This window comes from Ceratotherium simum, chromosome 19, assembly GCF_057802395.1.
Source record: "Ceratotherium simum simum isolate JZ-2026a chromosome 19, ASM5780239v1, whole genome shotgun sequence".
Taxonomy (NCBI): domain Eukaryota; kingdom Metazoa; phylum Chordata; class Mammalia; order Perissodactyla; family Rhinocerotidae; genus Ceratotherium; species Ceratotherium simum.
Window position 1 is genome coordinate 46,729,460 of NC_141918.1, and position 144,179 is coordinate 46,873,638.

A 144,179-nucleotide genomic window follows, 5' to 3' on the forward strand; every position below is an offset into this window, starting at 1 on the left:
TCTATAACTATCCCAATTGCTGATATGATGAATATATGCTATTATTTTTTTCTAAATAGACTGTCTATTGATTCTGGAATATAAAATGCATACTAAAAGTAATAGTAGTAAGGACTTTAGCAGATATCTGGAGTAGAAATCACAATATTAGAGCTGGTAGATTCATTCTACATGAAGTCTAACTTGCTTTTTTTTTTACTCTCAAAGAAACCGTGGAGATTCAGAAAGGATAAGTAACTTGTTAAGGTTTAAATAGTTATTTGAGAAAAAAAATCTAAAGACAAGAGGGTAAGTGTATTATTTCCCACTGAATGGATGTGTTTCCTATCCCTTGGGCAATGTTGGCTGGCTCTATGTATTTAGAGTCCATGTGGTTATTGCGAATACCATCAATTTCTTGAAGGTGTTGGATGGAATAAGAAACAATCTGGGGCAATGAACACTTATATGAATGTTACTATAAATTAATTCCTTATATAATCATTTATCCAGTTATTGCTGGAAAATAAGAAAATCAGCAATATTTCTCTTAAGATGTATTAACTGATGTCTGTCTTGCCTAAACTATTTTCATCACACCTGCATACACTGCACAAATAAAACAATATTATTTTGTCAATAGCAAGTAAATCTCACCTTACTGAGCGTCAAATCCATAGCCATAAAGCTTAAAGTCAACACTTTGTCTATTTCTCTAACATTTCTCAGAATGCTAAAGTACTAGTGCTAAGTAGTGCTAACATATAGCATAGTTATATCATACGTAGTAAACACATTTACTGAATGAATAGCATAGGAATTTGAAAACTGTTATTTATCTTTATTTTTGAAAGCTAATTTAAAATTTGTTTCATGTTTCAAGAAATTAAACATTCTTATTCTTTTCCTTTTACAAAAGGTTTCTCATCGTTAAAAACCCAAAGAAATGCACGTTACAGGCAAGATCACCAAAGGATGCTAAAACCATGGTTTGAAAGTCTGTCGGGGGACAGTGTAGTCTCACCATGCCCAAGTACAGTCTCACAGATTACGTGCTGGTAGAAAAATACATGTGCTTTTTCCATGGAGAGGTTCTGGTAGTCATTGTCACAACTAAGTGATCAAACTTAGTATCACTACTGATGACACAGCCTGACATAATATACCTCCTGATGAGACATATTATGAATAACACATATCACCTTTGAAGAATTCTTGCCACAATCCTTTACCCTAAATTTAATCAAGCTGTGAAATCCAACTTCTAGTTATAGAAAATACAGAGTGCAGAAGAAGTTAATTATACCACAAGGAAATATTTAGACAAATTCAGAAAGTTAGATGTTTTATGAGACAACTGACCTGGTCTCTTCAAAAAGTCAATATCATAGAGAGAAAAAGTAGGGAAGATAACTCTATGTTAAAGAGATATAATAATCAAAAGGAATATATGAATATTGATTAGATCCTGATTCTAAAAATAGCCATCAGATATTTTTGGGGGCAGTTGGGAAAATTTGAATATTGACTAGTTACAGATGATATTAGAGAATTAATGCTAGCTTTTGTAGATGTAATAATAGTAACTTGGTTATGTAGGAGAACATCCTTATCCTTAGGAGACGATACTGAAGTATTTAGGGATAATATGTCTGCATCTCATTTTCAAATGGTTCATCTGAGAATTAACAGAAAAAAAGGTAGAAGGAAAGGAAGAAAGAAAGGAAAAAGAGGAAGGGACGAAGGGAGGGAAGGAAAGGAGAGAGAGAGTGAGGAAATATAGAATATTTAGAAAAAGATGGAGGTTATGGGAGTACATTGTATATTCTTCCATATTTTTTGAATGTTTGAAATTTTTCATAATGAGAATTTGAGAAAAAATTCCTCTAAGTCCAGGCCAGGAGAATAACTGCTACCTTTAGAAAGATATCGCCCTTGCCTATAAGAGATGGTGTATTAATGAAATAAGCCCAAATCAAGATCGAGTCAATGCCTCACAGTATTCTTTTCAGAATGTCCCTAAATAAATAAATGCCACAGACAACTATGTACTCTACGGAGACCGAGCGCTAGCTTTCCCTCGGATGACATTAAAGCAGGAGAATGAGAACGGAGGTTAGCTTATGTTTTGTTCATTTCTGAACCAACTTTATAAAATTGATTCTAATGTAATTATTCCTTTTTCAGTCACAGGCTTTTATGAGTCCAATATATAGATATTACATATAAAGACATTCTCTAGAGGAGTTAGAAAAATGTAGCATTTCCTCTTACAACAATTGATGTGCTTTTTATGAAATCACCTAAAAATGTCTCTTTATTTTCTTGTTTCAATTATTATATGAACAAAGGATTATATAACAAATAAACCACAATCCTTCCTTACTGTCACTAGATTGCTTTCATAGATACATACGGTAAGATTTCAACTGGTTGATAAAACTACTCAATTCTAGGAATTAAGATTTATTATAAATCTTTGGTATTTTTTCCCAAAGAAAAACCTCAGATGATTTTCAACTTCTAAGGGCCAAATTCAGCTGTCAGTTATCCATGCATGGCTCCCATTGACTTTAATGACTCTCGTTGACTACAATGGAAAAGAGCCAAATTCCACTCAAGGATGTGTGCATGCAACTCTATTTGAAGTTAGTGGGGGTCACATACATATCCTAGGGCAGAACTTGGCCCAAGGCTTCTATACTAATCAATTGCTGTCTTAGCATGCAAAACAATGGAAAAAATATAGCCACTACAAAAGTAAACCAAATGTTCAAGACAGCTCTCCAAGCAAAATCTAGAAAAACTTCTTGAAGACATATAAAAACATTGTCATGCCATTACTGTTCTGCTGGAGACTGAAAACAATTAGGATTCCAATAAGATATATATTGCAATAAAAGGTTTTCTTGGATGATATGGCATTCTCACACAGATCTGACCCATTTTAAGCTTTGGCTTTTCCTTCTATGAGTGTGTTAATCTTCTGACCTTTCTCTATCCTTAGCTCCCATAATTATTTTAAATGGTATTTATGTCTTTACATAAATACAATACTAAAAGTGTATACTCAGTTTGGTGCCTCCTGTTTTTTTCCCAATTAGTCCTCCAGCATTGAGTACTCTCTACTTGAATGCATCGAATAAGCACAGTGAAATTACTGTATTAGGGAGAAATAGGACAATCATCAGTTTTATCTATAATTTTCATCCTTTTTCAATCTCCTTTCCGTGTCTGGATGACAAATGAGGCCAAATGTACTTTCTTTATTTGTATAAACAAAGAACGTGGTGAAATGTCCCTCTTTGTCACTACTTTAGCAATACCTCCTCTTTTTTTTTTTAAGACAAGAAATGCTAATTTTCCATTTCTTCAGAAGTTAATATACACACAGGAGAGAATGCATATCACAAATGAATTTATGAATTTTTACAAAATGAACCTGGTAACGTAAGTACAAGCAGATCAAGAAATCATCATTGCCAGCACTCCAAAATCCTTCCTGGCTCCCCTTCCCAGTCACTATTCTCTCAAAGATAATGACTATCCTGACTTTTATCCTCACAAATTAGTGAAAACCTGGAGTGCTTAATAGGGTCTCTCCTCTTTGTGTCTCATGCTTGTTAAAACTGAAAAATCTCAGGTTTGATTTTTAGTCTTTTACCCGCCCCTTTCAACTTGACTGTCTTGGCCCAGAATAGCTTAGAAATAAGCAAATTCCTCAAAAGAATAGGAGCACAGAACATCCGAATCATTTTTCTGGGTTCCCTTATCTCTGGGATTTTGGGCTCTCAGGCCCTGGCTGCCTTAGTAGCCCTGAACTCGAACCGTGTGTTCTTGACTCTGTGAGATTGTTGGAAGGTTTGAACTACCACTTTAGGCTTAGGCTCTGGGATCACTGCTTACGAAACAAAAATACTTGAAAAGGAAAAGTGATGGCGAATGCTGGATTCATCTCAATGTGTTTTCTTTCTCTCCAGAATCTTTGCCCCTCAGAACCAGTCTGCGTTGATTGCTCTCCAAGACTTTAAAGAGCTTTCAAAAGGATTATTTATTCATCTTTGTAGATATTTTCAGTGAGAAGGTTGATTTGGTATAAACTACTCCATCATATTCAAAGTCTCTTCTTCAACTCTTTCTATCTGTTTCTTTACTAACTTCTTCAACTCTTTCCTCCTGGGCTCCAAATTATGCTAGGTATATTGTTGGTGATTAATAAATGTTTGGGGCCTGAACAAACCTTTAGGCATACTCCACAGGTTCCTGGTTGGGCTAGCGCAGGCATTATTAGAAACAAATTGTCAACTGAATCAGAGCTATTTAGGGTTATTATAACAAATTCCTACGGAAATGCATTGAAATATTATAATAGTAATTTCTTGTCATTGTTGCATAAAGACTATGGAAACATCTGTGCAGTTTTAATTTTCATGTTTATTTTTTATAACATTATTGAATTATAAGTGACATACAGTGAAACACACATATTTGATGAGTTTTGACATATGTGTAAACTTGTGAAAAAATCACCATGATCAAAATAACCATTTCCACTACTCCCAAAAGTTTCCTTGTGCCCCTCTGTAATCCATACCTCCCTCTGCTCCCATCCTCAGGCAACAACTTATCTGATTTTGTCACTACTGATTAGTTTTCATTTTCTAAAGTGATGGCATTACTCAGCCTAATTATTGTGAGATTTATTCATATTTTTGCATATATCACAAGCTCCTTCCTGTTTACTGCTGAGTAGTATTCTATTACTGTACATGGATTGCTATAATTTGTTGATTCATTAGCAAGTTGATGGACATTTGGGTTGTTTCCAGTTTTGGATTATTACAGATAAAGATGCTATGAACATTTGTGTACAAGTCTTTGTCTGAATATATGCTTTCAGTATAAAAAAAAGTGGGATGGCTAGATCACACAGGAGGTTTATATATAGCTTTTAAAGAAACTGCAAAATGGTTTCCAAAGTGATAGTACTATTTTACATTCCTACCAACAGCATGTGAGTGTTCCAGTTGCTCTGCATCCTTGCTGAAAATTGGTTGTTTTTTTAATATTTAGCCACTCTAATGGAGTGTGGAGTTTCTAGGTAGTTAGAGCAAGCATTCCCCTCCACCACTCCAGATACTTGTTGAACAGCATACTGATTAGGACCTGGATCTGCAGTTATACAGGCTTGATTTCAGCATGCTCCTCTTTATCTATGTGAACCTGGAGGAATTATTTAACATTTCATAATCTCAGTGTATACATATTCAAAGGAGGATATTTATAATATCTAATTTCTAGAGATGCTGTAACCTCAATAAAAAAAAGAGTATTTTATGTCATCATTCCTCCCTCTTTCTCCTCTCTTTCCTTTCATATATATATGTCTCCAAAATCACAACAAAATTATAAAAATATATTACTTTTACTCCCTACTAAATAAAAACTAATTAGTCATACATACTGTTCATATTAGCAGTAACCACAGTTGACTTAAACCACATTTTAAAAAATATAGTCTGGGTGACATAAAATTAAATAAATCCTTATTTTCTCTTTCCTTCTTATCAGTTCTTTCTTTTTTACTTCTCTCAAAACTCAGTGATTTGTTTTTTAAGAGGTCTGGTCATGCACTGATTAAAAGTTGAATTCTTATGTATCAAAAATTTCTGGCATGTCATGTTTTCTTCTCTCTGAATAATGCCTTCCTGGAAATATCTACAACAATAGTAATTTATTTTAGATTAAAAAGAAAATTATTATACTTTCTGTTTCAAAAGAGTATTAAAATTATAAAAGCAGTAAAATTGAAAAAATTATAAATGGAACAATATTTCCAAAACTGAAAAAGTGCATTATTAATTAACATTTGTTCTTTGACTGCAATTAATCAATTTTTATGTGATTAATGTTTAGAGCTTAACAAATTATAATAAACAACGTGAGATGGAATTTCAGAGCAAAGAGAAGGTACGGCCCTTACACTACAAGTTTGAACAATTCTAAAAGAACAGACAGTTCTTGGCAACCACAATTAAGCTCACTCCTCTAGGAACACAACAAATTCTGACAATTCGCAAATTGATTCTATTTTGAAAAATAATAGGTCATAACGAAACAGAGATACTTGATTACCATTAATGGTTGACTTTCATTGGTTGTCATCTCCTCTTTTCAAATTAAGAGTATAATCTTTCAACATCTTTCTTTTTCTTGTCACATGCATTCCATATGATATATTTTCAAATTCCTCATACCTTTAATATGAACAGTTTCATATAATAATTTATTCTTAAGACAGGATTTCCAATGAATGTCTGTTGGAAGAGGGTTTCACTGCTTGAGCCTTTCTTTCCTGACATCTTGTCCCCACCTCCAAAAATATAAAACAAAAGTTGGTAGTGGAAGGTCAGCAAGCAAAGAAAGGATTTCCAAACCATAAACTGATACTCTGCTCTCTTCTGTTCCTAATCATCTTTCTCTTCGCCCTCTTTGCTTAAGATTAATTCACACTCACTGTGTTCTTTTTGTGTGTGTGAGGAAGATTAGCCCTGAGCTAACATCTGTTGCCAATCCTCCTCTTTTTGCTGAGGAAGATTGGCCCTGGGCTAACATCTGTGCCCATCCTCCTATACTTTACACGGGATGCTACCACAGCATGGCTTGACAACTCGGTCTGCGCCCAGGATCTGAACCTATGAATCCAGGGCCGCTGAAGCAGAGCGCGCGAGCTTAATCTCCATGCCGCCGGGCCGGCCCCACATTCACTATCTTCTAAGGTATTAATTCAACTCCAGCCTACAAATATTTGCACATGAATAGCACTTGAGCTATGGAGGGATGCAAAAGAGGTACCATGTTTCCTCAAATCTAAGATACCATCTATAATAAGATGCACTGATACATATACCACTAAAGAAGAAAAGACATTGCCAATTAAATTATGGCACAATTGGAAATGGCTACTGATTATAACTTGCATCCCACATTCAGAGATGAAAAAAGTATAGGAAAATGTTCATACTAAAACTCAATGAGGGCCGGCGCCGTGGCTTGGTGGTTAAGTGCGCGCGCTCCACTGCTGGCGACCCGGGTTCGGATCCCGGGCTCGCACCGACGCACTGCTTCTCCGGCCATGCTGAGGCCCATCCCACATACAGCAACTAGAAGGATGTGCAGCTATGACACACAACTATCTACTGGGGCTTTGGGGGGAACAAATAAATAAATAAAATCTTTAAAACTCAATGAAATATGCTAGTTCATGATATAGCTTTTGTGTAAGAGGAGCACGTTGCTGGGTGAATTTGGATGAGTTATTTAATCCCCCTGTGCTTCAGCTGCCTCACCTATAAGATGAGTATAATAATTGTTCCTCAGTGAAGAGATGAAAGGAAATATGTGCATGTAAAACTATTAGCATTGTTCCTATTGGTGGACTTACAAGAAGAGGAAGGAGAAGAAAGAGAGAAAGGAAGAGAAGAAATATTTAAAACAATAATGACTGAGAATTTCCCCAAATTAATGTCAGACAGCAAACCACAGACCTAGGAATTTCAGAGAAGACCAAGCAGGGTAAACACCAAAAAAACTATACCTAGGCATGTCATTTTCAAACTAGAGAAAATCAAAGATAAAGAAAAAATCCCGAAAGAAGTCAGAGGAAAAAGCACCTTACTTACAGAAGAAGAAAGATAAGAATTACATTTGACTTCCTCTCAAATCATGCAAACAAAAAGAGAGTGTAGTGAAATATTTAAAGGGTTGAGAGGAAAACCTCATCAACCTAGAATTCTGCTCTCTGTGAAGTTATGTTTTAACAGTAAAGGAGAGATAAAGACTTTCTCAGACAAACAAAAATTGAGGAAATTTGTTGCTAGGAGACCCGCTTTGCAAGAAATGTTTAAAAACGTTCTTTAGAGAGCATGAAAATAATGTAGATTAGAAACCTGGATCTATATAAAGTAAGGAAAAACATCAAAAAAGAATAAGTGAAGGTAAAATAAATACTTATTTTTCTTATTACTAACTGATCTAATGGATAACAGTTTGTTCAAAATAATAATACAATGTATTTGATTATGTATGCTTATATATATATTTATATATGTTTATATATAAGTGAAATGAATGACAGTAATTACACAAGGGACAATAGGATGGAATTAGGACTATTTTGTTATTAAGTAATCACTAGCCATGAAGTGGTACAGTGTTATGTAAAAGTGGACTTGGCTTAGCTGTAAATGTGTATTGCAAACTCTAGGGCAATTACTGAAAAAAGTATAGTATGCTAAGAAAGAAGAGAAAATGGAATTGTATAAAATTCTCAATTAAAACCATAAAAGGCACAAAAAGAGTGGAAGACAAAAAGGAACAAAGAACAAAGGCAACAAATAGAAAACAGTAATAAGTATGGTAGACATTAATCCAGCTCTATCAATAATCACTTTGAATGTCAATGGTCTAAATGCACCAATTAAAAGAGCAAGATTGTAAGAGTGGATCAAAAAACATGACCAAACTGTATGTTGCTTACAAGAAACTCACTTTAAATATAAAGACACATGTAGATTAAAGGTAAATGGATGGATTAGAAGTAAATGGATGGAGAAAAATATACTATGCTAACACTAAGCAAAAGAAAGCAGGTGTAGCTATATTAATTTCAGAAAGAGCAGGTTTCAAAGTAAGGAAATTTATCAGGGATAAAGAAATGAATTACATAATGATAAAGGGGTCAATTCTCCAAGAAGACATCACAATTCTTAACGAGTATTGCGTAATAGCAGCGTGTCAAATACATGAAGCAAAAACTAATAGAACTGCAAAGAGAAATAGGTGAATCCACTTATCATAGTTGGAGACTTCAGCACTCCTCTCTCAGGAAGGACAGATCCAGCAGTCAGAAAATCACTAAGGACGTGGTTGAATTCAACAGCACCATCAATCAACTAGACATAATCGACATCTATAGACTACTTCATCCAAAAACAGCAGAATACACATTATTCTCAAGCTCACATGAAACATTCACCAAGATAGACCACAATCTGGGCCACAAAACACATCTTAACAAATTCAAAGGAATAGAAATCATGCAGTGTCTGTTTTCAGATCACAATGAAGTTAAATTAGAAATCAATAACAGAAAGAGAACTAGAAAATGCCAAATATGTGGAGATTAAACAACACACTTCTAAACAACACATGAGCCAAAGAAGTAATCTCAAGAGAAATTTAAAAATATTTTGGACATTAAAAATATTCAAAGAGAATAAATTTCAGGCACACTCACCACACACACACAAAAGGTAACTATGTGAGGACATATATTAATTAGTTTAACTATAGTAATCATTTTACTCTGTATATGCATATCAAATCATCATGTTGTACATTTTAAATATATACATATTTATTTTTAAATGTATAGATAAATTTAAAAAGCCAAATTTTTTTGAATTAAATGAAAGTGAAAATATAACCAACCAAAATTTGTCAGACACAGTGAAAGCATGCTTAGAGGGAAATTTATAGCATAGAATGCAAATATTAGAAAAGAAGAAAGATCTAAAATCAATCATCTAAGTTTCCACTTTAGGAAGCTAGAAAAAGAGGAGAAAATTAAATCTAAAGCAAACAAAGGAAAAGAAATAATAAGAATTCCTGTAGAAACAAATGAAATTGAAAACAGGAAATCAATAGAGAAAATCAACGAAACCAAAAAGCTAGTCTTTGAAAAGATAAATAAAATTAATAACCATTCAGCCAGACTAACTAAGAAAAATGAGAGAGGACACAAATTACCAATATCAGAAATGAAAAAGAGGACATCATTACAGATCTTATGAACATTAAAAGGATTATATAGGAACACTACAAACAACTCTATGCTCACAAATCTGATAACCTAGATGAAATAGACCAGTTCCTTGAAAGACATCATTTGCTAAAAAATCACATAAGAAGAAATAGACAATTTGAATGGGCCCATATCTACTAAAGAAATAAAGTCAATAATTAATAACATTCCAAAACAGAAAACATCAGGCCCAGATGGATTCACTGGTGAATTCTATCAAACATTTAAGGAAGAAATTATACTAATTCCCTACAATCTCTTTCAGATCACAGAAGCAGGGGAAATACTTCCTAACTTATTTAATGAGACTAGCATTACCCTAATACCAAAACCAGACAAAGACATTGCAAGAAAAGGAAACTACAGACCAATATCGCTCATAAGCAAAAATCCTTAATAAAATATTAGCAAATTGAATTCAACAATGTATAAAAAGAATTATATACCATGACCAAGTAGGATTTACCTGAGCTATACAAACCTGGTTCAATATTTGAAAATCAATAAATTAACCCATCACATCCACAGGCTGAAAAAAGGAAAATCCCATGATCATATCAATAGATGCAGTAAAAGCATTTGACAAAATCCAATACCCATTCATGATAAAAAGTCTCAGTAAACTAGGAATAGAGCAGAACTTCCTCAACTTTTGATGAAGAATCTCTACAAAAATAGGGCCGGCCCAGTGGCACAGTGGTTAAGTTCGCATGCTCCACTTCAGTGGCCCAGGGTTTGTGAGTTTGGATCCTGGGCGTGGACCTACATACCGCTCATCAAGTCATGGTGTGGTGGCATCCCTCACACAAAATAGCGGAAGATTGGCACAGATTTTAGCTCAGAGCCAATATTCGTCACCAAAAAAAAAGAAAACTCTCTACAAAACACCTACAGTTAACATCATACTTAATGATGAGAAATTGAAGCTTCCTCACTATGATCAGGTACAAGGCAAGGATGTCCTCTCTCACCACTTCTTTTCAACACTGTACTGGAAGTTCTAGCTAATGCAATAAGACAAGAAAAGGAAATAAAATGTATACAGATTGGGAATAAAGAAATAAAACTGTCTTTGTTCACAGATGACATGATTGTCTCCGTAGAAAATCCAAAAGAATAAACAAACTCCTGAAATTAAAAAGTGATTATTGTAAGTTTGCCAGATACAAGGTTAATATACAAAAGTCAATCACTTTCCTATATACCAGCATTGAACAAGTAGAATTTGAAATTAAAAACACAATATCATTTACATTAGCACCCCCAAAAAATACATAGGTATAAATAGAACAAGATATGTACAAGATCTATATGAGGAAAACTAACAAACTCTGATGAACAAAATCAAATAATTAAGTAAATGGGGAAATACATGCTTGTGAATAAGAAGACCCCATATTGTCAAGACATTAGCTCTTCCCAACTTGATATATATGTATATATATGTGTATATATCTATCTATATAGATATATATAGATTCAATGCAATCCCTACCAAAGGCCCAGCAAGTTATTTTGTGGATATTGACAAATGGGTTCTAAAGCTCATATGGAGAGACAACAGATCCAGAATAGCCAACATAATTTTGAAGGAGAAGAGCAAAGTTGGAGAACTGACACTATCTGACTTAATGACTTACTGTAAAGCTACAGTAATCAAGACACTGTGGTATTGGTGAAAGAACAGACAAATAGATCAAAGGAACAGAATAGAGAGTCCAGAAATACAAAAAAGTCACAAAAATATAGTCACTGATCTTTGACAAAGGAACAAAGATAATACAATGGAGCAAAAATAGTCTTTTCAACAAATTTGCTGGAACAAATGACATCCACATGCAAAAAATTGAATCTAAAGACAGACCTTACGCCCTTCACAAAAATTAACTCAAAATGGATCACAAACCTAAATGTAAACCACAAAACTATAAAACTCCTAAAATATGACATAAGAGAAAGCCTAGATGACCTTGGGTATGGTGATGACTTTTTAGTTAAAACACCAAAGGCATGATCCAAGAAAGAATAATTGACGAGCTGGATTTCATTAAAATTAAAAGATTCTTTTCTGCAAAAGACAATGTCAAGAGAATGACTAGCCACAGACTGGGACAACATTTGCAAAAGACACATCTGATAAAGGACTGCTTTCTAAAATATACAAAGAACCTTTAAAACTCAACAATATGAAAGCGAATCACCCAATTTAAAAATGGAACAAAGATCTTAACAGAAACCTCACCAAAAAAGATATACAGGTGGCAAATAAGGATATGAAAAAATACTCCATATCATATATCCTTAGGGAAATGAAAATTAAAACAGCAATAAGATACTATTGTACACTTATGAGAATGGTCAAAACTCAGAACACTGGCAGCACCAAATGCTGGTGAGGGTGTGGAGCAACAGGAACTCTCATTCACTGGTGGCGGGAATGCAAAACACTACAGACCGTTTGAAAGACAAATTGGCAGTTTCTTACAAAACTAAACATACTCTTATCATACAATCCAGCAATCATGCTCTCTGGTGTTTACCCAAAGGAGTTGAAAACTGATGTTCACACAAAAACCTGCACATGAATGTTTATAGCAGTTTTATTCATAATTGCCAAAACTTGGAGGAAACCAAACTTGTTCACCTCTGAATGTTCACGGGCAGCATGTTAAGAGGATAATGGAGGAGGTAATGCAGGAGGGAGGAACTGACATTATCAGCCTCCTTCCTCCTCTTCATGCAATGTAGTGCTCATCAAATATGAAATTGCCTCTCCCATGTCACATCAAAAGTTGAAAAATGAGGCAACCATTTGAACGTGGTCCTACTATGCACAGCCATACGGTGCTGAGGACCACTAACGAAATTGCTAATGAGATGCTTATTAAGTGTTCATCACTCTGAGTGCTCCTATCACGTGGCATGTGGGACTTTAAAAAAAAATGTTTACTTCCTTTCAGTCACAATCTTGTGGAATCCTGATTGACATCTCTAGGAACCCTACAATTCTGCAGAATCCCTGTTGAGAAACTCTGGTTTAACTCTATAAGTCAGACTTGGGCAATTGCTAATGGAGGAAAATAGATTTTTGGAAGGGGCCAAGCACTATAACCAGGAGAATTGGATGTTGTGAGAGGTGATGGAGAGTTGCATAAAGGTGATTTCAAGAAGGATGTGCCTTTCAAAAGGAAGCAAGGACAGGGGTGTATGACTAGAAACTTAGTATTCTCACAAGGGGATTCCCTATGAAGAACTTAACTTCTTGTGGCTTTGCTTTTGAACTTTAAAAATAGTCGCTAAAAATATAATAATGTTCCCTCTTTAGTTATCCGACAAATCAGTAAATATGATATATTCGGCAGCCTGATCTGACAGTACTGTGGAGAATAAGGTCATGATGCAATCAAGGGAAGACTGGTTTCCTCCACTTTCACTTTTCCATTTGTTCTGGGATAGAGAAAGGAGAATCCAATCTATTAAGGGGACACAGTGCAACCAGCACCAAAGTAAGAGGTGGTTCAAAGCAACAAAGAAAGGGCAATTACTGAGTCTACAGCTCATGAAGAATTATGCAGAAGCTCTCCAGTTTTTCAGTCTACACTAGAGTGATGAGGTGGGAATAAAAATTGGATTACATATACTTACTCCCTCTACTATCTCACCTCTCGTTTACAGCTCAATACCCTCTGTAATCTACTGACAACGGTTCATATAAAGTCATCTATGGCCTTCTAATAGCCAAATCCAGGGGATATTTTTCAAACAATATTTTATTGAAGCCCCCTCTTTATTTGGCACTATTCATTCTCTCCTTAAAATTTTCTCACCCTTTCACTTCCCAGATACGACACTTACTTCATTCTCTTCCCTCTGTGAGGATTCACTTTTGTTTCCCTTCCAGATTCATTCTCCTTTGTCTATTATTTTAATGTTAGCCTTTCCCAGGCCACCTCTGTAGTCTACTACTTGACTCACCCTCCACTAGCTTCCTGGGTGATCTCATCCTTCCAGTACACCGCATGGAGGTCTTGGTATTAAAAAAAAAAAAAAAAAAAAGACTGGTTATTTCAGCAGAAAGTTAAGTTGTGGAATTATATTTGATGGCTCATGAAATTGCTAATGTTGCTAGAAACTGCTAGAAATTGAAGGATGCTGAAGCAGGCTTAAGAGATCGGAAGCAGTGAAAAGAAGCTAGGCAGCAGCGAATGTGGCCAAGGTCACCCCACAGGAAGTGGGGGTCTGACCCCCACTGGTCTGACCACCTTGCTGGTTCCACCCTAGGCGACACCAGCTGCTATAACTACTGGACAACTGAACCACTGTGGTGAGGGCTCTCTCGTTGCTTTTCCCTCTTGGCATACCAAATTCAAAATCCTGAGCAGGTGCATCTGAATTGGTCATGCTCCTTTGCAGAGAGGGAATGCCAAGTCCCTTTGGGAGCTTTGCTTCCATCTAGACTCACACAATGAGAAATTCCTCAAAGAAAAATAAACACACTCAGGTAACCAGCACCCAGGACAAAACAAAAAAAAGTAAAACAAAGCATCCCAGAGTCTTTCTCACGTCCCTTCTTTGCACATAAACTCCACCCCCACCCTGGCTGCCCCATGGTAATCATTTTTTCACATTTTGAGTTATATATAAATAAAAAATAAAATGTTTGTAAGAATCATTAATGGTATGTGTGTTTATAGATCATTTATTATCATTGCTACATAAAATTCAATTGTATGAATATGTCAGATTTTATGTCTCCACTTTATCCATGGATATGTGACTATTATGATTATATTTGACTATTATGATTAGTGTTACTATGAACATTCTTGTATTTGTCTTGTGGTAAACATGTACGCATGTTTCTGTATACTGAGGAACAGAATTGTATTCTAACATTTTTTACTACACATTTTTTACTCACATTAAGAACTATACCTTAGAAATATACATTGCCTTGTGTTCCAATGCAACATGAAAATACAACTAGAAAGAAAAGTTTAAAGAAATACTTAATAAATGTGATGCATTCTGATATTTTCCATTCTATTTTTAGCACCTTTTTTTTTTTTTTTTTTTGACTCTGGGCTACAGGATAAAGGACAGAGACCTTAGAGTGGTGCCCACTGCTGCTTCTGTCTCTGCCCATCCTGACAGCCTCTTGTTCTGCCTCCCCTTACTTCCAACTTTCTGTCCTAGTAGTACCAACTGCTTGTGCAATTTCCTGCTCCTGTCCTCCATATCCTCACTCATTCTGCCTCTTCTGCCTTCTATATACCATTTCTCATTCCCATTTTATCCAAGTAACTTCTACTTGTCCTTTGAAGCTTCATCTGACTCCTTTTCACCCTGAAGTCTTTCTATAGGTGCCACCTTCTTGAAGACCTGATCCCTGACCAGGCCTCCCCACCCCAAGGCAACCTTAGGTGTCCTCTATTGTGCACTCTAAATATCCGTATTATTTTACCAACCATACTGTATTATTCTTATTTGTGCATCTGTGAGTTGCTTGAGGGCATTACCATAGCCCCAAAATTTAAAAGAAAGGCTGCCTAAAGCATATACTCAATAAATATTAATTGTATAAATGAATTAACTTAAATTCAGAAGCCTGGATTTCAGTTCCAGGTATACTTATTATCACCTTGAATTTTGGCAGATTACTTACCTTAAGTGAGCTTTAGTTTTCTTACGGGCTAAAGGAAAATCATAATATCCACCCCACCAACTATGGTTGTTAAGATCAAATGAGACAATACAATCACACAACCACTTATAAGTTATATATACGTACCTATAACTTATATGTCATGAGCCATGTAATGATGTTTCAGTCAATGAAAGATCACATATACAATGGTGGTCCTGCATGGTACTAAGCTTATCGTAGGTGAGTAGTAGGATATACCATCTAGGTTTGTGTAAGTACACTTTGTGATGTTCCCACAAAGATGAAATCGCCTAATGATGCATTTCTCAGAATGTGTCCCCATTGTTAAGTGACACATGACTGTATATAAGTTATATGCTATATATATAAGTTAATTATACATCCCTTATAAGTTTTATATATATATACACATATATAAAACATATATATATACATATATATAAAAAATATATACATATATATGTAAAACTATGTTAACATACTACATTAGAAAATTAGGTTTTTATCTTTTTTTTTTTACCTTGTGTGTTTTAAAATTTTATTTCACTTGATGTTTCAGATGGTTTGTATCTGCTTTATAAATCTTAAAATTCAGGTATTATTAAATATCAGAAATGGTACTTAAATATACAGTGAGGAGAGTCATGTAGTCAAGTATTCCATCAACCAGTTGAATCTAAACTAAGACCATTTCTAACTTAAAATATATAGATATTTTTGAGGTGATATTGCTTATCCAAACCAAACCCTTGGCTTTCATTGTGTGTGGTAAGCAGTAACATATCTTGGAAGAAATTAGGATGCATGCAACCTGATACTTCTGAAAAGGTTCACACTGTGTAAAAAGTCCATTTGTGCCCATACACTACCTGATATGTAATCTCAGCCTCATTTTGCATTTTTAATATAAGCAAAATACCCATTAAAACAAATACATTTAAAACATAAAAGCTATTTATTATTTACCCTACTGGTTGAGTTAATCTTTATTAAAAGCAAATATAACTTCATTTTACTGGAAAGAGCCTGATAGAAGCAGGACAAAGTCATCAGAGATAAATGCAAGGTAGTAAATTGAAGGATGAAAAAGGATGAAAAAAAATCCAGATAAAACTAGACACATTTAGGCCAGGGTTATAAAATAAAATGCCTCGTGCAGCCAGGCAGATATTTTTGCAAATGAGTGAAGCTTGCAGGTCATAAGGTCCAGGCTTTGCAGCCCCTAAGTGCTGTTAATGGCAAACTAGCCCGTGCCCAGCTTGAAGAGGTCAGGCTCCATCAGTGCCTCCAGTCTGGTCATGCAAGAATGTGGATTCAGCATTGCCAGAACTTTTGACTTTTCACAAAAATTATAAACTCATATTTTACATGAATTTTCTAGATTTTAAATGTTATTTCCATTTGTTTAAGCTGTGCAGGCCAAAAAACACAGCTTTGAATCAAATCAGGCTTCTTGTCTACCAGTTTGCAAAATGTAGGCACAAACAACAGAACTCATGAGGATACGATTGAATATAAGTTGAGTATCTGCCAACAATGCAGTGATTTTTAAATAAAGAGAATTCTCACTGTCGTGGCTATTAAGCATGGTATTGTATTTAGTATTGGTCATCTCATTCGGTTATTGGATATACTTTTTATGTTCTCATTTTCAGAGGAAAATATAGCAAACAGAATATGTCCAGGAAAAATCATTTTAAAAATAGCATGTTTGGGAAGATTTGGAAGATTACTCCAGGAACTATCAAGAGAGTTACATTTGACGTGAAAATTAAGCACGGTGTCTCATTGCCCCACCTTTGGGCTTTTGAATATTCTGCTTTTTCTCTGTGAAATTTTCTTCTCTCTAATCTTTATGTGGTCAATTCTGCCTGAAAAACGTTTCCGGAAGGCCTTCCCTGCATTCCCCAAACTCAATTAGTTGCCCCTCTGCTATTTTTTCATGGCTTTTAGTGCATTTTCTTATAATGAACTAAATTTTCTTATAATGCACTTATAGTACATCCTTCTGTATGGCTTCTTTATTTCTCTCTTTCCTCCTTAAGGACTATGTCTTGTTCATTTTTAAATCCTAGCACCAAGGATACTGTTAACATATAGTAGATAATTAATAAATATTAATGAATACATAAATAAATCAATGAATAAATCAATGGACAGATGACTCTCTCATCTGATGTAGTTGTACACAGGCTACTACTGTTTGTCATTCCTCATTAATTTGCATTTTACCCAGGAAACATACTTGGCCTTGCTAACATTTATCACATGTTGACAAACTTCACTTAACATTTATTGCTTATCAACTGTGTGTCATATTTCATTATGTAATCCTCAGAATAACTCCAAAAGGCAGGCATTATTATTCTCACTTCACAAATAAAGAAAAAGAGTTCTAGATACTGAGAAACTTGCCTAAGATCACACATCCAATAAGCGAAGGAGCCATGATTCTAAACAATATTCCTTTTGGTTCCAGAGTTCATGGTCTCCCCTGAGAGCAATCCTGCCTTTCTGCGAGCTCTGATGGAAAGGACAGCTTCCTTAATAGAGTAGCACTGACTTTCAAGACATTTTCAAGAGTAATTTATTCCTAAAGAACTGTAACTGGGCACATGGTAAGTTGGATGTACATGTTCTCTGTCAGAAGCAGGCTATTTAAAATCTCATTTAAAATGTGCCAGAATATCTTTATTTCCGGTAATTTATTTGCTCTACTTGAAACACTTATATGATCTGTATTATTAGATAGATAGAGTTTTCTATTATCTTAGGAAACATGTACGACAGGACAATTTTTCTGGTTCTACTGATGTCTCCACACCTTATCTCTTGGTAAGTTGAACACTGGTGAGAAGAAGTGGACAACTTTCATAGAAGTTCCAAGAGCTTTCTGAGAGGAAAAGGGTTAAGTTGTTGAAAAACTCTTTCCCTTTAAAGTTGAACATATTTAGAATGCCTTTAATTAAATGAGATCCTCTTTAATGAGATTAACTAGCAAGAAAATATACCAACCAATTCCTTCTTTCTCCCTTCCTACACTTACAGAAATCTACAATTAAGATAGAGTGAATTTGGTTCAAGCTTAATATCAAAAAAATTGCATTTTCCATCTTGCCCAAAGGAATAACGAGGAATTGAAAACAGATTTCTACCGTTACTTTTTTTAATGAAACTTGCCTTTAGAATAGGCTATTTGGGCTCTCCACAGACTAGAATTTGGGGAAAACAATGAGGATACCATGATATGCTGAACACTATCTAGGTTTAAGAAGCTGAGTTGACATTCTGCAATTTAGACTCTTGTCATTAAGTTGAACACATACTCTACTTCTCGTATTTGCTTGGATAACACCTACTAACCTTAAAAGACTTAGTTCAGATTTTACCTGCTTTAGGAAGCCTTCTATATCAGTTAGGATCCAAAGAGAAAAACAGATATAAACCCCTTTGAGTATTTAAAACACAGGAAATTAATACGGGATATTGACTTTGCATATGAAGGAAGAGTTTAAGAGTCCAAGAGGCATGAGCAGGTCAACTCTGAGAGTAGGGAAAGCAGGAAACTATTCCTAAGCTTGAGAGACAAAGAGAGGATGACATTACTGGACTCAGCTGGAGGAAGCTGGAATCTTGGCAGAGCCTGCCTGGTAGGAACAGGAGTCACAAAAATAACCTGCCTCCTTGTTTCCCTTGTGTCTGTGCCAACCACTCTCCAGAGCCTCCAGGAGATCAGCTGACTCAGGAGGCTAGGAAATAGCCTGCTGAGGTGAGCCCTTCTGAGATACAGAGCAGAGCAGGATAAGGATGAGGCGGTGAGTGAGGGCAAAAAAAGCCCTGGTTGGCACTTCTCTCACCTTAGACACTAGTCTCAACTTCTCCACTCGCATTCACGTTAGACGTTGCTCTCATGTTCCTGTGAAATATGACTGCATCGCTTTGCTTTGTGGTTGACTATTTACTTGTGTGGAAGATGATGACATGTGTGAAATCAGGGACTGAATATATGATGACTGAATGAATAAATGAATTAATTCCGCAGACTGCTCCCCTCACCTGCTAACACGTACTACCACTTTATTTTCAGTCTCATAATGCTAATTGTTTTTTCAAAAATTCAAAGCTATAGCCTGTGAAGGCTAAGCCTTGCCCCATGTAATTGAACCTGGATGGATGATCAGTTGGAACTAACCCTTGGCCATTATAGCCAAACATAATATGAGATTTTAGCCATTCCTTTCCATCCTGTCATTCTATAAATATACCACCACGCCACAAGGTATTTCAAAATAGGCAGTACAAATTTTATGCCTGAGAAATAATAAAATACTTCCTCCGTATTAGGGAAATGATAACCGTAGATTTTTACATTAATCTTTCATATTGTCTTATTGTAAAATTATGGGATCTTGTTATGAAATATTTTCCTTCTTTTAGATAAAAAAGAAAATAGGATATCAGATTGGAAGAATAAAGTTCTATTAATTACAGCAGGCACTTATTTCTTTCTTATTGTAAAGAGACATCCTATAAAAGTCTTTTGGTGCCAAAATATTCCTGAAGCCCAGATGTGTCTGAATTGACGCATGATTCTTTTACAGAAGAGCTTGTGAATCAAGCGGCTTTTCCCAAACTACGTTCCATGCTACACAAACAATGCAAGAGCTTAACAAGCTGTTACATGAATAGATAATTCTGTGGTCAAATAAATTCAGAAAATGATGGATTAAACAAGAATAAACAAGTTTCTTTACTGGCGAAATTCTTACAGTCTTTAATATGTTAGTGTACTTTGACACTCCAAGAAAGGAAAAGAGAGTCATTCTTAGCAGAAGACTTGTATGGTGTGAGAAATTCTGCAAAAGAAGAAAATATAATTATTGTAAGGTAAGGAAAACAACTAATCAAGCCTTAACTTTTACTGAATAAATAAATGAATGACAATATTAACAGAAGTTAATAATAAGAATGACTAATAGAAATTACAAATTGATTAGAAGAAAATGTTGTCATATTTTTTAACTCTTTAGTGCTACCTTTAAAATGAGATTTTTCAAATATAGGATTATTTAGTGTCCGTGCTTGATTGAATTAATAAAATCTCTTTTATAGGAAAAAGTTCCATTAAATGGAAAGCTATGTTATTGCATTTGATTCTCTTATCCATATCTACAACCTCTGACTATGAGATCATATGGAAAGTGTCATCCTTTGTCTGGCAATAGTATAGCATAATATCAGTATATCAGGAAGAAATAAAAAGTTTCTGAAGTGTTGGATTTGTGACCTCACATTTACAAAATAATCATAGTTGTTGCATTTACCATAGTGAAAAATGAAATATAATAAGAAAAGTTACTTGTTCATTCATCTAAGGAATATTTGATTTCCGATTTTATACCAGGCATAAGTAGTTATAAACACTTACTTCTTTAAAATAATTATTACCGGGGCCGGCCTGGTGGCACAAGAGGTTAAGTGCACGTGATCCGCTGAGGCGGCCCAGGGTTCGCCGGTTCGGATCCCGGGCGCACACCGACGCACTGCTTGGCAAGCCATGCTGTGGCGGTGTCCCATATAAAGTGGAGGAAGATGGGCACAGATGTTAGCCCAGGGCCAGTCTTCCTCAGCAGAAAAAGAGGAGGATTGGCAGATGTTAGCACAAGGCTGATCTCCTCACACACACACAAAATAATAATAATTATTACCTTAATATATGTGTAAATTATACAGTTTCTACAGATAAATTATTTAGTTACTGGAGATTTTCAGACCCTCAAATTATGACTGTTTACTTATTTTTGTATTTTATTTATCCCATGGGAATATTAATCTCATAGAAAAAGTCTTCCATGTGGATTTCTCACATTTCTAGAAGAATAGACGAGTTATGAAATTAGGCTTCTGTAGAAATAATAAAACTAGATTTGATTATAGCAACATTTTTTCTACATATGTGTTTTCTAAAATCATGAGATGCTTATTATATTATTCTTTTTTGATATATGTAATAATATAATCACTGTCTATTTTTTGAATTTTGCTTTTCCAAAAACAAAATTTTAAAAAATTTTAAATTTTGCTTTTTTTAAATTTTGATTTAAAGCAAAAGTCAAGATTACAGCTTCTAGTCAAGAATACGGCTTCTAGTCAAGAATACGGGGATAATTTGGTTATAAAATGTCCCCAAGTCCCTTTAAAAACATAGAGGAACTAGAAGAGCAAAACAAAAAAATCCACAGCCAACATCTCGAATAAAATAAAGTGATAACAGATCCATAAGAAATCCAGAATATGGGCAAACAGGACTAAATTGGTAATGACAGTAAATGTAAATGCTACAGATATTTTGGAAAGCAATTTGGCAAATACTAATAAAGTACATGTATATATCCTGAGACCCAGCAATCCTATTCCTAAGCATATATTATAAAACCTAAAAAAATACTAATATCTGTTCATCAAAACATTGTTTACAATGGGAAAAAATTAGCAATAACCCAAATGTCTCTAAGAGAATGGATACATGAATTGCTGTATATGCATACAATGAAATACAGTACATAAAAATAAAGAATTAAAGGAACGTGGATGAATATGTAGGATTCTCACAAACAATATTGAGCAAAAAGTTTTTAAAAATTAGGTTGCAGAAGAATATTAAGGAATGATAATTTTATGTATAGCTTAAAAGTTTGCAATGAATATTATATATGGTTTAAGAATATGCCCTTAAGAATTATTTAAGAAGACACACATCTATGTGTATATTTGTATATGTGTATTTATAATACATATAATATAATATACATTATATGTATATTTACATGAAATTCATGGAAAAAACAATCACCAAGTGTAGGATATTGGTTACTCTGTGGGGCATGGAGGAGAATGTGGTTGGGAAAACTTAACATATCAATTTTAACTGCACTAGTAACATCGATTTCAGAAACAGATGGTGGATCCATGAGTGATCATTGTATTATTCTTTACACCTTTTAGTGCCTTAAACACTCTATAATAAATTCAAAAAGTCAAGCTAAACTATTTTTTCCCTGTCTCTATGAGATAGAGTTCTCCAGTTACACCTGTGACCTTGAGCAAATCTCTGTATAGTCTCTTTTTGTACCAATCTCCAGTGTGTTTACTCCTCTGTGCACACTCATATGGATATCCCTCCTTTCCCCTTTCTTATCAGAAGAAGTTCATCACTATTATTTAATAACATTTGCCAAGTAGGTATAAATAACGTGCTGCTCAGAGCCATCATAGTAAATGGTCCTTTTCAAGAAGCCTCAAGTTTGCCCTGAATGGTAGTTTAGCATCCAGCCATTTACAGCAAATAAAGCTTTCTCTGCTTGGGAAAATAGTCAAGGAATGAGCCCTTGGTTCCCAGGTCTCTCGCCCAACAAGACATTCTGCCCTCAAATATATAATGTACCCACTAATGTTCCCAAAATATCAGCATTTCACATGAAGGTTTGCACTTGCCCTTCCTTTCAATTTAAAAACAGAATGACCAAAATATACAAAATTTTCAAATGTAGTTGCTCAATTCTCTTCTTGGACTTTAAGTGGCTATCATCATATTCCCCCAAACAGTGTCTGATTTCATACATAAACCTTGCCATTTCTCTTTAGTGGAATAAAAAAAAATGTTTCATACAGCATGACCCTGACCTTTCTTGGTAATTTCCAGTATGCCCAGATTTTTTCATTCCGACATGTTTGCAATTCTAGGAGACAGTGTATACTGACATAGAGATTTATCGCCAGAAGCTTCCCAGTGGAGTCAGTGGCAGGAGATAAAATTTGGTCACAATTCACATGTGTTTGAAATGAGCATTCCAAGAGAAAATGATTAATTTCTCTTTAAAACCCAAAGGATAAAATACCATACTCACAAGCAGGACTACCTCTGCATTCGCTCAGTCTCTCCTTTGTTCATTTGCTTCTCCTTATGTTTTCCTCACTTTTGTTGCTTTTTTTCCAAGCAGTGAACTATCAAATTATTGTTATTCAGGAGAAAAAACACAAGTGTAAAAGAAATTTTATTCTGTCATTGATGCCTTTAGAAAATAATGAAATAAAGTAGAGAAGAAAAGGTAAAACTGAAGTAGCACAAAATTCTAGCACTAAAAAGTGCATTAACAACCACCCAGTTCAATGTAAATATGGGAACTGACTGGGGAGGTTAAGTAACTTCTTGAAAGACATTTGATCTGTGTAGCAGTTGAGGAGCCGTGGGGATCCAGATCTTTCAGGACGCCGGCACTTGTGGGATAATGCCAGAAGTTTTATTACCCGGGCTTCACGCTTTTAACTTAAAATTTTGAATAATACTAAAATGCCTACCCCTTCCCTTCCTCCTTCCAAAAAGTGTCCCTGGAATAATTAACATTTTAAATCTCTGTCCACTATACCATGTCACAAAGAAGCTACAGATAAGGAAAGAAAGAGAACAAGTTACGCAATGAATTCTTATAACCATCATAACGCCAAATGAAAGTGACTTATAAATGTCAGATAGCCTAAATGTTTGAGCTACATTAAAAAATATATGTATATATATTCTTGCCCCGTATGTGCAAAATACTGTACAAGGATCAGTTAACCGTAGATGTGGCAAGATTTTTATTTATGTATTAAGTAACACTTGCCCATTTCTTTGGTATTTGTATCTCACCCACCATCAAAAACTATTTTCTGAGCCTAATAACATGGAGCATCACTAAATAGTAAATTTGCAAAACCATTAAAATAAGAATTTAAAAGAAAAAAATCTAAGAGCCAAGACACTTCCATTCAATTCTGTAGCCGCAGCTCCAGGTGAGGTCCTTGTTGCTGAGAACAGAAAGGTGAATGAGGTCTGGTCCCTACCAAGGAGCATCTCATGTCCTAATGGGCCATTATTGTAATATAGGCAAACTATCTATACACAACATTGATAATGTACTCATCAAAATGTCTGCAAAAGAAGCAAGTAGTCTGGGAATAGAAAGAACATTTCTCTAAAGTTCTAGAGAATTTTAGAGAGTCCAAGAATTTCAAGGTTAGGAAGAATTGTAAGAGGTCATTTATTCACACACATGAAACTAGTCATCCATCTAGTACATCTCCAGTGAGCGGCTCTTCAAGCTCTGCTTGACTAACTCCAGTTACCGATGCTACATTCCATTTTGAAACCTCTCTAATCACTAAATTCTTGCTTAACATAAACTGAGTTACCCCAGACCATAAGTACCAGTCTGTGGAATCAAATGGAGTCCCATTTAAAGCAATATCCATATTCCAGTGGCTGATGCCCCATACTAGCTCACATAGGAACCCGACTCTTTAGAAAATGCCTCCTCCTACTCCTTGTATTTCTGATTGTCCCAGAAAATGTCTCAGGAGTGCTGATCAACAAGTCAGATCAACTGTCCAGTAAATTGTCGTGTAGAATCTGCCACTTCTACTAGGTATGGTTGTCTCACACTGATAACTTGCCCCCATCCACCCTGCTCCCTGGGGTCAGCAGTAGCTCGGGCAGGCCTGAGCTGTGCAGTTGTGTGTAGAGCAACGGGAGAGATTTTGTTTCTCCCATTTTTGTGGTGTACTCCGTTGCTGCTGAGTGGCCCATATCATCCCTCTCCAACCCAGGGTCTTCCAGGGCTTTTAATTTACTGCCCAGCCTCATCTCCATTCACAGGACAGATTTGACTCCAAAGGTAGCTGAGTGCCAAGATTAGCGCACATGACAGATACAGCACTGCACCCAGAAAGTCATCTCTCCTAAAATTTCTAAGGCCTTGATGCTGGAAGCTCCTGAGGTCTTCCTGCAAATGGACGTCTGGGATCACCTCACCAACTGATCGGTCAGGTCTAAGTCCCACTGATAGGTACAGCTTAGACTCAAGCTTGAATCTGTGGTGTACTCAAATTGAGTAAGGCTCTGCATCTTACTCATTCTAATGTCTCCTACAGTTAGCCCTGTGCCTCACATGTAGAAATAATAACATATACTGAATATTACAGCCTTGTAGGTAATATTTTATTTCATCCTCACAACAATTCTATGAAGTAGATACAGTTATTATTCCTATCTTATAGATGAGTAAACTGAGTCATGAGAGGACTAATGAATGCGTTCATGATCACAAGGATAATAAGTGGTGGAGTTGGGATTTGAACCCAGGCCGTCTAACTGCAGAGCCTGCAGACTTACCCACCACATGTGCTGCCTTCCTGCTCTGCGCACAGAAGAGGTTCAAGAAACATTTTGAGGAAATGACTGTAGCTGCCTCTCGTAATGTAAACACACTGATTCTTGACTTTGCTCTGGCGACATAGATTAAACATGGCGGGCATTCATGGAGGAGACAGTCACATATTTAAAGACAGTTCTCCTGCCCTCAGTTGTCATAGAGTTTTGCTGTTTCAGTTGTAAAGGAGGTTAGATATTGGGTGCCAGGTACTTCTTAGGGGTGACTTGAAGCTCAGAATGCTGTCATACTCCAGAAATCTGAAATGTCTCCATTTCCTTTGAGTGAGTGTTTTGTTTGAGCACTTATTCAACCTTTTTTGGAGAACTATTTTCAACACTTTGTTTCTTCTGTCTTTCCCTCCATCCCTATTTCCCACCAGGCCTTTAAACCTCCACTGGCAAATATCTAGAGATGCCCTCCTCCACAACAGTCCATGCTCCTCCCATCTCTTTCTCATCCTCTTTTCCTATCCTTTCTATCCTCTTCCCCACATTTGCTCTCTTGTGGCTTGACACTGGCCCATCATGGGCTCTAGAGTGCATACTATTTTGGCTCTTCTCATAGGGGAAATATGTAAAGTAGATGCATTTATACAAAGGTTGTGACTTTTTAAAACTTAATGTATTGAGTCATCAGGAGGCTTTGCTTTAAAAAATCTTGATAACTAGAAAAGACGATGCTTAATTCAAAAGAATTAATCCCTAACAATGGACTTTGAGGAGTTTTGAGGCCTAGATAAGACTATAACTGTGTTAGGATAAGATATCTTCTTGAATCCCAAAAGAATAATAACTACAATGAATTATCATGTGCCTGGAAATTCCTTTATCTTACAAAGTAATTCTAACACTTGAAATGTGAGTATTTTTGTCCCCATTTGGAGAAGACAGGAAAATTTCACAATCTGCACAGCTAGTAAGAAGCAGAATTGAGACTTGAACTCGGACATGTTTGACCCTTTGTCATTGTTTCATTGCCTACTCGACCTTTTATAAATTCAGTTCTTTGGTGAATTTTTAGGGTAATATTCAGTTAACATGGAAAACCATTTTGAGTTAATATAAAAACAATTCACCGACACTTAGCATATCTTCATTTCAGCAATAGTCTTTAAGGCATTCACCCCAGAGAAGTGATTTGGTGGCCCAAAGAAAGGGCTTATCGTGGGCATGTTTGGGGGTAAGTGGGACTTCCTCTCAAAGCACAGTGTGTGGGCAAAGAGCTCCTTGACCATGAATGAACTGAGCTTTGCTCCGGGAATCTGTCAGAGAAGCTGATCTCCGCCTGAATGTAGAAACAGACACTGGAAACTTGGTTGCATCAAAACCTCTCTCTGCCACTACTATGCTGTTTGATTTTACTTTGCTTGTCTGTCCTTCCACTTCCTCAGCTGTAAAGTAAAGATATCTGACTAGATCAGAGTGCCTCCAATGTGCGAGCTCATCAGAACCAACTGGGGAGTCATCTTTCAAAATATCCATACCTGTTTCCCTTTACTGTCTTCCAGAAATCATACTCAAAGACTCCATGCATCCATATTAATAGGTCTTAGACAACTTCTGACCTTCCCATGTTATGCTTAAACTTTTGGGAGGTACTATCATTCTGGGCATATAAGAAAAAATAAAATCAACCAAAGCATGTCAAAGTAAATTTGTAATTTGTAAAATCATGACATTTTTGGACTATAATTATTTTGACTAGACACCAGAACAACTAGATAAAAGGTTAACAAAAATGTATATAACATCAGAGGTTTAATTGGCTTCATTTCATTTTACTTATTCAATAAGAGGTATGAATTGATACACCATTGTGGCTTAAATCATCTTGAGTTCATTTTGTCCTTTCTTCTTTTTTTTTTATAAAAGGATGTGATTATAGTACTGAGTGATTTATTTTAAATTTAATTTAAAAGAAATATTTTAAAATCCAGACAATAATTTCTATATTGTGCATATGATGTCAAATAACATGTTTGATTAAATTTTTCATTTTTTAGCTAGTTGCTTCAGCAATATTTCTTTTCCATCTTTTTTTGTGTGTGTGAGGATGATTAGCCCTAAGCTAACATCCATCGCCAATCCTCCTCTTTTTTTTTGCTGAGGAAGATTGGCCCTGGGCTAACATCCATGCCCATCTTCCTCTACTTTACATGGGATGCCACCACAGCACGGCTTGACAAGCAGTGCATGGTCCACGCCCAGGATCTGAACCTGTCAACCCCAGGCTGCTGAAGTGGAGCACGTGAACTTAACTGCTCTGCCACTGGGCCAGCCCCCTCTTTTCCATCTTTATTCCATCTGTCAGTATTTTAACTCCCTTACTTACTGATATCATAGGTTTCAATGGATATGCGAAACATTTGCCTCCTGAGAGAAAATTCCCACTGTGACCTGACCTCTCACATGTTTCATGCATCTGAAGAAAAATCTTTCTAAAAGATTGAGATGAGCGACAACAGGACAAACTTTCACATGGTACTGTTGATTGAGACTGCAATGGACAGTGCCAAACTGTTTACAGATGTTACACTTGGCCTCTTTCCCAGTGCCAAATATTTGCATGAGAGATAAAGAGCATAATCTGTTCACATATAACGATTTTCCTCTCCAAATTCTTTTGAGGTTGGTTACACTTTAATAACCATTTGCTCTTGAAAATTGATTTCTTTTTTGAAGACCATCTGCATCTGTGTAGCCAAGCACCCATTCTTTCCTTTTCTTCAATACTGTATGTTGGCTTCTTTCCATTAAGTCCTCTTTCACCACACTGCCAGGGGCCCAATAGATTGTGTTCTTGCTAACAGTGAAGGAAGAGGAAGCCCTGAGAGTTGTAGGGAAGTGTTTCATTTTTTCTTCAGGGCGTCATTTTACCATGTGGTGCAGTGGGTAAGACACTAGATTTTGAAGTTAAATGATCTGTCTTCTTATTCTGACTTCACCAGTTGTGTGATCTTGAATATACTTGTTTAACCTCTCTAGGTCCCTTTTAATTCGTCTTCAAAATGAGGATAATGCTACATATCTTCTTAGAGTTGTTAGGATGATTAAATGAGAGAATGTGTACAAAGATTAAATGTTCAACAGAAGGTAGCTACTGTATTTCTGTAGTCTCTCAAGAGCACAAGAAGTGCTAATGTGGAGGGAAATGCTGTCAAATCTAGGGAGAGGTGGCAGCTAATTATTTTTTGGGAATTAAAGAGCTCATGTCATTAGTTTCAAAGAGAGTGATGGGTGGGCTGAAGTATATTTCTACCTTAAAACCTGAGGCATATAAAACCATCTTTGAAGGGTGGCATACAGGAGAGAGATGGGAGAATATAGTTTCCAAGTGCATGTCTTCTATGAGGAGCTTAATATTCTTTAGTCCAGTGATACTCAAATTTACCTCAGTATAAGTATCATCCGTGGATCTGTAAAAACAAACAAACAAAACAAACACAAAATATGGTTGGGCCCATCCACAGACCTACTGTATCAGGGGGTCAATGAGTGGGAGCATAGAAGCTAATTTTTTAAGAGTTCTCCTTTTAATTCTGATACACAAAAACCGCTTGGATTTCTAAATTCTCCTCTTCGCATTCACAGAGCCGGATACTAATTATTACCCTGAGGACTCTTAGGGAAGTCATACAGTTAAGGTAATTTACCTATGAAAATGGAAAAACAATAAACTAGCTGCTTTGGGTTTTTAATAAAATAGTGTTTTCTATGAAGACACAAGAGCGCTAATGAAAATATGTCAGAAAGTAATTAATTTTTAGCTAATTGACATGCAGTTTGAACTGAAATGAGAAAAATATTTAAAAGTTTAAAAGAATACTATAAAAAGAATATAATAAAAGTATCATCATATTAACAGAAATACAAAGTTAACTGAATGCAGTAAAAAGAATTATGCAGAAAATTGAATCAGTAACATAGAAGCAAATTTGAGAAAATTTTCCATAATATAAAGATTACATGAAAATAATGAGAACAAGTAAGAGACAAAACGATACAGAAAGCATGTAAAATTTAGGACCAACATACTCAATTTAAGAAAGAATAGAAGCAGATAAATCAAAAAACAGTTATCAAACATGATTAAAGAGATGTTCTGAATTGAAGGGAGAATAGATTTTTAACCCAAGCCAAAAAAGAATAACAAGATACCCATATCTTAGATATGTAGTGGCAGCATTTAAAAATTTTAAGATTAAATAATTTAAAAAATCTAAACAGATAAAAGAACAGGTTATCTACAACTCACAGAAATTGAGCTGATCTCAAAATTCCCCATAACACTAAATGTCGTAATTAAATGGAATGATTTTATGGACCTTATATTTGCATAATTTAATACACATTCAATATGTAGAAGCCACAGAAAAATATCCTCAGATGTATAAGAGCAAAGGAAATAAGTCACCCATAAATATTTCTGGAAAAATTTCTTAACAATATATTCCAGTTATGCTAAAGAGCAAAACATTCATGGCAGAAAAAAAAGAAAAAAATGCACTAAACACTGCAATCAGTTAAGTAAAGGAAGTAAGAATAAATAATTACTAGAACTATAATTAAAAACTCGAGTGTAAATACCATAATTTTAAAACATTAACATTTCACAACATTTGTGGAAATCTATAATTCTTGATTAAACTTATAAAAATTTATAACTGGTTACAAGAGGGGAAAAGAGTAAAAAACCCCAAATTCCAAATCTTAAAAAATCAGAAGTCATATATTTTCTTTCTTGCTTTGATTTTTTAAAGAAATATTTGTTTGAGTTGATTTGAGAAACCTAAAGATAAACACTCACAGAATTTTACTGGAAGATACAAACAAAGAAAACATCAATCATATCGTAAAAAGACAGAAAGGAAAATAGAAACAAGGTTTACAAAACAAAAAGAAAGTACTCCATTAAGATGACAGAAAAACAAACCTCACCAATAACACCGAATATAAGTTATTTAACCTCCTTCAATAGAGGACAAGGCAATTTATTTAACAAACAAATTCAGCTGCAGGCTGCTTACGAGAGATATATGATAACAAAATGAGTACAAAAAGTTGACTGTTTGAATATTTGATAATAATGGCTTAGTGGGCAAATAAAAATAGATATCAGACACGGCTGTATTAAGATCCAATAAAGTGAAATTCACGGCATACAGGCTAAAGAGACAAGAAGGATCACATTATTCTGATAACAGAATTCATAATGAAGACAAATGTTGATACAGGCAAGAATATATTGACTGAAAAAACCCTGTAGTGCTATAAATTAATATTGCTATCTATGAGTTTGGGTCAAATGTGATAAAAAAAATTAATGACAAAGGATTTGATTAACATAATGCTAATAGATTAAGAAGTATAAAACATTGAACCCTACAAACAAATATACCATATTTATGTACGGTCATGAAACATACTGAAATTCTCCACAAATTCTAAATAACAGAAGTTTTTAGGTAACGTTTGACCACTATACAGACATATTCCAAACTTAAAAGCAAAGTTGTAAACATAAACATCCTATTGTCTTGCTATGTACTTAAATATTTTTCATACAACGGGGACAATAAGAGGAAAAAATATAAACGCAATCTAATGTCAATAAAAATAAGGACATTAATATCAAGATGTATAGGATGCAACCAAAGTTATATTTAGAAATAATTGTGTTGATTTATGGGATTGTATTATTTAAAAAGAAGGCAATTAAGCATTTAGCCAAAAAGTTTGAAATTTAAAAAAATCTTTTTTAGGAGAAAATAAATAAATGAAAACCCCAGTCAATTACTGATAAAGTAGAAAAAAGGAAATAAAGACTAAAATTAATAAATGAGTCTGAGAATTGATTCTTGGGGAAAAGTAAAATAAAACAAAACGAAATTTTGCTTAAATTCTAGTTAAGAAATTAAAACAACACAATGTTAGAAGTCAAAAAGAGGATATATAAAAACTGAATTCATAATAAACTTCCTAATTCTCAGGGCTTTGTCTTATTCATTTTATTTATCCATAACCTAACACATCCATAACCTAACACCTCGGAGGTGTAGCAGGGTCTCATAAATATTTGTAATTTAAATTAATATGGAAGATATTAAAAAATTGTAAGAGGACAACTTGCATAGCTGTGTACTCATTAATTCCAAGGCAAAGTTCCAGATTCAAAGAATTTTATGCTTAGCTTTTTTTCAATCTTTTAAAGGTTAAATGCTTTTTTATTTGTCCTAAGACATAGAAAATATGGAAAAACTTCTTACTTATTTTATCAAAGTAGTAAAACACTAATAAAATCTGACTAAACTAGAAAATAAAAAAGAAAAATTATCACATACGTGCACAAACACAAAAAAAGCAAAACCCACACAAAAAATGAGAACATTATCCCTTATCAACAACGGGAAAAACTTAACACAGTGTTAGCAAACTTAAATGAAATACTGAAAAGGCAGTTCACCATATTGAAATAGGATTTCTTCCAGGGATGTGAACCCAATGTAATACAAGACTGTATAGCCTGTGATTATGAGCATGACCTTGGGATCTAGGCACCTTCGTTCAATTCCCTGTCCTCCCACTTAGTAGCTGTGTGACCTTGAGCAAATGACTTAACATCTCTGTGCCTTAGTTCCTCATCTGTAAAATGGAGATAATAACAGTATTGATCTTAAAGAATCAGTTGTCAATGATATGTGAAATGCGGAGCATCATGCCTGGAATATATCAGTGTTACTATTATTATTATATTATTTACCACTATCATTATTATTTTAATTAATAATCTGAGGAGCCATCATTATCAGATTTATTTTCTAGGGCAGTAACACGTATTGCTGCAATGTGTTGTTTTGTTATTTTGATTAGCAACATGGGTAAAGAAAATTAAAGGTGAAGAGGGATCATGTGTACTATATAATAAGTGAAACTATGTCTAATTCGAATGTTCTCCTTTTCACGGGCCCAGGAAAGCTTTCCCTTGTGGTAGGTGTGTGTGACTCATTCACGGCCCGTGGTTGAGTCTAGTCTGGGAAAAGCTGACGCTCTGGCGTACATCACGTCTTTGGCCCTATGACACACTGCAACCATGATGTGCTTCCACTCAAGGCGGCAAGATTTTGTCAGCTCACGCCTGTGACTACTCAGTGATTAAGCTGGAAATAAAGTGGTGGGTGAGCTATCTTCCAAATTCTAGTTGTGGATTTGGAGATGGCATTGTCACCAAGATTTTAAAAGGGGATTGTGTTTACTAAGGAAACACGGCAAGCAGAGGTGGGGGATAACCTAGTAAATGTCTCACTTTGTCCCACCAGGCACAGAGAAGGGCTATGGCTTTCCCTTTTCAGTCCTAAATGCAGATATCAAAGCATGCTCTTTACTGTATAGAATAAATATGTATCATTCCTTACTTTAAAATATAAAATGAAGATCAAACTATCTTCTCAATTATTGCAAACAGTTGTGCAAATGAAAAGATTGTCTTCTTCTGGGAACCTAAAAGCCCACCAAGGAATAAGTAGTCTTTAAATCCCATGAAGTGATTTGTAATCTGATACAGTAAGAAAAAATCTCAGACTGATTCATCGCCACTGTGCTGACACTATCTCACTGCCCAATAGCGTCACAATTTCACTGCCACTCAAAACTACACTGCAGTCACTGAAACGCAGCAGCTGAGGCACCGGTGACCTGTCCAAAAAAAATTGAACAGGAAGTGGAGAAACACCACCTCATAAATTTCACCCAACCACATTTACCAGCCACCAAGGGTTCACGCTTACTAACAGCTGTATTTTCTATGGTGATTATGCCTCTGTCACAATGTTGAGGTCACTGAATTTCTCATGGACTAAAACTTGGTTTAACATTATTACCTCTTGTCCTTGGAAACTTTAGGAACTCTTCTATTGTCACAATATTCTCTTATAAATTAATATGAATATTAGATTTGCATTAAATACCACCATCTCTAAGAAGAAAAGTTATAGTTGTTGTTCAGAGATTAGAAGCTTATCTGGATGCCCAAAAGGATGCGCATAAAACTTATGGGAGACATTTGAGAGTGAAAGTGAACACCAAAAATAATTAAGTTTATATAAATTTTGGAAAGTTTATTTATTGTTCTAAAATTTTTTTGTCTGAAATTTTGTTGTATTATCTTCATGGACCTACAAAGCAATTCTATTCAAAACTGAAGTTTTTTCTTAAAGATAAAACTAATATATATTTGTATACATTAAAGAAGGTTAAAAGAGTCTATTGATTATATAAACTATTAGAAAAGGCATATTCCTGGCGCATGTTCACATACTTTGATCAGTTCCTTAACTGAATCTATCTCTAATACCATGTCTGGAACCAGAGGAATGTGCTTTCTAAGATACGGACTTACCATTTTTATTTTTTCCATAAAATTATCTGCAATATTTTTGAATTAGAATTCTATATTAAAAAATTTGAAATCTTTGGCATCTTCACTAAATATTTTTTTGTGAAAGAGGTGAGAAAATATTCTGTCTAAATGTGCTGAGGGAGCTGCTAATCTCCAAATAAATTCTGCTAGATGAAATAGATTCTCAGGTCTAATTTATTTTGTACTGAAATTTGTAAATATTTCAGCCCAAATATTTTCACAGGCACTGCTTTTCTGCTTCCATTTAGAGTAGTTTCCTTCAATAAATATTTTTATAAGAAAACATTCGTCAAATAAATTGTCTCTATGGTTTACCTGAAAGTTACACCAAATTTAGATGCTGCAAAATTGTAGGCCTTCTCAATTTTATTCTGTTCCAATACAGGACATAAATTTATTCAATTAAAAATAGGAGATCTATCAACTAATTCTTCCCACAAGTCAGATGTTCCAAAGCTGTTATGCAGTTTCCACACTAAATTTCATACACTCATTGTGATCTCATTCTTTAATTTCTTCAGCTCTCTATTGCTTTTGTAAAGATAAATGTCTTCCTGTTTGCAAGATACTGTTTTCAACAATTTCAATTTGCTAACCATTTGTTGAATACCTTGCTTAAAAGTTTCCAGCTGATTTTGAACAAAATTCGATCAAAATTTGGAGAAATCATTTACAAAAATATCAATATCATTGTAGGACATTAAGGTTGATTCATAAAGTAGTTATTCAAAAGCCCAAACATTCCGAAAATCTTACTGATGAAAGAAAGAAAGAGTATACTGCCATGCTGAAAATTTTTTATTCAATATTAGTTTTATCACAAAAGTTTAGTTATTCCAATTGTGTACATATACAGAAATTTATATACAGATTTTGACCACCGTAGCTTCAATTTCAATTGGTAGAATGTTACAGCTTATTTGGATGAAGTTATGAATTTTTTGCGCACCACAGCCAATTCCAAGCGTATTTCTTCTCCACAGGTTTCTTAATTTAGTGAGAACATAGTTGTCACCATGGTGACGTGTTCCAGAAAATTTTCTATCCATATTATCACCACAAAAACAAATACTATAACTTCAGTGTTGCACTTTTAATATTCATAATGATATGAGACATTTTACCTTTGAGAGAATAAATTCCCAACACTTTACTTTGATTCCAGCAACCATATGGAAAAGAAAAAAGAATCGTTACTGGAACTACTGATTCTCAATTTGAAGCATCTGCTGATACAAAGCTGATGTCCTTTAAACCTGAGAAGTTCTGCTGCTAATGGAGCCACCGCATTTTCTTCTATCACTTTCTGCTTCATGCATACACAAAATCTTGGAATTGAAAGTGAGCAACGTTAACTTAAACCAACAGTAAGTTGATCTAAATGAAAACTCATGCTTCAAAGAGTGATATGCAGACACACTTTCTGTGGTTGCATATGTAAAACTTTTCTTTTTTGGCAGTCTTCCTAAAATAACAATTTTGGTTGATGCTGCTGACTTCCTAGAAGATTTTTTGGTCCTCTAGTCTTCATCTGGTCAGTGACATCATTCTGGCCTTTGTGAGAATGAATGGAAAACTTAGTACATATTTATTTTTTTTAATTGCCTTTTCTTTTTTTTGCGGAGAAAGATTCGCCCTGAGCTAAACATCTGTTGCCCATCTTCCTCTTTTTTTTTTTCCCTCCCGAAAGCCCCAGTACATGGTTGTACATCCTAGCTGTAAGTAGTTGTAAGTCCTTCCAGTTTTTCTATGTGAGCCACTGCCACAGCACGGCAACTGACAGACGGGTGGCATGGTTCTGCAACCAGGAAGTGAACTCAGGCCACCAAAGTGGTGAGAGTGCCGAACTTTAACCCTAGACCATCATGGCTGGCTCTACATATTTTTGTTTTTAAGTTAAACATGCACTTTTTTTTTTTGAGGTCATTGATGATGGAAGGATTTATTGCAAAGTTCAAAGAGTATTAACAAACAATATAATAAATAGCTGTAGATCTACAATTGGTAGATGACATCACTGTAGCAAGAACATTCAAACTACTTGCTATACATTTAAGACTGGACTGCCCAGTCTCTATTTTCTACACATATGTGATATATATGTGTATATATCAATGACCCTTCTTTCTAGGATCCTGGTGGCTTTATGTATCTTTCAGGCCCCACAGGCTGCAACACAACTGACTATTAGTCTAAGTGGCTGGTGGGGAGCAGCATCTAATACTTCCTCCACCACCATCAGGACAAAAAGAGTTAGCAGCTCATAACTGAATGCCCTGCACATTCTCCTTGAATCTGGAAAGGATAAAAAAATTAAAAGGAGAGAGAGAGGTTATTGCTGGTCATCGTTCAGTGCATATGTGTCTCATACGTATTGCCAGTAAGAAAATGACAGGATCTGGAAATAAAGTAGAGCTCTACCAGAACTATCCTGACTTGTTTTTATACAAATTTTAATAATATTTGGAAAAAATTAAAATTCTTGAACATATGCTAACTGAACAGGACCCTAGGATCAAAAGGCAAACCAAGACTCTCCTCTGCAAACTGGAATGATCACCCTTCACAGAAGGAAGCTTCTAATAACACCATGTGTTTAGGGACCATTTGCTAAGGGCCAGGCCTTGTGGGATTTTGGAGATAAAATGGTGATCAAAATGTGATCCCTACTCTTTGGATCTGCTCATAGTTTGTTCTCATAGTTTGCTTTTGTAAAGCACGCAGTCTTCAAAAGCCAATCTCACAATGAACTCCTTTGATTCAGACATGCTTTAGGAAGCACATCATCCCCTTTGCCACTGTTGGCTTCGAGAGCTTTCCCAACTCTCACCTCAAGGGCACCCAACGTGGTGGAGCACAATGGGCAGCATCTCTGCTTGTGCTGTTTGGAGACTATTATTCCTTCTGAGCACTGCCAGGGTGGGCCATTGCTATAACTAGGCTTTCTCACTTAGCCTCTTCTCTTCATGCCACTCAGCAGCTTCAAGAGCAGCCAAAGCCACAGGAATGTCAGGGTGATTATTGGCCGATGTCAAACTTACTTTGGAGCAGAGGCCCTTTAAGTTCAGGAGACAGATTTACCTTTCTTACAGGCTTAATAGAATTAAGCAAATCAGCACTTCCTGCTGAAGGTGGGCTGCACAGCCACCAAGCTAGCAGTATCATTAAGAAAGCACATGTGTTTAAAATAAAATTGTTTCTAACAGTAAGTCTCAAATACCTGCTATTCTGGCTTACCTTTTGATTTTTAAGATTCTGTCAGGCTGTGATGACTTTAACCTTATGCTTTGAAACACTCTCCTTTCCCCTCTCTCCCTCTGTTCATCCATTAAATTGAATTTCTTCTAATGAAGAGAGAAATAGGATATACTCAAAATATACTTGAGGATCAAGCTGGTGTCATTTTTTTCCTTCCTCACAAGACATTTGCCCCCCATTTCAATCAGTGGTTCCATTATTATTCCTGTTTCCAAACTAGACACATTGGCTTCCTCACCCTCTCACTTCACGGAAGTTGCCAGTCTGCAGGTTTTGTCGTATTTTTCTAAGAATTGATTTTTGCATTTTCTGCTTACTCTTCATTCCCATGCTCTCTCTCCCATCTCAGCCTTAATAACCTCTTCTCTGTGAGGATGAACCCAAATTTTCACTTTTACCACCGTGGTGTTGCAAGCAGGTGGAGCCAGAATGTCTGGGTCTCTCTCTCAGCTCTGTTATCTAGTAGGTAAACTTGGGCAGATTATTTAACCTCTCTATGCCTCAACTTTTTATCTGTAAAGCGGGGTTAGTAATAGTACCTGTTCTCGTAGGTGTGTTGTGAGGATTAAAGAGTTATATGTAAAGCACTTAGAGAGGTGGTTGGCTGTTGTTATTTCATGCCCCATCTTCCCAACTTTAGGGAATCGAGCAGGGCAGAGACATCATTTATTGATAGTCAATGTAGAGAAGCTATGCAGAGTGCTTAAGGCAATTCTCTTAGCATGACAAGGCCAAGGTTATTAGTTTGATTGACATAGGGTAAAACTAATGTTACTGGAAAGAATATGAATTCCTCATACGGAAGAGAAGGTGGTCTTCAAAAAGAAAACAAGCCTCAGGGTTTGGGAACTATGTTTTCTTTTTTTGGAAGATCAGCCTTGAGCTAACATCCATGCCAATCCTCCTCTTTTCTTTTGCTGATGAGGACCAGCCCTGAGCTAACATCTATTGCCAATCCTCCTCCTTTTTTTTTTCACGTTTTCTCCCCAAAACCCCAGTAGATAGTTGTATGTCATAGCTGCACATCCTTCTAGTTGCTGTATGTGGGACGCGGCCTCAGCATGGCAGGACAAGCGGTTCGTCGGTGAGCGCCTGGGATCCAAAGCTGGGCAGCCAGTAGCGGAGCGCGTGCACTTAACCACTAAGCCATGGGGCCGGCCCCGGGGAACTATGTTTGATTTCAGATACCTGAGAAAAAATGTCCTCAGTCTAAAACGCACACCTTGCACAAAAATCAGAACTTTTCTCCATAATCCATTCAAGTAATTTATCCCACAGTGATTGATGTTCTTTTTTGAACACTTCAACCATAGATGTTCAAATTTATTCTAAAAAGGTGTTACCAAACACACATCAGTTTTTTTCTTTAAATTATTCACAAATATGTAGCAAATCTGACGCAAAAAATCATTTATACTTATTTTGTGTCGCACATATTAAATCATAAAAATTTCTTTAGAAACGTTACATGACCTTCTTGAACCAAATTCTTTAGTAGTAAATTTAAGATAATTATACCAGTTCCCAAGGTAATCTCAAGGTGAGATAATGTAGGTGAAAGTACATTGTAACATGTCAAATGTGAGACATTATTAAATCACGTGGCTGTGGTTTCATGTTTCAGGGTGTGTGTATGTGAACCTGGGCAAGAGGACTAGTCCTCAGAAATTTAAACTACAGTCTCTAGCCCATTTCTCTATACGAACTCTCCAAGATATACTCTGCCCTCAGCTCTAGTGGGTAATAATAATTATTACTAATTGTTAAGCACCTGTAGTTTTCCTAACATTGGGATAGGTGCTTAATATATGATATTCCTAGACTCATACCTTTAACTCATAAGACTCATGTTCTATAAATGTCTGTGGCTTTCTGGAGAGGCTAGTTAGGTTCATGCTGTTCTTGAGTTTGGCTAGTCTTCACCAGTAACTCCTTTTGCCTCTCCATCATTCACACCAAAATTTCTCAAGGAGTGGCCCTGACAGAAGATAGACACGCACAACTTTGAAGAAGCTTCAATCAGTTCTTCCTCTCCATGGTACTAATGACTAAACACAAATTTAAACTATTGAGAGGGGAGGCTGAGGATGAATAATGCTATGTCCTCAAATTCAGTCCAACTACAGTTATTCCTGAGCATGGGGCTTGACCGCCCAGACTTTCAACATGATCCTCTCATGGGCTTTCCTCATCTGGTCATTCCTCCACGGAGCCTTCGCCATACGGACCCACTTTGCCTCTCACCTCACCTCCACCCAAACCAGTGCCTCAGTTAATTCATTCTTTCTTTCTTTTGTAAGTCTTCACCTCCCTTCCTTTCTGGGCTGAAGCCCTTCCCCAACAGTCAGCATGCTTTCCTTCTCCTCTGATGTCTTATAAATGTTTGCAGCTCCTGAGACAGACCATAGCATTTTTATCTCCCACTTGTTTCTTCCTCCAGGTAATCGGAAAGGGAAGCTAGGACTTTGAGAATGAAGTAGACCAAGGAAGGCACCAGGATAAGCTTCTGCTTTGGTTTGCTGCATGTTTTCACTTTTATTGTTTTTCTTTGTATATTTGTTTGCTTATTTCTCTGTCTTACAAAAAAAAGCTTCATCTCCTGCCAATAGAACTCATTAGTTCTTCAAAGAAGATCCACAGCAACTTGAAAGCACAACTTTTAGATCTTATTAAACAATAAGAGAAACTATTTCCTCCCCTAACTTGAGCTTCATTAAAACTCCTTTTCTATTAACTTCTACTAATGTGGAGAATCACTACTCTGGATCTGGATCACTTCTTCCTCATTCCTGTTTGTTTGTTTGTTTGCCCTCACAGTGCATAGAGAGAGAGTCTTGTTATGGAAAAATGTATCTCTAATACTCACATTAACATTCCAAGTTAGGCACCAAGTCTTACCATGTGAAGACCTGCTAAATTTATTAGAATTTCATACTAAAGCATTGGCAGAAGTAGAAATGATCTATTGACACAAGTTTACTAAGCAAAGCTTTTTGGTAAGAAATCACATCAAAATATACTCACAGGCAAAACTCAAGATATCTGAAATTCTAACAACATAGAAAAAAATTTTTGACCAGTACTACTAGTACTGTTATTATTACAAATAGTAACATAGCCATCATGTAACTGAAGTCCTCCTCAAAGAGACAAGGTGACACTATGAGCCTAGAGTGACTGGAAACATCTCCTGATCATGCTCAGATCTCTTTACTCTCTCGTGTTTATTCTTTATTGTGTTATTATTATTACTTTCTCGCTGCCGTATTGGTCTCTTACCTTCTGCTTCATGAACTGGCCCATGTTCTCTATTATCATTTACAGATTTATCTATTTATCTCTACTGTCATTTACAGCTAGGTATTTACAGAGAATTACTTTTACAGAAAATTGTTTAGAAATGATACTTAAAACTAAGTTACGTTTCTCCAAATGGAAAAACTGACTCTGGGAATTTCGTTGAGCTAACTTGTCTCTATTAGGGATATGGCTAGAGACAGAAGTTTGAGTCCATACTGATTATAACCTTTATTGGGGTAGGGCTTCTACTAAAATTCTGATGCAAACATCTAACTTGAGGTAATCAAATGTCTGACACTCAAATATCTCAAGATATTCTCCTATCTTTAGTCTCTGAACAAAAAAAACTTACCAAATTCACATCGTGATTTTGCCTTTCATTAGTACATGCATACATCCTTTAGTGCACATATTTAATTCATATGAAGTTAAATAATATAAGATCAAGCTATAAGAGCACTCTTGGCACTCACTATGGATAATTGCACCCTATATTGCTTCCATCTGTGTGGCTTTTATAGGCTACATCACAATCACAAGATAAGACAATTATGTTTAACTGGACTCCCTCTATTTTTGAGCTACTCCTTGGTGATTTTGCTGCTGCCTGTGGGAAGGGACAGGGCCCTGCAGAAGCAGCATGCATCTTGCCAGATGGGATCCTGTAGTACCAGACAGTGGCCTGGCAGAAGCATGTCTGGGCCCTAGCCTAGCAATGCCAAGATGTCATATGACCCCAGATGTCCCTCAAATCAAGAACAATTTCTCTAAGTTCGAAGTCAAGATGGCGGCATGGGCAGACTCAGAACTCACCTCCTCCCGTGGACACAGCCAATTTCCAACTACTCGTGGAAAAATTACCCCTGAGACAGAACTGAAAACTGGATAAGAGGAACTCCTGCAACAACGGACAATCCTAACTGAGGTGGAAGAGGCAGAGACTCCCTTCTGGAGAGGAGAAACACTGCCTTCACAAGCCGCAGCGCCTCATGGCCGCGGGGAGCAGAGCACTGGTCCGCAGCCTCCCTGGAGGCGCGGGGCCCTGAGCCGGGGAGCGCCCCCGCTGTGGGCATTTTGTGGACCCAGCACAATCGAGACCAGCGGCATAATATCTGACTGTGCCTGCTACTAAAGCATTGGGGAGCACCCCCAGAAAACCCGGTTCACAAAGAAACTAAAACCGGTTCTTAAAGAGCCCACGCGCAAACTCACCCATTTCAGAAAGCAACCTAAAATCACCAGAAAGAAAGGTGCACAGTGCTTTGGTGAAAAGAGACTCACCTGACAGGCCCTGTGAGCATCTCGGTGAGAGGTGAGACCTCTGGAGGGACTGGGACATTGGCGGCGGCCATTGTTGTGGCCTGGTGTAGGCGTGCTGACACAGACACCATTGGAGTTCTCCCTGGGGCCTGCTAGCCCAGGGTCTGCCCCACCCGCTAGAGCACCGATTTAATCCAGCTCAGCCAGGGCAGGCAGCCCACCCTAGAGACTGGCCCCACCCAACTACAAGCCCTCAGGCAACTTGTGGGCCTGCATAGATTGGTGGCTGGATTCTCTGTAGCCTGGCAACTGAGCCGACTGTGCAGGGTGTGCACAAGGAGCGGGTGGAGAGTGTGGGGCAGTGGCGGAGTCTGTGGGGCTCCCGCTGTGGAGAGACTGGGTCCACTTCGGAGGTCGGGGCGCGCACATAGGGCAGGACTGTGTTGACTGTGTGTGTGGACCTGTGGGCGGCAGGGCTTGTCAGCTGCAGAAGACTTGTTCTTCTCAAAGACCCACATAGGGGGTTTGCTCCACCTTCCAAAGCCTGAAACAATTGGGTGCTCCCGTGCCTGAGGCCAGCCCCACCCAGCTGCAATCCTCAGAGAGCTGACAAGAGACCTAAAGGCTGGAGGCTTATAGCAATTGTAAGCCCCTGAGCCTAACAACCTGCCACACTGGGGGCCTACTCACTTAAAAGAAATACTGCAACACAAATGTGGTATTAGAACTTGCAGCCAACTGTGCCGGGGCTCCCCACACCTGATAAAGAGACTGAAGGGCCCACAACAACTACAAGCAGCTGAGCATTACAACAGCTGGCCAGGAGCATAACTCGGCCTCTCTGGGTGCCTACAGGGAGAACAAACAGGCCACAACAGAAGGACACACGTAGCCCACATAGGGGTCACCCCTGGAACATTGAGAACTGAGGGAAGCACACTGTAGGCCTCCTAAGCCGTCACTTACATAAGGTCACCTATCCAAAACCAGGAGACATATCTGACCTACCTAATACATAGACACAAGCACAGGGAAAGAGGCAAAGGAATATATTCCAAGTTAGGGAACAGGACAAAACCCCAGAAAAGGAACTAAGTGAAACAGAAATGAGCAACCTACCTGACAGAGAGTTCAAACTAAGAGTGTTAAGGATGCTCACTGATCTGGGGAGAAGAATAGATGAACTCAGTGAGAGGTCAACAAAGAAATGGAAGATATAAAAAAGAACCAATCAGAAATGAAGAATACAATACTGGAAATGAAAAATTCATTAGAGGGACTCAAAAGCAGAGTAGAGGATACAGAAGAACGGATCTGTGAGCTGGACGAAAGACTAGAAGAAATTACCCAAGATGAACAGGTACAAGAGAAAAGAATTAAAAAGAGTGAGGACAGTCTAGGGGACCTCTGGGACAACATCAAGCACACTAACATCCGTGTTGTAGGTGTCCCGGAAGGAGAAGAGTGAGACAAAGGGGCAGAGAATCTCTTTCAAGAAATAATAGATGAAAACTTCCCTAACCTAAGGAAGGAAATGGACATCCAGGTACAGTAAGCACAGAGAGCCCCAAACAAGATAAACCCAAAGAGGCCCACACCAAGACACATCATAATCCAAATGTCCAGAATTAAAGATAAAGAGAGAATCCTAAAAGCTGCAAGAGAAAGTCAAGTTACATACAAAGGAAACCCCATAAGACTATCAGCTGACTTCTCAGCAGAAACCTTACAGGCTAAAAGAGAATGGCACAATATATTTAAAGTGCTAAAAGGAAAAAACTTACAGCCAAGAATACTCTACCCAGCAAGGTTATCATTCAAAATGGAAGGAGATATCAAAAATTTCCCAGACAAGCAAAAATTAAAGGAGTTTGTCACCAAGAAAACAGTGCTACAAGAAATGTTAAAGGGACTGATTTAAGGGGAAAAGAGAAGACCCCAAATAGGAAAAATTATCTCTTTCCATGATAAGAGGGTAATGGATACAAATGCACAAAATAGAGATTAGATATGATATCAAAAACATAAAAGGAGGGAGGAGGGGAGTTAAAGAGTAGAGCTTTCAGACAGAGGTCAGACTAAAGAGACCATCAATTCTGTATAGAAGAAGAAAGGAACAGAGAAGGACTACTAAAACTGAGAAAAAAAAAAGTTTAAAAATGGCAGTAAGTACATACTTATCAATAGCTACTTTAAATGTCAATGGACTAAATGCTCCAATTAAAAGGCATAGAGTGGCTGATTGGATAAAACAACAAGACCCATATATATGCTGCATACAAGAGACACCCTTCAGACCTCAAGACACTCACAAACTGAAAGTGAAGGGATGGAAAAAGATACTCCACACAAATGGCAATGAAAAGAAAGCTGGGGTAGCAGTACTCATATCAGACAAAATAGACTTTAAAACAAAAATTGTAAAAAGAGACAAAGAAGGGCATTACATAATGATCAAGGGAACAATCCAACAAGAGGATATAACACTTGTAAATATCTACCCACCCAATGTATGTGCACCTAAATATATAAAGCAATTATTAATAGACATAAAAACAGAAATAGACAGTAACACAATAATAGTAGGGCACTTTAACACTCCACTTACACCAACAGATAGATCATCCAAACAGAAGATCAATAAGGAAACATTGGCCTTAAATGACACACTAGAACAGATGAACCTAGTTGATATATACAGAGCATTCCATCCAAAAACCAAAGAATACATGTTCTTTTCAAATGCACATGGAACATTCTCCAGGATTGATCACATATTAGGCCACAAAACAAGTCTCCATAAATTTAAGAAGATTGAAATAATACCAAGCATCTTTTCTGACCACAACTATGATACTAGAAATCAACTATAGGAAGAAAATCAGAAAAGCCACAAATACGTGGAGATTAAACAAAATGCTACTGAACAATGACTGGGTCAACGAAGAAATGAAAGAAGAAATCAAAAAATACCTGGAGACAAAGGAAAATGAAAATACGGCATCCCAGAATTTATGGGATACAGCAAAAGCGGTTCTAAGAGGGAAGTTTATAGCAATACAGGCCTATCTCAACAAACAAGAAAAATGTCAAATAAACAATCTAACCATGCACCTAAAGGAATTGGGAACAGTAGAACAAACAAAGTGCAAAATCAGTAGAAGAAGGGAAATAATAAAAATCAGAGCAGAAATAAATGAAATAGAGACCAAAAAAACAATAGAAAAAATTAATAAAACCAAGAGCTGGTTCTTTGAAAAGATAAACAAAATTGACAAACCTTTAGCTAGACTCACCAAGAAAAAAAGAGAAGGCACAAATAAGTAAAATCAGAAATGAAAGAGGAGAAATTACAACAGAAACTTCAGAAATACAAAAGATTATAAGAGAATACTATGAAAAGCTATATGCCAACCAATTTGACAATCTGGAAGAAATGGATAAATTCTTAGAATCATACAACCTTCCAAAACTGGATCAAGAAGAAGTAGAGAATTTGAATAGACCAATCACCAGTAAGGAGATTGAAACAGTAATCAAAAACCTCCCCAAAAATAAAAGTCCAGGACCAGACAGCTTCCCTGGTGAATTCTACCAAACATTCAAAGAAGACTTAATACCTATCCTTCTCAAACTCTTCCAAAAAATTGAGGAGAGTTGGAAGCTCCCTAACTCATTCTACGAAGCTGACATTACCCTGATACCAAAACCAGACAAGGACAACACAAAAAAGAAAATTACAGGCCAATATCACTGATGAACATCGATGCAAAAATCCTCAACAAGGGGCCGGCCCGGTGGCGCAAGCGGTTGGGTGCGCGCGCTCCGCTGCGGCGGCCCAGGGTTCGCTGGTTCGGATCCCGGGAGCGCACCGAAGCACTGCTTTGGCAAGCCATGCTGTGGCGGCGTCCCATATAACGTGGAGGAGGATGGGCACAGATGTTAGCCCAGGGCCGTCTTCCTCGGCAAAAAAAGAGGAGGATTGGCGGATGTTAGCATAGGGCTGATCTCCTCACCAAAAAAAAAAAAAAAAATCCTCAACAAAATACTAGCAAATCTCATACAACATTACGTTAAAAAGATTATACAGCATGATCAAGTGGGATTTATTCCAGGTATGCAGGGATGGTTTAACATTTGCAAATCAATCAACAGAATACACCACATTAATGAAATGAAGAATAAAAACCACATGATCATCTCAATAGATGCAGAGAAAGCATTTGACATGATACAGCATCCATTTATGATAAAACCTCTGAATAAAATGGGTATAGAAGGAAAGTACCTCAACATAATAAAGGCCATATGTGAGAAACCCACAGCTAATATCATCCTCAATGGTGAAAAACTGAAAGCTATGCCTCTAAGAACAGGAACCAGACAAGGATTCCCACTGTCACTACTCCTATTTAACATAGTACTGGAAGCCCTAGCCAGAGCAATCAGGCAAGAGAAAGAAATAAAAGGGATCCAAATTGGAAAGGAAAAAGTGAAACTATCACTATTTGCAGATGACATGATTTTATGTATAGAAAACCCTAAAGAATCCACCAGAAAACTTTTAGAAGTGATAAACAAATATGGTAAAGTTGCAGGATACAAAATCAACATACAAAAATCAGTTGCATTTCTATACACTAACAAGGAAGTCGCGGAAAGAGAAATTAAGAATACCATCCCATTTACAATTGCAACAAAAAGAATAAAATACCTAGGAATAAACTTAACCAAAGAGGTGAAAGAGCTGTACACAGAAAACTATAAAACATTTCTGAAAGAAATTGAAGAAGACACAAAGAAATGGAAAGATATTCCGTGCTCTTGGATTGGAAGAATTAACATAGTTAAGATGTCCATACTTCGTAAAGCAATCTATAGATTCAATACAATCCCTATCAAACTTCCAACAACATTTTTCACAGAAATAGAACAAAGAATCCTAAAATTTATATGGAACAACAAAAGACCCTGAATAGCTAAAGGAATCCTGAGAAAAAAGAACAAAGCTGGAGGTATCACACTCCCTGATTTCAAAATATACTACAAAGCTATAGTAACTAAAACATCATGGTATTGGCACAAAAACAGACACACAGATCAATGGAATAGAATCGAAAGCCCAGAAATAAACCCACACATCTATGGACAGCTAATCTTTGACAAAGGAGCCAAGAACATACAATGGAGAAAAGAAAGTCTCTTCAACAAATGGTGTTGGGAAAACTGGATAGCCATATGCAAAAAATGAAAGTAGACCCTTACCTTACACCATACACAAAAATGAACTCCAAATGGATTAAAGACTTGAACGTAAGACCTGAAACTATGAAACTTCTAGAAGAAAACATAGGCAGTACGCTCTTCGACATCGGTCTTAGCGACATATTTTCAAGCACCGTGTCTGACTGGGCAAGAGAAACAATAGAAAAAATAAACAAATGGGACTACATCAAACTAAAAAGCTTCTGCACAGCAAAGGAAACCATCAACAAAACGAAAAGACAACCTAACAATTGGGAGAAGATATTTGCAAACCATACATCTGATAAGAGCTTAATCTCCAGAATATATAAATAACTCGTGCATCTCAACAACAACAAAACTACTAACCCAATTAAAAAATGGGCAAAAGACCTGAACAGACATTTCTCCAAAGGAGATATACAGATGGCCAACAGACACATGAAAAAATGTTCAAAATCATTAACTATCAGGGAAATGCAAACCAAAACTACAATGAGATATCACCTCACGCCCGTCAGAATGGCTATAATTAACAAGACAGGAAACAACATGTGTTGGAGAGGATGTGGAGAGAAGGGAACTCTCATACACTGCTGGTGGGAGTGCAAACTGGTGCTGCCACTATGGAAAACAGTATGGAGATTCCTCAAAAAATCAAGGATAGAACTACCATATGATCCAGCTATTCCACTGCTGGGTATTTATCCAAAGAACTTGAAAACACCAATTTGTAAAGGTACATGCACCCCTGTGTTCATTGCAGCGTTATTCACAATAGCCAAGACTTGGAAGCAACCTAAGTGCCCATCAAGGGACGAATGGATAAAGAAGATATACACAATGGAATACTACTCAGCCATAAGAAAAGATGAAAGCCAGCCATTTGTGACAACATGGATGGACATGGAGGGTATTATGCAAAGTGAAATAAGTCAGAGGGAGAAAGTCAAATACCGTATGATTTCCTTCATTAAGTAGTAGATAATAACAATAATAAAACAAACACATAGAGACAGAGATTGGATTGGTGGTTACCAGAGGGGAAGGGGGGAGGGAGGAGGGCGAAAGGGATAATTCGGCACATGTGTGTGGTGATGGGTTGTAATTAGTATTTGGGTGGTGAACATGATGTAATCTATGCAGAAATAGAAGTATAATGATGTACACCTGAAATTTATACAATGTTATAAACCAATGTTACTGCAATAAGCAAAAAATTTACAAAAAAAACAAAAAAAAGAACAATTTCTCTTGTTAAACATCTTTATCACAAAAATTTTAATATGCATTTAACAACAACTGAAAACAGCAACAGAAATTTGTGGAAAAGCTAAAACAGTCTGATCCATCAGTCTTCATTTTTACTTAAATAGAAGTTCCCTGGCATTCTGAAATTACTAACCAGATTTTTTCTCTCTTGAATACAATACTATATTCTGGTTAAACATAAAATATCTTTAAACGTTATTTTAAAGAATCCTTCTCATTGCCAACTCTATTAGAGTGAGGTAGAGGACATTCAGAAGAGGGATTAAGTATTTTTCAATGGTTAGGTTCAAATCAGGTTCTTTGAAAGATGTGGTTCTTTGGAATCTTGTACTTGTCTGAATCCGAAGAGGTTGAAGAGAAACAGATTGCTGATGGTGGGGTGGGGGTGGGGGGCAGGAGTGAGCATGGAGGTCAAGGGTTATCCTAAGGTGAGAGTGGCCAAATTCAAAAAGGAAGGTAAAAGAGTCAATTCTCCATTGGAGGAGGAGAAAACCCTTGTCAGAGAAAGGAGTATTTAGGAAAAGGCAGGGCAGATGCATTTTGCAAAGGAATGACCGCTGATCTTTCTTTTTATGTGAAGGAGCTTGTGAAATCACCATCAGTTCCATGAGAGAACATGAAGGAGAAAGTTAAGTGTGTTGTGGAAGAAGTTTCAAATACAGTTAGCTGATGCATGTGTTGCGAAAGTGATTATCTACCTACTTCTGATTGTCTTGCATTCACTACCCTGAAAAAATCTATATGAAAAATCTAGCACAGGCCAAATTTCAAAGGCAGTCCAATCTAAATGTATTGATTAATCTTTTCAATTTTTGGACGTTATAATCACTAATTGCTGCAACATAGGTGGGCCATTAACTAACTCAAGCCTAGACCTCAGAAACGGAGCAGTCTGGCTAGACAAGTGAGAGGAAGGTCAAGCTTCCACCCATCGCCCTTGGAATACCAGAGGCTCAAGTCCTGTACCACTGACCAGAAGGCATAGAAGCCACCTTTCTCTTACGAATGCCCATAGTTATTCCTTCCCTCCTCACCCACACATCTATCCGAATGTTTTTAAACCTTCTCACACACATTTTGTTACAATTCACACTTTTGCCCATCTTACACTGACCCAACTAAATCACCTCTCATTTGTAAATGTCGTCTTTCATCAACCATCTGATGAATGATAATTTTTGAGCTATTGTCTGGTAGTTCTGCTAGTTGCCTGGCAAAAAGGGTCAGGCCTCTGCCAAAGCAGTCGTGGATAATAGCTAGATGGATCTGGAAGTAATACCATGCCCTTGCTAGGGAGAGTATATCTGTGGCTCTTTCTTGCAATGCTAAAAAAAATTAAAACAACAGCTTTATTAATATGTAATTTATATACTATAATGTTCACCCCTTTAAAGAGTACAGTGCAATCAATGGTTTTAATATATCTATTGCAACCATCACCATATTCTAATTTTAGAAAATTTTTATCACTCCAAAAAGATATCTTGTACCCATTAGTAGTCACTGCCTATTTCCACTTCTACTCTGAGTTCTACACAACCACTAATCTACTTTCTTTCTCTATATATTTGCCTATTCTGGACATTCCATACACAGGGAGCCATACAATATGTGGTCGTTTGTGACTGGCATCTTTTATCCCTGTTGTGGTAGGTATCAGTACTTCATTCCTTTTTATTGACAAATAATATTCTATTGTATGGATATACTATATTTTGTTTATCTACTCATCAGTTGATGAAGGTATCCATTTTTTGTCTATTATGAATAATGTAGATGTGAACATTTGTGTACATATATTTGTGTGGGTGTATGTTTTCATTTCTTTTGGGTAGATACCCAAGAGTAGAATTGCTGGGTCATATACTAACTCTGTTTAATATCTTGAGTAATTGCCAAACTGTTTTTCAAAGTGGCTGCATCATTTTACATTTCCATTGTATTACAGTTTTCAATTTCTCTACATCCTCACCAGCACTTGTTATTATCTGTCTTTTTTTTTATCATAGCCATTCTGGTGGGCATGAAGTGGAATCTCATTGGGCTTTTGTTTTGCATTGTGCATTTGGTTTGTATGACCCGTGAAGCTGAGCAAATTTTCATTTGCTTTTTGGCCATTTGTATATCTTCTTTGAAGACATGTCTATTCAAATCCTTTGCTTTTTTAAATTGGGTTATTTGTTTTTAATTATTGAGTTGTAATAGTTTTTTGTATATTTTGGATACAAGTCCCTTATCAGATATATGATTTGCAAATAGTTCCTCCCAGTCTATAGGTTTTCTACTTTCTTCATGTTGTCTTTTGAAGCACAAAAGCTTTTAACATTGATGAAGAATTTCAGTCAATCTCCTCTTTTATCACTGGTGCCCTTGGTATCAAATCATTGCCAAATCCAAGATCACAGTGCTAAGATTTCATCTGATTCCTGTTCAAAAGGGAAAGGGACCCAGTGGTAAGGCACTGGGAGTCTATACCATGACTACTCACAAACATCCATCTTTGCTTAGTTTTAATAAATGTCCTTATGTGTGTCCTGGCCTGGCCTCTCCTCTAACTGCATTGCTACCCAAAAGTCCCCAGGCACAGAAGATTAGAGCAAGAGGAGATGGGTGAAGTAGGCCGTTAGAAGAGAAGCCTCAATAGGAGGAGGTCCAACAAGGTGATCCAGGGTGAACTGTGGGTGTGCGATGAGAGGACAATGCTGTGGCAGGAAAATGATACCCCCTTCTCGTATTTATCTTGACAAGGAGAAATAATAATAAAAGACTTCTCTGCCTCTTGCAGCTGGGATTGCAGAAGGGAGGGTAATGGACTCTGGTAAGGAGATATATGTGACTTTATAGCAGAGTGACACAATTAATAATTCTATAGTGAAAGTCCGTGGCAAGGAATTCTAATTTAGAAAAGTAATTTCAGCCCGCAGGAAACCACTGCTGACTTCACAGCTGCTCCATTCCCTAGAATAGATGAATGGCAAGAGAAAGTGAAGAACACTGCAAAAATTCTCATTTGTCCAATCCGATGTATGTCACTGGTACCCAAGGAAGCAGAATGACTTCTACCTTCCAAATCTCATGTGAATGCCCCTCATCAGCAGAACCTGAACTGTATCCAGAGTCCTTTTAGTAAGGGATTCTGGAAAATTCAGTTTTCGGACTTCTAGGCCTTGTGATTCAGGGAGATTAGAGGCAGGGTAGAATGCATACTGTCTGCCAAAGACGATATCCAGCAAAGAAACATTAAAGGGAGAAATCACCATTATCGAAATCAAATATGGAATATAAAGAATAAGTTAAAGTAGGTCTCTGAGGCTGTAGATGAAAAGAACAAATAGAAAAGGGTAACAGAATATACAGTAGATGTGGATGGCAGAGCCTAGTGATCCAGTATATACATAGTTGATATTCCTGAGGAGTGAGAATCAATATTGAAGAACATAGTAGCAGTAAATTTTCCTCCTTTGAAAATTTCCCTCATTTTCTTCATCTGAGTGTGTAGATTGAAATTCATTAAAATAAATTCACACCTACATGGGTTCTAGCAAAATTTGATTATTTCAAGGATTATATTTTTTAAAAAATCAATAAATGTACTCAAGCAGAATTTTAAAATATAGATTACTAGTGCAAGAAATTTACACACTAAAAATGAATGTGTAAACCTACACACTAAAAATTTCTATAATTGTCATTACCTTGATATGAAACCTCTATGTCATACACTTAAGATGGGAGAGTGCTTAAACTAGTTAAGTTTAATTTTGTCTTATGTACACAGTTCCTTTAGGTTAAATCATCAAACATTTCTTTACAGGTACTATTTCTCCTTTTTCAAGGATTCTTTTTCCCTCCTTTTTCCCCAGACAGCATGTATGCCCAGGGAAAAACATCCATGTCCTGGTGACAGGCAAGAGGCCAGAGAGTGGGCTCTGATCTGCATAGACCCTCACCTGCTCCCCTGGAAAGAAAGTCCTTTATTTCACCTTGTTTTGAATGTGTTGCATTGGTTTTTACAGGGTAGCTGCTGTCCTCAGCTGGTTTTTTTTAGGGTATTGTGCAGACACACCCAGCTCAAGTCTCTGACCCTGGTACAGCCTCAGTTCAAGAGGTCCCTGCATTCTGCAGCTTCCTTGTCTAAAACTCAGGCCTTTTTTGGTCCACCAGTTCTCTTAGCCCTGCTGTTTTCCTAACCAGCAGTTCCCTAGATGCCAAACAAAGGCAATGGCAATCTGGGATCTAGATTAAGGATATATGTCTAGATACTTCTCTCGGACATCTTTACAATGCCATTTGATTGACACCATTTTAGGAAATGCCAGTTTTCTTTTGGGAAATGGTCAGAATTTTTCAGCTTTTTGGTCTACTCCTTAAAAAGTGAGACACTAGGCTTTTTGCTTGGGAATTTCTTTTTAAAACTTGCATCTATTTCTACTGTGCCTTGTTCCATGCCTCTGTGAGATCTGACCCTAGGGCAGGGGTAAAGAATGTAGAGGAAAAGAACAAATAGAAAAGTCTGTCAATTCCTTGTTCCTTATCAAAGCTCCCTCATTCCTATTTTGTGGAAATTACCTTATGTCAAATCATGTTCTTCTTTCTATTTTGGTTTATAGCAAAAGCTAGGCATCAGACTTGCAAGATCTACTCTCATAGCTAAAGGGAGAATTTTGGAATTTATGAAATTCATCAAAACCTACATTTGAATATTAGTGTCTCACTATAGACTCAGTTTTTAATTTGAAACTCAAAGCAGAATAATCACATCTTTGTTCTGGTCCAGGCTCTCCTCACCCCTGAACAATGATGATTGTCTTTGATTCATTGGGAGGGAGAGCTGTGAGAAATCTAGGAAGAAATTTATTGCTCAAATATCTCAAAATTATTCCAATACATGCCCAAGGGAACAAAATTACAATTAGACTCGTCACCTGCAAAATGGAAGAAAATGGAACAATAAATAATATTGTGAGAGAAAAAAAATCATGATTCAAGAATTTCATATGAAGACAATGGAAAAAATATAATCAATTCTACGAGAGATCAGTAAATATACCACTCATATCCTTCTCCTAGAAAACTTACTCAAAATCACTCAGTGACTGAGATTTTTTTATTAATTTGAATTTTAAGTATGGGAAAATAAGGTTTTCAAGGACTACCATTAGCATTTTATTCCAATGAAATGTATTGACTTAAGACTGCTTGTTTTATAAATTGAGTATTATTGAAGCCAAAGAGAAATTTTTCTTAAGTTATATATAACATAAAAATATAATTCAATAATAAAAAGAGCCCAGTTCTGTCATTCTAGATTTTATTTGCAAGGTTACCAAGTGGTAGTGGTAGGCATAATAAAATCACTAAATTTCATATTTTACATGAGGAATAAAGTCTTTATATTGTTCTTTTTCTTATATTACACTTTTCTCCTTTTAACAAAACTATGAAGTTAATATGCACATGTTAAAACAGGTTAAAAGAAAAAATTGTGTGGAAAAATAGTCTTTCTTTCCCCACATTCCTGGATAAACTTCTAATAACTGCTAGCAGTTCCTTCTTATCTTTCTTTATTTTATAATTATTTTGCTTTTTAATTCTATATGAAAAGAAAATATAAGTTCACTTTTTTGGTAATTAAAACAATTAGAATTAAAAACAGTCAGAATTAAAAATCAATTTTCATGAACTCTTAAATGTTGTAAAGAACTTTCAAATACATGGAAAAAATAAAAAAACAAATAAAACATAGCTCACATGGCAAAAGGAAGAAATAAATGTTAAAGTATGAAAAGTAATGACAGAGAAAAAGGCCAGACACCATCTGTGACTCTTGAAATGAACTAGTTAAATCCTTATATTTAAAGCTTTTCAGATCAGGCTAAAAAAATTCAACTCTTCACTGCTTACAATAGCTGCAATGACATAGAATAAAAATAAAAATAAAAATATGATCAAAGACTTATTTGGCAAAAACAAAATAATGGAAAGCAGTCCTGGAGGAATCGATGGCAAAGCTGACATTTAGAGGAAATTTCACAATTTTAACCTTCACATTATTTGACAAGAATTAGCAAAACAATAAAATGAAATATATAATAGTGAAAGAAAAAATGAAATAATATTTTAAAAGCAAAACTTAATGGATTAAAATTAGGAAAAATAGAATTAATGATCCTATGAAATAAAATTCAAGTACCTAGTGTTCTAGAAAATCTGATTCAGAAAAAGGAGAAAACAAATAGACAGAATTAGAAAGAGAAAGGGCACAAAAATCAAATAGAATAAAATGTATGAGATTACAGTGTAAGACTCTGTGTGTACAGTAAATGTGTAAAACTGTATGAAATGGATGATTTTCATAAAAGATATAAACTAACAATAAAAATTTGTAAAAATTAGAAAAATCTGAATTGAATAACAACTGTAGGCATAATGAAAAACATTTCAAAAAATTACTCCAAATTCTCCAGGGATTGTTTTACTAGTGAATTATTTGAAACTTTAAAGAAACTAGTAAAGTCAATTCTATATAATTTGTTCCAGAACATAGCAAAAAAAATATGGAAAGCAATCAAATCTACTTTATGAATCCAGGATAATTCTGACATCAAAACCTGACAAACATTATACAAAGAAATAAAACTAAAGACAGATCTCGCTTATGAATGTAGGTTCAGGAATGAATCAATATTAGGAAATGTGTTTGCCTGGCATTTATTAGCCACTCAATAAATGCATCCTACATCACTAAGGAAAGCACGGCTACCTGGAATGAATTTCCTTGGCTTCCTGGCCCCACATCTACACATTTAATTCACATATGAACCCATCCTCACCTCATTTCCTTCCGGTTCAGAGGAGGGGAAAAAAGTCTTTTGTTCAAAACTAAAAGCTTCCAATTATGTTCTGGATCCCATTCTATAAGCAAATCGGCACCCCTGCTTTGTCAGTTACTTGTCAGTTACATGTAGCCGCTTTCTCTGTATACTATTTCCTTTCAGCTCTTTAAGAATGCCTCCTCAGTTCTGTATGCTCCTTCATTCATCACATATTTAGTGAGCACTTACAAGGTGTCAAATGCACTTAAAAGTCATGACAGAGTTTACATGCAATGCTTGCCTTCAAGGAGTTTTCCATCTGGTCAGGAGCCAGCTTAGTCAGCAATGGCAGGGCACTGTGCTAAAATGTGGCCAAGGGCAGGTCCTACTAGAGCTCATCATTGGAGAAGCATCTGGAAACGCTGCTTCTCCAGTCAGTGCCATGTCTTTATCATTTCCTTCACTGACAATCTTCTGAAAAAGGGTAGCTCTACTCATCATCCCAGTTCATCATTTCCCATTCATCCCTCCTATAAATCCCTCTCCTTGAAACCCCCATGACCTGTATCTCTTCTGCTTTTACTTCCTCCTCTGGCTTTTCTTACCTATTCTCTTTTGCAGACTCCTATTCTTCCACCCAGTCTTTATTATGCCTGAGCTGTGTTTCAAAGGAGCACTGGCTGCTTTTATCTTCTCGATTGGCACACTCTCTCGATGCACACTCTCTCATCTAGTTTCATGCTTTCAACTACCACCTAAATGTTGGATCTCAATCTCTACCCAACAACTATCTCACTTCTGAGGTCCAGATTCAAAACTCCAGCTGCCTACTGAACCTCTCCAACTGAATGTCTAACTGGTATCTCAAATACGCGTCCAAAGTGAATTTAGCATCTTCTCAAATCCTGCTTCTTACTCCACACATTCTATGACAATGAAAAGCGTCACTGTGTGCCCAATTTCCCAGACTATCCTTTATTCCCTTCCCTACCTCTCTCCAGTCAACCTTGGACATCAAGTCCTAGTCACCATACTTCTTTAGAATCTTTCAGATTTGTCTCCTTTCTTCTAGGACCACTGCCTCAAGTTCAGGCCATCAACATTTCTTAGTTGGATTTCTACAAAAGCTGTTTAAATGATCTCCTTTCCTTCTTTCTTGTACCACTCTAATATACTTTTTTTAAAAATTGCCTCTAGAGATATCTTTTAAAAGGCAAATCTGCTAGGGTCATTAACCTTCTTCAATGATACCTCAAGTTTTTTAGCGCATCGTACGAGGCCCTCATGACCTGAATCCTACCTATCCCTCCTGCCTCATCTACCTATCACTGATAGTTTTACAACTATAAGTTTTTTGTCTTAGCCCACAAAAGATGAGTATTTTTCCCAGAGTCAAAAAAATCAATGTTCATATGCACATGAAAGCAAGCAGCTAACTCCCATCTCTCTCTCTTTACTCTCCCTGTGATTAATCACCTTTTCACTTAAAAATCTTGCATTTCCGTCCCCTTTCCCCAAATGCCTACAAGTTATGACTTCTCTTAATGGCAAGACATAAATGGCCCTTGATCAGCCAGTTCTGTCCATCTTTACACCTTCAGTAAACACCATTCCTCTCAAAGCATACTATGCTCCAGGTGTCCGGAACTCTCCTAATTCCTAAAACACTGAAAATTAGTTTCCCATTAAGTATTTAAGTATTAAATAAATATAAACTGGATTTGAAAAGTCACGTACAAAATCAATATGAAAGGAGAAATCTACTTCATTGTAACTCACTGAATATTATATCCACATTGGCCAGTCAGAAGAAGCTGGTGAGATGGCAGTAGAGAGCTATCTGGAAGAGGTGAAGCAAAAGGAGATCAACTTAGCAATAGCCACTCAGACACATTTTGTGTAAGGAGAGAATATCCTGTGAGCCAGTATGTCCCTGGTACAGACACAAATTCATCACGTTATCAAAATGTAAAGCTCGGAGGCCAGCCCACATAGCGGTTAAGTTCACGCGCTCTGCTGCGGTGGCCAGTGGTTTGCTGGTTCGGATCCTGGGCACGGACCAATGCACAGCTCATCAAGTCATGCTGAGGCAGCATCCCACATAGAGCAACTAGAAGGATGTACAACTCTGACATACAACTCTCTACTGGGGTTTTGGAAGGAAAAAGGAAAAAAAAAAAAGGAGGAAGATTGGCAACAGATGTTAGCTCAGGGCCAATCTTCCTCAAGGGAAAAAAAAAAATGTAAAGCTCGTATGCATTCCCATTTCTTTGTTCTGGTCCGAATCTCACTAAGCTATTCTTGGTAATTCTAGTCTTCTACATGGGAGAGGCTTCTCTGTGCAGGATAGCAAAAGATCTTTTCTAACTGAATTAGATTTATCATAGTTGGTCAATAAATTGGCATTCCAGGCCTTTACATCATGTTTTGTGAGGTTTGCTGGTTTGAGTATACGTCCCCCATTCTTCCAAGCCTGGAACTCTAAAGAGACTGAATTATTAAGTCTGCAGCACTAAGTCTAGACTCTGAAATGGGATGAATTCGCCAGTATAAAGATGATAAAATATTACAAGGGACTGAGATGGCCTTTCCAGGTGACACTTCCTTTGTCTCATTCTGAGCCTGTTTACAGGTTGCTCTCTGTCCGCAGAAATGTCATCCTCTCTGAAGCATTCCCCACTGCTCTACCCAGGGCTAGTCTCTCTCTTGTGTCCCTCACAGCACGTTGTTCCTGCCTCTTTTCACCTCTTCTTGCAGTTACTGGTTTATGTATCTATGGTCTCCTGTGCCTCGCACATCCTAGATGCTCATAAGTGTTCATTTAATCAACTAACTCAGCTCTTGGTATTTTGTCCAATTCTTTTTCCTTATTTCCCTTTAATTATTAGGCTGAACTCAAAATAGGATACCTTCTCAAGAACCAAGGCTTATCTTGTTATCAAAGAAGACTTTTACAATTCCATCAGGAACTTATTCTAATTCCACCCAGAGCTAAGTGTTTTAGAAATGTTTTACTGCATTCATTTATCTTCCAATTATTTTCAGCTTCAATTAAACATAGCTCCATAGTCTGTTTAATTAACTGTTTCTGCCACAGGATCTAGATGTGATTATTATTATTTTGGGTTTTTTTGTTTTGTTTGGGCTTGGTTTGTTGCCATTAATGCCACTGGGCTCAACCCCATGTACTGTTTTGTCTCTCAGCAAAGTAGTTATTAGATAAATAATAGAGGAAGGCTTTGAGTTCTAAAAATTCTTGACTGTGTAAAATATGCTTGTAACCTGCAGCTTATAGAATCAATGCATATCCTCATGGTTGTTCAGTAGTTTAAGAGGTGTTTGAATTATTAGGTGAGGGGAGTCACTGTAACAGTTAAGCAAAATAACTAAATACATCTGAAGCCATATAATTTAATGTATTAGGAGCAGATCTTTTGAAAATTTCCAGAAAGTTATCCAATATCCTATTGACCAGCATTTTAAAACACATTTTATGGCTCAAACCCTCAACTTAAGTGCCTACGTTGTCCACTGAGGTAGAAAGAATGGTAACCCTAGCCATGGAAAAAATGCCGTTTCTTTAGTACATCATTATTTCCCAGTAAGTATTGTAATTGAGAAGAAACTTCCCTTAAATCTGCTAAATCAATTAATTACCCCCACACGCTTGCTTTAACATCCTGCACTACTGAAACAGCTTCCAGATGTCACATTTGCTAATAATTCTTTGGCCATCATGTTTCAGTGACTTGGCTGTATCATTCCAGCTAGGACCGCAGAGAGATGCAGAGTGGTGGGTGTCTCATATAAGAATCACTCTGATGATGAGCTGAATCTTAACATCGCCACGAATTCATTTCTTATCTTGGGGTGAATAATTTAATACTTTTACATCTTGTCTTCCTCATCTGTAAAAACGGGAGTAGTGATTGGTGGTGCTAAAGAAACATTAATAACAAAAATAAATAAAAGCAATTCCGTGTTTTGCGAAGAACTATACATGTGCTTAGTGGTGATCACTTTGATGTTCACCATGTTCTTGCATAAGAATGACCCTGTTAACTCATTTTCCCATTGAGAAAGTGTCTATGGCAACATTGTGCTCTGTTTGCTATTAAATGCAGTCTTTTTTTCATTTAGTGTCTAATCTTGTTTTATTTTAGTGCATTTTTGAAAAATGTTATTCTAACATACCCAACGAATTATATTTCTGAAGTCCACTGTTGGGGAGAATCTGAATAGCATCGTGTTTATCCTAACAGTAAGTTTTATTCATTAAGTGTCATTTTACAAGATGAAGAGACCCAGTTGGAATTACTTTGCTGTCTTTAGAGTTTCTAGAACCTTTAAAGCCACATCACCATTAGTTGAACTTCTTCTCAAGTTTTGTGCATTCTACTAACATAAAACCATGCAGCAAATTTGCTTTTAATACTTTTTCTTCCAGCTTTATGCTTTATTAGAAATAACTCATTTACAGAAAACCCTTCATTTGGATTGATGGTGAGAATAAACACATAGTTCTCAGTGACTTTTATTATTTATTATAAAGTAATTTGGCAGGGTGTTGTATAGGCAACTGAACAAAATAAAAGATTAATCAGAACTACCAATCTTTTTCTGATTTGCAGAGTAACAGAAAACAGCAGCCCAGCCTCATTTTACTCCCTGAAGGCTTAGTTCAGTATGTGTTGGTGATGGAAAACATCGTCCGCCTATAAAGCAACAATTAGGGCTGGTTTCCATTGACTCAATCAGTCAAATGTAAAAATACAAAAGACCAATATAAAATAAGCCCTCTTCTGTGGGCCTTCACATGCCAGAAACGTGAACACCCTTGGATATGTGTTGCTCCTACTATTTACCAACACTCCACTGGAATTTTTTGGTTTAAAAGTTCATATTTTAGTTGCAGAATTGAATACAGAAGGGCAAAAATCAGCAGTTTTTCCCTGAGTTACAGAGAGTTTGGAGAAAAAGACATAGCTGGAAGAAAAGACCCTAAATTCACATTTTGGATGATGCTGTAGTCAACTTGAGGCTAACGGATAAATTATTTAGCTTCTTGGTATATTCATTTTCTTATATGTGCCTTCTGTTAATTGATTAAAATATTAGAAAAACTGAAGCCTACTTAAAGTTGTCAGCATTCTTGGAATTAAGCATCTCACTCAGAATTACTTTTTTAAAAGGCCTGTTAACATGTACATAGTTCTCTCTATATTTTGAGGGCAGGGCTGCAGAAAGCGATTTGTATTAATGTCAATCTATGCAAGAAGGAACTCAAAATCAACTATGAACAAATGTTAGAGAAGGATAACCATATGGGTTTAGAGAAATGATATATAAGTAATATCTTTTCTGAAAAAAAGAAAGCTAAGGAGATAATAACAGTGCCAGGTCATGAAATGTTACACGTTCACTGACAATCAAGCATTTGTTATTTACATACAGACACAAAGTGTGTTTCAGTTGTAGAGCATGGGTTTTGGGCAGATGTATGAAGGATCCGCCTGGCATTGAGGGTGGGGAGCTGAGAGTAATTACTGCTGTCCCTGTCTTCAGTCACAGCAAAGACCATTCTGCTTGAGAGGAAGGAAGGTGACTAGGAATGTTTAAAGGACTTTTCCAATCTAACCCTCATTTAAGAGTCCACCTAGAAGCTGGTACATTAACAAGGTCTTGGTGTGTGTGTGTGTGTGGCCTTGTTAATGACCTTTCAACCAGTTGAAAAGTTGCAAAAAATCAAACATTTTTATTACTACGTTAGAGGATGTGAAAAGCACTTCATCCCTATATCCTTCTTCTGCCTAACATTTTGCAAAAGGTGTATATTATTCGTGTTTATAAACTCTGAAATGAGCACAATTCAGCATCAGTTGCTGCCTACTGACATAAGGGCCTTTGCTTCAGTTTGGTAGGAATGTGCATGGTTTTTGCATTTTTCTTAGTGGCTTGGAAGGAATAACAGTTTCATGTTCCTGGTTTCTCTGCCACTAGGCTTGGTGTCATGAGTGTCTGTCCAAATCTATTCCAAAACAAGAAATTAAAAGTGAAAGAGAGCGAATTCCTCTTCTGGTTAGAACGAGGAGGAGCTGAAGCTGAGAACTACCACACTTTGGTGAATCTCCATACTTTACAGAATAAGAGTTAACACTTCTTAATGAGGTGATGATGACAAAGAGTTTTGCCATCTGGCTTTTGCTTATCTCTCTCACTTCATCCCTGGTCCCTTTCCTGGTTGTTTCTACCCTCTTAGCATACCAAACTACTCTAAGTCTCTTGAATGGGACATCCCCTTTCACTTTGGAATCTCCGAAGTATAGATTCTCCTGCCTGGAACATGCTTTCCCCTATTCATTCAAAAGGCTGGAACTATCTAACCTTGGCATAATTTTCTTCTAAGAATCCTGGGTTAGCTGGCTTTGTTTTCTTGTGTCCTCACTATGGCAGATGCTGTAGATTGGTGTGTTCAAATTCCAACTCACCCTTCTGTGATGTGCATTCCTGCAATGCAACGTCTTTTTCTAGAGTTTCTTGCACCTAAGATTCTGAATAAAATTTAGGTTCTCTAAGTTAGACGCATCCGGATAAGACCTGGAGGAGAAAGAGAGACAGGGGCCATCTTTCTATATTTTTCAACTATTTCTACTGGCTTACAAGGTAATGAAGGTATAAAATTTTTCTGCAGTAGCACTCCGGTTGCAACAGCAGCAATGATGTATTTCTAGCAGATCACAGCTACTACAGAGTTTCCTGTGTTCAGTAGTTACAATTGCAGCTCAGAGGAAAACACAATCAAGGCGATTATTTCATATTATGTGGAGAAAAGAATGACACAAAATTTTTCATTATTTCCAATCGTTTCTATCAACCATCCTTATTATCATAGCAATTCCTTAACCAAACTCTGTAGAGACTTTGTCATGTGACAAAATCAAGGACAATATGTGGAAGATACATTGATGAAGTATATATCACTCCAAGGTTAAAATGTTACCCAGGGGTCGTCTTTGTCACTTGCTTCTCTAGGCAAACCTCAATGACAGGGTATCTATGACACTTCTTTACAAGTACTACTCTGACATTTGAGGAAGGAACTCTATAATTCTATCTCATATGACATTACTCAGATTTTCAACCATGTGAGGACAAATGACAGCTGAATATGGTTTTGTGTGAAAAAAAATAAAAATTATTTTTAATACCTGAACAATTTCTTAACTCCCAATCACCTTGAGTACCAGACAGGGTAGTAAGTATCTTAATTTTTCTCATTTTTCTGAGACTGATGTCTATGACAAACTTAACCAAGAGCAATTATTTAGTGTTGATTTAAAGAAAGTAAGAGAAGGTGCCCAGGACTTGGCAGGAGATAATAGAAGTGTATCATTATAAAATGTAGACACAAAACAAAAGGAAAATCTACCAACAAGTGGATGGAAATTGTAGCAGGATAAGCTATTGGACAACCACTAGGGTGATTTTACGGGTACGATGGTGGGAGCAAGCAGATGATCTAGCTCTTGGAGTCACAAGTTATTAGCTTCAATGGGGGTCTTTGAAAGAACTATTGATACTATATAATTTTAAATGGTCACATGATTCCTTTCGTTAAACATTAGGATTTAGCATTCTGTTGTAACCTCACATTTCTCTAACCACTGTCAAGTGTGCTCATATCTTGAAGGGCTGATTTCTTAATGACCATTTCGGTTCCAATTAAACCCCTACTCCTGCGCAACATCTCCTAACTCTTTCTAGGTGATGGTACCCCATCCGTTCTCTCCTTCAATGCGTTGTCACACTTATTTTGATGGTGTCAGCCTTTGAAATATGCTGCCTTCTGTTGTCACTTAACTGTGATATCTGATGAGCAAGATGCTTTATAATTTGTCTGTAGCCACCTTCCCAGTGCTGATGCTAGTATTATGCATTCAGATCATTCCCAGTGAAACTTTACTGGCACAGTTTGCCAGAGCAGAGGTAGTGAGGCACAGACTATAAAACAAAGTCCTATAACAGGAGTAAGAGGGAAGCGTTTCTGCTCTGCCAGTACCTGGCTTAGAAACCAAGGCAGTCACTTAGGCCTTTTGGGTATTATTCCCTCATCTATGAAGGGATCTCTAAAGCCTCTTTCTTTTTTTTTTTTAAAGATTTTATTTATTTAATTTTTTCCCCCCAAAGCCCCAGTAGATAGTTGTATGTCATAGCTGCACATCCTTCTAGTTGCTGTATGTGGGACTCGGCCTCAGGATGGACGGAGAAGTGGTGCCTCGATGCGCACCCGGGATCCGAACCCGGGCCACCAGCATTGCAGCGCGCACACTTAACCACCAAGCCACAGGGCCGGCCCAAAGCCTCTTTCAACTCAAGTCCTCTTGTAACATATGGATGTTATCCAGATATTGGAATAATACCTACAAACAAGTATGCGAAATGAACAAGACTATGGCAGCTAAAGGAAACCACAGAATTAGAGATTTACCTCCTTAGTTTGTGCTTACAGAAATTGTGCCATAAGATATTCTTTTGTAGGACACATAAATCTGAAAACAATTTGTCATTAAATATGCTACATGAGCTGTAAAACTCCTCTGGCTAAAAATGTCCCAAGTACCCTAAAGAGATAGAAATCAAAAGGAAAGACCAAGTTTAATGTTATGTAAACTGATGCTAGAAAAGATTAATGATATACAAGTCCCTTTAGTAAACATATCGTGTCATATCATAAAGTGTCCTTCACCAAAAGAAAAAAGAGGTTGCAATCCACTTCTTCTATTAACAGTAAACGTCTATTTTCACGTAAAAATAGACATATGTCCAGGAACACATCATCATTCTAATAATATGCAAAGTTTGATGTGGAAATGATCAATATCTTGATAATCCCTACATAAAACTGAATTTGAATTATATATATATAATTATATTATATATATAGAGAGAGTATCTTTTTTACCTTACTTGGTAACACAATGGTATAACATAATTACAAGTTGTAGAGAGATCTTTTTAAACCTATCTGATTATCAAAATATGGAAACAATATTTTCTGAGCCCTCACTTTTCCTCACCTGCACAAATCATCTGTAGGATCTTGTATTTATTGATACAGATCAGGATGATGCCCTCATCTTCCGATATATGGAATATACAGTCTTAGTATGACTTTTACCATCATAATCAGGGCAACTATACCCTTTATGGAAACTTTTAGATAAATTTTGATGCTGGTTTTTAAGGCCTTCAGCCTTATCAACTCCAGAGAGTGTAGTTTTGACCAGATGTTGGAATTTGAATCTAGTGGAAACAAAAGGCTGAATGTCCCTAGAAGATCAACGTATAGACAAAAGTGCTTAAAGTAAGATAAATTTTAAGGACCAAGTTAAATATGTGTGATTCAGTTATTTTCTCCTGAATGACTGAGTATTAATTCTCCACTGTGGGCAATCTGAAGTATGGGAAACTAAACTATTTCACCAATATCACAGTCTAAGTTGAATCCTTCTTAAACTCCAAAACAGGAGTAGAATAGTGGAGAGAATGTGAGTGCTGAAGGCATCCAAGTCACAAGTCACACCCAGACCTTAGTGTGTGTGTGTGTGTGTGTGTGTGTGTGTGTGAGAGAGAGAGAGAGAGAGAGAGAGAGATACACACGATGGAATACTATCAGCAATAAAGAGGAGCAAATACTGATACACCCCAAAACTTGGATACATCTGAAAGCCATTTCATATATTCTATATCTTGTTTTGGTTGGTGGATACCCAGGTGTACACAATTTAGTCAGCTTGGGCTGCTATAACGAAATACCATAGACTGGATGGCTTAAACAACAGAAATATTTATTTCTCAAAGTTCTAGAGGGTTAGAAGTTCAAGATCAAGACACCAGCCAATTCGGTTCCTGGTTCCTGGTGACAGCCCTCTTCCTGGCTTGCATATGGCCACCTTCCTGCTGAGATCTCACATGCATGGCGGAAAGAGAGCTGTGTTGTCTCTTCTTCTTTTATAGGCACTTATTCCACCATGAGGGCCCACTCTCCCAACCTCATCTAAACCCAATTATCTCCCAAAGGTCCCATCTCCAAATATCATCACATTGAGGGTTAGGGCTTCAATATATTAATTTGGTGGCGACACATTCAATCCATAGCAGTAACTGTTAAAAATAATTGAACTGAACATTAATAATTTCTGAATTTTATTTTATGTAAGTTATACCTCAATAAAAAACAGTGTGACAAAAATAAGGCTAAATTTTTTGAAATATTTTGCAACTCTGACAGTATACACCATTGCTAAAATGTAGTCTGGTGGTTTGACGTTGATGCTCAAACTGTTTATTACTGGTCTGTCATAAGAAATTAAGAGCAAGAATTTAGAAACTTTTACAACAATTTGACATTGCCATGGCTTTTTTAATTTTACAAAAGTATCGGACTGCAATGATTGGAACAAAGCCTGGTCCTTTACCACAGATAGTTGAGAAGACTCTATACAACAATACATAGTGTAATAAATCCTGTTCATTCAATAATAAAATTAACTTCTTCTTGAAGGGAGAATAAAATTTGCCATTTATATTACTGATATTGATCAATAGTAGATTGTCTAACATTTTAATATTTTGAAAATCTTTTAAAACACAATTGCTTCTTGATGTTTTAGTTGCAATGTGGGCAAGAATCACTATTAGGAAGATCAAAATATCTTCTCTGTTCAGAGTAACTGTCATAGGTGTCTTTTCTAGACTATTTCATCATTAAAAACATTCATTTAACCATATTTTTCTTGAATTAATGGATAGTTTTGGTGATTTCTGAACAAAGGGTATTTTATTTTATTTTATTTATTTCTTTTTTTTTGTGAGGAAGATCAGCCCTGAGCTAACATCCATGCTAATCCTCCCCTTTTTGCTGAGGAAGACGGGCTCTGAGCTAACATCTATTGCCAATCCTCCTCCTTTTTTCTCCCCAAAGCCCCAGTAGATAGTTGTATGTCATAGTGGCACATCCTTCTAGTTGCTGTATGTGGAACGCGGCCTCAGCATGGCCAGAGAAGCGGTGCATCAGTGTGCGCCGGGGATCCGAACCCGGGCCGTCAGTATCAGAGCGCGCGCACCCAGCCGCTAAGCCACGGGGCCGGCCCTGAACAATGGGTATTTTAAATGTTGCCTTTATCCTCAGAAGAGCAAAATCTTTGAAAAAGACCAAGTCACAACCTGAAGTTTGGAGAAGCTAGTGAGCACTAAAAAGAAACCTGCATTTGTTGCCAGGAGACCAGTTCCAATTCTAGATAGGTGTCTAAGTCACTTCCTTTCTCTGGACTTATATGTCATCAAATGAAGCAGAGACAGATTAAACAGCATGAAATGTAGTCCTGTGACCAGCCTGTTTTCTCTGATTCTCTTATGCATGTTTTATATTGCAAGGTCTTTCTTCAATAAAATCTAATTTCTTTTCTGTCTTTTAGGAATTTCTCAGTTTCTGATCCACCTGGAACTCCCTTCTCTTTTCCTAGAACAGCTACAGATAAAAATCATTTTTTTCCCTAAAATTTCTAAGAAATTGAGAGGGAAGGGAGAAGTTGTAATTTGTGATCAAACTATGCATGAACGGAAATCCATTAGTGCTCATTCTATAACATTCTAACACTTGTGACTCAGGGCAATGTGTAACACATGTCAGGTGAAAGAAATAATGAGAAGATCACAATTCTTTGACCTGAGTTTTCGTGAAGACAGTAGTAACAAGAAAACTTCTGAACAGAGACTGGAGAATGCCCCTTGAATCAAGAGGGTCTGATGACTCAGGAAGGGGCAGACTCTAAGCCTGATTAGCAAAAGCCACACAAACCCTCCAGCAGCTATTAAAATGACCACTAATGAGGTCTTTACAGAGAAGCTGGCTTCATAGGCATTCTGCCCTTGAGTAGGGTGACATAAACCCAATTTGCCCTGGACTGGCTCAGTTTATGCATGTTGTCTCAGCATGAATATTAATAGCACCTACTTTCACTCTGAAAAGTGCCTACTTTAGACGTTAAATTATATGTTCTCTTCCTGATAGACACCTAGACTCAACCTCTAATGGATGAGCCTGGGAAATTCTTTCCCCTCTCCAGATTCTAATATTCACCACCAAATGGTGGCTGTGTTATACTCTTCCTTATCCATAATGCTTAGTCATTGTGACATAGACATTAATACTGGCTCAGACAACAACTCAATCAGGTGGCTCATTCCCACACCCAATACTTGTGAATATGGAAATGTTAACCAGTACCCTTTCCATTTAAGTTAGACTTTTGTTTTTATTAATTCCCTGAATTGCTACACTTTTTTTTTCTGTATTCCCCTAACAGAATCTTCTCAGACATTTATGGGCTTCAGGCATCAAATTACATATTACATTCTCCATCATCAGTCCACTCTCAAACTTTATTATCTTAAACTTTTAAATCTGTCATAACAGTAAGACCCTTCATCTCTTTGATCAACTCTTAGAGGTATCTGCCCTAGATTTAGAAATAAGCTGTGAATGAGTACCCCAGGATACAATTTGGAAAATGGCATTTTTACCTTTGCATTTTGCTTAAAAACAAAAGGGGGGAAGGAGAGAGAAAAAGAAGATAGGAGAGAAAAAGAGAGAGTTTCTACATCAAGTTCACTGAAGAATTTGGTCAAGCTGTAATTTCAGCAATAGTAAAAGCTGACAGAATTTTCATTGAAAGTTACCAGATACTTCTTTGTTTAACAACAACACATACCACGTGTTCAAGTGCAAAAATGTGCCATTCAATTACAAAGAGAAAAAGCTGCTTGTCTGATTTTTTTTTTTACATGTTATAGGAAGAAATAAAATAAACATAATTTATTCTTTTGTTTTGTTTGTAACGTTCCACTGTTTAAGCTGAATGATGATGATACAATGGTGATGATCATGATGACAACAGCACATCAATGAAAATATTGTAAATACCTCCCAACAATAAGAGATGAACAAGGCATAAGCTGCAAAACTTCCTACCCCAATTCAAAGATGAAGCAAGAGTAAGAGGCAGAGATAAGTCCTTGTACGTATTCACAGATATCCACATACATTTATTGGATCTACAGTGTATTGCACGTGGTTTTTAACTCTATTGAGGGCCTCTAATAAGCCTGATAGTGAGTCAGAGCCAATGGTACAACCAGCTGATTTAATAAATTCATTCCAACCGCTGATCAAATCCAATACAACCAAAACAAAAATATTAGCCAACTGAGCTATTTGGCTGAAATGGTCGATTGGTTGAACAGAATGATATACCCAACAGTGCCAGGCAGACTAAGAACTCAGCCCCTCATAGGCCAGTTAAGGGAAGGCAGCCTCTTGTGACTGAATAAGTAATGGATCGTTCTTCATCTCCTCAGTCTATCTTGGGATAGACCCAAAACAACTCCTGACATGGGAGGTTTATACTTTAAAAAGAACTTGGGACAAAATATTATATTTTGCTTAGATTTAAAATGATGCCAAATCTCATCACTCTTCCCTCTGGCTGACTGTCACTTTCAAGCTTTATCTGAATGTTAATTGCCACCAGCAGTTCAAATTTTCACTTGGGTTCACTGTAGCCAAAAGATATAGAACATTCAAGATATAAAATAAATTGCATAGTAATGGCTGCCTGCCATCTTTACAGTATGGAAGCATGCGTTCTCAGAGTTGTAGCCATTGCTTGTTTTTGTGCCTGAATAGGAAATACTGGTAAGATTTGTACTGTGAATGACAAGAGCAGGAATGAAAAAGTCTCACTGAATGATTTTCTATACTGATGGAGAATGAAATTTTTATCACTTTCAGCTTTGCTCTTACATCTGTTTCCTGGAAAGAAAGAATTCAGTGCCAGTAACAAATATGCTAATTACAATTTGGGCCATAGCTTCAAAATCTTTAAGTAAATGCTGAATACTTTAGTTCAGACAGGAAATTTGCTAAGACACATTTCTCCTGACAGCTGCCAAGGAGAATGTCTGTTTTTAATACTTGAAAGATATACCAGATTTGCACTTTTAAATAACCACAGTTTTACAACTCCTTTTGGAGTCTTTTTGAGCTCTTGACTACATTTTCAGCATTGAATGTCAGAAGGTAGCCTACTTCAAATGGTTTTTCTGGTGCCAACTATACAACTACTCTAGACAGTATTTAGTTCAGAGTCAAAAGAGCTGATTGTTTTGCTTTTTTGTTCCATGTAAACTCAGCATCATTGAACAATGACAGACATAAATGTCCAAACTGCTGCTACCCAGAGTGCCTATGTTTATAAGCCCAGTGGGAGTGCAGCCCAGCCAGCCCCATTCATCCCGGTCATCTTCAGCGGCCATGCTGGTCTTCATCCTTAGATTTATTGTGTGGTAGTCCTCATTAATTTTGGATAGGCAGAAAACTCAGCCTTGCTATATAATGATCTCCTTATTTCCCTCACTTAAAACTGGCATAGTACTCCAAATGAAGCAACCAAATTAGTGACAAATGGTAGAAAAGATTTTCCAATTCTAGTTTCCCTACACAATATGTTTATAAAGAAAGCAGTAAAGGCAAAAGTAGGCTTCATTTCAAAGGACCGAATGCACTAATGTATCAAAGACTTCTGTAAATATTTTACATAAACTGCTTTTACAGCTTCCACCTCTCTTGCCCAGGATGATAAAGAAACCTAACTCCTGTCCATCAAGAAAGGTTCAAATTTATTTACAACTGGATGGGCTTGGGCCGAGCTGTGTTTTCCTTAGCATGACTTTGTGTTGTCCTTACACTACGGGCTTATGCAGTATAAGACTTCAATAGCTGAAATGAATGCTGACTTTCCTACAAACGCGATAGTCTGAATGTCTTGGCACTTTATGAGCAAATGACATATTTTTCTGCCTGTTTAAACTCCTTAATAAAATATCAAGAGAAATACTAGAAAATGTTAATGCCTTGAGAGTCTTCTTTTCACATCTACAATACCACTTGGAATTTGACATTCTGCAGAGAAGGAAAAGGAACGAACAGGTACTTAATCATCCTTATCTACGTCACCAACATTTCTTTCACCATTTCTACAGCCTGCTATATGCCAAAAATTATAATAGACACTTAAGGTCCAATATCTCATTTAATATCCCTAAAAATCTTATATAAGGTAGATACTATTATCCAATTTCATGGATGAGGAAACTAAGTTTCAGAAAAGTAAAGTGACTTGCCTGAGCTCATGTAGTTATTAAGTGGCAGAGCTGAAATTTATATCCATGTTTGTTGGACTAGAAAATATTTGCTCTTTACATTAGGTTTTCTTTGAGGAATAAAAGTAGTACTAGAGGGCAAGGCAATTTTGTTCCCAGAGAGTAAGGTAGCAAAATATGTGCCCCACTGTTTGTTCCATCTAGTCACCTAATGGCATCTGGGCTTAAAATATCGATAAAATATATCATCAACTGTAAGTGAGATATCTTGCCTTATATGTCTCACATCACCAGAACACAGAGCACAGGTAGGGGTTTCAGGTTAGAAGTTCTAGGAATATTTATGATTGGCTGCAGACTATGTTCAAGTGAAGGTTTTGTCAGGAACAACAAAAAGATAGAGATGTGTTATTGGTAGAAGGGACAGTTACTTAAAGAAGAATCCCAGATTTGCAGGTTGAAGAGATTTTTAACAATTATTTAGACTCATCTAATGCATAAACTACTCTACCACATCTGATCATTTACTTGAATATCCCCTGTGACTTACACAAACAGCCTATTTCTTCTTCTCAGTCATTTATTTATTTACTCATTCAATACCTCCACAAGTATTTCTTGAAACATGTGCCTTAAACTGTGCCAGGCACTGAAAGGATACACAAGCCATTGTTGCTTCTCCTCGGGTTCTTTCTTATGTTAAGCCAAAGTCTTTTTTACTACTACTTCCAGTCATGGGTACAAATGACTAGAACTATTCAGAATATGTTTTCCTAGTGATATTGTTTCAAATATCTCAAGTCATCTAACATGCCACTTTGGGTCGGAGTGAGTCCTTCCACTGTTGCTCTATTTTTTTCTTTTCACCCTTATAGGAGGGAGTGTGAGAAAACTTTATCCTATGGAGACATCTTTCATTTTGGAGAATGAGAGGAACCATAGGAAGAACAATGGGGAAGGGTCATACTAAACTGGTTGTTTAGTATGGCTCTAGTTTGACTTTAAGAGATCACTGTAATGGGCATGCTGATATATTTTAATATCAGCCCAGGTTTCTGCAGTCAGGAAGCAAACAGAGGTTTGAAGGAAAATAATGAATATGTATTTGGTTGGAATAATCCTTGTCTTATACCTTTTGAGGATCTAATTGCAGACATAGATGGTGACTAGATGGGATGGAAATGCAACAAAGGATACAGTAAACATATTTCCTCATATGACATGATTTCCCATCCTATACCTCCCCTAATAACTATCCTCTGAGCTTGTTCTACTTTGTCCATATCCATTATAAAATATGCTCCCAAAACTAAACTCCATATGATATTCCCAAGGTGAATAGTGGCAGTAAAGCAGAACAAGTTTTTGGCTTGTTCTAAAAACTATATTTTTAACTAATATGACCGAGCTTTGCTTTGGCTTTTTTTTTTTTTTTTTTTGTCCCACCGCTGACTTATATAGAGATTGTTTTTAAATCTATAATTCCATACTTTTTATAATATATACTACTATACCAAATGTCTATCATCCTTGACATGTGCAACTGCTGTTTAAACTCAGTTTATTAGAAACAGCCTTTCGCTCCAAATTTTCAGCTCTAATTATATTATTAACCAGAATAGTCACACTTTCTCCCTAATTTATTATTCACAAATTTGATGAGCATACCATATATATTTGTATCCACATCTTGGTTAAGAATAGAAAATTGAGCCAAGGACAAAGGTGTGGCATGCCATTAACCACCTACTCTAGGTGGACAGAAATCTTAAAATCTATTAGATTGGCCTTTCAGTTCTTATTATCCTTGGATCTGGTAAGCTTCTTCATTTTGTCTATAAGGATATATGAAAGTAGATCCAACTCGCTGCTTAAATTTTCTTTTACTTTTTTATCATACTTTCTTATCTCATGGGCCAGAAAGGTACTCAAACAAGGAAAGAAAGTATCTTGTTTTTAGAGAAGCTATGATAAGTTCAATGGATCCCAATTTTTTTCTTACAGTACTCAAAAAATGTTACTAATAAATAATCACACACTATTACTCATGAATAACCCAAAAATTAGGGCATTGCTATTTTGCTGTTGATGGTGGAAACAGCTTTCTTTATTTTTTTGGAGAATCAGAACGTATGCCAATTTTCCACTTCCAACTCATTTCACTCACTGCAATTCTTCAGAGATCACCATACTTATCAATTTAATATTTTATTTTATCTGTGTTCTAGAATACAAACATTCAAGATCTGGAGCTTTGCACAAATTTGGAGCTTCTAGAACTCTTTAATAATGTCTTTGCAGTTTTTCTTACTTTGATCGACCAGCACTGAACCTATCTTTGGCATACAGTGATCTATGGCCATCAAGTCAGTACCCAAATAGGAATTAAGGACTTATGAGGTTATGCCTGTCTTTTCTTTAAACAAATTGAAATCTTCCTAACCAGAATCTCTGGAGTTCAGAAGGAATGAGTCAAAAGGGGAAAAGGTCAGGGAATCTAAAAGCAGCTTTCAGGCAGTTAGTGACAAATTGCCTTTACAATTCTGCTGCCTCACCCACCCCTCACCACCTCAACTAGGAGAACTCAAAAGTGTGGTCCACGGACCAGCAGCATCAGCATCTCCCTAGAGCTTGTTAGAAATACAGATTATCAGCTCTCTCCTCAGATCTACTGAAGGAGAATCTCGGCAGATAGGGTCCAGGAATTTGCGTTTTACCAGCTTTCTAGGTGATTCTTATGCATGCTAATGTGTGAGAACCACTCTTCTAAACCAGATTCTGTGAGGATCTGTCCCCAAATGCTACATTCTCCATTCTCCATGATGTTGTAGGGCTGGATGGAGAGGACAGAGATTAAAGAAGGTAGTTTTTGAAAACCCACTAAAAAAATTGCTCAATATTGTTTACATAATGCTGTATGTTAACTTCCTCCTTTCACTTCTGAGCTGTTCAGAATACCAAATCTTCTAAGTGAGTTTAAGGTGCATTAGTGAATTAAATGCAAAACCTGGATTAAAGTTGAGATTTCCTTACTCCTTGTTCAAACCCAATCCATTCTTTTTATTTTCCTACACAAAGTTCTCATTTGCCTCTTCTGAGTAATCCAATGGAACTCTTTTTTCCTCATTAAACTTCAGGATGTACCAGGAGCCAGGTCCAGGAACATGTCTTCAAAATTATTCTTTTCTTGGTATCTTTTCTGTTACAAGATCTTGCCAAGAGCTTGCACCCACTGCAAAATCATATGGTGATTAACTGTTTACTGAAAATTTCATTGAGCCAAACCAGGATGTGCTTTAGGAGACAGCAAAGTATGGTAGAAAGTGTGCCAGTTTTAGAGTCAGACAGATCTAGGTGTGATTCATGGTCTGCCACTTACTAGCTGTGTAATCTTGGGCAATTTACTTCATGCCTCTGAATTTCAATTTTCTTATCCATTGGATTTGTTGTGTGATGATCTTTTATTTACTTATTTGCCTGTCTGCCTATGGATTTCTTTGTATATGCCTATCTCACTACAAATAGCTGATGAAGTGACTAATGATGAAGTGACTAATGTTCGTTACTTAATAATATTCGAATATCAAATGTTTAGTCCTTTGCCTGGAGCCAACAAGATGTTTAACAGAAATTCTCTTTTGTGTTTTTTTCCTTTCTTATTTCTTCTGCTACTGAGAATCCTTTTTACAAAGAGTCAAGGCATTTGTCTGCCGAGCCGACCAAATGTGTGCAGTAATAGGCAACTTGAATATTATAATTCAAATACAAGAAGGCAAAAATGTGAGACTTGCCACTCTATTAGACCCATGCTATCCAATATGGTGGTCCACTGTGGTTCTTGAAAACTTGAAATGTGCCTAGTATGAAATGAAATGTGCTATCTGTATAAAATAACAGTAGATTTTGCAGAATTAGTGTAAAAAGAAGAATGTAAAATATTTCACTAATACATTTTTATGTTGATTGTGTGTTAAAACGGTAATATTTCAGATATAAATATATTATTCATTTCACCTGTTTCCTTTTCCTTTTCTTTTTTTTTTCTTAAATAGACTGTTAGGTGTGGAGCCATGTGCAGTGAATTCAGGACATTTTTTTTTTTTTTTACTGGGAAAGAGTTGCCCTGAGCTAACACCTGTTGCCAATCCTCCTCTTTTTTTTTTTTCTCTCCCCAAAGCCCCGGTACACAGCTGTATATTTTAGTTGTAAGTCCTTCTGGTTCTTCTATGTGAGCCACTGCCACAGCATGGCTACTCATAGACAAGTGGTGTGGTTCTATGACTGTGAACCGAACTCGGGCCACCAAAGCACAGTGACCCAAACTTGAACTGCTAGGCATCAAGGCTGGCTCTCCTTTTCCTTTTTTAATGTGGTTGTTAGAAAACTTAAAATTATGTATGTGGCTCTCTTTATATTTCTATTGGACAGTACTGCCCTAAGTCATGGGCTTTTAGACCACATTTGCTCACCAAGTAAATAGTTCTGTATTTTAACTCTATTTGGCTGCTTTAAATATAGCAATATCAATGGTCCCACATTAATGCATTTTCAAATCATTTATAATAACTACAGAGAAGACAACAAACCCTCATGGAACTTGCTTGCATAGAACTGTTGAGGAAATCAGAGGCATAGTCTGGGCAAAGCAAATCCACACAGAGCAACTCTACCCATCTGATTTTTCCTAAGAGAACCCACACTTCATGGCCACTTGAGTAACCTTTTTACATAGGTGCAAGGTCGTGAGGCCAAAGTAGAAATTGTACCCCTGAATGGATATGTACTGGTAAGCTGTCATTCTTTTAACAGCAAACATGATGGGCAAGAATTTGTTTAGGTAGCATTATTTTTCAAGGCATACATTCCATTAAGACTATGAGTAAAATTGCCTCTTTCCCTTCACTTCTGCCTCCAAATTAGAAACACCTATCTTCATCATCTTCCTCTGTCTATGTCTTATCAAGACCAATATTAAGTCCTATTTTGTGCATTAAGCCTTCCTTAAGCCAGGTCAACCCCTCCATTATTTGCAATGCTATAACAGTTGTTATTTGTAATATATATATTAGCCTTTCTCTAAACATGATTCTTTTGTTTTCTGATTGTTTCTAGTGTAGGTCTTATCTACCTATCCACGCCCTGATCTCCTCTGGGGAAGAAGCATATCTTATGTGCTTTGTGTGCCTCACAGCCTTTGTTTAAGCAGAGTAGGTAATGTTGACCATAATAGTAATAATAATGAAGATCATAAAGAGTAATATATAAACCAACTCCTATGAAAATGTGCAATACGATTACATCTCATTATAAAAGAGAAACACCTGTTGCGCGTTTTGACCTGAACGCCCTATCTGCATCTTAAATTCATCAGGGCTATAACTGAGTTCATTCACTTCCTTTCCCTAGCTTGCTTCTGCTTTGATTCCTATTTCAGTGAGTGGTGCTACCAACCCAAGTCAGAAATGTATATACCCTTGAGCGCTCTCCCCTACCAGCCCCCAAGTCCTGTTGATACTCCTCAATTCCATTCAGCTATTTCAATCCTCACTGTTAATATCCTATCTCTGTGTCTGCTATCTTTCCTTAGCCCCCAACCTAGTCAGTCTTGGCTGACTAAAACACAAATCTGAACACGCTCCTCCTCTGCTTAAAATCCCCCTTCTTTTCCATGAGGTTAAGTCTCAATTCCCTAATAGGGTTTATAAAGTCTTTCATATTAATGTGGTCAGTTTATACCACTTCAGCATCAACTCTCATCCTTCTTGCTCCTGACCCCAACTTCCACACTAACATTATTTTGGCTTTCCCAATCATGCTTTCCTTCTCTCATCGCTAGGCTTTTGCACACACTATTCTCTCCACAAAAAGTACTCTTTCCCTCTTACTTGGTTAACTCCCCCCACCACCTTTAGTCAGTTGACCATGGATTATATGTTCCTGTGACACTGTGCATAGACCTGATTATAACACTGCTTGTCTGTCTCCTCCACTGAAATGTGAGTAGTGTCAAGGTGTATCTCTTTTGCCATTAGATCTCTTCCCTCTAGCACTGTGCCTGGCCCATGAAGGGACTCAATCAATATTTTTTGAAGAAAAGGAAAAAGAGGTAGAAGGGGTGAAGGAAGCAGGAAGATAGAAAGGAGGAAGAAACAAGGAAATTGATTTTATTATTCTACTTCTTCTCAAATATTTAATTTGAGAGGGCCATTCCTGAACCACTATTTAGGAGCTATTGCTTTTTACTATTGAGTCAACTACAGTCTCTTTCTTGCAGTCAGGCTCACAGTTTCATGAGGAGGTTGGTTAATTACAACAGCCAACATTCATAAATCAAATTGGTCCATCTAGGGACAAACACCCACTGACCTCCAATGGACAATAATACTATGTTCTTTCAAACTGAACTAATCAGCCCACTCTAAATACCTGTTTATTACTTCCATGGAGTCAGCCAATAGCCAAGTGAACGCAACCAATTAAGAAGTTAATGAGTGTTTGTTCTACACTTTGCACTGCACTAAGCACCCAACAAATACTAAATGAATATGAGTCTTGAGACTCTGGAACATGCTCTTAGGAACTTTTGTCTAGCTAAGAAAATAAAGCTAAAGAAAATACAAGAAGAAATCATAGAGAAATGTTGTGCTAAAAGGATACTTCTGAATTCATGACTCAGAGTAGTTTAGAAAGTAATATCAACTTGATATTTGACCAATGCATATCAAAGAAATAGCAACATCAGATAGAACTTCAAAATGAGAAAGGAAAAGATATTAACCTACAAAAAAGCCCAATGGAGTTAACTAGGAGGTGGATGTTTACTCAGCTACACCTCTCAGTTGGTAAAGGTACAATCATGAAGGTCTGCTCTGTCCTCTTACTATTTACATGAAAAGTAGAATGCCAAATACAGGGCATTCAGGAATCACCATTCAAGCCACCATCCTCAGCCAAAAACATCTCCCACATGCCAGGAAGCAGCAGCCATGGTGTTTTGGTCAGGCACTGCGAAATTCCCTTGGCTCACTAGGCTCTATGTGATTCCAGCAAGGAAATAATACTCTGTCTTGTTGCTCCACCACAGGTACTCAAAAGGAAGAAATGATATCAACGATTCCAAAGCATCCTATTGCATGTTGTGCTCAAACTTTCAAACAGCACAAGGTTAAGTAGTATAAATGCTTTGGGCCACTTTCTTTTTCCAACCAATAAAGGACAATATTTGTTAAACTGTTGAAAGGAAACACGGCAGCTTATATAATAGGTTTAGGCAAGTGAAAAGTGTCTTGGATGGGACCATTTCACTCTGCAAACACTGAGTTTGTTAAGAAGCCACAGCTAATTCTACTACCTACAGGAATTTAATGGTGGGGCTAGGTGTGCAGTGGAATGATGCCACAGTGAACAAAAATAGAAAGAGAAGGACAAGACCAGGGAGTGTGTCCTCTACACTGTGTTAGTTTAGTCATTAGGGTTATTTCTTAACTGGAGTGAAACATTTCAAATACCTTATTTTCTTCTTTTAATAGTGTAAGTAAAGTATATTGTGAGACCAATAATGAATCAAAAAAAATTGTCTAGCTAACAAGCAAGCATACTTCATGGTTCCTCTTTGCTATTAAATTAAATGATACAGAGAAGTACCTTAAAGCAAAAAAGAGAGTCAATCTAGAATTCGTTTAGCATCTTGACTCTGCCAGTGTTTAATCTTGAAAATTTATCTGAGGCTCTCCAAGTCTCAGATTCCCCATTAGCAAAATGAGGCTGAAAATAACATCTATTTAATACAGTAATTAGGAGAATCAAATGAGAATAAATCTGTTTGGTAAAATTCCTCATACATGGTAAGCTTTACTGTCTGATAATTGTTTATTAATATGATAAATAGTTAATGATAACTATTATATTAACATTAATATACCTTTCCTTGTTCCTAGTTCTCTGACATTATCTGTAGTCTGAAATGTGAATCAACTTCAAGGCTCTGGGGCCTTTGGGCTTCCCTTGGAGAATAAGGGGAAATTCTCAGCCCACCTTCAGAGTGCCTGAAATCTCATATCACATAAATAACATTCATGTGCAAATACACAAAAGCGATCATTACTCATTTTTATGTCTTTCTTTGGTAAACGTAGGATTTCTTACAGATGATATCCAGCCTACCTAATTCAGTTTCATAGCATTTCTAATACTAGCAAATAGAAGAAAAAATGTGTGAGGTTTTAAGGAGAAGGGGAAATTGGGGCAACTGGCATTGTTGACACTGGAGGAAAAAAAGAAACTAAACATTAAAATGTATGAATAACTCCAACTGCTGGAAATAAGAATTTGTAAATACTTAGGGCTGGGATGGATCCTAGAGATCAGTTAGCTCAATTCCCCTTACCAACCCCACACCTCAAGAAAATGAGACTCAGCAAAGTTAAGTGACCTGCTCAGATTCACACAGTAAGATGAGGATGAGGACATAAGGCAGCTCTAGCAAATTCCGGTATGTGTTCTATTACAATGTCTTTAAGAGCTAAGCAACTGTTTTCTTAAACAGCTCAAATTGAGCATTTAAAACAAAGCTATGTTTTATTTTAAGCATATTTGAAAAGCAGAGTCAATATTCTTTTCCCTGACTTTTAATTAACTGAAAATTTTTTTCTCAGAACATTATAAATATGAAAGCCTTAGTCCATTCAGGCTGCTGTAACGAAATACCATAGACTGGGTGGCTTATAAACAGCAAACATTTATTTCTCACAATTCTGGAGGCTGGGAAGTCCAAGATCAAGGCACCGACAGATGTGGTGTCTGGTGAAGTCTCGCTTCCTGTTCACAGACAGCATCTTTTCACTGTGTCCTCACATAGTGGAAGGGACAAGAGACCTCTGTAGGGTCTCTTTCATGGTGCTCTAATCCCATTCTTGAAGACTCCACTCTCATGACCTAATCACCTCCCAAAAGCCCTACCTCCTAATACCATCACATTGGGGGTTAGGATTTCAATATGTGAACTGAGGGGGGCACAAACATTCAGACCACAGCAGTGGGTGATCAGCAAATTTAAAAACAGGTGTTCTTTCCTGTCTTTGAAAGCTGAGTGAAAATGGGTGAAATGGCTCATTGTTTCTTATGTATTCTCTTCCCTTTTCCTCCTCTATGCATTTGCTTCTAATATTCTACCTGGCATGCCCTTTCTTCCTTCCCCATGTGTCTGAAGCCTCTTTCCTTTACAAATCAGTTCATGCATCTTTGAATCAACCACTGACCCTCCCAAGCCTCTGAAGAAGGCTCCTTTCTTTTGAATTCCCATTTCTTTTTATTGATGTTTCTCTCAAGGTACTTTTCACTTGTAACATTATTTAAATATTTTTGTAACCCCTACATTATCAAGCACAGTGTCTGCGTGTAGTAGGTTGTTCAATACTAAAAAAAAAAAGCAACCAAGTCTATCTCAGGTTACAATATCCTAGCCCAACTGGAAATGGATATTGCTAATAACACAGATCATTTCTTCTGCAATAGAAATTGCCTGGTTCGTGAACCTGAAACACACTCTTTAAAGAGATAGCCCAACAAAATGTGTTTACACACACAAAAAATAATATTTTTAAAAAATTAACTTGTTTTCTCATTGTTTGATTAAAAGTCAACATTGTCATTTAATATCAAAAAGTCACTAGGAAAGATTACAGCCTTTAATAATAAAGTCACCTGGGGCCGGCCCGGTGGCGCAAGCGGTTAGGTGCGCGCGCTCTGCTGCGGCGGCCCGGGGTTCGCTGGTTCGGATCCCGGGCGCGCACCGGCGCACTGCTTGGCAAGCCATGCTGTGGCGGCGTCCCATATAAAGTGGAGGAAGATGGGCATGGATGTTAGCCCAGGGCCGTCTTCCTCAGCAAAAAAAAGAGGAGGATTGGCGGATGTTAGCACAGGGCTGATCTCCTCACAAAAAATAAAAATAAAAAAAAAAAATAATGTCACCTATTAATCACTGTTGCTGTAATTTAATTATACATCTTGACTTTAATATAGTATTTATAGAAACCCAATTAAGCTTACGCTAATTTGGCTTAGGATTGTGAACCTTCTTCTTGCATTGCCAAGGATGAGAACAGAGGTTAGGAGAGAAATTCACCCAAGGGAACCAGAAAATACAAAGCCCATTGCAGAGACTTAATTCCATCACATAGCTTACCTTATGTATTTGCAGGAAAAAAAAAATGTGTATTTAAATATGCACATATATGTACCTATTTTTAAAATAATACTTCATATACAAACACACTCTTCAATATGCAAAGACTTTTACTCTTACATTTATTCACCTTCCTAATAAATCTTTAAGATAGAAAGAGTAAGCGTTGTTAACTCTGGTTTACAAAAGACTGAGACACAGAAAGATTAGTTTATTTACTTAAAGTCATAGAGCTAGTGAATTCCAGCCTTGAGATTAGAAGCTGTCACCTGATTCACAGCCTTTGAATCTTTCTCCTACTCTATTTCGACTTAAGAAAAATTGTACCATCGTACATCTCCAATTTCGGTACCAAAAAAACACCTTGTGACAAGCAGTAGCAGCAGCAGCTGTACTAGTCGTTGTTGTAATAAATTGAGCCATCTTCAAACGTCTTTAAGTCCCTCATTAGATTTTGCAAGGGTGAATTGACTTTTTAAAGAGCCCCAGTATTTTCCTTGAGCCTCATTTTAGAGAACGTTTTTTTCCCCTTCAAATATACTCAACTCGTTCTATTGTTTTAGAGAAATTAAAGAACGCTGAGGACTTAATTTTTGACCAGAGTAGATGTGAGGGGGCCTCAAGAACCAAAAAAAAAAAAATTCTTTCACATCACATGTGCTTAATGCATTCTGCTTTCATAAAAGAAGCCAATAAAAAACTCACTTCTACCATCAGCTGGGGTTGTAGGCAAAAATCACTGGTTCCTTCCTACTTAAAATTTTCTGTTTCAAAAACAGCTTTCCTGAAAGTGAAGAGATTAAAGCACTGGGAAGCTTTTCATGCCCACAACTGCTAATAGTAACTGCCCCTTTTATTAACTTATCCAACATTTACAGTCTGTACTACTGTTTTGTGTAGGTATCTTGGAGTAGGTTTTTTTTCTCAATATCTCCCAATGAAAGTTTATTTTTTGAGGGTAGGTTCACACATCAAACTAATTCACCATAAGATGTGAATAATCTGTGAAGTACACATTCCTCTTGATACATAGGAAGAGGATTGAGTGACAGCATTTTGTTACTGATGCTTTTCTCAGAGTGTAATCCTTAGCCCACCTGAGTCATGGGCACCTGGGTGTTAGTTAAAAATGTACCACAGACTTCTGAATCAGAATCTCTCTATGGATGAGGCCCTGGGACCTGAGTCTGATTCACACTAGAGTTTGAAAATCAGTGAACTGGAGGATAAAGGTGGGGGCACAAGAAGTTACAAACACAGACGCAAAATATGGCTTACGGTTAGGGCAGGCTTAGTAAAAGCAATGCACCAAAACCGAACTGCTCATCTCTAAACTTTGCCTGACTGCTTCTCAATTTCCTGCTCTGCAGGATCATAGCACAAGTCATTTCTCACCAAAGATTATTAACTTTCATTATGTGATGAGATTTCACTTGGAAATGTGAAATCATTCCGCCAGAAACATCACCAGTGGATTCTGAAGAAGCCAGCTCCAGACAGCCTGCTGGCTGAATGGCTGTGTGAATAGTTATAACTGGGTTCCCCATGGGCTCAAGGAAGTGCTGTAGGTTGGGTGGTCTCTGTGAACAGTAGTTCAAGGAGTAGAACAGAAAACACTGAACGTAATTTAATATAGCACACAGTCTCCACTCTGACAAGGCCCAGGTCTGATCCGTGTGAAGATCGAATTACCTCTCTGTCCACAGAGGGACACCCCTCCCCAACCACCGCCATTGGCAGCCTCTGTGGGAAAACTTAGGAGCAGCTGTGCTACCTTATCTAGTCAAAGGAAAGAAAGAGGTCATCAGATTCCAGGGCTGCCAGTTGTTAAACCTTTATAAGAACCACAAGGAGGGGGGAAAATGCCTAGAGGGTTTTAAGGAAAAGATACACAAAAACAGTTCTAATTCCTTTGAGAACATAATCCAGGATTTATTTTCTGAAATAAAAACCTGGAAGGAAAAAATAAACACATATTAAACTATTAATGACCAAATATCACTTAGGGATTTGACTATATTTTCCTTCCTATGCTAATGTTATGGAGCCAAAGCCAGAATACTCAGAAAGAGTAATTGCAAATGAAATTGAGACTGATAAGCATTTGATTAACTTCTGCTGTATTTATTTAGTGTATTATACTGGACTACATTAGTTTTAAAAAGTACAATAAAATAAAATAAAAAAATAAATCTCTTAATCTAACAAAGAAAACACCGGGCATTAAACGGACTGATGAAAAGTCTTGGCATCACAAAACAATTCAAAACCAAATTAGCAGTCAACCTGGCCTACACAGTGATAACTCTCACCTATGTAATGTTAACTAAAGCTAGAAGTAGCCACACTTTGAATTGATCATTTTGTTTTTAACTTTCCCTGTGAAACCCTGAAACTACAACTTCAAGTTCTACACTCTTCTTGAGTCCCAATGTTATTAGAGTTTTCTAGAAGTCAGTTTATTTCCTGAGGCACTGGAGGAGGATAATGTCACTCTGCCTCCCCGCAGCCTCCCAGGCTGATTCCTTTACAGCCTTGAGACTGACTCTGTTTTACTGTTATCTTACATTTGTTTACCCCTATCTTAAAGCTTAAGCTTCTCAGGTCAAGGACCCTGTCTTTGGTGGTTTATACTTTCTGAAGCAATATATTCCTCCGTAAATAATTGTGTTTGGTCGTCACCAGACACTTCAATTGGATTTTCCCATAAAAGAGAAAGTTCTTTAAAGAGTGCTTTATAGTTAAAGTACAACAGAACACTTTTTGAGTGTTTTTACAGGAGGCCTATGAATACATACAGAAGTTGGAAAGTTCGAGGCACAGCAAAGCTAAAGTCACAATCAAGGGAGGTTCAGGTGTTACTCAGAGCCTGGACTATGGTCACAGCACTGGTGGCGAACCTTCCTAATCAGATAAAAAGTGAAAAGCCGTTAATTATTGTTATTTGGGGAGAATCCCAGACCAAATAGTTTATTTGCTTCAGTGAAATGACTATTATTTGGGGGGTCTTAAACATACAACTAGCCCTTGTTTACTAGTAGAGGCATTATCATAGTACATATTTGATAAATTTTGCTTTCTATTTCTCTAGCATATATTTATGTTGTGATTTCAAACTTAGTGGGACATTGGAATCACTAAGAAACATTTAAAAAGAATTAAAACAACTGATGTCAGAACCTTGCCTACTTAGTGGTAGGACATGGGAATCTGTATTTGTGCAAATCCACAGAGGGGTGTCTGATTTCTGATGCTCTGCTGGGTTGGAAACCCCGACTTATGCCTAAAGACTTGAGTGGATCCCCATGAAGTGCTGCCCTATATCTCTTCGAAGTACTTAGTGTGCAAAAGGAGGGTCTGCTGCTCCTGACTCAGAGTTCAAGTGCATCCTCAATTCATCAGCAAACAGTCACCTTATATGAAAAGTTTAAAACAGCCCCAAGACCTAGCTAGACAAACAACTAAAAATTTCTAATAACTTTGGAGACAGTTGGAAACTTAATGAAGACATATGTGGCATTGGCTCAGCCTTGACTGTCCAATAAAGTCACCTGGGAAGCTTTATAAAGATACCCATGCCTGTTCTCCATTGCAAGAAATTTTGGGTTAAATTGGTCTGGAAGGGGCCTGACATCATATGTTTTAAAAGCTCCCTAAGTGATTTTAATGTATAGTCATGTTTGAGACCCACTGGAAAGGATGAAATGATAATTCTACAAAGAGCTTCAATGAAGTACTTATATAACCAATAGATATATAAATATATATTATATATATATAACCTAATATGTATACGCATATAGCTTAATATTTTTCATTCAACTAGTGTGAGGAATGCTACGGTGAGTAAGTACACTGCCTAGATTTTTGATATCTATCTCTCACAATAATATTTTGCGGTAAATAATAAAATTCTCATTAAACAGGTGAAGAAACAGAAAATATGCTAGAGCCTTTCTACTCAAAGCGTGGTCCATGTACCAGCAGCAACAGTGTCACCTGGGAGCTTGTTAGAAATGCAGAATACTAGAACCCAAGCTAGGTTTTCTGAATCAGACTCTAGTATTTTAACCAAATTCTCCATTGATTTGTCTACATATTAAAGTTTGAAAGGGACACTGCTCTAGAGAGGATTCATACCCATGAGGCTTCTCATGGGAGTGAATAGGCCTTCCCTGCACACTGCCTGCCTTGCATACAAAACTGTATCGGGTCCAATAGGAAGACTTTCCTCAACTGAGCATAACTGAGTGAAGGAGAGCTGTATCACCTGATCTCCTCACTTTGGCTGATTCAGTCAAATAACTATATATTACTTAATAAACAGGGTGTATTTTAGAGAATCTAAAACAAGATTAGAATAATCTATAGGAGATCAACTTTTGCCAGATGCCCTGAACTCGTGGCTTGTGTGTTACCTCCTTTGACCTTTGGTTACATATCTGATACCTCAACCCTTGTTTGAACCCTCAACTCCTGGCCTTGACCCTGTCTCTCCCTAAATCTCAGCACAGCAAAGGATAAAAGGATCTTAAATTCTACACACAGGTGAAGTACTTGTGTTAGGTAGTACTAACTCATTCATTGTTCACTAATACTGCACTGGGTGTTATGATCCAAAGACGAACAGGACAGCATTCCCAATTGTAACTAATTAATAAATTAACGGGAAAGACAGACAATAATACAGCATTGCAATGTGTGTGACAAATGAGAATAACATATGTTGGTGAGGGCATGATAAGATCTCTGTTTTGTACACTGCTTGTTGGAGTTTGAATTGCTGTAACCTTCCTGTAAGCAATTTGGTAATATGTATCAAAAGTCTTAAAATGTTCTTGATTTTGGATGGTTTACACATGACACATTAAGGAGCCATTGTATGAGGTTTAATAGGGAGGACGGGACCAGATTTATATTTTGGAAAGTTTACTTTGGCTTAACGTAGGGAATGGATTAGAGGGGTGCAAGACTGGGAGCAGGGAGATTAATTACTAGGCTGTCGCAGCAACCCAACATTTTTCTAATCTAAGAAACGATGAGAACCTGGAATAGGGCCATGATTATGTCTGGCTCCTTTGAGCCTAATATGTTTCTAGTCTTACCTCAGAAGTGCCTCTTCTAGGAAACAATCAGAGATGGACTATCACAAGCAAAGATTTACAAAGAGTTTACTGTTATAATGTTTGAAATAGTGAAAAAAAAAAAACCACCTAAATACCCAACATCCAAGTTATCCTTAAACAAATCATAACATATCAATTTGATAGAATGTATGTTCATTAAAATAGTATTTATGAAAAATTTTAATGAGGTAGGACTAGGCATATAATGCAACGTAATAGACAAAATCCTGTGATCAAAATTGTCCAAACAGCTTAGTATGGTCTATAAATTTACTCAAGCTCTAATCTCTGCCTAACTCTTTTCTCCTACACCGATGATACTTAAACTGTACTGAAATGTGGGTTATTCTCTAGACATAGCAAGTTCTGTCATAGTTCTATACTATTGAATATGCTAGGTTTGTTTTTTTTTTACAAAAATACTTTCTTTTCCTTTACAGCCCAAAGAAAAGCCATAGCTGCCCCCCACTCCAAGGACAGGTCCAGTCCCTGGAGCCATCGTTAATTATCTATTTAATTGTCTCCTATCATTTTATGAGCATGAACTGTATTTACTTTCCCTCAGCCTAGTTCTGGTGGGTACAATCTACCATAGAACTTGGAACTATATTCTCATCACACTCATCTCCATTGCTCACTCAGAGCCTCTTCCTCAAGGAGATTAATTACCTTACAGGAATGAAAGACCTCTGAGAAGAGCCAGACTCTTTTCTTTTGAATATCTGAAAGCCACCAAACGATGCAGAATATATCTTAACTATGGTATTCTGATTTCTTAAGAGATTGAATAAAAATGTTTAGAAATAAGTTGATAAATATGTTGATAAAATGGAAGAACAACATTGTGCCAACAGCTTCATGGTACATAAAAATTTAATTACTAAAGATGCAATAGAGATGAAAATTTCTTCTTATTAGCATAACAAAGATTTAGAAAGGGCCTTGATGAAGAGATTGAACTTCAGAAGTTGAATATTTAGGGAAAAAGGCAATCTTGACAGAGAAAACAACCTGAGCAAAGGTCTGATGGTGGGATGTTGCCAAGATATTTGCAGTAAAATGAGTACACAGACCGATGCCATGGCTCCATGGAAAGCCAGTGGTGGGGAAATTAGATGGAAAAGTCTAGAAAAGGCTAAACTTTGGTATTTGAATGCTCATGTTGAAGTATTATTTAAACTTTATTTTTCATATTCTAGAGATTCATTGAAGATTTTTGTACATAGGCAATGACAGAATTATATCTGAGTATTGTAAAGATAACTGAAAGTGTATGAAAAGGATGGCAGAGATGTGAATCAGGAGGCTTGTAGCTCCTAAATTGGTTTCTTCTGCCCAGACCCTCGCCTAAAGTCTAGACCAATAAATTGATCTGCCTACAGGGCAGTCTCACATGCTTACACCAAACTCACCATCTCTGAAATAGAGTTTATCAAAGTTACTTGTTTATTCCGTGAATTAAATTGTTCATGAAGAGCTAAACATACACATATAATTAAAAAAAAATTCTTAAGATATTGGTTTCCCAAAATAACTAGAATTGTGGAGATCCAGAGTACTCTACTGGAGCTCTTGTGTCCTGGGAGTTTAGAACAGATGAAGATGAGGGGCATCACTTGACAGCAGGTTGCAGTGCTTGAAGGTGAGGAGAAAAATGCAGAAGACCATGTCTGGAAGTGAACCTCAAATTCAATCCAGACAGACTTTCCAACTGAGTCAACCTTGTGACGGACAAATCAGAAAGGGACAATCTGGAAAGAAAGGGAAACAGATGAGAGCAAGAGGATCTGAAGCAGAGCGGGGAAGAATGCCCTGGGGCAAAGATGAAGGCTCTAAGGATGACCACCACACCTCTCCATGGAGGACTTGAACGCACTGAGCATGGGTAGCAAAGATGTGCAAATCACCGCCCTTGCTTGGTTGTATTTTACCTTTCAGCGTAAGCCCAACCCTCTGCTGCAGTTCTCTGTTATATTTCACTGTAAACATTCCGGAAATCATATGATATCCTATGATGTACAGGACAACCTCCCTAGACACTTCTGTATCTTCAGTCCTGAAATTTTCTAATTCCCTCTTGACATTTATTCTTCCTCAGTTTTTTGCTTGCACTGTTCTATTCGACTCATTTTTCTACCCTAGCACAGTAGATTCTTATTCTTCCATCTCCACTTTTTTCCTGCTTCATTCTACTTCAGTTCATTCTCTCTTTCCTTTCTCTGTCTTATTTGTGAAATCTCAATATATAGGCCTTTAAGTTTGGGCTTTCCTTCCTTTCAACATCCAACTACTGATGTTGGTCTCTGATTTGTGGTCCACATAACTAAGAGTGTTCTAGACCAAAAACCAATGTGGATACGAGGTAGTGCTCTAGCACATGCGCAAGGATTAAAGCTACGCCCTGAACCTTTGTCTTCTTAGCTGGAGTCAGGCATCCTCTAAGCCTTTCCCAAATTGTCCCCTGAGCAAGACTCCTTGGCCATCAAGTGCTGCCTGCTTCATACTAAGAACCATTGACCACTCAGAATTCAGCACTGAATTCTGTGGAAGATATCAGCTGTAATACCTCACCATCTATGTGCCAAGTATTGTGCTAAGCACTAGGGACACAGGGTGACTAAGACTCTTGTCTTTTAGACTCTCTTTTCCAGAAAGAGAGAAGTATAACAAAGTATAAGAAAGAGAAAACTCACAGTATAAAGGAGGGATCAGACAATTACATACAGAATGACAGTATAGTGTAACAGATACAATATGTAAACATACTTCATTAATATTTTTTAAGAAGCTGCATCATGAATTGAGTTCTCAGTCTTGCACACCAGCAGTCACTTCCTCCTGGAGTAACCACTCTTGGTTCCAGTATGGGAAAAGGCACTGCCTCAGTGCATACGTATACCTACTCTTACACACCAATGGGTGACCTAATGCATATTCAGCTTAAGCATTTTCATTTGGTGAGTAAATTAGAGCTCTGTTACACTGACAGTGGATGCTTACACTGGACTATAAATTATGCATTGGTTTCTACTTTTCTTTTTTTTTTTGCAGGGAAAGATTTGCCCTGAACTAACATCTGTTACCAATCTTCCTCTTTTTTTTTTTCTCCCTGAAGCCCCAGTACATGGTTGTATATATCCTAGTTGTAAGTCCTTCTACTTCTTCTATGTGAGCTGCTGCCACAGCATGGCAACTGACAGACAGGTGGTGTGGTTCCGCGACCGGGAAATGAACCCGGGCCACCCAAGCAGTGAGAGTGCTGAACATTAACCACTAGACCATCAGAGCTGGCTCAATTTCTACTTTTTTTGGTCTTTATATTTTCACCACTTATTGAATTCACACACTTATGAATGTGGAAGGGAGAAATAAAAATGCTAAAATCAAGAAAACCTCAGGAAATCTGGATAAAATGGCTGGTGGGAAGGACTTTGAGATTTTTATGCCTCCATCAGCAATTCCTCACTCCAAACCAAAGAGATTACATGAAGTTAAAGCTACTGTGCTTCCACCGACACTTGGGTAGGAAGAAGTTGGTTTTTCTTTCCTTCCTTTGTGATACGAGAATGTTTAAGGCCTCAGTGTGCATTTAGGGCAACCATGGGTCTTCTAAAATCAGCTCTTAATATTCAGTGAAAAATGAAGCATATATTACAATAATATTATTACCACTGCCTAAGTCATCTTTATATACTGCTTGATAAATGACAAACTGCTTCTCTAATACTATGTTATTTGATTATCACAATAGCCCTGTAAAGTGAATAGAGCTGATATTTTTCTATTCACTTTGCTTGTAAGAAAGTCTGGCTTGCTCAAAGCCACACAACTGGTAAAATCCAGATCCAGGATTTAATACAGATATATTAATATTCATATTTGGAAGTCTGAGAATTCTTGTCTAGCTCAAGAGCATTTTTCCCATTTAAGGTGCATGAGTCTTCTCCAAGCTCTGCATCTCTTTTATATCCTAGGTTTGTAAGAGGGACAATAACCTACATGCTGAGGTTTTCTTAGAGAAGAAATATTATTTCAATGCATTGTTCTAAAGAACTGTCTTCTGATTCTTAGAGAAATAAAACATGCCTTATTTTTACTTCCTTAATAAATTACTTCCAAGAGAAAGGAAAACAGACAAAACAAAAACACATCCAACTAAAGAAAACTTTCATATTTTTTTCTGAAATATTATATCTTAACAACAACATAGGTTTCTCGATGAAGCCTGAGTTAGAAGGCTGTTACACTGGCAGTCCCAATTCCTCTGACATTGTTCCAATTTTCCTTCTATTACCAGCATGTATCACCTTCTCACATACCACATAATTTATACTTTAATTATTTTGATTTATTAACTCTCTCCTCTAACTCGAGCATAAGTTCCAAGTGGGCAGGGGTCTTTCTTTTAGTCTCTGACATATCCCAGCACTAGCCCAGTGTCTGGCACATACTGGGAACTCGATAAACTTTGCTGAGTGAATGACTGAAGATATATGTGAGTTGGAATTCTCACCATCCCACTTACCAACAGCAGAATTTAGGAACGTCATTTATCCTTTCTGAGTTGTTGTGTATGTGTGGTAAAATATACATAACATAAAACTTACCATTTTAACCATTTTTAAGTGTACAGTTCTGTGGTATTATAATTCACATTGTTCTGCAGCCATCACCACCATCTATCTCCAGAACTTTTTCATCTTCCCCAACTGAAACTCTACACCTATTAAACAACAACTCTTGCTCACTTCCTCTCAGCCCCCAGCAACATCCTTCTACTTTTTGCTTCTGTGAATCTGACTACTCTAGGTCCCTTATATAAATGCAATCATACAGTATCTGCCTTTTTGTGACTCGCTTATTTCACTTAGTATAATGCCCTTAAGATTCCTCCATGTTGAGCATGTATCAGAATTTCCTTTCTTTTTAAGTCTGAATAATATTCCATTGTATGTGTATACCACATCTTGTTTATCCATTCTTCCATTGATAGATACTTGAGTTGCATCCACCTTTTGGCTATTGTGAATAATGCTGCTATGAACATGAGTGTACAAATATCTGTTTGAGTCCCTGTTTTCAATTCTTTGGGTACACACCCAAAAGTAGATTGCTGGATCATATGGAAATTTTATTTTTAATTTTTTGAGAAACCACCACACTGTTGTTCACAGTGGCTGCACCATTTTACACTCCCATCAGCAATGCACAAGAGTTCCGATTACTCCATATCCTTGCCAACACTTGTTATTTTCTGTTTGTTCGTTTGTTTATACGAGCCATCTTAATGAGTATAAAGGAAACGTTTCTGAGTTTTAATAGCTTCATCTGTACAGTGGGGATATACACAGACTTAGAGACGAGCATAGTTCTAGCCCAGAGTGGGTGTTAACTAAAAGAACTTCCTTTGTTTATTGTTATATTTGGGAAGAAAATTTCCACATAAATGTTAAGAGAGTCACTTCTGCTTTTCCTGTTACTACCTAAAGGTCACTCAGACTGGTATAGATGTAAATCAGATATAATATATAGGAGATGATAGAAGTTTTTTTTTTTTTTTTTTCTCATTTCACACTTGAAAGAGACTATTGCTGACTGGAGCCAAAGGAAAGAGTCCAAATGATTACAAACTGAGATATAATTTTAGTGATTTATATTTTCTTTTAGTGAGAAAGACTTGTGAGAAAAATTAAAGAAATGAGGACGATCTGATTCATGTATGAAAAATGCTATCCTTGAACCAAAACATGAAACTGTTTCAGCTGATCAAATTGTTGATTCACACATCAAAAAAAAAAAAAAATACTGAAATTAGCTGTTTGATCCAAGTGAACTATTATTTGATTGATTTCACCATCCTATTATTTAAGAACAGTTATAATTCTTCTTTCTGCCTCTGTGGAGATTCGTGCTTAGTCTAGATTAGTAAACAAAGTTTTTGGTGCTTAGGAAACTTTAATATTCAGTTTAACTAGTTTCAATTCAGCAAAAGTTTATCAAACAGATTTCATGTGCAAGGCATGTGTGGAATACAAAGAATAAGATATATACTTTTAAGATCTTGTAGTCCAGATGAGTGAATTTGATATCATTATCATAACTGTTACAAAATACTAAGAGAGGATTAGATCAATATGGCAGAATGAACACACATCTCCACCTCTTCTTATGCCTAAGGTACCATGAAAGAAAAGAAAAATCTATTTATATCTCTAACCATATCTATACCTATCTCTATTTATGAATATAGTAGGAGAGGGAAGATAGTAATCTTCATTTTAACAATTTCAAAGGCCTTAAAATAGGATTAGATCAATACAGGGGAATAAACATGTATATCTGCTTCTCTTCTGTCAAAATATCATGAAATAAGAAATATTTATGTTTAAAATAACAAGTCTATAGAAGCTCTTGAAAATAGGAAAGAGGCCTGTAAGTAGTCTACACAGTTTGAAGTATTTTTACTTTTCTCCAAAATCACTAAAGAGTTTATGATAAATATAACTAGAAGTCATATTCAGGTGGGCAGGGGCACTTAAATACAACATATCCAGAAAACAAAAAAATTACCAATAATTTCAGGAAAACCAAAACAAAGAAACTTCATGTAAACAAAAAACAAATAACAGTAAAAGAGAAAATAACAAAAAAGATACAGATGCAGTGAAGGAAACAAAGTTTTAAAATTATCCTCAGTTCTTTGAGAATTCTGCATACTTAACAAAGAAATAGATTTTGTGGAAATGAAAGCTAAGGTAGTTGAAATGAAAAACAACTCTAGACGTGGATTGACTAGAGAATGGACATAGCTAGCTAGTGATGGAGCCATGAGCTTAGGATGGAGCCAAGGAAATCTCCCAGAACACAGCACGAAAAAACAAAGAAATGGAAAGAATGAGCGAAAAGTTAATAGACAAGGAAAACAAATTCTAACACCCATTTAATAGGAGTTCCAGAAAGAACAAAGAGACTGGAGTGGGAGAAATGACAAAAAAAAAAATCACATAAATTATAGAAGAAAATTTTGGATCTAAGGGCACAACTGAAACAGCTTATGGAGAACGAAGCAAGATGAATAAAATTAGGCACACAGCTAGGCCACCATGCAGAGGTTTCAGAACTCCAAAGATGAAGAGAAAAATCCTACAAGATTTTAGAGTGAAAGAAAATAGATAATCTACAAAAAACACCACACAAATCAGATGGACAAGAATCATCTCCTTGGCAACACTGAAAGCCAGAAGATAATGAAGCTATATCTTTAAAGTTATTACCAAAAAACTGATTTTAAACCTAAAATAATATACTTAACTGACATTTAGATTGGAGGGCAAAATAATGACATTTTCACATGCGTGATGAGTCAGAAAGTTTACCACCCACTGTTGTTCTCTGAAAAAAATTACTTAAGTGTAACACAGGAAAGAGGAGCCCAACAAGTGAGAAGAAGTAGGCAACTAGAAAAAGTGGTGAGCAAAGAAACCAATTATCCTAGTTAAGTTTAAATATTTGTTGAAGCATAATGTAAAAAATCAAATGGGAATCAAATTTCTGGAACTAAAATCTCAGATGATTTCAACATAGGAATGTAGTAGAGGGCTTGGAGTATGAGTGTTGGGAGGGAGTCAATTTATAATGTCCTAAGGTTCTTAATTTCACAGACAGCATATAAATTCAATGAAATGAATATAGAAGTATATGTGTGTGTATAGATATGTAATTATGGTATATGATAACGTTATGTATTAGATCTAAGCAAAAACAGAAATAAGTTCAACATGAGTTAAAATTTTATGAATAACTAATATTATATACAAATTAGTTGTGTGATTTGCCAAAACCACTAGAGGAAAAAAAATCATGTGGCAAGAATGCATGTTCCATTTAATAAAAGAGAGGGAAAGAGAAAGCCTGGTTATTTGACAAATAAGTTCAAACACACCATTAATCACAAAAAAAAACATGTTAAAGGTCTTCTATTAAAATCTTCCATTTAAGGGCTGGCCGTGTGGCTTGGTGGTTAAGTGCGCGCGCTGCGATGCTGGTGGCCCGGGTTCGGATCCCGGGTGCGCATCGAGGCACCACTTCTCCGTTCATCCTGGGGCCGAGTCCCACATACAGCAACTAGAAGGATGTGCAGCTACGACACACAACTATCCACTGGGGCTTTGGGGGGAAAAAATAAAATAAACAAAATCTTTAAAAAAAATAAATAAATAAAATCTTCCATTTAAATACAGAGGTGATCTGATGGAGTTTAAAAAATCAAACTATATGCCACTTACAATGGGATAGAAAAAAGTATGTAGAAGATAAACACAAACAAAAGTTAAGCAGTCTGGTAAAATTAATATAAGAGAAAACAAACTTTAGACTGAAAAGTATTTAACGTGTCAGAGTGATATTTTATATTCTTGAGAGCTACAATCTATTAAAATATATAGTAATAAACTTCTATGTACCAGACAGCATAGCTTGGACTATATATTTTTAAAAAACTAATGTAAATATAAGAAAATATTCAGAAATCTAGTGTTATAATTTAAGACTATAGTATTCCCATAAGAAATCAACGGTAGACAAAATACAAAAATTTAGAGGCTTTAAATAACACAATTAACAATTCTTATTTAATAGATAATAAAAAATGTGTTTAGAATCAGAGAATTTATTCTTTTAAACAAAATAAATTCAAGAATTCACAATTTATAAGGCCAAAAGAACAGAAGAGGTAGCAATGAATTCTGTCTGAGAAAGGAGGAGATGATACAGAATATTTGAGATAGACCGGAGTATTTTAGGCAGAGGAAACAATATGTGCAAAGCTTATCCTTCCGTTTCTGCCCAGCCTAGGTCTCTAAGGACACTGCATCCACCTTCCCTTTATGGCTTTTTAATTACTTCCAGTAAATGTGTTAGATACTGGAAAAACTAAGTTTGCAGTATGGAAGGAGGATGGAGAAAAGGGAAGTATTCATATTTAACTTTTCTATCTCAGCTATCAACAATGCTCTGCAGTACACAATAAACAATTTCATTTTGACTTTTTTTAAATACTAGATGTAGGTGCAAGTAGAGGTACAGATATAGGTGTAGGTATAGGTATGTGTGTGTGTATGTATGCATGTATACATATATATATGCATTTATGTTATAGACGTGTCTATGTATATAGATATCACTAGTTATATACGCGTGTACAGACATGTATGTGAATACATATATGTGATAAGGACGTGTTTGCACACATGCACACATATAGTTGTGTGTGTGTGACTGTATGTATGTATCTGTATATGTGCTTACATGTATATATACATTGTTTTTAATATATAAATATGGAGAAAAAAATTACAAATACTCAATTAGGATTCTGAAATGCAAAACAATGAATAATGAGCAACATTTGTGAATTTCATTGATAGGTCTCAATTACTATAAGATATGTAGCATTATTCTTTACATTATGGAATGGTATGTTATCACGCATAAGTGCTGTGTTTGCCACCATGCCTGTAATACAGTAAAAAGTTTTAAAAGGTAATTTAGTGGAGAAGACTGCTTTAGTGTACAATAGAAAAATTAGAACTTTTGAGCCAAGTGTCCATAATGGCATTGAGGAGGATGTAGTCCATAATACCAAACTCATTATGATAGGAGCTCTATTAATTTATTGGCTTATAGTATACTGCTTTCAATGACCATATAACTGTCTTCAAAGAATTATCAATGATACTGCATTGTAAAGCTCCAAATAAGATGAGAGGGAACACAAATTTCCATGTAAACCATTGCTACTAGACACAATAAAGGCAAAAAACTTTTTGAGAGAAATTGGAAAGTGGTTGTATTGATATCATTTAGACCCCTGCTGACATGGTACAACTCACTCTTTGATGTCACAACTTTTGTTTTTTTATTGTTAAGTATTTCTTGGTTAAAAGAAAGCATTGTCCTCATCTCTATTTCGTGCTGTCTTTCCAAACAATATAATAGTAAATAACCACTGCACCTTACTTCAGCAAGTTCTATGGACAGGATAGGGCAGAGACATAACACTCCAAAAGATAGTGCTATGGACTGAATTGTGGACCCCCACGATTTGTAGGTCGAAGTCCTCACATTCAATGTGATGGTATTTGGAGGTGGGGCCTTAGGGAAGTATGAGGTTGATGAGGTCATGAGGGGGGCGCCCTCATGATGAGATTAATGCTCTTATAAGAAGAGACATCAGAGACCTTCAAGCACTCTCTCTTTCTGTCTGTCTCTCTCTCTCTTACCAAGGAAAGGCCATGTGAGCACACAGCGAGATGGTGGCCATCTCCAAGACAGGGAGAGGAGAGGGATCTCATGAGAACCCAACCATACTGGCATCCTGATCTCAGACTCCAGCCTCCCAGTATGAGACAATAAATTTCTGTTAAGTCACCCTGCTTATGGCATCTTATTAGTGCATCCTGAGCTGACTCAGACAGGTATTATCATACACCAGTCAAGGATGAGAAAAATATTCTGAGTTAGCTGGCTTTACTTATATAAAGATGAAATTATCTAGATGTGCACTCATATTCCAAATATATTTTATAACTCATCAGATACCAATAGAAACCCCAATAGGAGAGTGTCAGATAACACCAATAGAGTTCTTCAATGCTAAGATCTTTGGTAACTCCTGGATTGCCCTAATCAAGTGGACTAGCACAGATCCTGTGTCACATACTAGAGCCTCACAAACTCTGCTCTTGGCCAAATTCCTAGTCACTCCTTTCACCCATGTTTCTGTGTGAGATCCTAGAAACAGCTCACTTATCCTACACAAACTCACAGTAAGAATACAGCTCTAACAAGCTGTTGCCAACATTTTTTCTTTTCTAGCTTTTGCACAGATATGAAAGAGGCAAAGTGTGTCCCAGAGATGCAGCAAGTCCGTTAATTCTGCTTCTGTGGCCAACTGAATAGAATGGGAGTTTCCTAACAGGGGGTGTCTTACATACCACTCAATCCTTAGTCATCCAGCTCTCCTGCACCCATGGAAACAAACTTTAAACCTAGATGTCTGTGACTGAAAAATAGGCCCTTTTTACTTGAATCTTTTGTGCTGAATTTTTGTGTGTGTGTGTGAGGAAGATCAGCCCTGAGCTAACATCCATGCTAATCCTCCTCTTTTTGCTAAGGAAGACCAGCTCTGAGCTAACATCTATTGCCAATCCTCCTCCTTTTATTTCCCCCAAAACCCCAGCAGATAGTTGTATGTCATAGTTGCACATCCTTCTAGTTGCTGTATGTGGGACGTGGCCTCCGCATGAACGGAGAAGCAGCGGGTCGGTGCGCGCCGGGATCCGAACCCCGGCGCCAGTAGCGGGGCGCGCGCACTTAACCACTAAGCCACAGGGCCGGCCCCTGTGCTGAATTTCTTATCCTTGTTTCTATCTCTTCCCACTTTTCCATAGTTCTGTATTTAATCATCCTCTTTTAGTATTTCTCTCTTCCGTTACCCATGATCCCATCTGTTCAGTTGTTCTTTTTCCATCCATTTTAACTAACACTTTTTTGGCTTAAAAAAATTTTTCTTTCTCCTCAGCCACTAATTTCAAAACATCCTGCATTGTTAGTTGGAAAAAATTTAAGTATCTGCACCCCATTCTTACCAAAAATGACCTACTACTCTTTCCTTCTCTCTAAGAATGCCCACTTCCAGGCCCCACGCTGCCATGACCCACAAAGCCCCAATTGTTTTCTTGGACTTTGGCTAACAAAGATGACTTGCCCTACCCCGCTAGACCAAGATTAAGGACCATGAATGGAGCAGGATGAATAACGAGATAAGGCTGAAAGAGAGAATGAAGTGAGACCACCATGTTCCAGTCTTGGTCCTGGCATCTTCATTTATTTGCTATGTAACTTTGGGCGAGTTACTTATCTTAGCCTTAGTAGCCTCATTAGTAAAATGGGGATAACACTTGTAGGTACTCCCTAGAGTTAATAAAATAAATAGAATAGCTCCTGGTACATAAGAGACACTCAGTATAATTTATCCATTATTCTTAAGAATACCTCAGTCATCTCTCTTAAAATTACACTGAGTCCCTCATGCATCATTCTGTAACTCTACTCAGTCACTTGAAGTTACAAATTCTTCAATACTTATATTAAATATCTTAGTACTTGTACTGAAGTCAAACAACATAAAAACAGATGTCCTGCAACATGGTTTCGTGACCAAGAGAAATTTGGAATCAGAAATTCTGGTGTTTTATTTTAAATTCTTTTTTTTAAACCAAGTTGTGCCCATTAATCAAGCATTTTCATTCCTTAATTTCAGTGTTTATAAAATTTGAAACATAGAAACTGGCCAAGTTGAGAAATTATGTAACATGAGCTTTAAATTATGAACACTGGTTATGTATACATAGACTTTGTTGTTTTATAAAATTAAAATCACAGTAGTTTATTTAGTACCTATATAATGATAAGTTGCTAAATAGTTATGCATAAATAATAAATTAATCTGGTAACATTGCTTTTATAATATCACATCAAAATTTAGCTTTTCGTTAATGTTTAGAGAGCTGGCATGGATTTAAGATAACAGACCCTGGAATGGGACTGCTGGCGTTTGAAACCCACCTCCACCACCTACCAACTAGCACGAGCTCAAGAAACTTACTTAACCTTCCTCTCTACTTCAGTTCCCTCATTGCAAAATGGAGAAATAGCTAAACCTCCTCAATGGATTGGGGTGAGAATTAAATTATATAATAAATGCAAAGCATCTAGAATAGTGCCTGGCACCATAGTAAACACCCAAAAACTGTTAGCTTGAAATTGAAATATTTTTATTCCTCACTTAGTTATTTTTTCTGGTCAACATTCCATATGAATATCAATGGTTTTATTCTAAAACTGCATGGCATTTAGTCATTCTTTGCATCACTATCATGTAATTTACACAGAAAATTGAGTTAAGGCACAAAGGTTTGGGAACTTACTTGAAAATAAAATAGACTTCTTTGGGTCATGTCCCTGATCCGTGACTGCCTCTCTTGAGCACCACTTGTTGGATTTCTGCCCACCCTGTCGTCTCCAGTGAGATTCATTGAGTGCATACTATGGCTCACTATTCTAGAGTCAAGTAGTATTGGAGGGCAGGAGGGCTCAGGGTAGCAGATTCTTAGATTCCCTGGACTTTGAGTCTATCAATTTCCTTCCATGGGTTGTCTACAAATTTAAACATGCTGAGAAGACAGAAGAAAGGCTCCAGAGATCTGAGACAGAGAAAAAAGAATAGAGAATATGGGGAAAATGGGCATAGAATTAAGGTAGCATTAATTAAAGTTAAGGTTAAGAAGAGAGCAAAAAATGAATGAAAGGGCCTTCCCAACCTTGGCATCTTTCGGATACTTCTGATCAACCACCTTCCAGGCATTCTCAGACTACTCAACAGATTTAGATTTTCCCTGGGTGCTGGAGAGTATATGTAATCTTTTTCTTTAGTTCTTCAGTCATTTTTTTCATTCATCAGTTCATTCAATATGTAGCACCTTTCTCTCGGCAAAGCATTCATTCTATTAGACACTGGGACCAGGAAAAGAGAGAGGTGGTTACCAGGATGAAAAAAGACATGATTTCTGACCTCAAAGCATTTGCAGTCTGGTGGAAAAAGCTGACAAAAGCACAGATACATTACAATAGAGCCCTGAGTTAATGAATATAAATACCAGGGCGCACAGAGGGAGGAAAGACAAGTTCTGCCCCGAGAATCAGGGACATTTTCACATTGAGTAAGTCCTTGAGGACAACTAGGTACTCACCAGGCTGAGATAAACCATATTTTGCAGAGCATGAGGCATGCAGAAGCGTGATGTGCTCAGGAAGTAGTCGCTCACTGCGGCTGCAATAGAGGGAGTGTGGGTGGAGGCAGAAGATGCAGAGGAAGAGGTGGGGGTAGTTGAGAAATCATGCACTCAAATAGGTTTAATATGTCTCTTTCATCTTCTCCTCCCACCGTCCTCCCTACTGTGACTAAAAGAGAGACGCTTGGAAGTTCCTGTTTCTGGTTCCGGGGAAGGCGGCGAATCCACGCAACTCTGAGAAGAATGGCCCCGGGTGACCTGAGCATCTGGAAGGGCCATTTTCAGTCTTCAAGCTGGGACAGCTGAGTGGCTAGTGGTGTCACCAAGTGACTCAGCAGGATTGGGGTCTATTATTGAATTTTATCATGTCACAGCTAATCGTGTCAGTAAAACATAAAGCATTACTGAGAAATTGTAGTCAGATGGAATTTCATTAGTTGCTTTGTTGAAAATCAGATGTACGCTGCATTGGTACAGACAGCCAGCTCTGTGTGTGTGTGTGTGTGTGTGTGCGTGCGTGTGTGTGTGTGCACATGTCTGTGTATTCAGGACAAGGGTACAGTGGGGGCTTTTTGTGCCCTGGAGGTGTCAGGACAGGGATGAGGGGACCAGGAGATGCTAAGAATCTAACAAGACATGACCAGTTGTTTCTTCTCTGGTGACAGACTGTGGCAAGGGCTCAGCTTGCCTCTAGCCAATCCTCTCCTCTGCCCAGGCTGTTAGGTATGGCTAAAACAAATACTCCTTTCTCTTGTACGTTCTAGTCTAGATTGTTCAAAATCCTTCCATCTGGCAGAAAAAGGCAGTTCAACCCAGAGGATTCTTTGCCCATGTTATCCTAGGACTCTCCCCAGCAACACTCCGTGAAAATTCTGCCTGCCAAGGCTCTAGGAGAATACAGAATAGCTTAGCAGAGAAGGAAACTGATGTGAAAAGTGGAAAGGAATTTGCCAAAAGAGGTCTCTCTTGAATATAAGCATAAAAATGCAAAAAGGCACGATTAACTAACTGGTTTCCTAACATATTAGGAAGTAACTCAACCTCTGGCTACCTGAAATTGCATTAAATTAAGAGAAAAAAAATCAACACATTCATTTGTGTAACATAGGGTGCTTCTTAAGTCTACTAGATGGTGATGCTCCACAAAATAAACTTCCATATGTCAATGTGATTTGCTCTGAAGGTATCAGAAACTAAAACTGAATACACTTTCTGTTGGCATCTTATAAAAAAGTTCTTACAGAATCTCAGTCTGACAGTTCAGCACTGACAGCACCAATCATGTGCAGTTCTCCTGAAATCTTTCAGCAGTAAATCTCTAAAAACGTCCGCTTAAGCAGTAGAGGTCATAAATACTTTGCGAGAGCAATAAAATAGAACAGAATTTTGGAAGTTATAATTTTAGTGGATATAACTGCACTATAAAAGGAAGGCCTCTGGGACCCGGAATAAATGCACAACTCTGTCTAAGTGAACTGCAGTGCTAACTCATCTGCAAGTGGTAAATTATCCCCAGTCCCAGGTGTGGTGCATTATCCAAAGGGTGTCCAGTGATTAAAGGTAAGAACGTGGCTAAAATCCAAGGGAGCAGTGAACATTAACGATGGCTGGAAACCGTTGACAATTTCTCTGGAAGTTTGATTCGTTCCTATTTGCTCACATTAGCCAGGTCCAAAGTTCAGTGGATTGTCTATGATCAGTACAGAAACTCCAGTGAGAGAAGCCCAGAGGGTGAAAAGGAGACTTTGGCTCTTCATTCACCCCAGAAAGAGTTCATATAGGATGAAAGTAAAGCAATAATCCTATTACCTATAAGTCCTTCAGGCTTCAACAGGGAATAGATACAGAGGCCGTTGTCCTAAAACTCAATTGATGATTGCAAAGCAACATAAAATTCCATTACATTCATGATCTTTTTGGTACATCACTTATTCTGTTTAGTATATATTTGCATAAATTATTTTTACATTTAAATCTGACTCAGGGTCTTAGAAACTCCCAAAGAGTCAAGGATATGTTTAATTGATTTCCTAAGCTCTTCCCCTCCCCCGCACACACCCACACACACATAAAAAACACTGTGCACTGTTGAATGCAAGTAACTATTATTTCATGATTACATCTATAATATTTTGTAATGTTTTGTGTCAAGAAGTCCCCATCTTTTATTCTTTTCCACCAAGTTCTTGAATTGTTCCCTATGCTTCAGTCTAGTTTTGATTGGTGCAGTCTAGAAAACTGATGAGTACGATATTGAATGAAGGTGGCAGGGATAAGAAATGTTACATCTGAAGAGCATATGAAGAAAATTTTCATGCAAGGAAGTCCAAGTTTCCAATTTTTAATCAGAATTTGATTGTGGCTTATTAAAATGCCAAATCACTTTGCAATATTGTGCTATGTCTTCACAGCTTAAAATAGTCACTGTGAAATAATCATTCCTCCCCAGTTTTCCCATCTGAAAGTAATAACACATTGTACCTTTTGCTGTTGTTTCTAATTTTTTGGTTTTTATTATTGTGTAACTGAAATGTCAACCTCCTGCCTCTAAGGGTCACCTTCCAGTTTATTTGGAAAATAAAGGAACAAGAGGGTTTGCCTCATGTCAACTCCTGAGTCATTGACTTGGCAGCTATTGTCTATATCATGTGCTTCTCTATCCTTGCTTTCTGCATGGCCTTTGGTCACTGCTCTGTTCACTGCTATTTACCACCTGGAACTTGGGTCTTCCTTGGTGATATATACCGATTCCAGAAGGCCACAATTTCCATCACTAACCTGTCACTTTGCTCCCGCTAATACCCAACCACAAAGTTGATGGATGTTGCAGATTTCGCTTCAGGTTTGAAGATTGTTCCAAGTAAAACCCTTTAGTTCTCTCTCAGAAAAAAACTGCCTGATACTTATGTGGATTGGTTTTACCCATGGCCTTTTCTCAATCTGGGCACTCTTGGGTTGCAATAACCATCCCAAAGGGCATTTCCCTAAGACTGAGATAGTACATCCAAAATAGGACCATAATAACAGTGGGTGGGAGTTGGATATGAGAGGAGGAGAGCCTGCAGAAAATAGTCGATAATGGGTTCTACAGCTTAAAGTCTGGTTATCATCCAGGTCTCTCAGTCAGTGTGAAGCGAAGCCAGCCTAGGCTGCTGGGTGGACATGTGTTGTTTTTGCATACCCAGTATCATTCCCTTTGTTCTTGTAATAGTGTCTTGACTTTCCTTGGGGATCGACTCCACCCACTTTCATTCCATGTAGTTTAGTGGGGGCTAGCCCAACCCTGGAATCAGAGGTGAGCTCATGACCCAGATCTGAACAATTAGTATTGTCTGGCCATGGTGGTTGGTTAAGCACTCTTTGCTCTAATCAAAGTAATCCCAGGAATTTTTCTGGATCAACTAGGAAAGATAAATTTTTTGTTTGGGAGGCGTGGTGGTGGTTTCTAAGACTGCTGGCAGAGAGGATGAAGTAAGTCTGGGCTTCCATCAGGCACAATAAAAGCATAAAAATAAGGCCAACCATGAGGAAAGCAGGGCTGAGATGTAAAGAGAGATTGGCTCTGATGATGGCATTTGAGACTCTTAGATCCAGCTATGATTAAAGCTGATACGGCTGGAATTTTCAGTATGGGAACCAAAGTTTTTTGTAAACTTAAGCCAATTTGGGTTGATCTCCTATCACAATCCAAAGGTTCTTGAATAACATATTCTTAAATTTTTCCTATGGCACCAAGTATCCCATGGATACCAGAATAAACACACACACACACACACACCTCCCATGGATAAACAAAAATCTCAGAATTATTACAGTCTAAATCCATACTAAGAGAGAGAAGCACTTTTTTGGTGAATATAATATAATCTACAGAGATAACTATGTGAACAATGACTATACTACTTGATATTAGTACGTTGAAAGTTTCAGTTTCTGTCCCGTTTCTAGACAATAATCCTAAATCTTAGTGATGTAAAAGAAATGAACTCAGATTTCCATGACAAATAACAAAACTACATATTTCTTTAGTTATACAAAGAGTTAGCTAGAATTGAAATTAAAGTATTTGAAATTCAAGGTCCAATTGTTAGGCACACATCCCCCTACCTCACTATATCTCTAAAAGCAGGAGAACGCAGTATAGGATTTATTTCCCTGTTCAAATTCCTGAGATAAAGGAATGAGGGAGAGGCAGGGCAGAAGGCTGGTTCTTCCAGTAACATTTTGAATTTAGGCAACTTTAATCAATGTTTATAAAGAACACAAAATCTATTTACATTTTTCCAAATTCATTTATGACCTTTCTCAATATGCATTTATTTATCTCCCTTTATGAGAGGAGAGTGGTTTATATTATATAGAAATAGACCGATGGAGAGAGAGGAAGTTGAGAGATCACTATACTACTCCAGAACAGATGGTGTTTGTGGAGAAATCTTTATCATTGTGTTGAAGACATGATTTAATTAATTATGCTCAACTTGAAGGAAAAAGATTTCCAAATTTCCTTATTTTATGTGGAGGATATTTGTCCAGAGGCTAAATATTTCAGTAAATCAGAGTTTGGATACCCATACTTCTATTAACTTGTTGCTGGTGTGGTGGGTTTGCGTGTGCACGCCTGGTGAAGGCAGAAGAGGAGAGGCAAGAACCAGTGTGTTATCTTTCCATCTTTTCCTTGGAGGAGAATGAGGTTGGTGACTAAGAGATGGAATCCCAGTTGGGGTATCAGAAATTGCTCTCATTCCAAAAGACTCCAGTCTGTTTCACATTTATATGATACCAAATAACACGGAGTTTTTTTCATGGTCAGTGATGATTAAATGCACCCCTGCTTCCAGGATCCTGGCATCAGTATGGAAATTTGCTTGGCTAATCAATAGTTGGTTGGATCTCAGTTCATCGCACATTCGGATTCAACATATACATTTAGTTGTGGTTTTTTTTAAGTATATCAAAGTATTGAGGTATCAGGAACAATGAATTTCTTAATTCCTCTTCTGCTTTCTGACATATCATTTCAGCAATTCCTTTGAGCCAATTTAAAGTGGGTACAAGATTTTTAATTTGATCAGAGTAGAATACAAAGTTATTTACTTATTTTAGGCCTTTTTTGACTGCCTGGATCTTAATCTTTGGAAGAGTGTTGACTTTAGCCTAACCTATGTTAGCATTCTTTGGGATGAAAACCCTTCCCCTTCCCAGCTAAGCAGGTCTGTCCCAGTCTCATGAGTTGCTACCTGTTTGGTTTGGCTGCTCACTGAGCACTATTCGTTCTTTCTCTAGGCCTTCCCACTTATAATAGAGCCTATAATTGGCTCTCCTTTACCTTCCAGACCAAAATCCAAAGTCTTTGGCATAGCATTTGAGAACATCCGTGATCTTGAATTCTCTGTTTTTATTGGATTGAACGATCTACATTTCCCACCCGCACAGACTTCTATCTTCCTGGTTTTAAATGTTAAGGAAATTCTCTATTCATCTAACATCATATACAAATATGTGATCATTTAGCTTTTTAATCAATGATTGTTGCCTAATAACACATTTATTATTTTTCCTGCTAATGAATTGGATTCTACTAATGGTTTTCCTCATGTTACACAAGTTTGCCTCTTAGAATAAACCCCCTATGGTCACAGTGGATAATTATTTCAATGTGATATATTCTGTTCTGAAACCTTATATAGAGTTTTCATGAAAATATTCATAAATGAAGTTGAATTATATGATTTTTTTGGACTTTTTGAGTTTGGGTACTAAAACTAAATATGTTTCATACTGTGAATGGGACAGTAACATATTTTGCTTTTCTATAGTTTTCAAGTCCAAGTAATACAAAGAACATTTATTCCATAACAGCTTTTGCAGAAAAGTCTTTAGAGACTCAGGTTGAGATAATAATTTTAAGAATAATTCAATTTTTTATTAATGCATCACTTTGCTAATTTTACATTCTTGTTAGAGAATCTCTTCTGTCTATAAAGTTGACACATTTATTAGCCTATTTTCTAATAAAAAGAATAGCATTTCTCTTTCCCCAGTGCCTGGTTGGCATATCCATCTAAATGGTAATATGCTACAGTGTTTAAGAGCACAGACGCCCGAAACCAGACCTCTTGTCATTTATTATTGTCTCCTTAGTAAGTGTTAAACTTTAGGTTAGTATTCAACTTTAAAATGGGGATGATGATAATAATAGTACAAATCTCCCTTGACTTACAATGGGGTTATATCCCGACAAATCCATCACAAGTTGAAAATATCCTGAGTCGAAAATTCATTTAATACACCTAACCCAGGGAACAACCTAGCTTAGCCTCGCCTACCTTAAATATGCTCAGAACACTTACATTAGCCTACAGTTGGCCCAAATCATCCAACACAAAACCTATTTTATAATAAAGTATTGAATATCTCAGGTAATTTATTGACTACTGTACTGAAAGTGAGAAACAGAATGGTTGTTATTGTATTGGTTGTTTACCTTCTTGACCTCATGGCTGACTGGGAGCTCTAGTCCTCTGAAACAGCCCAGCATACAAGAGAGTACCGCATATTGCTAGCCAGGGAAAAGATCAAAATTCAAAATTCGAAGCACAGTTTCTACTGAATGCATATCGCTTTTGCACCATCATGAAGTTGAAAAACCTTGAGTTGAACTACAATAAGTCAGAGACTGTCTGTACTTTCATTGCAAAGTTTCTGTGAAGATTAAATGTCACTATATAAAGAGCACTTAAAAATGTCTAGTGTGTAGAAAGTGTTAGCTATTTCTTTATCCACTTTTGTTTATAAGCACCTCAAACTTAAGAGGTCCAAAATAGAATTTTGATCTACTACTGATCCCCCAAATCTGTTCCTTCTTCTATAATCTCCTTCTAAGTAAAATATACCACATTGTCACAAAGTTACTTAGTCCAAAAAACTACTAGCTATCACTGATTCCTCTCTTTCCTTTATCTCTCACATCTAATTCACCAATCTTATCATCTCTAAATTTAAATATCTTCTAAATTGGACAACTTCTCACTACTTCCATCACTGCTGTCCAAGTCTACAACATAATACCTTGATTATTGCTATGGACTCTTAAATGATCTCTATGGTCCCACTCCTTTCCACTTCATACTGTTCCCTACAGAGCAGCCAGCAACTCCTCTTTAAAAGACAAATTAGATCAAATTATCTCCCTGCTACAAATCACTTGGGTCTTCCTATAATACTTAGAATAAAATCCAAACTCTTTATCCTGACCTGAAAGACCTGCGTGTACTGCCCTGTGTCACCCTGACCTCATCCCCTACCAGGTCCTGCTTGCTCTCATGTACAGGGTCTTCCTTCCACAGGGTATCTTCAAACACGCCAAGCTGGTTCTTATCTCGGAAAATGTAAAGTGTTGGGGAGAGGAAGTGTTCTATAGTCCTATAATTAGGTCTTAGTCTTTTGGTGAGCTTGTGCTCCTGGACTGAACTTCACCCATGTTTCTCAGTTTTTCTTTTCTCCCCTTCAGTGGGAGAGGATAGCTAGAGGGGACTGAGGTTGTGTATTTCCCTTCCCCCACATGGATGGCTGGAGAGAGCTGGAGTTAGGTATTTCCCTTCTCCCATGTGGAAGGCTATTGCATGCCTGGAATTGGGTATTTCTTGTCCCCAGGTAGGTTAGACTCTGATAAAACCCCAGCAGGTTAGGCTCTGGTAAAACAGTTTCTCCCGAAGGAATATCTTGTTAGGAAGAACAGAGTGCTCTGGCACCTTTCAAAATGGTTCCTTTTCCTTTCTTCCTGCTAGAAGCATGAAGTGATTTTTCTCTGATATTCTTTGTGAAGACCTGGTGGAGCTCCTGGAGATAAAATTAACAAAAGTATGGGGGTCCTCCAATGACTGGGTCCTCCTGGAGTTTTTAACTCTCAGACTTGTCCACACTGAGTCTCCAGCAATTTCTCAATTACAGTTCAAGTTTTCCTTTCCTAGCAGTGGTTCCTCTGAAAGTTTCTTCTCTTGAGTTTCTACTCTGGTAAATTGAGATTCTCTGTACCCTCCTGTCTGCCTCTCCAATTGGGAGGGCGGCAGTTTACCCTAGGATCTCAGTTCTCAGACAGATCTAAGAAAAGCTGTTGATTTTTCAGTTTGTTCAGCTTTTTACTTGTTAAGATGAGTGGCAACTTCTGTGCTCCTTACCTGCTGGACTGGAAACTGGAAGTCCCCCTTCGCTGGGTGTGTATGGGTGGCTTTTTCCAAATCTGAATTTCTTCTAAGTTCTTTGTACAACTTATAAAGTGGGGGAAAGAGTTGTAGTGGAAAAATGTTATTAATCATTGAAAATAAATAAAAGCATTTAAAGGATTGGACTGAGTTGGTGTTTAACTCTAGCTGTAGAAATATTGGGCACACAGAGGATCTTCTAAAGAAGGTTTAAATTCTATAATAATATATATGAGCAGTGGACTTACAAAATATCCCAATTGATATTTACTTAGCATTTAGTACTGGTTTAAGTGAGAGATTCATTGAACAAAAACACAGGCTATTTGTTGTCCCCATATTATGAATGAGGGAACCTGGGCATAGGAAAATCTAGTAACCATCCAAGGTCACTGTCTGATCACCTGATGTATGCTATAATAAGTCTGAAAATGTGAATATTAATATTTTTGCCTCCTCCATGAAAATGGGCTCAGAAATATACCTTTCTTAATTGCTTCTGCACAGAATTTATCTCCTATTGATAGGTGAGAAATGAGTTAGGGAGCATGGAGGTAAAGTTTATGTATCTTGCACTTCAGGCATATTACTCACTTCTAGATTCATAAACACAACCAACATTGGAAACCCCCCAATTACCAGATTTATCAACATATTCATTCAGGGGATGCAAAGAAAGGTGTTGAATACATGGCTAAGTTCCATAATAAAGGGCAAATTATCTTAATTATTTCCTAAAAAGAAATTTGAATAAATAAACATACATCTGTGTTTATGTCTATGTTATTTATATATATATCCATGTCTAAAAAATCACATTAAAACAGTTCCTAAATGAGGGCAAACATCCAAAGCATTTTGAGAGCCTGGTAATTTCCTATTGAGTTGTAAAGGAGAAAGAGGCCCCATAAGTAACATTTCTCATTGACACACACACACACACAAAAAGGTTAATGCACAAAATTGAGCCTCCTTTTGTTGCTAAGGGTTTAATTTAACTCATTCCTCTTACCATGAAAACAGAGTCAGTTCACAACACAGGGCAGAGAAGAGGTGTTGAGAATCAATCCTTTTGCCTGTTGCCAAAAGAAGAAAATCACCACTGGGACAAGGATGATTCCTTACTCAAAAATATTTGCTTTAGGGGCCAGCCCCGTGGCAGAGCGGTTAAGTGCGCACGCTCCACTGCTGGCAGCCCGGATTCGGATCCCGGGAGCGCACCGACGGACCGCTTGTCAGGCCATGCTGTGGCGGCGTCCCACATAAAATGGAGGAAGATTGGCACAGATCTTAGCTCAGGACCAGTCTTCTGCAGCAAAAAAGAGGAGGATTGGCATGGATGTTAGCTCAGGGCTGATCTTCCTCACCAAAAAAAATATATATATATATTTGCTTTACACAATGCTAGATATTCTCTAACAATTGACATTACACAGATATTGATATTGAAAATGAAATGGAGAATATCAATGCACCTAGAAACTATAGTGGAAAGACAAGTCAATAGCTACAAAGCTATGGTTTGATATAAGAATATCTGACTTTAAAAGAGCAGACATAACCTTAAAATATGTGCTATTTTAAAGCACTCATCTTCCTTTATTGCAATTTCATTTGCCTCAATGGGCCTTACTCCATGGGGCTTTTTAATGGCTTGGATTATGGCTTGTTTATCTTTAACCCCTCCATTTCCAACAAATTGTTTGCCCTCAAGTTCGTAACCACAAAAACGTGCTAAATGAATAAATGAAGGAATAGCTGCATTTCTAAGTTTAAGAAGTATTTTTCTCCTTCCTCTGGTAAAAATTATTGGGCATTTCTGAATAGTTTCATAATTTCTTATTCTTTTATCTAATACATAGAAGAGTTGCTACCATTATTTATGAATGGAAATATCACAAGTAATTTATATAATAAAATATAACTTGCTTAGAGTAATTTTAGATAATTAGGACATGATGGAAAGAAAGCACTGGTGTTACAGAAAAGTAAAAAAAAAATGTGGAGACTTGATATTGTAGTTGCTTTTTTCCCAAGCACAGCTGCATGAATGCATGAATTCACTATTGCTTTCTTCTTGCAAGGAAACACAAATTAGTTAAGGATAATAAAACCAACACTCAGCTTCGCGTTTGTGGGTTGAGTTGCTACATGGAATCAGAATGTATTTTCTGTGGCATAATATTTTTACAGTGAAGCAGCCAAAATACCACAAATGCATAGCACAAGCTTCAAACATTCTGGCCCTTCCAGGCATTTCTGTGGCTTGGCGTTGATAAATGCAGGTGAGATACAGGTTGCAGTTAGTATCAAATTACAACAAACACTGACTTTTCCAAAAATATGAGCTGCTAAACCAGCTTCCCTATTACCTTGGGAGAGGATGCCTGTCCATCAACAAGCTGGGACTTTAGAGCAAATTCTCACAATTGGATCTTTCGAGTGAGCAAAAATCTGAGCCCAGTCAAAATAAAAACAATAAAAGACCCTTCCCTCACATTTCCACAATAGCCTGTGTGGCGAATGCCAATGCACAGTGTGACTTCCTCTTCCTTTTCCTTCTTCTGGTTTCCTAACTGTATATTTTTGCCTGCTGTTGAATTTAAAAGAATAATGAAATTCCTTCATCTGAGAAATGATTAAAAAGTAATAAGACTAGTTGATATATTTATCCTATAGAATCATTCTCATTACTTTCTAGGCCCACCTAACAATTACATTTATGACTTATACGACTTCCTAACATAATAGGTAAACTTTTATAAACATGCCATGTGTCCATGGGGTTTACTCCTTTGTATTTTTTTCCCACTAATTCTCCCTAATTTGGTTACATCAGATAACAACATAATGTAGCAGAGAAAACACAGTGTGTGGCACATATGATATGCTCAGTACCTTGTGGTTATTAACAGGCAATCATACTCATATGATTTTAATTTGTTTTTCTGATATAACAAATATGAAATATAGTCCATAGTTCTCCAATGCTGTTACTATATTCACAATACATTTTCAGTTATTCTTTGTGATTGATAGTCTAAGATAAAATTTGTGTTCTGAAATAACGTGACTCTTCTGCTATGTTGACGTGTCTTACTCTCCATTTCTCATATGGGTTAATTTCTCAGTATTTCGAGAATATATCTTGAGAATAAACATTTATGTGGCTCTTGACATAGCAACTATGACTCTTGTTTCATTTCAAACAATGAACCAAATATTACGGAGTCCATACATTTGGATCCATATAAAGTTAAACTGTCCTCAGTTCTACGTTATAAGAAAAACATTTTAAAACAGTGTCGAAAACAATACTAAAACTCTTAGATTATTCTCACAGAATGAAGCCCTCAACACATCGTCAATCATTTTCCCTTGTTTCACTTTCTTGTGACATCCCTTCATACCACTTTTAACAAAGTCCCTGTAGATATTTTGACCTTAAGACAACAACCACCACTCTTATAGCTACACAAAAAGACATTAATACAGTCAGAACAATGCAAAACTGACGCAGTCAAACCATTTTCTAATTAGCTCCCTCTCCAATTAATCTCTGATGAATGCCTTCCAAAAGTTCCAACCAACTGACGTTTTGTTCTTTTGTTTTTGTTTTGACAAGGGCAAATCGAATTTCCCATTGACTGGGAATACACTTGCAACCATCACAATTATTTATATTTGCGTTGGTAAAAATTTCAGCCCTCCAGAACGTTTAGTAATAAAGGACCTCTCACGTTGGAAACAGTAGAAAAACGGTTACCACATAGTCTAATTTCAACCTTTGTATTGAGTATTTCTATTAGCAGTGTAGAAAATGGTATAAGTTGGTTGTAATCAAATTGAAAATGTGCATCAAATGAGACAGGATAAATATTAGGCAATGAAACAGCTTTCTAACAACCACACCATTTCTGTGGCCCTATGAAGTCTGATGGATCCTAATGATTCATTGGCTCTTGATACTGGAACCAAGCACTTGGGCTCTGAAGTTAGGAAAGAGTCTGGTAGCTCAGACATAGTTTTGACAATGCCAAAACAAGCTTGGAAAGGGAAACAGTCAGTCTAACCAATGATTTGGCAGCATAAAAACCCAACAAATATGTTAATTGATGTTTGTTTTAATATTGAATATAGTCAATTTCTTTTTATGTCAAACCAACCCATTAAGGAAGACACCCTCTAAAGGAGAACAGTTGAGCAATAGAGGTCAAGTGTCAACTGAGCCATTCTTCCTTAGAAGTTACAAAACGAGGCTGAAACTTTTTGATGAGGTTTCAAAATGAGACTGAGAGAAGTACATAAAAACTGTGCTTCCCTTTAGATGGTATATGTCAGCCTTAGTTAACATTTGTAGGGTAAGAAAACTTTTCCTAACCAGATTTTGATGCTCAAAGGCTGTAAAATATGAATGAATTAGCTGAACACTTGCAAAAGGCCTTTGAAATATTCAAATATTAATCACGTTTTATTTCAATAATGAGGGTCCTTGTTGTTGTGAAGTGTTATGCACTAGATTCAAATCTTTGGTTTAGGAATTTGTCTGCATTAAAATATATTTTGAATGAACTTTCTTTTTCTCTTAAAACTTTCTCTGGGTCGTAATTGCTACTGTTGCAAGATGTATAAATTCAGTTGGTAAAACCATGACACATATAGGCACCCTGCTAATTCCTAAACATATCCATTTTATTCAAAACAAACAAACAAAAAAACATAATATGCTTGATACCTGACTGGTTATAGCTCATTCTACTGCGAGTCCTACTAATCAATGCCTCCTGATAAAACACGATAAAATTCATACATCAGAAAATGCAAGTCAAGGCTAATAGTGCTTTCATTTAACTAAGAATAAAGTGGAACATAATTATGAAAATAATAGTAATAATAATAACCAGATATTGAGAACCCACTGAATATTTGGCTCAATAATATGGCAATTTGGATATTCTCTTTTATTTAATCATTAAACAGATCTTAAGGTCAGTATTATCATTCCCATTTTACAGATAAAGAAACTTGTTCAATAGCCTGTTCAAAAATAATCGCACCATTAGTTAATGTGAAGTTGGAGCTCAGATTTAGATCTGACTATTCTGAAAGCCTATGCTCTTTTCACTCAGCAGCCCTGCCTAAAAAAATAATAATAAAGTAAAACACTAGACTGAAGATAGAATATGATATCTCTGGTCAAGCTTATGTTGTGCTTTCATGCTTTGAGGTCATGCTCCCCCATCCCCACCCCACTCCAAACACAGCAGTTATAAAAATGAGATTTCAGGGAAAACAATTAAATGATAGAGCCAACTTAAAGAAAATTGAGACAGAGATCTCTGTGGATATGAAGAGGAAGAGAAACCACCAAGGATAGTGTGTACGTATGTGTGTACGTGGGGAAGCATGATGGTCATTTGTTTTTGCACTCAAATCCATTCCCTGCCTCTCTTCTGTCTGTGTCGCAGGTAGCCACATTTCCCAGGATCCCTGGATAGCTGGCTTTGTCAAGGTTGGGTCAATGAGAAGCAATGGCAAGAAACTGGAGAGCAGGGAAAGGATAAGCTAGGGTTTCTTGTCCCCTATCTCAGCCTCACTGGCCTCTGGCAGTGACTGTGCCTCTCCGGGGGCTCATACTACCTACCGCCAGACCCATTCCCTCCATGGTCCCAGCTCCCCCCAGGCTGGTTCTAGTTTCTGTTCCGTGGCATTAGTGGTTAGTCTCTGATAACAGTAGCTTGTCCTCAAGTCTCTCCAGTCATAGGGATGGTACCATCTTCTCACTGTTGATAATCTCTGGGATGAATTACTCTCCCCAGTTTGTCTTCTCAACTCACCGTGTGAACAATTGTCTGAACTAAATGCCCCTCTGAAATAACTGAAATAACTCTGTTTTCTGGACTCTGACTGAACTAGTTTGAAGTAGTTGAGGGTGGTGGGAAGAATAAAAGCGAAAGCCATATGTACATTGGTTTACAAGTCCAGAAAACACAGAAAATTTAAGTCCTACATATTACATAGATAAAAGTATTCCATATTCAGTGGGGGGATTGAAGAGACTCTGTGGGAAGCTGAACGGAGACAACATTAGCAAAATCCTGAATTAATCGTGATATGGGAGCCCAGGACCAACAATATAAGACATGGTGCTGGAGCAGAGGTCCCAGGATGGAGGAGGGCCTACGTGGAGGAGACTGTAAGCTAGGAAGGGGTAAACAGAGAGAGAGACAGAGAAACAAGCCTATCCAGATGAGCACCAAAACTAAAATTTCAAACTGTTAGAACTAAATAACTTTAAGAAAGGGTGACTGCCAATTCAGGAAGTTAATCCACTATAGATAAAATGGAAAAAAAATAGAACGGTCTCAAAAGGACTACTATAAAATTACAAAGTTAACATCATTAAAGAGAAATAAAAATAAAACCAGTTAAAAAGAGAAAATTATGGAAAAAGAATAGGATTGCAAAACTAGAACTGACAGTTATAAAAAATAACAGTCAGTAGAAATAATAGATATATACCTCATCTCTCCAAAATCTTGAAATATCAGAATTTTTGAACACATATTATAAAATAAATGTAGTGACCAAGTTTGATTCTACTCCATTGGATGGATCCAGACAAATTTAGCATAATCTGATGTTCTCTCCTTCCAATTTTACCTTACAGAAGATCAATTCATTAGGACTCTGAAAGCAGCCAGCTCATATTGGTGGAATCTGTAATCTCTCTACTTATTTTACCAAACCAAATGCGGTGTAAGTACCTTTTTTAGATTTTTAGAGGCAGTGGATGGTATATCATGGCTTCTGCTTTAAAAAAATGTTCAAGTGGAAATCATCTCAGCTGTGTTTTAAGTTATCCACCTTTGAGGACTTGTTTATTTATTCATATACTGTAGAGGATGATGCACTGATTGTTTTATTCCTTCCTTCCTTCCTTCCTTCCTTCCTTCCTACCTTCCTTCCTTCCTTCCTTCCTTCCTTCCTTCCTTCCTCTCTCTCTCTGTCTCTCTCTGTCTCTGTCTCTCTGTCCCTCTCTCTCTCTCTCTCTCTCCCCCTCCCTCCCTCCCTCCCATCCTCCCTTTCTTTCTTTCTTTATGCCCTTAGGCAATCCTGCAACTGCCTATGGATACTAGTGTGGCTGGCCTCTGTACAGAGAGGCTTGGCTATCTATTTACACAAGAGTCCTGGTTAAGATCCTCAATTTTTACAATAAATGTATCAACTCTACCATTTACTTCATTTTAGTAAATAAATAGAATTTCTATTGACCAACAACACAGAATATCTGGATTGCAAGCCTACGTCAGAGAATAAATCTTCAACTAAGTGAAGTGGTATGTAAGTCCACACGGGTATCCGAACCCGCAAACCCTGGGCCACCAAAGTGGAGGGCACGAACTTAACCACTACGCCACGGGGCTGGCTCCAAGATTTTTTTCTTTTTTATGGTAGAATTTAATTTATATTCAATAAATTTTAATTTATTTTTAGTGCATTTGTTGTCAGGTTTCGTTATACAAGTTATACTAATTTGGTTAAAACAATTCATAAATTTATTTTCTTTTTCTATGCTCTTGAGCACTTAAATAAATTAGAGTTTATTTAAGTGCTCCATCCACTAAGAAATAATCTTGGCCTAACGCTTTTGGGTGGAAAGGCAAGAAGTTAACACAATACAAATTCTTTCCTTGCTTTTATGACAATTGAACTATTTACTTTTAGTGAGGAGAGGATTGCTTTGGAAATTTGTCTTTTCCTAGACAATCTCTCACTTTATCAAGATGTGCAAAGTTATTTGAATACAATTAAATAACATCTGTGGTCCTTTTAGAATCCTCCCAATCTGTAGTTATTTCCCCCTTGTCAATTCTCATTTGTGTGTTTTTGCTTTCTCCTCTTCTCTTTCCTGGATTGGGTTATCTGCTTACCTAATTGTTAAGGAACTTGCTCTTGGATTTACTCAGTAGTTTTATAATTTTTACATTTTCTAGTTTATTAGTTTCTGCTTTTCTCTTACTACTATATTCCTTCTCCTTTCCTTAGGATTATTTGTTGTTCCTTTCTACCTTCCTAAGATAAATGCTCCAATCATTTATTTTTATTATTTCTTCTTCATTAGTATAAATATTATGGCTAAGAATTTTCCTAATCAATTGTTTAGCTGTATTTTACAGGTTCTGATATGGGTGTTTTCTCATCATTTTCTAGGTATTTTTTCCTTTTGGTTTTGATTTTCTTTTGTTGTTTAAGAAAGAGGTTTTTGTTTGTTTTTAATTTCTAAATGGAAGCATTTGTTACTTTCCAGTTTGGTTACTATTTCTGCTTCTATTACATTGTGATCAGAGACGGTTGTCTGCATTATTTCTCCTGTTTTATGTGTACTGAGATATTTTTAATGTCCTATATGTAATTAAATCTTGTGAATGGTCATTGTACTTATAAAAAAGGCACATAATTTGTTTCCACACAGAGTTTGTCATGTCAGTTAGCACTATCTTATTCTTTGTTTCATTTAATTTAGGTTTTCAGTACCCTTAAAAATCTTTCTCCACTAAAGCTACCAAGGCCTAAAAGAAGTGAGTAAAAATGAGGTACCAATTTTGTCTGCATATTTTTGTTTAATTTTTGAGTTTGTGTTTGCTTTAAGAATGTCACTTCCATGTTTTTGGCAAAAAGATATTCACAGATGTCATATTTTCATTGCAGACTGCATTCTTCATCATCATTAAGGACTTTTCTGAGTCTCATTTAGTGTTTGTGCCTCTATTTCAACCAGTTCCAATGTGACGATAGGTGTCCTTTCATTTTGTTTTCATTTCTCTGGTATGTTGTTGTCTATCGTTTAATTCTTAATCTTTCTGAGTCACTTTGTGTTAAATAAACCTCTTGTTTTTGCTGGTTTTGCTTTGTGATCCAATTTGACAATGCTTTTCTCTAAGTAAGTGAATCAAGTTCATTTGCATTTATTAATATGACTTTTATATTAATTCTTAGTTGTGTCATCACACTTTATATCATGTTTTCTGTTTTATAGTATATTTTAACCTTCCCAATGTTTTATTATCCTGATCAAGTGGTGTTTTCCTTGGTTCTGATATTTTATTTATTTGTACTTTATTGGATACATTGTCAAATACTGCTTAAACTATATTATGGTACAAGATGGATACTATGTAGATAAATGTGTGCATACAGAATAAATACATATGTATGTACGTGTATCCATTTATAAATTTCTGTGTTAAACAAAAATTTTTGCATTGCTCTTATCACAAATGGCCAGAGAGGCAATTCTACAATGAATTTGAGTAAGACTCAAAAGACCTGGATTCTTGCTGTGGTTCCAAATTGTATTAGCAATTTGGAGATGTCATTAAGCTTCTCTGTAATATTAAGATAATATTTCTCTTATGGTGAAAGTTCTTTAAAAGATAAAATATTTTACAGGGCCAGCCCCCTGGTGTAGCGGTTAAGTGCGCACGCTCCACTGCTGGCTGCCCAGGTTCCGGTCCTGGGCAGGCACCAATGTGCCGCCTGCCAGGCCAAGCTGTGGTGGCATCCCATATATAGTGGAGGAAGATGGGCATGGATGTTAGCCCAGGGCCAATCTTCCTCAGCAAAAAAAAAAAAAAAAAGAGGAGGATTGGCATGGATGTTAGCTCACGGCTGATCTTCCTCACGCACACACACACAAAAAATATTTTAAAACGTATTTTTAGAAATACCAGCTCTCTCTCTATTTTTCAAATTTCGCAAACGATCACCCAAAACAACCAAATTAAAAGTCAAACCTTAACCTTTATATTACGAGTGAAACTGACTTGGAAATTCTCACGTACACAAATTCAGAAACATAAACACTGTATAACCCCATTAAATTTTATCCGATCAGTACCAATGATTTTGACATTTGCCCATTCAGAGGTCACCCCGACTGTGCATATCATCTGCATAAATGCTTCTGGTGACTTTTAAGTACAAGAGACAGAAGGCACCTGATGATCATCACAATGGGAACATGTCATTGCGTTATGCAACGGCGGCAGGTGGCTTTGGACCTGGAAGTAATCACGTGGGAGGTCCTCAGTCATTTAGAATTAGTCATGAGCCTGCATGAAGAGGCTACATATATCGCAGCACAAAAATAAAATAGCAAGCTTTCCTCACACAAAAAAAATCAGAAGATGAGCCAGAGCATGAAATGTAATGTGAGCTGAGCTGGTGTCTGGGCTAGTACGTCATCCCTCTGTCTTTTGTTGTGCCTCAAAATAGAAAACAAAGGCCACCGGCACCTCCTGTGCAACAATCTAAATCTACATTAATTTACAATCTCAGTTCCCCGTCACCTAGGGACCTCATGGCGTAAATCAACGCTGTAATGTTACTGTAAATAACAGCTCCCTGGGCTGTTGTGATTCATTAACTTCTCACTGTTTCCAACAACACTCCATTTCATGACACAGGGGACCTCCACAGGCATAAAGGAAAAGGCTGTAAGTATCTTTAACAGCACACATCACTGTGCATTACATGTAAGGCAAGGCTGTTCTTTCAGTTAAGAATAACACATTATGGCTTTGAGAGGTAAATTAAACTAATTGGCTATAATAACTGGAAAAGCTATTATAGCTTGTAAATTAGCATGTGTACAAGAAAAGCATATAGTTTAAAAGGCTCAAGATACTTCTATTTAATTTCAAATTGAAATTCTACTGAAGGCTAGAAAGAAGGTAGCAATTATTTATTGCCTTCTAAGTGCACTTAGATATGCTCTTTTTGTATCCTCACAGCAAACTTGTACACGATGTGTTAATGCTCTTTTCTCACAGGTGAGAAAACTGAGGAACAGAGAGGTTAAGTATGTTTTCTAAAGCCACTCAGCTAGGGAATTGGAAATACAAGAATCTAACCCTGGTATGTCCGACTCTTAAGCCCTTTTTCTTTCCAGTACACCACACTATTTCTTCTCGGGCCTATTATATAAGAGGCAGCCATCTATGCCATGTAGGATATTTGAAACAGGTAATACAGAGTCTATAACACTGTCTTAAAAGCTAACAGATTAGAGGTCACAAATAAGTACAAAACAAAATATGAGAAGAGGTTTAACACAGTAGTGAGGGATTGAAATAAAGTCAATATCAAATCCAATTTAAAAAAATCAGAACAGAGTTCATGAAAAAGATGACATTTCAAATAGCTTTTAAGGGATTGGAAGAATTTTATAAAGAGAAACTGCATCATTAAACATATCTTATAAACTGTATGAAATTAAATGTGCTATTTACATTCTTTTTTACGGATACATGGCAAAGAGTTTCCATTTTACCTGATGTATTTTGTGGAAGAAGTTAAGTCTTTGGCAGATGAGAGATTATTGCAGGTAAGATTTATTAACTTCACTGAAAATGTGCCTGGGAAAAAAATTTGGAGGCACTTTTCTAAAAATCTAGGTTATCATATTTGTAGCTTAGCCAAATTTAAATTAATAAATCTGTTCTTGTTTATAAACGAACACACCAAAAAACAGTTTCAACAAACCACCAACCACAAAGAAGAATTTAGCATAAAGGTATGCCAATTAAAGTTCTGAGGTATATATTACAATGTGTATAGATTCAGCACCTGGATAACTTGTTGACATGTGTTCTTGGGAATTGCTCCTGCAGTCTGAAATTCACCTGTATCGAGGCTCTGAGGTTAAGATTGGACTCAAAAGACCTCAACAAACTGGGTAATCTTTAGGACCGTGAGCCAAATTCTTACACACAACTGCTACTGACATCAGGGACAGGGATCAGACTTCAGCGAAAGGTGACCTTGAGTGATTTGGAGCAGCATTTGTCCTCAAGTCTACTATTAAAGTCATTTAAAGCTAACTTAGGCCACGTAAGAAAGCAAAAGTCATGTTTCAGCATCATGAATGAATGATATTTTTCTGCATCTGTAGGAATCCCTCCACAACCACATGGATAAATGGAGGTACCACCATCTGCTTGATTACTTCTCATGACAGGGACCACAGTACTCTCCAAGGAAGTCCACATCATGATAGGATACTTCTACTTGACAGAGAACCATTTCTTAACTTTTTTTACAATCATAATTTCTTGCCTGCTTTAGGTTTAGGCTAAACTATATGTTAACTTTTTCTCAGAATATCTTCGTTTTTTGTTTAGTTTTGTCATTTATGTTTCTCATGTGTTACCTGTTTTTAAAAATATCCTTTTCATTGCTGTAACAATGACAGTGCCTCTTTCTGAACTGCAAAAGACGTCCAGCTTTTCAGTGGGATAGGAAAACATTTACTTACTGGTGATTCTTTGTCTATTTCAGTCACTTTCACGTACACTAGAAGCTGAACACAATGGCAAGTGAAAGGAGCATTTAATGTTTTGAAGCACACAGGGCGGGTGAAGTGCATTTCTGTAGGAATCAGGAAGCTCCACAAGGAGGTCTACGGGCAGCAGGCGTGCAACAGGAGTTCCCGGTCAAGTTCACATTGCCAAGCATCCTGCTTCCTTTAGGAGCCTCCACTCCTGCTCTTCCCTCCTCACTCTTGATGCTCCAGACAGAACTGCCTTCAATTCCTATCAGTCACATCCATTCTCACCTTTAATCCTCTTCATGTGCCTTTACACAGACACCACCGCTTTCAAATGGCTAACTCTTCTCACCATTCAGATTTCAGTCTAACCATCGTCCTCCTCTTCCCTACTCCTCTCCCCTCCACACAAGGCTCAGGTAGAAGTCCTTTTAGCACCATAGCTCACTTACTATCCTTATGGAGCAATTGCATTGCAATTGCCTGCTTACTTCTCCAAGTCTCACCCCTTATGGTAAGCTCACGGAGAAGGGCATACTTTGTTGGTCTTGTTCACAATTATGCATCTCACTGTGTCTGGCACGTGTTAGGCATTCAATAAATATTTATTAAACGAATAAATGAATGAATGAATGAATGACTTTCATGCAGTACTTGTATGAGGTATGCCAGAGTAATACTTGCTGACTTTATATGTAATGATTGATATTACTCCCCAAATCTACTGTTATTTCAGCAAGCAAACAGAGAAAGAATATATAACAATATTACAAATTTTAAACAAGCTAGATAGTGTATCTAAGCAATTTGGGCATAGGTGGAATTTCCAATACAGCCAGGATTAAGAAAATTAGCTTTCTTGATATTTCTGGATTTACCCAAATTATTCTAGAGCCCATCTGGTCTAGTCTTTCTTAAGTTATTAAACATTCCAGACCAGTTCAACAGGAGATTAAGTCCATTGAGCATTTGTGCTGACTCCCTACCCTGGCCTACAGTGCTGTCTAGAAATATGACAGCTTCAGGACCACACACTTGAGAGAGTATTCTTTTTCAATACTCACCTGTAACTACACCTAGCCAGGATATTTGTGACTGCTTCTCATTGATAGACTTATGTCAGGCAGGCAGCCATATAGATCACTTTTAAAAGCTCCAGTGCACTCCTGGCTAAATATTGATGGATTGGATGAGACTTTTTTAACCTTTACTGTGCTTTCTACTTTCTGACATCTGTGAATGACACATTCACAAATTTAGTGCAATTTCAACTCTGAAATAGACTGGAATGTAGAATATTTTGGGATCTTGGGGCTAGGGAAGGGGAAGAAACAAGATGTTGGAGTTAAAAAAAAGGATTGTGAATGGAAAGGGATCAGGATGGCAGGGGAGTAAGGCTGTCACGTATAATGAAGATTTAGTGCTCCAGCAATAAATCTAATTCAGCTAGAAGAGCGTGCTGCCAAAACACTGTGCAAGAAATACCCCTAAGGTATCCAAAGAGGTCTCTTTAAACCCCGTTCACTTCACATTGCATATTTGAAAACAGACAGTTAGAGTTCAGAGAGTACACATCTGGGTCACTGTGCAAATCCCCACTCTCCTTTAAAAAAATAAAATACACGCACTCCACCTACTCCAGAATTACTCTGCTGCAGAGTTTGCCAAGGAAAACTATTCCATCTTGGAATACAAAAGCCAAAACACAAAGTGAAACCAACCCACATGGAGTCATGCTCTGCTACTTTATGTATCCAAAGAAAGAAAAATATTCAAAGCACAAATTCTCAGATTACTACTCCAACAGGCAGCCATACCCAAGATTTTTTTTATTACCATTGTTTTCTCCAATGAGCACCAGAAATTTCCAAAAAGTTATGAGCTTTAACAAAGCAATATTCAGCGCCATCTACTTTTCTCACATTTCATGTAGAATTAAGCTCCACACTCACAGTTCGACATACTATGCTATCTGTACATTATTTTTGGGTTCATCCTGATAATGTAAAGAGAAGGGCTTTGTAAACTTTAAAATGCTGTCTATAAACAAGAAAGGCTTTATGATCATATGTTGCTTTCCCTTCATTTTCATTTTACCCCTTGATACTTTAATATTGGAAATTAAATATGTATAATTCTCTCATTATTAGGATTATCAAGTCCAATTCTTTATATAGAAATTGCTGTATGGAAATAGATCTTCTGGCCTTTGACTAAAAAATATCCTATGTGTTTTCCAAAGTTATTCAGTAAAAGAGGAAATGGTATATAAGCAGGTGCTTGTTAAGAGAGTTCCATGACAATCAGTATAGTAAAGAGAAAACCAAGTTAAAGGAACTCAACTCTTGCTCCTAATAGGAGTGATCTGGGCATAAGTTAGTTTAAATAGCACCTAAACTAAGAATAATACACATCCTATCTTGGAATTTATTCTCTTACAGGTAATAATAAGTGCAGTTATGTGTTATACAACAATGCTTCGGTCAACAACGGACCGTGTATACAACGGTGGTCCCTTAAGATTAGTACCATATAGCGTAGGTGTGTAGTAGGCTATGCCATCCAGGTTTGTGTAAGTATTGTAGGGGAGGAACAAATTTTCCTCTATCCTTCTAGGTTCCTCTGGCTGGTCTAAGAATTAAATTGACATGAGACAGATTAACAGGAGAAAAACAAACAAAAGTTTAATAACATGTATACATGAGAGAAACCCAGGAAAACTGAATAACTCACCAAAATGGCCAAAGGCCTCACCTTAAATACCATCCTCAGCTAAAGACAAAAGAAGATATTGGGGGTGGGGAGAGTCAGGGACTTTAAAGGGAAGGAATGCAATTTACAGGTAAATGAAAAAGAGCAGATGTTTGGAAAACAGGTGTTTGGCTGCACAGAAACAGAAGAACACAGAGGAGAGACCAACAATCAGGCTTTTCCAAGTTTCTCCCTGTCCACCACCTAGTTCGTGTTATGCTAAGGTGAGAGTTCACTTCCTGAGACAGGTGTTTTTATCTGAATTCTTTTAGTCAGTTAAGGGGGAGGTAACAAGAAAAACTTTCTGAGTCTTTTGTTTCTCAAAAATAATCAGCCTAAAATAATCTTCATGTTAGAGAGACAAATTTTGGGGTGGCAAATTTTGTTCCTCTCAGTACACCCTACGCTGTTCACACAATGATGAAATCACCTAATGACGCATTTCTCGGAACATATCCCTGTCTTTAAGTGACACATGACTGTATATTGGATGATTTGAGAATTCACTTTTTTTAGAAAAAATAAAGAAGTCCAACCAGACAATCTTCCATAAACTATTCCCCACCCTTCGAACTTGAACTCAGTTGGCTAATTCGAACATCAAAACAGCAGGCTAAGAAGAGCTTAGCCCCTCCCCCACATTTACCTTATTTTTATTGTATTTAAGATCATGTTTTCCTTTGGTGAGAGTGGGAGATAATCAATTATTTTGATTTCAAATACATTTACCCTCACTCCTATTATGTTTTATTTACCAAGAACTGAACCGGAAAAATGAAGGAAACAAGAAGTGTAAATTATGGTCCCCACCCTCAAGTTGCTTTCTATCTATTTGGGAGACAACAAGCTTAAATACTTGATGAGTTAAATAGCGATATACCTTAGGCGTAACAGCCAACAATGAGGAGATATCACAAAAGAAGTTTAGACAGTAATTGTTGAAATGGCAGATTACTGTAAACCACAGCGAACTAAGTGTCTCTATGAATACTGTTGATTCTACTACTTGCACAGAACTGTTCAAACTATTTGATGTGAAAAATTCCCTAAAATATCCTATAATGACTCTACAAATATTTACGTATGTAATAAGAACTTGAATCAATAGAGATGTTGTTGATGTAGCAATGCCCTATCCTTAAAAAACAATAAAGTTTACAGAGTAATTTTTAATTCGTTTACAGCAGTTTTGACTCAGCCTTTATCTTTTGATTAGTAGGAAAATGTCAGTTCCCCTATAGAATTATGAAAATTATCATAAAGCAAACAACATTTATATAAGAATCAATGACATTTTAAGATTGATGATAATTAAGCGCTGACCATATAATTTCTGAATTATAATAACAAGCATTTATATGGTACTAAGTTAGAGCTAAGAATATTTACATATACCTCTTCACTAAAACCTCACACTAATTCTCTGTGTTGGGCACTGACCCTGGTGTACATAGAGTCCAAAATCTTCCTTCACGATCACCTATGCACATTCTGGGCACATTGGCTTATATTAATAGGCAGAGGCTATCCATAGCAAAAAGTTATTCTTTGGCAGCTGTATATTAGATTCAATTTGAACCTATACCTATTATAATTATGTTGTATAATTTGATGGCTTACCACACACTTGAAGTTAGCCTGTAATTACTTTATCATTAACCTCACAATAAAAGAAATCATGTTCATATAAAATATTAGAAAAGCTTTAGAAAATAAGGATTTCAGTTATGCACAGAGTTCACAGATATTTTTCAACCTCTAAGAGAAGTGAAGCAAAGCTAGACTGACATCTAATAAGATAAAACAAAATAAGGCTCCAGGTATCAATAACTTTATGACCGTCTGAGAATACTTTCTAATTCCATCAACTAGGAATTTCTAAAATGAATCCAAACACTGTTAAAAAGTAAAACCGTTTTCAAAATCCTGCTCAGTTCAATCAAAATGAAATTTACTATGGAAAACAATCTGCTTTTAGTTAATTTAACCAATTATCAGATCTACAGTTGATAAAATAAGAAAACAATCAATATACAATTGCTCACACCCAAAAAAGAATTCTAGTCCCAGATTCCATGTATTCTAAACCAAAGCTTTTTATGCCCTAGAGAGCTTGAATTAATTCCAAAATAACTAAAAATTTTCCTTAGCTACAGCAGAAGACTATGAGCGACAAGTTCTTTGAAACCACACAGGTTCTTTAGTTGTAGTGGTAGAAATTCTTATTCAGTAGTTTTGAGGTGGCACTGGAGTATTCATATCCCCAGTTTTTCTCCTATGCAGCAATCTAGCATCAACGAAAGGCCCTGCATCTGGAAACTCCTGAGGTACAACATTTCATTGCCCAATCATGCTGATGCACTAGGTGCTATATTTATAGTGCAAATAAATTTAACATGAACAGTTTACAGATAGCATTTTACAATGGATTAGTTTATGGAAAAGGTGTTATAAATCAAATCTTATTCTGATATGATAAATATTGGGATTATTATTACATTACGGATCTTCCACTCAGCATTAACAGAATTGACCACAAACGTCACATTGATTCAACTACAAAGTAATTATCTCTATACCATAAAACATATTTTGTGTCTTACTTTTAGTTATTTTACTAGTAATCAATATAGCGCAACAGACATGGATAAAAGCATAAATGAATCAAGGTAATATATAAGGAGATAAAATTGGACAGGCCTTAAATAACTAAACAAAGAAGTTTAGACTTAAATGTAACTAGTAAAGATTCATTGCAATATTTTAAACAGGGAACTGACATGATTGAACTTGTGTTTTAGCAAAGCACTCAAGAGGCCATTGTGGAGGATGGACTTGAGGGGGAAGAGATTAGTAGCAAAGGAACAGTTAAGAAGTAATAGGTGATGAGAGTTAAAAGCCGCAGCAGTGTGGATAGAGAGGCAAAGAATAATAGTAACATTTAAATAATGCTCAGTGTGCCAGACAATGTCCTAAGCACTTTACACTCATTTAATCTTCACTACAACCCTATGAAGTAATGTCGTCAGTTGGCTTTTTCTGGGTAATAACCCAAAACATAGTGCCTTAAAGTAACAACCATTTATTTAGCACATAAGTCTATACAGGTTGGCAGTTTTTCTGGTATTGGCTAGCAACACACATATCCCTTGGTCAGTTGCCAGGTTGGCTGGGGGCTGGATGGTCTAAGATGGCCTCATTTGGGAAGGTTTGTCTCCACCCCACATGGTCTATCCTTCCCTGGAAAGCTGGCTCAGGTTTTGAGAGAACAGAAGCATTCAAGGCCTCTTAAGACCCAGGTGCAGAATGTTCACACTATCATATCCTCTTCATTCTAGTGACCAAGGCAGGTCACAGTTCAGCTCTGATTCTAAAGTAGGGAAATCAACATCATCTCTTGACAATAGGAGCTGCAAAGTCACATTGCAAAGGGGAAGGGTAAAGAGAGGAGGAAGAGATTGTGGTGATATTTGCAGTCTACTTTTGGTAGGTATTATTATCATGCCAATTTTGCAAATAGGGAAACAGAAGCACAGAATTGTTAAGTAATTTACCGTAAGTCATTCACTAAACCCTGCAGCTTCAGTGTCTGTTGTCAAAAGAATTTACCTATATGTCTCTGAGGTTATAAAAAAGGAGGATGGTTAGAGAGGTATTAGCAAGAAATATCAATATCAATCCAACAAATGGATTAGATTTGTGAGCTGAGCATCAGAGAAGGAATGAGAGGATTCAAATTGGGAAATCTCACACTATTAAGAGGTGACAGTATTTATTGATGACACTATCCATAAATTAAGTAATACAGGAGCATAATTAAGTCTTGACCAGGGATAAGAATGGGGCTAATAAAAAATGTTGATTTAAACATTCAAGACTGTGCTGCCTTTAGGTTATTCAGGTGGCTATGTCTATTGGGCTATTGGAAGTGGAATGTTTCACTCAAAAGAAAGAGCTCTGGATGGACATAAAGATTTGGGCTCCACATGGTTGGTATGGTAATTTGAAAGCATGAGACTAGATGAAAAGACCCAGAAAAAGTTTAAGGAAGAAGGCCAAGGACAAAGTCCAGAGAGGTGTAGAGGCAGTACGGAGACAAGGGACCTTCCAAAGAACTTTCAGGCTATTAAAACCAAGAAATATTGACATCAAAAAAAAGTAAGGCCAACAGCTCTCCCACTAATAGAAGATTAGGTAATTTGTCTCCAGTTGAAGACTACTGAAAAATCTAGATAAGATATTAAAAAATAAAACAAAACATGAATGAATGAATGAATGAATGAATGAATGAATGAATTTTTAAATGAATCAGAGAACCAATAAGATAATACAGGACCTAAAATAAGGACAGAGCCCCAGGAAGGTAGGCACAGCATTTAGGGTTACTTTATCCTGGAAGAGTTGACAACTATACAGGGAGCTTCTGAGAGTCTAGGTTGTGCTTTTAGCAGCCTCAAGAGTCTAGGAAGACTAAAGTTGAGTCTAGGGCTTACCAAGTGGGATGGCTCTGGTTAATCCTTTTTGCTTTGGTTTGGGATCTTACAAAGCTGCCATCTAGGTGTAAGAGTAAACCAAAAATAGGCTTTTCCAGAGCACTTTAGTTTCTCTGTGAATCACCTGTCTACTAAATTAGACAAAGGAGCTGTACGAAAATGCTAGTATCACCAGGCACTCCACTGTGTACAAGCTCCTGAAAGAAACATATGCAAATTTAAATCCTTTTTGTGATATGATAACAACCATCTAGGCTTCAGATTATTTCTATGAAATATTTAACTGTGAGATCTTGCACATAATCAAAAATAACCAGGCATACTAGAAGACAAGGCAACATGAGCAAAAGCAAAATAGCAACAAAAAAGAAAAATCAGACAATAGAAAAGACCCCCAGGAGCTTCAGATATTGGCTTTCACTGATAGACATTTTAAAATAGCTGCTAATGTTATGCAAGGAGATAAAAGACAAGATAGAAATTGATGAAAGAACTGGAAACTATTTAAAAAATCCAGGTGGAAATTCTAGAACTCAAAAATATAATAAACAAAATTAAGAATTCAATGGATGCATTTAACAGCAGATTAACACAATTAAAGAGACAATTAACCTGAAAGAAAGATCAGGAAAAAATAGCATTAAGGCATATAAAATACAAAACAGGACAGAGGACACAGCGAGAAGGACTGCATGTAAGGTTTTAGAATACCAGACGAAGAAAAGAGAAAAAACAGGGAAAGATACTTGAACAGGTACTTCAAGTCGATAATATCCAAGTGGCCGATTGACATTGTAAAAATGTGTTTAACCGCACTAGAATTCAGGGAGAGGCAAATTGAAAACACAATGAGATACCACCACAAACGAAACTACTAAAATTTAAAACCACTAAAAGTGCCAAGTTTGGCAGGGATATGAAGCAATGAGAATTCATACACATCTAGCCATGTAGGGAAAAGAGGCAGCCATTGATGAACAAGACCCAGGAATGGGAAAGAAGCAAGTATATAAGTGGAAGTTTAGCTTTGGGGAGGTGAAACCTATCTTTCCTTTGAGAGGAAGGAATGATGGATAGAGAGAGAGATTGGTGTGGGGCCAAAATTTTGAGGAAGTTTTATCTGAGCAGGTTCTGCGTGTGCTGTATGCTCTTTGTCCACGAGAGTGAGGCTGTTGATGAAGGGGAGGAAAGCAGACATGGGTAGAGAGTTTGCAAATGCTGAAGAAAATTTTGGAATATCTGTTATGAAGAGCAGAAGTGGGAATTGACTCGGCATATGTAGAAGGGTGACATATAAGGGTAGAGAATATTGAGAGCCAGGCTGATAACGAAAACAATGTAATTTAGGTGACTCCTATCTTACTGTTTTAGTGATTTCTCTGATGTCCGTGATGCAGTAACCACCTTGGTTTATGAAGTATATGATAGGTATCATTCCAGTTGTCTCTGAGGTCCAATTCCTTCATTTAGTGAGAAGTGTTTCTACATTGTACTCACTATAAAGGGGCATTATATATCTTTTTGGACCCAAGTATGCTTAGTTATATAGAAAAACATGCAAAGAAAGTGAAGACAAAGCACTTACATTGAATCTGTGATAAAGTGCTGAGCCTGACCCTGGAAAGCTGTTAATCCACATACTTTCCTAGAGATAGTTACATCTGTGTCCTTTATGCCATTTCAAGCAAAAGGTACAGGCCTTCAAATGTCACTAAGCTTCCAGCAAGAGAGATTCAGCCAACTTGCTTTGTAGACCACTCTAGTTTCTCCCAATTCTCATGGCTCCGGCATATACTTTCTTATATATTTCGTGGTCTATTTAACTTTCCCCAAAGTCTGGAAAACCTCAAAAGCCTGTTGACAGCAAGGATTTTTAAAAGTCTTTCCTAAGACAGCCAAAACTATAGCTCATAGCCTGCATAGAAACCTTGATTTTTACAAGCAGACCAGTGATATAGATTTCCCTCCTACACTCAATTACATTCCCTCACTTCAGTCCGGCTTTGCATATGAGTTTTACAAAGCTGAGTTTGACGAGATGAAATGTTGTTAGGAACTAAAAGGCAGGATCCTGGAAACACCTCACCAGAGATATATTTTATTAAAATGACTCACCCTAACAGCAAAAGAACAGGTAATTTTGTAGGTTGTCCCCCAAACTTTCTCATTACCTTACCAGCAAACCTCGTATGGTCTTAAAAAAAAGTCTTGACCTAGAGTAGATAGAATCTGGAAAGAAATACATGTTTGCTTGGTACCCCTTTACATTTTGCTATCCCGCCAATGCACCAAAACAGGCAGGAACAAGTTTGCAAGCCCAGGAGAGACTTTCAACAGCAACTTTATATTGTTTGAAAGTTGCTCTGAGGTCACATGGGGCGAGCGAGCGCCCAGCTGACAGAGTGTCAAAAGGCCTCAAGCCTGCAAAAGAAAAGCACCGTAAGTGCACAAAGGTCGAGCATCTTTGGAAGTGGGTAAATTGGAACAATATGATATGTCTTGTCTAAAAACATATCCGATTTTCTAACTTTGCAAGAACAGTTTGTGGCCTGGATTCTTAGCAGCAGAGGAAATGTATAAAAGTAAGTTAATGCCAGAAGTGCTGGACTTTTCGTTGTTGTTGCCGGTAGTGGTGGCGTTAAAAATAAAAATAGCACAAATACATGCCTAAATACATAGACAGCAGTTCCTTCGGAAACCTGAAAACTTTGGGCAAGCCCACACAGCATGCACCTACCGTCCAATTTGAGGGATTCAGGACAGTACTGGATTTCACTAATAGCACCGTAGACAGCTATTGAGGTCTAATCCAGTGTCGCATTTCTGCCCAGTGCCGGCTAACTGCTAGCCCAATTTGCTGGCTTCACTCACTCTGTGTTTCTTCATTGTTTCAAGCCAGGCAGAGACTTATCTTAATAATGGGTCAATCCTCAGCCAAATGTGTTCAATTGAAGGCCACCATGGGAGAATGGCAGGATATTGTCTTTCCAACAGCAAGTGAATTGCAGGCGGCTTAAGGCAATATCCATTTCACTATAATGCTGGTTTATGTTACAGGCCTTTTCAAACTTCTAATTGCCCTGTATTGCTGACATTTATAGACATGCCCTATTTTAAATGAAAACACAACACTGAGGTCAGGAGGAGGTTCTGGGACAGCAGAGACCCCAGGTGAAGCCAAAGGGGGAAATTACTTTAAAACTTCTAAATGCCAAACATGTTTGAAAAAAGGAGGAAAAAAAATAAAGTCTTGGGGCAGAAAAACATTAATCATGGCCCTATGATATAAATTAATAATAACTATATTTAATTCTACTATATAAACATTCTATGGTTGGATTATATAATTTTTAAATGAAAGTAAATATTATTCATTTGGCTTGGTAAGTCTGGTAAGTCTCAGCTTATATGGAATAACTTTGAATATGATTTTTTTTCTCTCAATTTCGCTTTTATTTGTTAAAAGCAAACACAGCAAGCTAACCAGGTTTGTCAGCTGCTTTTGGCAATCACAGTATGTTCTGAGTCTTTCAGATCATGCTAAAAGTAACAATAAATAAAATGATATTTTACATTGATGTAGGGCTTTTCACCTAGTATCTCATACCATTTTATAAGCAATAAATCATTCATTCCAGAATGGCAACTAAGGAGCCTCAAGTGCAGTTCTAAGTGATTTCTCCTCGGTATAGCTCCAGAAGAAGAAAAGTATATAGAGAGAGACTACAATTATTTTCATTTGTTTATTCATACGTTCATTCACTGAGTTATTGAGTCATTGACTTATACCCTTAACAAACATTTATATCGCGTTTATGTGTGTTTAAGACTGTGTCGATTGGAGGCTATGGAAAGAAGTATTAACGAGCTTACATCCTAGTGGGATTCTGGCTAGGAACTCAAGTGTTTCAGATCCTACTCTGAATTGCCAGAACAAATTCTTTTCAACGTTATGTTCTCTTAATCTCCCTGTGAATGTCTAATTGAGGAATAAGAAATTATTAAGGAATAGTCAACACTAGTGTTTTTCTTTTTATATGATATATATATATTCATAGGAAAAATTTAGAAAAAAAGGAAAATCACCACTTAAAATTTAAAAATCTTCATTAATTCCACCACACAGAGATAAACATTGTTAGCAATTTGGCATATAGATTTTTTATTTGTTTTTAATTTTTTTGTGTGTGTATAAAATGTATTCACTTTTTACATAAATAAGATTATGATATGCATGCTGATTTATAACTGATTTTTTTCAGTTATTAATATATTGTGAATATTTCCCATGTGATTAAATTTGAGCTTTATGAAGTCATACCTAATCACCACATGATTTCTGTTTTTAACTCCACTCCAAGTTGTGAAAGGATGCTAGACCACAGTTCAAATTCACATAAAGAAATAAAGAGCAGAAATAAAGCTAACCACAGAGATAAATGTAAAAAACAGTGTAAATGTACTTTTTGTTTGTAACTCCGTTTTCCTTCTGGTTTAAAAGACAAGTGAAAAATGGAATAATCATAAATCTAAGATGATGGGCACACAATGCATAAATATGTGACTATGACAGCAAAAGAAGTGGGTAATCAGAGCTATACAGCAGCAAAGTTTTTGTATACTGTCAAAATTAAGTTGGTATTAATCTGATCTAGATAGGTATAAATTAAAATTTTATGGTAATCTCCAAAGCAGCCACTAAGAAAAGAACTGAAAAGTACATCATAAAAGAAGTAACAAGGGAATTAAAATCGTAAACTAGAAAAAAATCTATTTAACACAAAATAAGTAATAGAAGAATTGAAAAGAAAAGAGACATAAAACATATAGAAAATGAATAGTAAAATGGTAGATGAAAATCTTACCTTATCAGTAGTTAGATTAAATATAAATAAATTAAAGTCTCTAATCAAAAACAGAGATTGACAAAATGGATAAAAGTATGATCCAACTCTGTGCTGTCAATCAGAGACTCACTCTAGATTCAAAGACACAAATAGGTTGAAAGTAAAAGGATGGAAAAAAATATACCATGCAAACCATAACGAAAAGAAAGTTGGAATGACTATACTATTAGCAGACAAAATAGATTTTAAGCAAGAAGAATGTTTAGGGACAAAGAAAGACATTTTATAAGGATAAAAGGGTCAATACATCTAGAAGATATATATAACAATTATAAGCATATGTGCACCTAACAACAGATTCGCAACATGCAGGAAACAAAAATTGACTGAATTGAAAGGAGAAATAGATAATTCGACAATAATGGTTGACTTAAATATGCTACTTTTAATAAGGATAGAATGACTAGACAGAGGATCAGCAAAGAAATAGAAGACTTTAACAACACTGTAAACCAACTAGACCTAACAGACATCTATAGAATGCATCACCCAAAACAGTAGAATACATATTCTTCTCAAGTGCACATGAAATATTCTCCAGGGTAGACCATAGGCTAAGGCACAAAACAAATCTCAATAAATTTAAAAGGACTGAAATCATACAATGTGTGTTATCTGACCATAATGGAATGAAGTTAGAAATCCATGACAGTCAGAAACTTGAGGTACTGAAACTTATGGAACACAGGAAAACAATGCTTAGAGAGAAATTTATACCTGTAAATGTCTACATTAAAAAAGAAGAAAGATCCAAATCAATAACCTAACTCTTTACCTTAAGTCTTTAGACAAAGATGAGCAAACTAAACTCAGAGCAAGCAGATAGAAGAAAATAATGGAGTAGAAATAAACAAAATAGAACATAGAAAAACCATAGAGAAAATCAGTGAAATCAAAAGTTGGTTCCTTGAAGGGATCAACAAAATTGACAAATCTTTACCTAAACTAACCAAGAAAAAAAGGAAGAAGATTCAAATTACTAAAATCAGGATTGAAGGAGGGAACATTTCTACTAATCTTATAGAAATAAAAAGGATTATAAGAGAATATTATAAACAATTGTATGTCAGTAAATTAGATAACCTGGATGAAATGGGCAAATTTCTAGAAAGACACAAACTACCAAAATTGCTTGAATAAGAATTAGAAAATTTGAATAGACCCATAACTAGTAAGGAGATTACATCAATAATAAAAGACTTCCTACAAAGAAAAGCCCAAAACCAGGTGGCTTCACTGATGAATTCTACCAAATATTAAAGAATTAACACCAATTGTTCACAAAGTCTTACTAAAAAATAGAAGAGGAGGAAATACTTGCTAACTCATTCTATGAAGCCAGTATTACCCTGACAAATAAATCAGATGAAGATAATCACAAGGAAAGAAAATTACAGACTAATATTCCTTATGACTATAGATGCAACAAAACACTAGTAAACTGAACCCAGCAACATCTAAAAAGAATTATGCACCATGACCAAGTTGGATTTATCCTAGGAATGCAAAGTTGGTTCATATAATGAAAAATAACCAATGTAATACACCATGTTAATAGAATAAGAATAGAAAACACATGATCATCTCAATAGATGTATAAAAAGTATTTAACAAAATCCAGAACATTTGCATGATAAAAACGCTCAGCAAGATACAAATATAAGGGAACTTCCTCATGCTGATAAAAGGCATCCAATAAAAACCTACAGTAACGTCTTACTTAATAGTGAAAGACTGAAGTCTTCCCTGTGAAACACTGAAAGTTTTCCCCCTAAGATCGACAAAAAGACAAAGATGTCCACTCTCCCTACTTTTATTCAACATTGTACAGCAGGTTCTAGCCAGGACAATTCAGAAAGAAAAAGAAATAAAAGCTTTCAGTTTGGAAAAAAAGAAGTAAAACTATCTCTATTTGTTAATGACACGATCATATATATAGAAAACTCTAAAGAATTCACAAACACAAAAAGTGCTAAGTTAGTAAAAGAGTTCAGCAAGGTTAGTTGTAACACAAAATTACAAAAGGTATTTCTATACACCGTCAATGAACATTCCAAAAATGAAATTAAAAAAAAATCATTTGCTATAGCAGCAAAAGAATAAAAACTTAGGCATAAATTTAACAAAAGAAAGCCAAAACTTGTACACTGAAAACTACAAAAAATTGTTGAAAGAAATTAAAGAAGGCCTAAATAATTGGAAAGACATCAGATCTTAAATTGGAAGACTTAATATTGTTAAAATCATAATACTCTCCAAATTGGTCTTCAGAATCACCATAATTCCTTTTATAATTCCAATTGCTTTTCTTACAGAAATGGATAAACTGACCCTAAAATTCAAATGGAAATGCAAGGGACCCCGAATAGCCAAAATAATCTTGAAAGAAAAAAAAGTTGAAGGACCCATAATTCCTAATTTCAAAACCTACTACAAAGCTACAGCAATCATGAAAGCGTGGTACTCGCATAAGGCTAGATAATAGATTGGCAGAATAGAATTGAGAGTCCAAAAATAAATTCTGCTGTCTATTGCCAACTGATTTTCAGTGAGGATGCCAAGATCACTCAATGGGGGGTTAAATAGTCCTTTCAACAAATGGTACTGTGACAACTGCATGTCCTCATGCAAAAGAATGAATTTGGACCCTTATCTAACACCATTTGCAAAAATTAACTCAAAATGAATCAAAGATCTAAATGTAAGAGCTAAAACTATAAAACTCCTAGAAAAAAATACAGGTATAAATCTTTGCAACCTTGGATTAGGTGATGGTTTCTTAGATATGACACGAAAAATCTCAAGCAACCAAAGATAAAATAGAATTATTGACTTCATCAAAATTAAAAACTCTTTGTATTAAAAGATACTATAAGAAAAGTAAAAAACAACCCATAAATTAAGAAGCTATAATTGCCAAACATAACCTAATAAAGATTTACTAAACAGAATATATAAAGAAGTATTAGAACTCAATAATAAAATGTCAAATAACCCAATTAAAAAATAGGCAAAGGATTTGAATAGACATTTCTCCAAAGATATACAAATAGCCAAAAAGCACATGAAAAAATGTTCAATATCATTAGTCATTAGGAAAATGCAAATCAAAACTACAAGAGAGACCACTTAATACCCACTAGGATGAAAAAACTTTAAAAAAATAAGAAAGAAGGGAGAAAGGAAGGAAGGAAGGAAGGAAGGAAGGAAGGAAGGAAGGAAGGAAGGAAGGAAGGAAAGGAAAGGAAGGAAGGAAAGGAAGGAAGGAAAGGAAGGAAAGGAAGGAAGGAAGAAAAGAAGAAAGGAAGAAAAAACAGAAAGAAGGAAGGAGAAAAGGAAGGCTAGAAGGAAGCAAGGAAAGAAGGAAGGAAGCAAGGAAGGAAGGGAGGGAGGGAGGGGGGAAGGAAGGGTGGGAGGAAAAATAAGTTTTGGTAAGAATGAGGAGAAACTGGAACCCTCATACACTGCTAGTTAGTAATGTAAAATTTTGCAATTGCTTTGGAAAACAATTTGGCATCTCTTAAAAAAGTTAAATGTAGAATTACCATATGATCCAGCAATTTTTCTCCTAGATATACACCCAAGAGAACTGAAAATTTATGTTCATGCAAAAACTTGTACATGAGTGTTCATAGCAACATTACCCATAACAGCCAAAAAGTGGAACAACTCACATGTCCATTGACTGATGAATGGATAAACAAAGTGTGGTATATCCATACCATGGAATATTATTCACTCATGAAAAGGAATGAAGTACTGATATATGCTACAACATGGATGAACCTTGAAAACATGCTAACCGAAAGATGCCAGACACAAAAAGTTACATCTTGTATAATCACATTTACATGAAGTGTTCAAAATAAACAAATCCATAGAGTCAGAGAGTAGATTAGCAGTTGCAGGGTCTGGGGTGATAGTGGATGGGCAGTTACTGCCAATGAATACAGGGTTTCTTTTTAGGGTGATGAAAATGTTCTGGAATTAGGTAGTGGTGAAGGTTACACTACTTTGCAAATATGCTAAAAAACAAATGAATTGTATACTTTAAAGTGGCAAAATCTGTGGTATGTGAATTATAACTCAATTTTTAAAAATTGGGTCAGCAAGATACTGGCAAACACATTAGAAGTACATGACTAAATGAAAAGAGGAAGGAAAAAGTGGAAGAATGTGTGGGAATAACAGAAAAATAGGAAAAGAAATACATGAAATAATATATTTTCCTAGAGAAAAGAGATCACAGATGATAACGAGGTAACACAATGAAGTCAACAGAAAAATCAAGTCCGTTGTATTCTCACTGCATTTTCTCTACTTGTAGAATACACCTGCTAGGGTATCCATTTGTGAGCATTTGAGCATTAGCAAAATGTGAAGCATAATAGCTGTCTTTTTTTGAAATCTAGATACAGGCATATTTCATTTTATTGTACTTCACTTTATTGCACTTCACTTTGGTTTGCTTTGCAGATATTGCATTTTTTACAAATTGAAGGTTTGTGGCAACTCTGTGTCAAGAAAGTCCAACAGCGCCATTTTTCCAACAGCATTTGCTAACTTCGTGTCTCTGTGTCACATTTTGGTAATTCTCACAACACTGCAAAGGTTTTCAGTATTATTATATTTGTTATGGTGATCTGTGGTCAGTGATCTCAGATGCTACTATTGTAATTGTTTGGGGGGTGCCACAAACCCGCCCACATAAGACAGTGAACTTAACTGATAAATGTGTGTTTTGACTGCTCCACCAACCAGCCATTCCCCCATTTCGCTCCCTTTTCTAACACCTTCCTATTCCCTGAGTCATGACAATATTGAAATTAGGCCACTTAGTAACCCTACAATGGCCTGCAAGTGTTCAAGTGAAAGGAAGAGTCATGCGTCTCTCACTTTAAATCAAAACCTAGAAATGATTAAGCTTAGTGAGGAAGGCATGTCTAAAGCTAAGACAGGCTGAAAGCAAGGCCTCTTGTGCCAAACAGTTAGCAAAGTTGTGAATGCAGAGGAAATGTTCTTGAAGAAAATGAAAAGTGCTGCTCCAGTGAACACATGAATGCTACGAAAGCGAAACAGCCTTATTGCTGATGTGGAGAAAATTTTAGTGGTCTGGATAGAAGGTCAAACCAGCTACAACATTCCCTTAAGCTAAAGCCTAACCCAGTGCAAGGCCCTAACTCTCTGTACTTCTATGAAGGCTGAGAGAGGTCGGGAAGCTCCAGAAGAAAAGTTTGAAGCCACCAGGGGTTGGTTCGTGAGGTTTAAGGAAAGGAGCCATCACTATCATATAAAGGTACAAGGTAAAGCAGCAAGTGCTGATGTAGAAGCTGCAGCAAGTTATCCAGAAGATCTAGAGAAGATGATTAGTGAAGGTGGCTACACTAAACAACAGATTTTCAATGTAAATGAAACAGCCTTCTATTGGAAGAAGATGCCATCTAGAATGTTCATACCTAGAGAGGAGAAGTCAATGCCTGGCTTTGAAGCTTCAAAGGACAGGCTGACTCTCTTGTTTATGAAGCTGGTGACTTTAAGTTGAAGCCAAGGCTCATTTACTATTCTGAAAATCCTAGGTCCCTTAAGAATTATGCTAAATCTGCTCTGCTTGTGCTCTATAAATGGAACAACAAAGTCTAGATGACTGCACGTGGTTTACTGAATATTTTAAGTCCACCACTGAGACCTACTGCTCAGTAAAAAAAGATTCCTTTCACAATTCTCATTGACAATGCACCTGATGACTCAAGAGCTCTGATGGAGATGTACAACGAGATGAACGTTGAGTTCACGCCCACTAACGCAACATCCATTCTACAGCCCATGGATCAAGGAGTAATTTCAACATTCAAGTCCTATTATTTAAGAAATACATTTTGTCAGGCTATACCTGCCGTAGATAGTGATTCCTCTGAAGGATCTGGGCAAAGTAAGTTGAAAACTTTCTGGAAAGGATTCACCATTTTAGATGCCATTAAGATCATTAGTGATTCATGGGAAGAGGTCAAAATATCGACATTAACAGGAGTTTGGAAGAAGTTGATTCCAACCCTCATAGATGACTTTGAGGGGTTCAAGACTTCAGTGGAAGTAACTGCAGATGTGTTGGAAATAGTAAGAGAACTAGAATTAGAAGTGAAGCCTGAAGATGTGACTGAATTGCTACAATCTCATGAGAAAACTTTAATGGATGAGGAGTTGCTTCTCATGGATAAACAAAGAAAGTAGTTTCTTGAGACGGAATCTACTCCTGGTGAAGATGCTGTGAAGATTGTTGAAATGACAACAAAGGATTTAGAATATCACATAAACTTAGTTAATAAAGCAGTCCCAGGGTTTCAGAGGATTCACTCCAATTTTGAAAGAAATTCTACTGTGAGTAATATGCTATCAAACAGCATTGCACGCTACCGAGAAATTGTTCATGAAAGGAAGAGTCAATCAATGCAGCAAACTTCATTGTTATTTAGGAAATTCCTTATTTTAGGAAATTTCCACAGCCACTCCAACCTTCAGCAACCACCACTCTGATCAGTCAGCAGCCATCAACATCAAGGCAAGACCCTCCACCAGCAAACAGATTACAAATTGCTGGAGACTTAGATGATGGTGAGCATTTTTTGCAATAACGTATTTTTTAATTAAGGTATGTAGTATGTACATTGTTTTTTTAGACATAATGCTCTTGCACACTTAATAGATGACAGTATAGTGTAAACATAACTTTTATACATACTGGGAAACCAAAAACTTCATGTGACATGCTTTATTGTGATATTAGCTTTATTGCAATGGTCTGGGACCGAACTCGCAAAATCTCCAAGTTATGCCTATAGTCCTAGAAGTACAATCCTCTGACTGTATTTTTACCTTCTGATCATGCTTACAATTTTTCTCTGTATATGTGATTAAGTGATAACTGAGGAATATTGAGGGACCAGTTGCTTAATTAATAAATGAACTACTGACTATGTATTAAGAAATTGCTACAGGCACAGTATTCTAAATGGTTTTAAAATGTGCTCCTCAATCTAGTCTGCTAAAGTCTCTGGTCAGGGTAAGAAACTCCACGATGTGTAAGCGATTTCACCATGGGACACAAAATAGTGTCTGTATTTTGGAAACTCAAAGCCAGCTATATCCATAGTTATTAAATACTAGACACATATAATATTAAATATTAAACATTAAATATTAGACACAACTTCCATCCTTTCCTTTCTCTCTTCCCTTGAAATTTGTTTAGGTCCTTGAACTATGAGTATACATATATCGTTTCCATTAGATTTATGGTTCTCTGTTGATAGGAATATGCATTATTCATTACTGTTGCATTTGAATCACCTATGGTAGAATTTAATACACAGCAGTTTCACAGTACATGTTAAGTATAAGAAGAAGAAAGGAAGGAGGGAAAGAGGAAGAGGAGGGAAGGGAAGGGAGGGGAGGAAATGGAGAGAAGAGAGGAGAAGGGAAGGGAAGGGAAGAAGGAAAGGAAGTTAGTTGGCTTATAGTTTGACTAGTGTACTGAGGTCTCTACCCTGGAGGGCTTAGAGCATAGTCCTGAAACCCACCAGACCCAGCACCCCCTTTAAGAAGTAAATATTTAATAATGTCCCCCTTTCTATCCTGAAAAGTAATTCATGGATAATATAAGTTAATTAAATATATCTGTTCAGGAAAACGTACTATGAATTCCAATCTTTAACAAAATAGAGAAAATAAAAGGAATTTTAGCAAACTAATATAGAGTTCAATATGCAAATGCTCGGGTGTGACTACACTGAAAGACAAAATGAGACAAAATTAGATGCTTCACCTACTTGTAATGAATAAGATTGTATTTAAAAGAACTAGGAAGATCAGGAGTCACTCTATAAAAGAAGTAAAGGAAAATGAAATGTTAATGGTATTAGTGATATTAGAATAAAAATTAGAGTTAGGAGAAGTATTAACAAACCAGACTTGTTTATTCATGATGAAAGCAAAGAGGAAATATCAAATAGGTAAGACCAAATTATATCTTGTCAAAATGGAGGGAAAAAACAGGTAAAATATGTCTTTGTTAACTTACTACTGTGTTTTATAATACAATGCTCACTTGGTTTTTGTTGGTTTCACTACTTGCTTCATTATTTTAAAAAAGTATATATATATATGCTAAAATTACTGTGAATGCGAAAGGAAATAAAAATGATGGATACAGGATATGTTGTATTGGCAATTCAAATACCAAAGTGGCATTGCAAGTGGTGATGTGATTTTCCAAAATGATAAATTTTTAAAACTCTTATTCAACTTAAATCTTGTGATTCCTGGAAAATTCAGTGTATACATTTATAAATATTCCAAAATGCTTGCATTCATGAATTACATGATTGTATTAAGGCTCAGACATTTACGAATTGGTTTCTCATTTATGTCTTTGTCTGATGGAAGTTTCCAAAGCCAGGCAGGATGGGAGCCGATTCTCTATTGTGTGGGATCGCCCCACTCAAGGCAAGATATTAAACATCCCTTTCTCCTGCCAAATAAATGTGAACAGCAATAAATATAAAGATGTGGTTTGTAGAACCACATCTTCTCAAGAAGTTCGTCTACTTCTTGAGAAGATCAATGAAATATGACTCTTGGAGACAGTTTCTAGCATAAATTGATTTGGTACATTTCAAGGGCTGCTGATGTCTCAGATTAAAATCTCATTAATTTAAATTAAAAAGACAAATACAGACTTTACATATACAAATACGTGGTTATTGAAGAAGAGTCAGTGAAGAATAATATGTGCTTGCTAATATTGGCTTGACTACAGTTCTTTGTAATCAGTTTTGACATTAGCAGCTTATAAATCTTTCTATTGACAACTTTTAAGAATAGCAATGGAAATCCCAAAGGGCTGCATTTCTCCTCAAATCAAATTGTCTGAGTTAAAAAAACTGACTATATTAAAATTTACTTTAAATATTAATGTTTTATTTCTTCCCACAACTATTGCCCTTTTTTTTCAAAATTATTTGAAAGGGAAATAAAATTTGTAGCCTACATTATGGTTTCCCAGTATACCTTGAAATATTGAAGCGAGCCAATATTGGCCCGGAGGAGATAGAAGCCCACACTAATGCAATTTACCATATTTTAATTTTAGGAAAGAAAGTTTCCCTTGTTATTCAGAAAAGACAATTTTATTAGTTCTGTTCTTGACATTGACAAAGAGGTCTCAATTCTCTTGGTGTCAGCATCTTAATAGAAAAGTCTACCAGAAATACATGAGTGAAATAATTCATTGCTGTACAGCAAGACCTACCATTTTAAATGATCAATATAAGAAACAACAGAAAGATTTATATCTACTTGACATACTCAAACTGTGACATAATAAGAGGAGCCAGATTGTGAAGGGAATCTGAATATTAGGACAAAATATGACTCAGGGTAGGGATTGAGCCAGAGAAGATGGCTCAAAAATCTTTTGGGGGGGGCCAGCCTGGTGGCTCAAGTGGTTAAGTGCATGCACTTGGCTGCGGTAGCCCGGGGTTCGCCAGTTCAGATCCTGGGCACGCACCAACGCACTGCTTGGCAAGCCATTCTGTGGTGGCGTCCCATATAAAGTGGAGGGAGATGGGCACGGACGTTAGCCCAGGGCCAGTCTTTCCTCAGCAAAAAAAAGAGGAGGATTGGCAGATGTTAGCACAGGGCTGACCTCCTCACACACACACAAAAAAACTTTTTGGGGTGATGGAAGTGTTTTCAATCTTTAGTGTAGTGAAGCTTACATGACTATACACATTTGGAAAAATTGTAGAACTCTACATCTAAAAAGGGTGTAATTATTGTGTATAATTTTAACTTTAAAAAAATGATTTGGTGGAGGGATGTAATTGCTGGTGTTTGCTCAGTGACTCAACACTGTGAGGGCCAGTGTTGTGTTATGGTTTATTTTTGTTATCATTCAATAAAACCTCATGCAACTTGTGAGATGCAGCTAAAGCAGTGCTTCAGGGAAAATACATAGTCCTAACGTGTCTGTTAAAGAAGAAGTAGTGAAAATTCGTAAGCAAATCATTTCCTTCAAGAGATTAGATTGAAAGAATCTAATCTAATCATTTCTTTCAAGAGATTAGAAAAATAACAGGAAAATAAATGTAAAAATAGAAGGGAATAATAAGAAAAGCTCAATCAAAAGAATCAGCAAAGCCAAAAGTTGGTTATTTGAAAACAAAGACTAAAATTGATAAACTTCTGTTGAGATTAATTTTTTTTTAAAAAAGAGAAAGAAGGAGCAAATAACTAATATCAGATTCTCCAGACATTATAAATGACTTTGGGCCAACAACTTTGAAAATTTGGAGGAAATGGACAAATTCCTAGATAATACAACCTATTAAAACTGATAGAAGAAGTAAAAAAACTGAAAAGGCCTAAAGGAATCTTAAGTAACTGTTAGTAAATCTTTAGTGAAGTAATTGAATCTTTAAATTAAAACCTTGCCACAAAGAGAATCTGGGCCCATATAAGCAAAAGTCTATCAAACAAAGAATTAATTTCAACATTATGCAAATTCTTGTAGAGATTAACAAAAGTGGGAATACTAGCTTTATCAATCAGGAGAAGCTAGTTCATGACTAGGTTGTCGACAAAAAACAACCCCAGAAATCTCAATAGAATATATAACATTATTTTTACACAGCATATATATGTATACATATAATATTTATATGCACACTGCTATATATACTACATACAGATAATATATACATATACCATAGTATAATAAAATGCAAATAACCACAGAAATCTCAATATAATATATAATACTATCAATACTATATGCTATATTATACACTATTTGAATACTATACAAATAGTATTATGTGGCCGTATAGTAAAATATTCTATGTTAAACATTCTTCTTGATCTTAACAGTCTCAAATTTAGGCAACACAAGTTAGCTGAAAATTATAAGATAATTGAGATGTATAGGGATATTCAGCAAAAATTGCTTGTGTAAAATATGAAAATAATGCAAAACTATAGCAATTAGGGCAAATATTTTATGATCTATACATACATTGAGTTAAAGAATATACTCTAAATTGTTTCAGTCTTTCATGCCCCGCTATAGCCTTAATTTCCAGTCTTCTTTGCAGCTAGATGTGGCCCTTTAACCAAATTATATGCCAGTAGGTTGTAAGTGGAAATAATGTGCGCAAGTTTTGAGTAATCTCCTTAAAGACAAAATCATTTTTCCTGGACAGGGACCATTTGAGGAGCTGCCAGTGGCACATATTGGAAGCCATGAGCATATAGACCCCTAGCTCAATAACCCATCTACATTTGAGCCTATGAGAGAAACAAACTACTTATTTAGGCCAATGTTGTTGGTGTGTCTTTGTCACAGCAACTTGGCTTGTGTCCTAATTAATACTCAGTTGTTAAATTTTATTCTACCCTTGGTCAAATCTCAGCATCTTTACTTATTATTTCAAAGTTTTGTCTGAACCTAAGCTCAATGGTGGGCCTGTGGGGTAGCCTCAGAGGTGACTGTCATAATTTTAGGACCCTGCCAGTTCTTTCCAAACACCCAACAGAGTTTTCCCCTCTTCAACTTCTCATTTATTGCCTGCTTCCAGTTTGAGAATACCCTCTAGTTCTAAATTCATTTGCACAACAGATTAAACACCAAACTTGATTAAAGTTCAAATTTTTCCCTGCTTAAGTTACGTGATCTTACCATTTTGCTGAGTCTGTCCTTTCTCTTTAGTCAAATTCAATACTATTAATCA

General features: G+C 36.6%; 1 long non-coding RNA gene across 2 annotated transcripts; it reads right to left on the minus strand.

The window, feature by feature from the left end:
- Window positions 1–17,523: 17,523 nt before the first annotated feature.
- On the minus strand, window positions 17,524–99,803 carry LOC147914549 (uncharacterized). Of its 2 annotated transcripts, XR_015555274.1 has the most exons (6): window positions 99,669–99,803; window positions 99,240–99,432; window positions 29,153–29,177; window positions 23,420–23,516; window positions 20,941–21,133; window positions 17,524–20,368 (listed from the first exon to the last, which is right to left on the minus strand). It is a non-coding gene; the product is annotated as an uncharacterized LOC147914549 (long non-coding RNA). The 2 variants fall into 2 exon arrangements; XR_015555273.1 differs by lacking the exons at window positions 99,240–99,432; window positions 99,669–99,803 and adding an exon at window positions 42,017–42,198.
- Window positions 99,804–144,179: the final 44,376 nt, after the last annotated feature.